This window comes from Mytilus trossulus, chromosome 4, assembly GCF_036588685.1.
Source record: "Mytilus trossulus isolate FHL-02 chromosome 4, PNRI_Mtr1.1.1.hap1, whole genome shotgun sequence".
NCBI classification, from domain to species: domain Eukaryota; kingdom Metazoa; phylum Mollusca; class Bivalvia; order Mytilida; family Mytilidae; genus Mytilus; species Mytilus trossulus.
Window position 1 is genome coordinate 4,916,269 of NC_086376.1, and position 135,713 is coordinate 5,051,981.

General features: G+C 31.4%; 3 protein-coding genes and 1 pseudogene across 8 annotated transcripts; 2 read left to right on the forward strand and 2 right to left on the reverse strand.

The window, feature by feature from the left end:
- Positions 1–3,613: 3,613 nt before the first annotated feature.
- LOC134714529 (protein dead ringer homolog) lies at positions 3,614–44,256 on the reverse strand. Of its 6 annotated transcripts, none has more exons than XM_063575836.1 (9): positions 44,070–44,256; positions 43,087–43,569; positions 40,372–40,444; positions 16,023–16,206; positions 15,248–15,459; positions 14,098–14,151; positions 13,290–13,349; positions 10,381–10,641; positions 3,614–6,384 (listed from the first exon to the last, which is right to left on the reverse strand). In XM_063575836.1, exons 1-9 carry the CDS (start codon positions 44,103–44,105, stop codon positions 6,281–6,283), a joined length of 1,467 nt encoding a protein of 488 aa, XP_063431906.1. In that variant the 5' UTR covers positions 44,106–44,256; the 3' UTR covers positions 3,614–6,280. The 6 variants fall into 6 exon arrangements, with proteins under 6 accessions (XP_063431906.1, XP_063431907.1, XP_063431905.1 ...); XM_063575837.1 differs by having other exon boundaries at positions 10,387–10,644; XM_063575835.1 differs by having other exon boundaries at positions 10,381–10,644; positions 44,070–44,255.
- A 6-nt stretch (positions 44,257–44,262) lies between these two features.
- Positions 44,263–93,822, forward strand: LOC134714528 (U3 small nucleolar RNA-associated protein 15 homolog). The gene is made up of 13 exons (XM_063575834.1): positions 44,263–44,481; positions 48,905–48,997; positions 51,225–51,409; positions 52,271–52,394; positions 61,791–61,845; positions 62,182–62,307; positions 84,386–84,521; positions 88,631–88,715; positions 90,756–90,905; positions 91,469–91,564; positions 92,165–92,298; positions 92,793–92,851; positions 93,578–93,822. The coding sequence occupies exons 1-13, from the start codon at positions 44,389–44,391 to the stop codon at positions 93,796–93,798; spliced, it is 1,557 nt and encodes a 518-aa protein (XP_063431904.1). The 5' UTR covers positions 44,263–44,388; the 3' UTR covers positions 93,799–93,822.
- A 15,514-nt stretch (positions 93,823–109,336) lies between these two features.
- LOC134714404 (uncharacterized) lies at positions 109,337–116,033 on the reverse strand. The gene is made up of 9 exons (XM_063575644.1): positions 115,991–116,033; positions 114,577–114,704; positions 113,888–114,096; positions 112,929–113,277; positions 112,003–112,149; positions 111,456–111,624; positions 110,998–111,182; positions 109,862–110,113; positions 109,337–109,354 (listed from the first exon to the last, which is right to left on the reverse strand). The coding sequence occupies exons 1-9, from the start codon at positions 116,031–116,033 to the stop codon at positions 109,337–109,339; spliced, it is 1,500 nt and encodes a 499-aa protein (XP_063431714.1).
- Positions 116,034–117,891: 1,858 nt separating this feature from the next.
- On the forward strand, positions 117,892–120,557 carry LOC134714405 (uncharacterized; annotated as a pseudogene).
- Positions 120,558–135,713: the final 15,156 nt, after the last annotated feature.

Consider the following 135,713-nt stretch of genomic DNA (forward strand, 5'->3'; position numbering starts at 1 on the left):
TCCTACAAACAAACCTATATATGGCTTACCTTTATAATAACAAAAAGACGGATTCGAAATGTATACATTGTCTATTATCATACTCTCTTTACCCGTTAAATACAACGCTGTTTTGACACGAGAAGATACATTTACGTTTGTATTAGGGAAATTCAAATGTTTTTGTCTCGAATATCATTAAAGATACATCAATTCTGAAAAATGAGCATCTAGGGCATTAAAATCATTAGTGTTTGCTATTTGTCTTAATCTACTATTGAATAACATAAGTACTATTTCAATGAGGTAATTGAACATGTAAAAACCTTTGGGTCTCTTATATTGGTTGTAATTGAAGTATTATAATAATATGATGATACTTTGCAAATATTTTGAACATGACCATTGATGTACATTTCCTATACTCTAAAACATATATACCCTTGGACATACAAAGTTTGTCAATTCATGTAAAATTTTATAAAGTTTTTAACATTTTTGCGCAAAAAGTCATCTTAACTATCTATTCAATAAATATTTTAGCTGACACAAAAAAAAGTATTCCCTTTTTAAATCCTGATCATTTCATTAGTCAGGTGTATTAGAGTTGATAACATCACTTATTGAAGGCCTTCAAACAACAAAGGCAGTTGTAATTTAAAAGTAAAATGCAAATTAGTATGATAATTTCATGAAATGAATGAATGACTAAGATCTATAAAAATAGTAAGCTGACTTATGATTTTCAATCATTGATAAACAAATAAAAGTAACAATTATAACTGCATGAAAACTTTCTACAGATTAGGAAATATATTTATAAAGGAAGTAAAAGGTGCAGCCAGGGATTGTTCTTATAAAAAATTCATTATTGCAGAATCTTCAATTATTTCTAAATTTTTTTTGCGGTTTCTTTTAATTATTTTTTCATGTCCTCGTTGTTTAATACCTATAACAATCCATTGTTGAGTACTTCATCTAATATTCAGTTTTATAACACTTAAGTAGTGCAACTGTTTAGGAACATTTTGCAGTAGCACTATTAATATTCGAGAAAACTATAATTAACCGAAATACTGATGTTCAACGAAGAAAAAAGAAGATATCAAACATATAAACATTTGATCTCTAAAAGTTTGGGCGATCAAAACATCCATGACCATCACATCATCAATTTTCTCTTGTAATTAATTGAAGCAATTAAACTTCTGGTTTTTTTTCAAAATCAATGATATAAAAATTGATATGACAACCAGATTTGGTTATACAACAAATCTATTGCACATTAGAACTGAAACTCCCATTTTTGAAAATGAAAACAACACGCAAAATAACGGTATGCGTTTAAAGCGCTTTTCTGGATTAACCTTTATACTAGGAACGAATAACTGATGTATAAGAAACGGTTTAAGAGTTATATGAAAAACAAAATAACTAAGCAATACCCAAATTAATCTAAGGTCAACATTGCCTTGTGTAGTTGAAACGTTAGTTTCTTTTTATTTCAAGATTTATGTACGGAAATTTTAGAAAAGTCTGTTACAAATCATGTTAGTACAGAAGTACAGAATATGAGCTGATGATACCCTCGAGCACTGATAGTCAAACAATAGAGGTATTGATCTAGTGCTTTAAACACAAATGACAACACTTTTAACATTTTCATCTGTCCGAGGCACTTTTTTGGATTTACCTTCAGCAGGAATGCTAAAAGCCTAATATTTAAAAGCCGAGGATGTATAGCAACCGCAATACGTGAAGAGTATAAATCATGTCAGTACCAAAGTATTGACTACTTAGCTAAAGATACGCTAGAAGTTTGAAATAAATTACAGTGACATGACTGTTAGTTATGCTCTCCACCAATCGCAACTTATTCAAAATTCTGACCAAATTGCGATTTGTTTTATAAAATCAAATTGTTCAACTGGTCAGAAATTTGAACTAACTGCTGTAGAAAACCACAGCCTAGTCATGAAAGTGCAAGGTGATAAAATAAAACATACTTACAATCCAAAAAGACTTTGACTCCACTTTAATGATGTTGTGACATAATCAGTCTATCAGTTTGAATAGGTACATTATAGTCATTTCCATGCTGAAGGAACTGTCATAATTTTGAATTGCTATAAAAATGTCCAAACTAAGCTTTCATATAGTTTTTCTTTCTAATTATTTTTGGAATCATATGATGGGAGATGCAGGATGAATATGAGTAAATACAACCAAGTAAAAATACCTTGTTTTGCATATTTTTGAGTCATCTGATACTGATTGCTTTCATTCTGTATTTTGACTGGTTATATCGTGAAGTAGGTATGACATCAGTACACTTCTTTCAAATTAGACGCAACACAAGTTTACATGACACATTTTTCGTCTTATTTCAATGGGTTTTTTTGTGGTAATTTTTATAAATTTCCTGTTTACAAAACTTTGAATTTTTCGAAAAAATAAGGATTTTGTTATCCCAGGCATATATAACTTTAGCCGTATTTAGCACATCTTTTTGGAATTTTGGATCCTCAATGCTTCTTTGTTCTTGTTTGGCTTTATAAATATTTTGATATGAGCGTCACTGATGAGTGTTATATAGGCGAAACACGCGTCTGGCGTACTAAATTATAATCCTGGTTCCTTTGATAAATAATTACACCACTGGGTCGATGTCACTGCTGGTGGACGTTTCGTCCCCGAGGGTATCACCAGCCCAGTAGTCAACACTTCGGTTTTGACATGAATATCAATAATGTGGACATTTCTAAAAATTTCCTGTTTTCAAACTTTGCATTTTTCGAAAAACTAAGGATTTTCTTATCCCCGGCATAGATTACCTTAGATTACCTTAGCCGTATTTGGCACAACTTTTGGGAATTTTGAATCCTCAATGCCCTTCGACTTTGTATTAGTTTGACTATAAAAATATTTTGATAAGAGCGTCACTGATGAGTCTTTTGTAGACGAAACGCCAGTCTGGCGTACTAAATTATAATCCTGGTACTTTTAATAACCTGGTTTTATAGCTAGCTAAACAACTCACTCATATGTGATGAAAAGAGGTCCAATTGATGACTTTTGTAGTGTACTGTTTATATGATTACAAAATTATCTGGTACATTAATTTTTGAACCCAGTCACTTTATTAAGAAGTTGGTGACAAATGGAATAAACATAAATTATTCAAATAGCCATAATATCATGATAAATAAGAAGGTACTAAATTTGCATAAATGCTACAGTAGTATACCGCTGTTCAAACAACATTAATTGATTGAGGGAAAACAAATCCGGGCAACAAACGAAAACCGACGGAAACAAATCAACTATTAGAGGAAAACAACTTAACAACAGAAACACTGAAGTGCAACACAAAACAAACGACAATGCAACATAAACAGAAACGAACTATAAGATATAATAACTGCCATTTTTCTGACTTGGTACAGGACATTATAAAGAAATGATGGGTTGGAAATGGTTTTGTGGCTAGACAAAACTCATGCTTTTGTGGCAGTGTTAAATAAAATAGTCCACTAAAATGACAACATAACAAACTACATGATTATCTGCATTCTGTTGGAAATAGCAATGAATCTAATTCTGTAAAGTCAGTTAAAAGTATGTAGCACATAAAAAGTTTTAAAGATAATTTATTCTGTAATAAAATGACATTTTAATAATAAACATAAAGATCACAAAACAAAAATATTATGCACTTTCAATAGTCTTGAATCATATATAAACACCTCAGTTTTGTTATAGATATGTACATTTACTTATGAGGTATTGTTATTACAAAATGGGACTATCACTTAAAATACAGACAACAATTAAAAATACAATGTACTCATCATAAACTACTCAGTAGCTTAAATATAAAATAATTTCTTTTGAATGCAAAACAGTTGAATGCATCCACTGAAGTAACTCAAGAGTATGGGTTAATCCGATAGTCATTTTGATGCTTAATATGTCCTATGATTTGTGGTTAGAGTGGATTTGTATAAACTATACTAGTTGCAGTAACCAAAGAAAAATGACATGCAATTATATGCCATTATTTCCAGAAACTACTGGGAAAATGTAACATGATAAGCAAAGTATTGATAAAAACAGTTGTGGGTCCGTACTTTCTGTTCAGTTTTCTTTATTCTTTAGATTTACAATATTTTGTCAGCTAAATAAAAACTAATCTGACATTGTCATGGCTAATCTAAAATAAATACTTCATTTCCACCAATTCAAATAAAAAAAATCCTACTAGACTATTCTGGGCAAGACTCTTGCACAGCTGTTTATAAAACAGAATATCAAATTAACAAAACTCAAAATCCTATAAATGCAATAACATTGATCATTATTTAAAAAAATAAAAGGAAAAGGTTTAAAAAATTAAATAGCACTATTGGTATATAAATTGTTTCTTCAAGTTGAAATAATATCATTGCACTTTAAAACAAGTTAAATTAACATGTAAATGAAAACGGTGTAAACAACGACATGGTCCAAAGAAAAATTATATTATTATTTTTATAATCAATAGAACTTTTAAACATTTGTAAGAGATTAACAAAATATACATTGGTGTTAGAACTATTTATGTATTTATCTATTAGCTTACTATTTAAATTTCAGTGAACAAAATTCCTTTTAATTGCACTTTGATGTGCATTCTATCTTTGGAAAAAGAAATGTTGCATATATCATTTTCTTGTCATATGCAGATGAGTTCAATAAGTATTAAAGATGCTATCATAATGCTAGCAAGTTAAAGGTTTGGTTTAAAATTTAAGTAAAACGTGTTAAAAATGGGATTATTTAATAATGTTCTATCAGATTTATTTATAATGTTGACAAGTTTAACTCTGTCTTTTACATTGTTTTCAGATGTCAATCTAAGTAACAATGCTTAAGAAAACATTAATACAAACAAAGCGAGCATGCCAACCAGACCTTTAACTTGCAAGCATTAGGATAACAGGTCTAAAGCCATACAAAATTTGGTATCCAAAGTAAAATGTAATACCAAATAAGGATAACCAACTTAGTTTTTTTAAACTTTACAAAAATATAAAATAACTTGTTTTGAAATATTTATGGTGAAAAAATCCAATGTTGCCAGAAAATATTAATACTGTATCAATGTTTGTTTTACTCTTTGTTATGTATAAGTTATATAGAATTATAAAAATTGGAGCTTTAAGTTTTCAGTCTTGGTGTTTATTGACCTTGAAATATGAAGTGAAATTTTATACAAATGAAAAACTTCATCTATTCTGATGAAGCTTTTTCCACCATCATGTCTTGGTCTCATGGAAATCATATCATATTTTTTTATGATATATTGAAATCTTGCACTTATTCAATATTTGTGTTGAAATATGCATATAATGAGTATTGTACGATACAACAGAAATAAATATTGCAACATTTGAGCACAAGATAACTAATATTCTGAACACATAAATCTCTATATCTAATATTAATAAACCCTCCCACATAAGCTATGGCAACTAAATCCCAAACCCTAGAAACCTTACCCCTATATTAACATTAAACAACATATTACTTTTAAGCAAAAAAAAGTCATTTCAATTGATATGAAATGATAATACTTATTACTTTTGCATTTTCCACATCAATGTTTTTGAAAAAAATCAATCTGAGTCATTTTCAGTGTTGAATGACACACTGCTCATACATATCCCATACAACATGCACCCTCCAAACACTACAATTTGGTCCTCATATTTTACATCAAACATCTAATTGCATTCATCACTTCTATATCATACCACAGAAATATTTTTAATTATAACATGAAATATTGTCTTGTGTAAAACAAATATGTGAGTGAAGATAATAGAGCAAAATTTGTAAAATAAAAAATGGCACTATTTTTACAGCTTTAACTTTGTTCTCACATACAGGTATTCATAATTTAAAAACATTCAAATGTCAAAAAATTATCAAACAGTCAATGTCTGCTTTTTATCTTGATTCAAGATATAACTGGCAGTGGTTTGATGTATCAGACCTCTGTCCATACAATTCTGAGTCATGGTCAGCTCCATCCAAGTTTTTCATGGGTCATATTGGTTGGCCCCATCAATCATAATAAGTCAGATCATGTGACCTGCATGTCAACCAATCATCATCAGTGTATAATATTGTCATGGCAAGTCTATATTTGATTTTGATTGGTCAGGACAAATGTCAACCAGATCTAATTGAAAAATCTTGTCATGGCAAGGTAACTGATTGGTCATTTTAAAATAAAATGGTAGTCCATGTTGCTAAGTTACAGCCGCCTAGGATTGTGGGCAAATAAAACTCCTTGATACATGATGCCATTAATTTCCATGCTGACTACCAATGAATTATCTATGTCTGATCTACCATCATCTGAAAGTAAACAGAATATATCATAAAATATAAAATAAATACAAACACATCATAACTATTGTAGTTTATAACATCATAGTGACTTCAATATTCAATATATTAAGTACAGTAGCTGATTTATACATGCATTAGTTGGTTTTTAATTTCAAATTGTTATAAACAGATCAAAAACGTGGATGCCAAAATAGCAGCATTCCATTGGTTGAGGAGGTACATGACTGATGAGTATGAAATTTACTAAGATATTGCTTATGAAAACCTTAGTAAATAACCAAAATATACAAAAGGGCAGCACTTTGATTGCTATTCTTCATCAAGTCTGGACCCAGAAAGAGAACATGTACTATGTGCTGACATAGTACTACTATGTGGCAGGGATGAGGAGCAGGAATAGGTCAAGCTTCATAATATATGACTAGGGTCAGATATCAACATTCAATATATGCTCATTTTACCAAAAGCATCTGAAACCACATCAATCAAAAGTTTGTATCTTTTAAAATGTGGTTAAACCACATTAGATAATCCATCAAGTATTGGTTATACATATTTTTTTTAACTCTCCATGAAAAAGTGTAATAAATATAAAAAGGTCAATTTTCCACATCTACATTTACTTTAGAGGTCCCAACCCTTTAAAGAGCTATTCTGAACCTGATGTAGCCTTCTGCCTAACTCAAACCTTTACCAAACCAGGACACTAGCCCTAACCTTGGCCTAATGAAAACCTTAACTTAACTGTTATCCTAACGTACTGTGTCCCCTTCAGTTAATGTATGTATGGAAACAGATAGATCTGACATGGAAAGATATTAGAATCATGTGAGACAACACAAAAACTATGGAGGAATTTTTCTTTACTGGTAAAACAAATTTCATCTTGAATCTTTACTGACATCTTAGTCGAGCTTAATGATATAAAGCAGGTATTGATTTAAGCTGAATTCTATGAACCTTACTGATATTTTTTACTTAAATCAACAAATATCAAGACAGATGTTTTATAATTTGGACCACTTTAATTATCTACTTATAACATGAACATGTGATTAAACTAAAACCCATTTCTAGAGACAGATTTCTTTATATTAAAATATTCAATATATCAATGCATGTTGTGATGTAAGAATTTTTTTTTATTTAAAAGCTATTCTAAAGGGTAAAGCAGTTCCCTTTCAGATTAAATCTGTAATTTTGATATAAAATGTTTGATATTAATGTTAGTGTTACCAATTAAATATTCAATTATGTCTTCAAATGTTTCGGTGTTTCTAGCACTAGATGTCACAATCTTACACAACTTCCGAAAATTTTATGGTACATTTGCGAAATCCATTTGTATCACATATCTAATTGGTAATTTCTGAAGATGTTTTAATATTGTAACAAATTGATTTTTTATAATGCATTATCAGTTTAAAAGTCTATAAGGTAGATTTCATCAATAAAATTTTTCAATTTTCCATCATCAAACAAGTTTATTACTATGTCATTTTAAAAAATATTTTTGATCAATCTTTCAATGAATAATATTTTTCAATTTACAAAATTTATCTTTAAATTTGCCTCTTAAAGAATCATCTTATTTACAAGTTTATTAATAAATTACACCAACTGACAAATTGATTTATTAAAAATTTTAATAAAAGGAGAAAAGTGAGCCTTGTAATGAAGACAAATTTTCTTCACATTATAATGATATTAAATCAGGAAGTTTTGTAAATATTTAGTAACTGATTTCTTAATTTTTCCTTTCATCCTATATGCTATTATTGAAATGACTTTTGTTATAAACTTGTCCAAGTGATCAAATGAAAATAATCTTATTCTTCTTTTTTTTTATTCTCGATATATTCTTCAGAACAAAATTTATTATCAAAATTTTTATGATACATTTTAAGAATGCTAAAAGGGAAAGACAAAAATATGCAGAATATGGTTTTATGATTAAAATTATGTAAAGAGCCCTTATTTTTTGCTATTGCTAACATTTTCTTTTGAAAATCAGGTACAAAATACAAACTATTAATGATTTTCATGATGATATCTGAAATTATTAACTTATTTTGTTTTAGATGTTTGGTGAAACTTTATAGAGGGTTTGAAAGTTCAAATATAAATATTAATCCAATCATTTTGAGATTTGCTGTACTTTGCTCTTTGTAAAAGTTCAGGTCACATTAAGAAATACCCGTGAGTATTAGTCATTTTCTACCCTTAATAATAAAAACAGATCAAACCATACCGATGTGAAATCGAAAAATTATTTTACCTACAAAGATATATAATCCTAATATGGTTTAATGTACTATATATAAATGAGAAATAAATGGACTTGCACTAAAATCATTTAGGAAATATTGGATCTCTTTCTATAGACTAACCATATTACTTTGTCATTACTATACACAGAGAGTAAATGTTTTCTTATAAATTTTATTGTGGAAAATATAACATTCAGTTAATAAGCCTTGTCAGATTAAAAATCAATTTAACATGAAATATTTGTCCAATTTGACAGAATCATGTTTAAGAGTAATAAAGTCTTAAACATTAAATGGTTCTAAATAGACTCTACTCTTTGATGGCTTTGTTTGAGGGGAGCATCAAAAAATGTTATAAACTGTTACTAGTAATATTACAGAATTTAGTATTCAGTAGAATCAAGGACCATAGTAATTAGATTACATCCACTATTTTTATGCTCTTTTAAGAAATATTTCAATAATTTTATAAATACATTAATTTATTCACAAAATAATAAATTGAAATGTTTTAATATTTTCAATCTCCAGTCAGAAGCTATAAAATTAAGAAATATGAAATAAGCAGTTAAAGAGGCATGAAAATTGTCTCCGGTTTTAATGATCAAAGACCTGTACCCTTAAAGCTGGCCCCAGTTTAATTCACCGTTATATTAAATGTATCAATTAGACCTGAATAGCATACGAGACATCAAAAAGGTAATTTACTTGTCAAAAATCATCTTGGATCCATTCAGGATAGTTAAAGTGACTTTTTTATCACAATATTTTTACCGCAGTGACACACCCCCTTTTGCAGTGACACAGGACATTAATGCATTACGTTTGATCTCCTATTTCTACATCCAATAGAGAAGTGAGAGACGGACTTCTGTTTTGCGATGTTCGTATATTTTGATGAAAGGATAATGAGATTTTATTTTTATTGTCTTTTTAGTGATAGATGAATACCAACATTAAGACAAACATCAAAAAGATCAAATTCTAATATTATGAAATACTCTGGAAAATTGTAATTTTCTCACATGATATAACAAAATTGTTCACTTTTATACTAATCTCATTTTGAAACATCAAACAGGACTGTCCTCACATGTACAAGATACAACCTTTTTTTATTATCAACCATTGAATTGTGAGGTTTTTCAAGAGTGACATTTAATCCATACTGTAACATGATATATTTCCTTCTTGTTTTAAATAACAGTAATATGAAATGAGATCTGTTATTGTTGATTTGAACAAATAAGTGCTAATAAGGCAGTTCTAGGCTAATTTTATAAAAATTAAAATAAATAAATCACCATAAAAATACAACATCAACAAATATGTGCACGACTGTATTATGATAACAAATGTGTGCAGGATTGCTTTACAATGATAATTTTGCACATTAGTGGAACAAAAATAGTTTCTCCATTATCATTTTGCATTCAATACCATACATCAGAAAACTGCCATGTATTTTCCATTTTATTGAAAATACTGTACTCTATTCCAATTCCAACAGAAAATTTTATAAAATATTGTAAGCTGTTGTAAGGAGGGGGAGGGGGAAGGGAAGGGGAGGTGGAGAGTTAAAGTGTTATCCTGAATTCATAAGAAAAATTTATGCTGAATACTGAATTCTGTGTAAAAAAAGGCATTCTATCCCAGGAAAAAAAATAATAGTCCTTTGTGTGTGAATCCCAAATTTCCTCCCAAAAATAAGGGTCCAAAGTTAAGAACTTACTCCTACTTGTTATTTTTATATGTGTACTGGGCATGCCCACATGTGAGATCAGACGCTCTTCTTCAGTAGTCAGTAATCTTTTACGTGGAGGTTCCTCCGCTACCATTGCTGCTGCCCGTGATGCCTCTTCCATTTTCCTTGTTGCATGTTCCATTACCCGTGAGGCTGCTTCCATGGCAATAGCATCACGCTCGGTAAAATGTTCTGCTAGAGCTCTGTGGTGTGGATGTGCTGGTGGAATACTGTCTTCTTCCTCACCAGCTGCTATAAATAAACATTATGCAATAAATAAAATTTCTCAAAATTTAATGTATATTTTTTTGATATTATGTGAGACACTTTAAAAATAGCTGCAAACAAAGCAAACATTCATTGTTAATTCCATTTAAAATGAAGATTTTGAGGAGGATTGAGGAAACCTTATTTTTTCAGATAAAAAACCTGTTATCCTAATGTTCAATTAAATAACAGAGTTCATAATAGTTAATCTAACTGAAGCGTTTATTGATAACCATATGAATTCTGTTGAAGTTGACTAACAACAGAAGCGTAGTAACAGAAATTTAAGATATGAAAACAAATGGGATTTTTTTATTTGGAGAGAAATGTACTAGGTGATTTTATTCAATATTTCATCTAATTTCTTATTAAAAGATAAAAAACCCACATCAAACCATCTTCTTCAGTTTGTACCAAGCACCAAGAAATTATTCTTTGTTATATCAAATAAAAGTGAATTAAGTGAGGCAGTTTAATAATGAGATTTCGCTGGTACCAAGCTGTTCACTTTATTGTATATCTTTTCAGGATGCTATTAAAATTAAATCCAAATAAAATTTATATTTAGTTCAGGATACATTTAACATGTTTAAGAAAGAAATAGCATACAGTACAGGAAAATAAAAAAAAATCTTTTGGTTTTTATGCGTATCATCTTTTAATTCAATGTATAAGTTTCAAGTTTTTTTTACTGTTTACAACTTCCGTTTATTGAGAAAATACATTTTCTTTGTTTTGAATTCAATAAAATTGGACTAAAGACAATAATAAGATGTCAAATTTGTAGCTTAATCATAAGGAAATGTTAAAGAAAAATTTGTAAAATGATCTTGTCTATATATACTTGATTGGAATGATTAATTTCACAATTACAATAAATTGAACTCCACAAAACAAGCTGTATCATATTGCTAAGAGACCAGATAATATTTATATTTGTGGGTTTTTTTTCAAACTTAAAAAAATGTCCCGGAATTAATCAAAGTTGAGGATCAAAAAATAATTTTGTAAATGAAATCTTCTCTTCATGTTTATAACTATTTTCAGATATTTTGTAACAAAAATCAGAGAACAATTGGTACGGTTTTTACCAACACTCCTAATATAAATCATCTATATAAAATGAAGTACAGAAATTAAACTCAGCTATTGATAAATTACATCAGTCTTATCAGTGATCGATTTAATGTTCTTTTGTCCGCAAAGGATGTTTCGGGAGCACTATTTTATTGTATCATTTTCCGAACAAATGTTTGCCTCTTCAAGCGCTATGTGATAAATGGATTTCAAAGCCCTTAACACGATATCAAGTTATTATCAAACAATAGAAACGAAATGAACCGACTAAAGGTCAAACATGGCCTATTTTTTAAAGTTGACTCCCAGCTAGACATCATGTCCCTATGGTTTTGATAGGAGGTGCAATTATCAATGGTTGTTTGTACTATGTGAGGGATTTATTTAACATTTCTCCAATTGACTGTGTTCATGATTAAAGTATTAAACTCATAAATATTATGAGCGTGAACGTATTAAACACACCAGCCAGCGATGTAACTTGATCAATGTTATTAACCCTTTGTTTGACTTGGACTAATTGAGAGTGTTAAGAAGGAGAAGAGCCGATAAAATTACAGTATTTAAATAATTTCTTGAATTATAAACTCTCATCCTGAACTCTTCAATTCATCATTTGGGTTTTATAAATATATCATTATCATTTGAAGATATTTAATCATGGTCATAATTTGTCTTTGCTTTTTAATTTCAATACTCAGTCATTGATATATATAATTCTGTACAATTAACAGAAATAAGATTTGGCAAAAGATAAGTACGGAAAAGGTTTGAATGATGTTCTATGATCATGCTATGAGCAAATTAACAAGCTGTGATCGACTTTTGTACCTAGTGACTTTTCGATCAAATCGTGTAATTAATCGCATATTTTATTTGGCAGACACCAAAATCATAGAGGTGGACTTTCATCACGAAACATGTCACTTTCCATTTCATTTTAAACTTTGCATGCATCCCCAAACTGTGGTTAAAGGCCAGCGTACCAAAGTTTATAAAGAAAACATACTTTGACCAATCTAATATTATTTAATTTCAAGTACAGTTTAATTAAATTATAGATTGATATTTTTTAAATCGCTAAGTATACTAATGACACATATTTTAATATAAAAGTACAAATCAGACACACTCATCTCAAAAAGCAAGTTATTTAATTTAACTTGTCTGTATACAAAATGTTTTTCGATGCATTATTGGAATCAGCCTTTTTATGAAGACATAAGCTTCTTATATTTATCAAATTTCAGAAACAGCAATTGCTAATCATAATATTAGATGCTATTAACTTTTTAAAAACATAAAACTGCTAATTTTAATTTTAGAAGCTAACTATTTATAAATATAAAATTGCTAAATGTAATTTTAGTTGCTAACTTTTTATAAACATAAAATTGCTAATTGTAATTTTAGTTGCAAACTTTTTATAAACAAGAAATTGCTAATAGTAATTTTAGATGCTAATCTTTTTTAAACATGAAATTGCTAATTACAAAATTAGATGCTATTTTTTTATAAACATAATATTGCTATTTATAACATTAGATGCTAACCTAGTTGCTGAGCTTGAATTTGCCAAAGTCTTTGTAAACTGGTTAAAGGTGACTGCCGATCTACAAAGGAATAAGAAATATAGTGTTAAAAGCAAAGCAAAGTACCACAGACAAAATGACAATAAGCACATGAATAAATAAAGCATTTCAAAATCACAAGATAAAAATAAGACTGCAGATATCTGAATTAAACTCAAGCAATTATATGAAAAGACTCTGTAGTCAAATTTTTAACTTATGATTTTTACAAGGAAATCAGTAATTAAAAAGCAAATATTCTAAAAATATATATATGTATACAGAAGGTAAAGTTTATAAAACAACATTTGAAACTTAATGACAAGTAGCAAAATGATATTTCCGTGTATATTTTATTCTTGGTTTTACAAATAAAATTGAGAAAGGAAATTGGGAATGTGTCAAAGTGACAACAACCTGACCATAGAGTTACAAAGACTACTAAAAATTTATAATTTTTTGAACATTTAAATTTGTGGTTTAATATATCTACCCACAAATCCCATAAAAATTGATATACTGTGTTCCCCAAATTTTTAAGAAATTCACATATTTTTGCATCTTAAAACCCATATATGTCAACAATTTTTCATGGACTTCCAGAGGCGGATTTAGCAGGTTTTCCAGGGGGCCTGGGCCCTCCTTTAACAGAAAAAATTTGGTTGATTAATAAGGGAATGACTGGAGCAGGCCTCCTTTAGGGCAGACAGACACTTACTTCATTTAGCTATTTGTCATTTTGGCTCTTGTTCCTGTGTAAACTTTTTATAATAATACATTGCATGCTTACCTATTTGTTGAGCTTGCCAAATTCTTTGTAAACTAGTGAGTGGTGTGCGATGATCTGAATGGAATAATATAAAGCTGGCATTACAGCAGTGTTTATGGAACTTGACATTAATTAAAAAATACAAAAATGTTTACAGTCTAGAATTAAAAATTTTGATAAATTACTGATTTCCTTTATTATTGGTCAGTTACAAGAAACTTAAATTAAATTCTATCATGAGCTAATATCAAATGATATATTTCTCATTCAATCTATAAATACATATGACTTAAGTCAAGTGAAACTCTATATTTCAGTTGAACCTCCTTTACATACCCTTTATATAACTTAATGAATATATATTTTAGTAATATATATTTTAGTAGTATATATTTTAGCATGCATATGATACATGTGTTTTCAAACCAACCAAACTTTTTAAATAAATTGACAATAAAATTGGTAAAATGGAACCCACAAAACCAATGAATGAATACATCTGATATAACTATAGACAACTGTGTGAGATTAATACTATAAACTCAGGCCATTAACTATAGTGAAAATTTTGGATAGAAATGTGGGAGAGATTCATAAAAAAATATGTGTTGTACATTTCCGTAACATACAATTCATTCACTCATACATTTTAAGAAATGTGTAGATTAATCCCCATTATTAAATAACTGCCTAATGCATTAAACCAAGCATGTTCAAATATGTATGAAAGTTTCAATAAAACCACAGCCCACACTTGTGCGTGTAAAGACTGTTTGAATTTCTAATAGTCATATTCTGATCTTTTAAATACAGGTATATCAACAATTTTATCATATCTATTGAAAAGTTCCTCAGCAAATAATGGAAAAAAATGACCAAATATTGTAAAGTGGGAAATTTTGGCTAAATTCATTATAATGAATAATATTCCTTTCAAATAAATTTGGTGTAACAAATAATACCGTGGACAAGAACAATTAAAAATGGTAGGACAAAACATCTTAAACCAGGGTAACCTTAAAAATAGCAAAATTAAGTTTATGTATAAATTACCCACTTAACAGTATTCTAAAATTTGAGACAGGAAACACATGTATATCAAAGACATTGACCTTAGGTGCATGTGACTATGAACCTTGACCTTAAGAGCATGTGACTATGAATTACTCACCAGATGACCCTGGTCCAAACTTTCCATTCATTAGACCACCATTAAGTGCTGGGTGATGTGCTGTAGGTATAAGTGTAGGGCCGGGAGAGAGATCATACCCATAACTAGAACGCCTACCCTCTCTTCTGTTACCATCAATGGCTGCTTGTAGTTCTTGTGGGGAACTCAACTTCAACTTCTCACATTCATATGGGTATAAGTATTTCATGTACCTAAACACAGAAGAATTCAATTAAAAACAGATAATTAATTATCATTTTACATTCTTCAGTATATAAAAGCTTGTTCTTTACATAATTTTGCAAAACATTGATCAGTTCTTTGAAAATATATCAGCAAATCTTTTAAATAGGCAAAAATCTGTAAATGAAGACATGGGAGATTACTCTTGATAAATTATATGGGTCTTATAATAAATGCAGCATATGTAATAGATGATTGTAAGTTAGGGGAGATTACTCTTGATAAATTATATGGGTCTTATAATAAATGCAGCATATGTAATAGATGATTGTAAGTTAGGGGAGATTACTCTTGGTAAACAAACTTACTGGGTTCTGAGAGTAAATGCAGCATATGTAATAGATGATTGTAAGTTAGGGGAGATTACTCTTGATAAACTATATGGGTCTTATAATAAATGCAGCATATGTAATAGATGATTGTAAGTTAGGGGAGATTACTCTTGATAAACTATATGGGTCTTATAATAAATGCAGCATATGTAATAGATGATTGTAAGTTAGGGGAGATAACTCTTGGTAAACAAACTTACTGGGTTCTGAGAGTAAATGCAGCACTAGTAATAGATGATGGTAGATTAAGTCCCTTTGTTATCTCTCTCCAGAGTTTTTTGTTGATAACTTCTACTAATCCACCTTTTGAAACAACCAATCGGAATAATTCATATAAATCAAGAGTCTGCTTTGCCATGATTGGTATTCTGTTGACTGGTGTTCCTGGAATAAATAAAACATCCAGCATAAGATGAAGTGTTAAAACATCTTGAGTCTAATTGATAATCTGAGCAATAAATCTCTGCTAGAAAGCCATTTCTGAAAGCCTGAAATTGAATCTTAATTATTGGATTGCTTCAATGATAAGCAGTGGTGACATGGAGATATTGCTTGAGAAATATTTCCATGTAATATTTTGTTTGCTTATGAATTTCTCAAGTTCTATTTAATTCCAGCGTACTTCTGACTAATCTTTAAAATAACTGAAGATTTATGTTTACTGAGATGAAAGGAGTTGTGGGGTTTACTTCAATGAGACAGCAATCCAACAATACAAACAAACAAAAAGTCTAATAGAAGCAACATACAGTCTTCAACAATAAGACAGGTGTTGAGGCAGCATCAACTTATCATATATTTATGTTTTGCCACTGCTATTCATTTTAGCAGTTCACTGATACCTGACAGGAAAGGAAACAACTCGTACCAAATCATCAGATTTAGTTTGGGGATAACTTGCAAGAATGGACTTAAAATTTAAAGGTCTAAGGGGAATAACTCAACAAATGGAAGGCACATGAACCAAAGTAATGGACTGATTTGTATCTACAATGACTGGTAAAAATTTAATACACTATAGTGGCATCTATGCTTTGAACCCCTTTAAAGTCACCAAAATATTTATAAACTGGTATGTCAAGCAGCCGATTGTCTTACAGAATCGGCCAAAACCTGTGTTATTTGCCTTCAACAGTATAGGATTCCTTACTTCAATTCAATTTCATTTTCCAATTTTTCAATACAAATTTAAGGTCTAATTCAAATTCTAAAATAAATTAGACCTTTGTTTCCAAACATAACAGCATTGCTATAAATCTGCAAACATGTATGCTTCTGACTATTGAAGCCATTAGCTTTACAAATTAGAAAAACAATTATAGAATTCTTAAGGCTTTTGATGTGGGAAATCATTCTATTAAAATAATAAAACATAATCATAAATTTATAGGGATCAGTTTTTATATGTTACATCTGAACACACACAGATATTAATGCTATCATCTGGCTTATCATGGGAATAATTTAATATAAAAAAGAAATATGTAAAAGTAACATTTTATTATGTTTCTTAATTAACCTGAATAATTATCATTTGTGTTTATTAAGCGGAGATGACTTTCGTCTATCCATATCATTAAAAGAAATAAAATACAATTAATTTTATTGATTATATTCATTGTATAATCTCAAACTAAGAAAGAAAACCTCCACCGAATTATTAAATATTTACCTCAATTATAATTATATTGCCAGGATAATTTCCATAAACAAATTAATGTGAAAATCATTAAAAGGGAAGAAAAGTTCTATATTTTCTTATCAGACGAAATAAAGCAATAACAACGGTTGCATTGTTTAATTATTTATGGTTATGTAATAAACTAACTTCAAGGTTTTATGATTAAGAAAATACCGTAAGACACTAAAATATAATCAAGATAATTAATGAATTATTTAGATTTTATTGGACATTTGGTATGCAGGGATATATTTGTAATTCAGACAAATTGTATCAGAGATTACTTCAATTGTATGTAAGCCAATGTACAAAATTCTTCATTACCATATAAACATATATCCCATGATATGACAGTAATAGACCAATGGGTCTGATTTACATGTAATACATTCTATTTATCTATTGGGATAACTTCAACTTGATTAAACTGACTAATTTCCAAAATTTAGATCCATTCCAATTTAGGACCTCTATGATATCTTTCTGAATTATAATTCTTTCAAATTAATGTATTGCACAATTATTCCTAAATATCTTTTCAACACCTGGCATAAAAATGAAATTTGATATCTTATAGAAATATGACATGCTAACGATGATTCAATAATGTCTGAAATTTCCTCATTTTTTTATAATCGACAATTAACATGGAAACAGAATATGAGTTTCAGACTGAAACTACAAATTATATTTTTATGGCATATATATATTAAATCTATCTTATTTTCGAATTCTACTAAAATTTTAATATATTCATATCCATTTCATATTGTTTAAAGTGCATCTATGCAGAAATATTAAATCATATTTGTTTATATGCAACAGAAGCAATAAATAAAACAATGTTATATAAGAAAACCGCATGGGAATAATACAGATAATATCTGAAAATATAATTAGTGACATCGCATGTAAACCATTCAAATGAAAGATTTTGTGTACAGGAACATATACCCTTATAACATTAGTTTTTATTAACAATTTGAATGTATAATGAATTATTTTATTTAAGGGAAACTTTTTTTTTTATTTCACCTTTATAAAATGGAATGTACCATGCAATCAGTATCTTGTTTAAAGGTTTGAAGACAGTAGTTTCAAAATTTCTTTCAAAGTAAGATAGAAAAGGTACTAAGTTTTAACAAATCACTCTAAAGAATTGAAATAATATTTAACCTATATTTTAGGTTAACCTGAAATGTTTTTTTTTGCTTGATCAGTACCACCATTTGCTTTTTATGGAAAATTAACTTTAGCAGACATCTGACAAAACAAACAAAAATCTATAAAGTATAAATGGCCATAAACATATTGCACAGTGAAACCCTAGGGAATAGTCAATTAATTGTAACTGTTGTTTCTGTATGGACACAGTGAAACCCTAGGGGATAGTAAATTAATTGTAACTGTTGTTTCTGTATGGACACAGTGAAACCGTAGGGAATAGTCAATTAATTGTAACTGTTGTTTCTGTGTTGTTTCTGTATGGACACCGTTAACACCATCTTATGGCTGATCACGGACATCAAACTGAACATAATATCAACATGTAATTTATACAAATTATCAACGGACTTTCTCATCATCTGTCATTTCTATAGCATAAACACTATCACTTGTTTTCACCAAATGTTTGATGATTTTGTAGTTCCTTCCCTTAGCCTGCAAAGATTCGTTTGGCTTCTGTTGATAATTGTTTTAGGTAAATAACTGCTGCAAAATTGAAATGATTAGTCAAGTAATTTTATCATGTTTGATTCAAATTCTTTGTTCAACATTTTAATTTTTTTTTACATTATAACTAAATTAATACCCGTACATATTTAGTTGAAAATATTTATTCATAAATATCGATGCTGGATGAAAATGATTTACCAAGAGTTATTTTAATCATGCTTGAAACTTTCCATTTTCAATTCTTTGTTTGAAAAATATTCACATTTCAACTAATATTATTACCCTTATATCTTCAATTTCATTTAAATTTTCAGCCAGTCCCATTTTTTTTATAATTGTTAAGTTTACTGAACTCATAAATATAAATAAACAATTTCAAATTTATATTTTACATATGTCTCTGTCAGATGGTGGCACATTTCATTCATGTTTCTATAAACTGAAATAACTAAATATTCCGTGATATCAGTACTTAATATCTCCTGTTATTGAAAGTTTGGCCGTTATCACAAGTTAATATCTAGAAAGTGTCAATCTTATCGCAGGCAATCTGGTGAAAGCTCTGGTTAAACCACATACAAACAATAAGACCATTAGCTCCCCATCAAGTTTCTAAATTTGGTGTCAACACGTTTGACCTTATAGTTTAATTTTTTTGGTAATTATGGAATAGATTTAAGATTTTTCAGATAAAGTAAATGAAATTTTGTTATATATCAATCACTCGTTCTTTTTTTAAGATTGTTGCTATTTTTTTTCTTAACCATCATGTTTGTTTTATAAGTTGGCATTTAAATTCTGAAAACTTAATTGAACATTTTTTTTAAACTTTTTTTTATACATAAGAATCTGGATCCTAATTTCTGTTTTTATGTTTCATTCAAACTGATGTGTATAAAAACCAAAAATTCACATAAAATCAAGATGAAACAAAAATTTCAACATTGCAATAAAAAGAACATATGAGCCTCATATCAGAATGAAATTTATTGTATATATAAAACATTTATAGAACTATAAAGATATTGCAGTAGCAATAATACGCTTACAGCAATGACATGACTTGATGGTATCTATAGAAATACAATACCGGTGCTGACTTCTAGAGGAAACATTTAACGGTATTTAGATAAGATAAACTTAATTCTAGCCACACTTCTTAATAATCTTTACTGATTTCACATATAGATACGAAGTATTAATGGAAATTGGATTCCAATTTACATAAAATTGTAAAAATAAACTCTTAATGTCAGTTGAAACCATAATATCAAATTAAATAAACATTTATTTAAAGATGAGCTTTCTATTTCTTATTATCAACATGTATTCATAAACAATGGTATTTCTTTTATCAACATACATTCTGCTAGAAAGTTCATGGATCATGGCATACTTTGAACTTATATCGCAGATGAAATTCTTTAAAACTTTGGTAGACTAAGAGTAAGGGGAAAAAATGCATTATATCAGGGGGGAGTAACTCTAAGTTTCATCAGTTTTATGAAGAAATTTCTTATAACTACAATAATAACTAACCGATAACAAAACATAGGAACTGATAAAAGATATTTTGGAATATTTTGAACTTATATTAAAGATGTATTTCCTTAAAACTTTGGTGGATAAAAACAAAATTTATTATATCAGGGGGGAATAATTCTGAAACATTCATCAGTTTTCTGTAGACATTCATTTTAAAGACAATAATAGCAAATCCAGAATACTGAATCAATAATATAACTCTTTTTCCATAGTCTAAAATTAATCAACTCTTATTGAACCCTTTTCAATAAAGAAATTTATCTGTCTCAAATGATAAAACTTTAGAAAGTGTTAAGACCAATATTGCACGCCATTTCATTTATCCCATTAAATTAGATATCATCTGATGTTACGACTGATCTCACACTTTATATCCTGCCCATTGTTTCTGATATCATTCAATGTTCGTCATTCTATCGGAGAATATTTCGTTGAGGTGAGAAAGCTGTTCCTTATGGAAGAAATATTTCAGAAGATGATATCCTTTGAGAGTTTCATAATTGATGCCCTGTTACGGTGGGATGATAGTTGAATTAATCTTCGGTAATTGTATCAATATAGTGACCAGATATAAGATGTTATGATTAAATGCCATTAACTGTCTTGTCCTTGTGCCGTATTGAATCTTTAATTTGGTCAATGACTTCATCCATCTGGTCATAATTTCATACAAAAACTTAGGCAATTATTGTAAATAAATCCTAATGTCATGCTGAAACTATAACTCCCTTCTAACATGCAATAAAATATTGACTGGTTTTAAAATGTTTTTTCATGCAGTTCTTTAGAATGTGATTAGATTTTCAAGTAAAAGATTTTTACATAACTTTTTACTTTGATTAACTGTACTGAAGAGTTACTGTCTCATTAATTTCCATCTTTAACATTCACAAACTTTTTAAAATTTATCTTAAAAGTTATTCTTTTCCCTATTCTATTGTGGTTGAAGTCAATCTTAAATACCTTAAAAAGCAACTTCCTTTATAAATTTTTTTGATATATATCAAACAAATACATCATTTATTGTAAGTATATGTAAATTAATTAGGAAAATTCTCATGTGATACATAGTTTTATGTGTATTATTTTATCAGTGTATATAAAGTGCGAATCCAGCTAGTTCATTTTTACTGTTATATGCGGGTATGTCTATTGTAGAATAAAGGATCATGGGAAAACTGTATTTGTTTACGTTTTGAAAATATCAAGTTAAAGGATTTTAAGTTAAGTTTTAACAAATTTCCATTGTGATATGTCTTTATAATATACAATCATAGCATTAAAGTTCAAATAAGTGTTATAAAAGCATCATAATATAGCATATCGATTATTGAAAGCGATCCATTTTAACTATAGATGCGATGAATTATCACTGTTAGTGCAGTCATTATTAATGTAGAATTTTCAAAGATGCGAGGAATTTTTATTGTAGAATTATGTGATAAATGCACTTGCAACAAATGAAAAATACTTAGTTGATGACTTTAGGATTTATGATACATGTCTTTTCAAATTGAAATACAAACTCCTTATTCATTCCTCATCAAATATATAGCTTTTCAAACTTGTAACAAAAGCGATTCTCAAAATGTCATATTGTATTCTTCAGATTACGTTTCTCCTTGATTTTAACTTATATAGGGAATCACTGGAGCGTGACAGCAGCGGGCCCTCTTAAACAGTCAGTGGGCCCTATTATGGCACAGTGGCCTCTTAATAAAACTAAAAGCGTATGGTATTGATGGAAATCTTTATAAATGGTTTGAAAGTTATATTTCAAATAGAAAACAAAGCGTTTTTGTTTCAAATGCCTATTCGCCTTTTGATAATACTAATGCAGGAGTTCCGCAAGGCTCTGTATTAGGTCCCCTACTATTTCTTATCTATGTAAATGACATAGCTGATAATTTGACAAGTCTAACTCGATTGTTTGCTGATGATACATCTCTTTCCTATTCCAGCAATAACCCTTACACTATAGAGGATGTCTTAAACAGCGATTTAGAACAAATTTCAGTATGGTCTAAAGATTGGCTTATTAACTTTAACCCTAATAAGACAAAGGCTATGATATTCTCCTGCCATACTTCCCCAGATGATATTGAAATAGAATTTCAAAACCAATTAGTAGAATTTGTCTCCTGTCATAAACACTTAGGAATTACTTTTGATTCCAATGGTAAATTCCATACACATATAGAAAATATTTTAAAGTGTGCAAGCACTAGATTAAATGTTCTTAAAAAATTGAAATATGTATTGAATAGAAATTATCTTGCTCGTATATATTTAACTTTTATAAGACCCGTTATGGAATATGCATGTGAGTTATGGGATGGTTGTACTCAACAAGAAGCCGAAAATTTATAACATGTTCAGTTAGAAGCAGGGCGGTTAGTAACTGGGTTGCCCGTGTTTGCTAGTCGGGAAGCTATATATTTTGAAACTGGCTGGCAATTGCTTGTGGACAGAAGAAAATCCAGAAAGCTCAATATGTTCTATTCTTTACATAATGGGACTGCCCCTGATTATCTCTGTGATTTAATGCCCCCGCTTGTTGGTCAAGTATCAAACTACGATTTGCGAAACAGTAATAATTATGAATTATTTAGTACCCGGTTATAGACTAGACATAACTAGAAAATCCTTTTTTCCATCCACTACTATTGAATGGAATAGCCTTTCCCCCGACATACGTACGTCCAAAAACATAAATATTTTTAAACGAAAGATGAAGTCCAAATTGATACAGCCACCTTCCTATTTTAGTTGTGGGGATAGAAAACTTAATATCATTCATACACGTTTGAGACATATGTGCAGTTCTTTAAATTCAGATTTACATCGTGTTAATACTAAACCAAGTCCCGCATGCAGCTGTGGTCACCCTGTTGAGGATAGTATACACTATTTTTTAGAGTGCGCTCTTCACAACGAAGCAAGAGAAATACTATTTTCAAAATTAGAAAGTTATGCTATATCCATTGAGCTTCTATTAGCTGGTGACGGTGACCTTTCTTTTCAGCAAAACAAAGACATTTTTGAGTCAGTACAATCTTATATCAGAATAACACAAAGATTTAAAACAATCAATTAACATTCTAAATTTCTACTTTACAACCTTTCACTCCAGTCTAGTTGTTTCATTATTATTTCTTATTATATTGTTGGTTTTTTTTTGTTTTTCTTTTTCTTTCTAATTTTTTTTTGAAGTATGTATTACATGCATTACTACTATGTTGTATTTTTTTCATTTTCGCCATTATCTAATGTACTTTGTGTTTATATTTATATTGGGAGAGGACTTCTCTAATGTTGTTATAACTTGTGTCCAATCCCTTTTGCTACTTTTGCAAATGAAATATGTTTAAACTGTAAAAAAAAAAAAAAAAATGCTCTACTTTTGAAATAATCTAGATCTGCGAATGGATACTACCGCAGAGGTAAAACCATGCACATTTGGGTTATTGTACACGAAATGCATGCTACAATTCTTTTTTGTTGATTTTAGACCCTTTGGAACTCTATGTGGGCTATTTCAGCAACTAGGCAAAAAATCCCCGAACTAGATACACGGTTAGATTCACCATGTCAACGAATTCCAAATATCTATATTAAAGGACTTTTGTCTATAAATTTGGACCCCACAAAATTGAAAAAGGGACCAAAAATATAAAAAAATGCATGAATCGGGTACATTTGTTATTGAAGGCATGACTGTAACAATAGGATGAATATACAAAAATATCTTATTCTTGGGTCTCATTGGGGGGGTTCTGATCCTGGATCCCGCTTACTGTTTTGGCAGATTCCCGTATTCCGCTTATTGTTTTGTCAGATTCCCGTATCCCGCTTATACTATGCAGTTCTATTTTTTTGTAATTATCCGTGTCCCGCTAGACTTCATTTCCCGTTTTTCACTACACAATCATTTGACTTTTACCTGTCACGCTTGCAAAAAATCGGCACTCCGGCGTGACGCCTATACCCAAATGCGATTCACTATTTTACTCTATTTTGACTTATATTAAGCCAATTATAAATATATTAAAAAAGTAGCGTAGATTTTTTTTATCCCTTTTTATCCCGTCTCGTTTTGTTTTTGAGCCATCTATAGATATCGTATGTGACAATGAGACAACTCTCCATCCGAGTCACAATTTATAAAAGTAGACCATTATACGTCAAACTACGGTCTTCAACATGGAGTCTTGGCTCACACCGAACAACAAGTTATAAAGGGCTCCAGTGTAAAACCTTTTAAACGGAAAAACAAAGGTGCAATCTATATCAAGATGTACGTAATTAGTGGTGAAGTGTCATGGAAATGGATAAAAAAAAATAAGGATAAAGATCCCTATTCTTATAAGAAACTAAATGGAATACATTTGAAATAAATGTTATTTCTATTGAATTTATTAGAGTGTTTTAAAACCAAACTTTCCTCCGTAAGTTAAATTTTATCAAACCTTTCTCTTACTTTATCTATTGTTTGAGCACGTCGGCTAAATTAAGGCTTTACAGCTAATTTCATAATGCATGTAAAGCAAAACTTTGGTTGGCTTGCTTGCTTTGTATGTATAATTGTTTATACAAACTTTGTAAATAAGATTGACATTTTTAAACAATATGAATAGGCATAGTTTAACCTGTATTTTAATATTTGAATTCAATTGGGTGTTATCATAATGATTATCCAATAAAAAAAAAAGCAAGCAAATCAACTAAAGACTTGCTCTACATGCTTAAAGAAATGAGCTGTAATAGATAAAAAAAAAAAATTATACAGTGAAAATGCACCGCATATACAATAATAATGATTCGCTCCACAGTGAAAATGAAAGAATAGTATCATTATTCGACAGTAAACATGACTAGCATTACGAAATCATCATAGTGGAATTTAGTTAAATATGAAGAAACTGAATGACAACCCATATTCTACGTTATACAACTTTAATAATTGTATTAAAATGAATATTTTTTACTGCAACAACATCTCACCTGTTAGTTATAAAGCACCTGCACGATCTGTTCGTGAAATGTCCTAAATATTCACCTATTTTGGTATATATTTCACAGCTGGATGGCTTTAGGCGCGATAAAACCCCGCTCGCATCTCTAACTTTGTTTTATTAGTATTATGTATTTCTGAACATAGACATTTTAACTCATTTTCTTCATTTTCTTCAAAAATTAAAAAAAGTTCGTCTGTTTATTTATCATTCTACATTAGACATTTATGGCATATACAGTAAAAATGATATTTTAGGATCCGCACTTTACATACACTGTTTTATTGTCTTAGACTTTAAATCTCACATAACTACCTTGACAGAAATCTCCAGTATATATGTGACTATATATCCTGTAAAACTAAATGGTTTTGAATGAATTAAATGTTCTAGGAAAAGAAAAATAAGACCCAAACTTTCAGCAAACTAGTTGTACATAACTGTCATTTGGCTGAGTTACTTGTCATTAACATTTCTTAAACCGTCTACATCTCTCCCCTTAACATCATTGACCTTCTATTTTTTCAACTATACTTATTGTTTGTTAACATTGTCTGCGGAAAAAAATAACCTTCAATAATTAAGAGTTAGTCCTTTTACAGACAATTTTATTGGTCTTGTTAAAATTATGTTATTCAATTTACCATAATGACAATTATGGCGAAAGGCAATATGAAAGAGAGGTTGCGATCTTAGTGACGACTGATTCACCTTTCATGTTAAATAAGAAAAAATTCACATTGATCTGACATAAAGACAAAACCGTCAGTCCAAATGGATATTTATGGCGGGACTAAACTAAGTCAAAGGTGTTATCATTCATTTCCTGATCGGACATCAAACACCTTATCCCTCTATTACGCCAAAAATTTTCGACTTATTGGACGACCTGTTAAGTCCGACACAATTCAATTGAATTAGCCAATGATCAAATGATTTGTTAATCAAATCAAACTAATATTCCATGATCAATAATCGTCTTAGCGTCATATCGAAGGTATATTAACGTGAATAGAAATCTAATTTGTGGCTGAATTGGGGAGAGACCATCCAGATAATTACGAAAAAGTTGCTCATTTAATGAGAGATATTTTTTCTTCCATGTAATAAAGACAGATTATATGATCATCAATTCATCTCAAAAAAAGAATTAATTACAAAAAAAAGTTACTTTGTAGCTAAATGATCTTGAACTTAACAAAATAAAATGTATTATTCAGTACCATGTGGAAGATTGTTGTCACCTACAGAAATTAGATGAGAAATTAAACAAAAAGAATATAACTGAAATAGAATTTACGATGTCAACAATTTATAGCCGAAGGGGTTCTTAAACATGTTTCCTTAAAAAAACTATTGACAGACCATTGGTTAACTAATTGCATATACTCTTGAAGAATGCTGCAACTTTTATATTTGAGTTTGCAAGATGTTTTGAAAATGCTGAATACATTCATGCAAAGTTCTAGTTAAACCAAAATGACGGAATTTTAAGCTTAGCATCCATTCAAGCTTGTGAATTAAGTCGCTTATAAGATTATATTTAGCTTTTTAATTCTTTGCACTTACAATACAAAATAAATTGATTAAACCATCGAATATTTCAAAGTCTAGAGAATTTACCCAAAATTGTGAAAATGTGTGAAAATCTATTTTGAATGAAGAAATACACATGAGATATTATACAATTTGGCTGTCAACAAAAAAGGAAATTATTGGCCAAATAATATAATCAATTAAAATACTATAGATCAGAATGTCAAGAATTCTCACACTTCTATTAGATATGATACAAGGAAGCTTAGATCTTTCCAACAAAGAAATACCAACATGGGACATTTTGTTTCCATCCAACTGTCTTCAACATGACATAGGACTTTCAAACAGTCCTAATCATCCAATAAAACACAATTACAAAATGGCTTATTAGTGGAACTCTCCAGTCATGGAGGTTCTCCAGGGAAACCAGTAGCATGACAGGGGCAGATATTAAATTGTCTCTTCCTATCAACTTACACCAAATCACTTGACACCTTTACAAAAAGCAATTTCAATGACGAACATATCAAGTCTTCAATTAACCTTTCATTTAATTATCATTTTTCTAATTTTAATTATTTTCGCAGCCGATCGTAAAAAATAGTCTATTCAACAATTCTTCTGACAGTATGTCAATGATTAGAGTTTGAGGTATCCCAATGATACTTCTACTAGAAAAAACAAGTGAAAACATTTAGAAGTGATCAATAACCAGCGCTTTCTATTTTCTTTGAAAACAAGAGAAATGTCTAATTCTGTAGCTTCCTTTACTTTGTAAACAAGATGGATGTCTAATTTTGAAGATGGGTTTATCTATAAACTTCTGTGACAAAAGATGGTTTTATGGAACGAAAAAGTTTTGAATATAAATATTTTATTTATTGAAACAATTTGTTTTCCCAGATGAATTATCTCCCTTTATTTGGCATTTCTGTAACCCGACAAATCACTTTTGGGATTTGTCTATAAAATTCAGTGACAAAAGTTGGTTTCATGCAATGAATAGTTTCAAATGTAAATTATTTATAAATTGAAAACATTTTTTTCCAGATGAATTATCTCCCTTTGACATTTTTGTACACAGACAAATTACTCTCCCTGTCCAAGGATTTGTATAGTTGTCTAACTATACAAATCCTTGCCCTGTCTAACAGAAAGCAGTATTAATTTTCTGCTTCATTTATTTGCAGAATATTTAATGTTTGTTGGAGTGTGTCAGTCTTTTGACACTGTTGACATTAATACTACAGTTAACCACAAAAATATTTTATTGACAAGTTAATGATGGATATAATACTGACCACTGAATCTGAAATTAAATGTCACACCATTGGTGGATGTGGTTATAATGTATAGACCATTGGTAATTAATGTTCCTCCAAATATTCAACAGTGAAAACCTTACAATACTGACCATTTTCATAATATTGTTTGTCCTATTAGTTTATATGCTTAGTTATTTCTTAGGATAATTGCTTAGATTAAAGAATGCCATAAAAATTGTCTATCTGAAATGGTAATGATGTGTGGTCAATCAAATCAAATTATGATAAAGTGACCATTGGTCAAGCTTTCCAAATAGACATATAACAGACCAGACAACTGTTTTTCTCATTACAATGTAGTTTCTTCGAAATTATATGTTGAACTTTATGTAAACTTTGTTCTGCAATGCAAATATTGACAAATGCAACTTGTTATGAAACAGCAGAAGACATTTGAAAATTTAAGCAGGGTGCTATAATTTCATTACATTCTTCATCTTCTAAGTTTTGAACAATAATTGATGATACAGTGATGCTTCTTACAGGTTGTGAAATAAAAACCATGTTGTAGCCATTTTATTTTGACAAATGGCAAACCATCTGAAGTGATTCCTTGTTTTTTTAAGGAAATGGTTCCTGGTTAAAAACCAAGACGATTTTTGATAAGCAATTTCAAAGAAGCATTCAATGTCATTTTGCATTTCAAATAAAAATAATTTGTAACTAAAAAAATATTTACACTGACTTTTATGGAGATTACACTTTTGATATCTGGTAAAAGGAAGATTTGGAATTGCAATCCTTTATTACTGAAATTTGTATTGTTTTCTAACATAAGAAAGATTTATGAAGATGACTGAGAGTCAATATAATTCTTAATGTCTGACTGATATATTACAATAAATATCCCTATATCATTAACCATATCTTAATGCATAACATGTGCACATTTATAAGTTATTTGTTTACTTTGATCAGAGAGTATGCAGAGGGTGTTTGAATAAATAGTACTAATTGAACAGTTGATCACAACAAATAAAATTTATAATAAAAAAGCAACACTTTTCTACATTAAGTTAAGTACATTTTTAAGCTACTAAGTAATAAGTATACATTTTGATTTGGGTATATTGATGCTTACATATATAGTACTTTATCACTCCTTTCAAAGTGGGCTAAATGGGCAGTAAGTTTTCAAGTCTTTGGCTTAGTGACAATCTCAAATACTTGAGTGAACTACACATTACCACAAGACCAAAAAGGTCATTCTTTTTGGATGGCAGATCTTTAATGGTCTCAATTTCATTTATTGAGAAACTTTTTTAAAAACTTGCTGCGATTAACAGCCTTACACTGATCTATTCCTGAAGACTGTATGTTGACCTTTTCAAAGTCTTTAAGTTATTTTTATCTTTCTATTGCTGTCCATTGACATAAACCCTACATTTTCTATAATTCTTATTCATTCCTTTATTCAACACCTTTTTCTAACCGATCAGACATCAGAGGCTATCTAACGTGCTAGACAGAACTAATTTTATTGCATTAATATTTAATCGACATCTGCTTGGTCAAAACAGCATAAGTTTCCTGGTCAAGAAATATTATCAGATATTAATGCAATTAGTGGGATGCTGAGTATTATAAAGTTTCAAAAACAACCACAGTATTACCCCAGTGGGAACTGGGTCTTAATCAAATGTTTTATCAAGGTCAATTCATGGCATTTAATATTCAGCCACAATCAGAATGAAAATCAAGATCATTTTTTTTTATTTCCACAGCAGCAGTTACTTCCCCTTATGTAAAGAATACAAGACAGACTCAAAACAACTTTTTGCCATTCCCAAATTTTTCATTATTTATTTCCTAAAAATATAAAAATCCTTGCCAGAAAAGTTTCCACATAATTGAAATAAGATAGTTTGTTTGCCTGTGTGTTTTGTTAGAGATTAAGGACAGAAAAATATGTGAACACATGTAATTTGAGTATAATAATGTAAAATATTCTGTGATTTTTTTCAGTTTTCCTGATGTTGTCAACTGAATAGAATTGTTTTAAGATACAAAAGATTAAAACAATAAGTAATAGCAAAACATAAAGTTTAAAGCAGCTGGAAGCTTACATCAATGACAAAAATGATTATGATGTTGAGAAATCAAGAAGTACAATTGTTCTAAAATCTGCCATAAAAAACATGTGTTCTGATGCAAAACAATGACTAATTGAACAGTTGTTAATATCTGAGGAAATAATGGTATATCAGAAATAATCTCTTCTACAGCTGTATGTTATATTACACACAATTCCCCTACGGAATACATGTATATATAAGTTTTGATATAACACTATAAAATTACATTAAGCAGTGAATCTACTAATTACATTTGTAATTAGTATTTATATCGACTTAATTATGCAAAGTAGATCTTAAACCTGGGACTAATACATTTATCTTTCCTAGATCTTACCAAGAAGTTGAAACAAACAAATCTGCATATCACAAGGAAGGAATGAAAAAAAGTATCATTTTCATAGATAAATAGTTTAATTTTGCCTTGTTTTAAAAATAAAATGCAAACAAAGCTATCTAGCATCTGTCAATTTTAAAAGAAATTCTCGTGGGGGAAATTCATGTTTTTTTTGCTATCAGCAGTCCATCTTTATAAGGTTTTTGTTATTAAATCATCATAAACATCTTAATAATTTATAAAATTTAGTGGTGAATTAACCGATCATGCCAAGTAGTTATTCTTGCATATACAAATCCTAGAGATAAACTTTAATTGAAAAATAATCCTGTAATGAAACTTATAAATTATATATCAAATTTGTAACTTCTTTTATATTGTTAACGGACATCCAACATCTTCTTATATTAAATTATGGCCTTGTCATGCAAGAAATAATTTTCTCTTTTTTTTCAAAAATCTTGAATCATCTTGGTATTACGTTATAAATCCTATGATCAATTCAAATGCATGGAAACTAAATCACAGCAAGTATTCTAAAATCTACATTGTTTGAAAAAACTTCAATCATTTGCCGATTCAAAGCTTTTAATTTTTATTAGATGACATTTATATTATTTATATTATCTTAACTTTCTGCTTAAATATCTGACTTAATAAATTCTTTGATTCCTGTCAGAAATATCGAACATGCTATCAGAAAAAGTCAAAAGAACAAAACCTCCGATTTTATGCTGCTTGTCTGTGACAGCCATATGCAATGCTTAACAAGTATCGTTTATGATGAATTAGACTTTATATTATGTTTCACTTAATAATCCAAACAACCATTCAAATAAATTCGTTTATCCCTGAATAGGGAAATTATGACCAATAATTAGCATTAGAGGCCAAATGACTTTGATAATTTTTCCTTGTCGATATCAACAAATTAAAAATGAAATATTTCAAAAGGTTGTATCCTTGATAATCGGATAAAATTTGTAATCAGAAATTCAATGCCAAAATTGTAATAGAGGCAATTAATTACTTGGAGTAAATGCCTTTTAATTTGTATAATCTTTAAATTATATTTAGATGTAGAGGGGTTGATGAGAGTTTGTCATGAAAATATTCCGTTATCAGTTGCGAGTAAATGATCAAATTTAATACACATCAACTTAAATCAACCTAAGGTCTTTTATTTTCATATTCCTTTTCCGTTCATTTGTCTCATAAAAACGGATTATGAATTTGATGAAACTTGAAATCTTTCAAATTAAAGAATCTAAATTAGTAGTGTTTAACATGAAAGAAAGATTTTAACTAATAGTCTTATATCATAAATAGTTTTATAAATATCAAACGGAGTGAAAAATTGATAAATATTATGTAAATTAAACTATACACATTCGTGTAAGCTAGCGTGAAAAGATTCTTGTTTAATTGGCACATATATCAAGAATTAAATGGAAAATGCTCAATAATTTGTAATTTAAAATAATCCAGATCTTGTATCATTATAATGCTCACTCTGACTTACTCTTTGGGAAGAGTTTTGGGGGAAATAGGTCAGTAATTTTATGAACTTTGTGACAAAAAGGGGAGATTACTCTTTTGAGGAGGAGGCAAATAATCTCTAACAAAAAGATTATCAAAGGCTATACTTTCAAAATGTATGCATTCTTTAGAGGAATGAATATCTCTTTACGTAAAACTTGTAAATGGATATAATGTTCAAACCTTACGTTTTACTTTTTAAACCAAAAATAATTGATGCTACTGAAAAAGTAGAACAAGTAATCATATTTGAAAGTTATGGAGGTTAATTCTAGGTCAGTCTGACAAACTAAACCACGTAGTTTATGACTTCATTTAACAAAATATAATAACCAAAAATCCATTTCTTTATTTGGAATAATATATCATATATCTCATAAAAAACTAAAATTCTATACAGGAAAGTATTGTCCAATAGTTACTATATTTTGTATGCATTGATTTGTGGTAATTTACATTGGTTAATAATACGGGTTAATTCTGGCCCCTTATATCTATGCCAATTTATAAATTAGACCTGATTTAGATAATCGGTAAAAGGATATATATTTATTTGTTGTAATCTTATTTAAGCATCATATAATTAGAGTTATTTCCTTGCCAATGTTTGTTGAATAATCTAGTTAATTCATTCAAATTGACTTTTTATTGATAATTTGTACGACCATAATAGGACCTCACTGTAACAATCCTATGTATAACATTGATATCAAACAGACAAATTATCCCTATAAAAGAATGCATCATTTGATCAATGGTTTCAATTCAAAATCGTAAATTTGATCTTACAAAAAAATCAATATTCCTCTTAAACAATTTATAGCTATCAAATCAGATTTTCATACTAAATGTAATTATTTTATTGAAATTCAACATTTTAGTATTAAAATTGTATGTAAACTTGTCTACGAATCAGCGCATACAGGTATAATGTTACAAATTCAATATATCGGTTAAATAAGAATTTTAACCTCTACAGCTGCATACATGCTGAATACCATAGCAAAGAACATTTGTACTCATAAACACAAACAGAATTTTCAACAAAAAAAGTTAAAACCAGTTAAACCCATAAGTTTTTGTTTGAAACTAAAACTTAAACTTGACAAGTCTGTCTGTGTCTTGAGACCAGCCCCCTTGGGACAGGTCCTTTTCCATGTGATCAGGGGGGGAATTGTGAGTTTTATTTTAGTGACAACAGAAGCCAGAAACTATTTTACATTCTATTACAATGGCAAAATAGAAGATTGGTTTCTTTATGTCCAGTGTCAAATATTTCTTACATATTGATTATTCAGTGTGAACAAGATAAATGAAACATTTTTTCAAGAACGGAGTGTTGTTTATAGCAGTTTATAATAGATTCTCAATTTTATTGTTCATCAATTTCTAAAATGAGTTTTAACAATTAAATCATTTTAATATGTCTTCATTATAGATGACACAATATATAAGTATTAACATCATTATGATTTTCCCAGTTATAAATGGGCAATTAAAAATGAAAGTTTGAAGAAGCTGAAATTTACAAAATTTGCTTTTTAAATGGTGCTGATTTTTATGACCACTTGTAATACCATTAAAATCCCTTCAAGACTTACAAGTATGAAATTAAGCTCTTTAAGATTTTTACATCCTAGCAGTGATACTAGCATTATGATGTAAAAATGAGAATAAAATCTGATATTTCTGAGAGACAAGTTAGTAATTACCTAAATTACTTTAATTTTCTCTTCACTTATTGAGTTTAATTTTTTCTTGATGAGCGGTATTTCAACATCATCTAAACCCATCTATCTGTTTAATTCAATTATACTTGAGGTCTTTAAGACAGGAAATAAAAAGCCATATTTTCTGATTTTTGCTTTCTTTCATTAAGCATTTATTTATGATGTGCTCTTTGTCCATTCCCAAGCTTTAAGTACATGACGAAGTATAACAGCTGGATTGAAACTGTAGATACTTCAACCAAATGAAAAATTAATATGGAAAACAAGAAGCTCTTGTTATTACAAAGGGAATAACTTAAGTGTCAGGACATAATATTGGCCCTAGTTTATCACCCACAAAAAATCATCCCAGTAAATTAGGGTTTAACTATATATTTTATATCCCTTCAGAAACATATGTATACTTCCGTTAAATTAGACAACTGCTCCTTTTTTTACAAGTGCTTAACAATAAGTTGCAAGAAATGAATTCAATCATACTTGAATATTTCAAATTAGATGAATTGACCAACTTTTCTACTTTTACTGAGTCAATTTCAAATAGTTGCCATTCTTGCTTATCATTACGGTACTAGTATATGAAGATGAGCAATTTCTAAATTTTGTCTACCATTGTCAATAACAGATTTGTAGGGCACATACTTTTTAATGGTCAACAAAATGTATTAAAGTGTTTTAATTTTTATCTGATATCTGACCCTAATAAGCAGGGGCTGTGGGACATAAAAACAAATTAGCAAATCCTAAAAGGGATGTCAAAAAATGTACATATGATTCTTCTTTGGGATTTCCAATGGTCAGCTCAGATCACAGCAAGAACCACAACCATGCAGAATTAAGTTTAAAGGTTTTGTCAGATTTAGATATCACTAATGGAAGAATACTGCTTAAACTTTGTAAAAATATTCCAAAATTATTCACTAGCCTGATATGCTATATACAGAAATTTTCATAAATTACTTTATAGGATTAAAAAGGATATCCAAGATTTTTTTCTTCTTGATAAAACCTCAATTCTTGCAAGGTACCAAAAACACAAAAAAAAATTCACTTGAACATGTGTGTGAAAGGCCTGGAGAGCATGTAAAAATAAATTTGCCATCTAACAAGCAACACAAGTACTATGTAAATGTATATGAATGGACACTTACATTCCTTTAATCATGGTGTTAGTTATCTGATGATCCTCTTAAACAAAAGCACAAAAAGCAAACTTAATTTGAATCAAATGTTATAAATCTTGTAGTGATATTTTTTAGTATGTTGCTGCTGGCTCTTTAATAATATACACATGATATCACTCTATAACAGACATGAATTTCATTCCAGCGCCATGGTTCAGACTGTATCCCTGTCCAGGAGACCAGAAAGTAAAAAAATTGTGGAACATTAAACTCCTGCCAATTTCAAGTACAAACTGTCAACCGAACCATTATTTACAACATTAATAAATTTTCTGATGGCAAACAGACAAATAAACTACAAATACTTTATAATGTCAGATTTTTTTGTTCATACTGATTTTTTTCTAAAAAATGTTTCAACCTAGGTGTGTTTGAAGCAGTTATTGAGGTCGTAGAAACATTACACCCTAGGTGTGTTTGAAGCAGTTATAGAGGTCGTAGAAACATTACACCCTAGGTGTGTTTGATTCAGTTACACTTATAGTTTTTTTTAAATATACTGAATTTTTCTGAAGTTGATTTTATAAGAAAATGGTGAATAAAATAAGGATGTGATCCCATTGATGGAGTCTGCTTTAATATACTGTCTGTCACAAACAGAATCAAGAAGGGTCATCTAGAGAGTTTACTGGTACAACAATATACTACATTTACTAAAAACCTCTTTCAAATTAACTATTAAAGTACCTGTACAAAAACAATGACTTCAATTTTCATTTCTGTTGAAAACCACAGTGTTGTTTATAGAATACTGTGTAGGCAGGGACTTTCTAGTATAGAAAGTCCCTGGTGTAGGTAATTATTTTGTTGAGTCAGATATAATATTAAATAATAAAAAAATTACAAAATAATTTTTATCATTGAGGGATATTTATCCATTGTCTTCTACTGTATCAACAGTTTTAATAATGCTTTTGTTATTTAAAAAAATATCTATTCATGTTTACAAATGGAATGAATAATAAAACTGTCTGCACCACAATAATTTGTCTGCAAACATAAATTTTAAAAAATAATTTTCAGCTCACCTAATTCATACAAAACAATGATAAATAAAATTTCCCTGCATAGCATTAATTATAAAGGATATCCATTTTTGAGATTTTTATACAGATATCAAACTTCAATTTTCATAAATAAATAAACCATATAGAAAGGTTTACAGTTAATATTCAAAGCTGATACTAGATAAAAGTTATTCATCATAGGGGGGTTTAGCTAATATATGTTAAAACAAAATAGTTATAAAAGAGTATCTTGTTGGTTATACATAAATAATTGGTCGAGTGGGCTCAGAGACTGTTAACAATATGATGCATTTGAATAGTACAGAGAAGTGTTAATTTAAGTGATGTGTTATATCAAATTCAATTTATTAAAAAATCTAAGCACGTAAATGATCCAATATTTGCAGACTATAATGTTTTATTATCTTAAATTAACAGTTCTTATATTGTGCACTAAGCACCAATTATGTTTGATAAAAGAGTGAGCTTAGATGAGTTTAGTTGTACTGATTTTCTGTACTGGTTTTCAAACTAAGCACTTTTATATGTATTCAATTTATTTCAGTATTGGGAACTACCAAGACTCATGAGCCCCGTGTCAGGATATAATCATACTGGATCTAATAACCAACAACCAATCAATCAAAATAATCTTTTACACAAGAAAAATGTCAACCAAGGTCATTGGTGTGACCTTTAAGAAGAGGTGAAAATTTTGCCTAAGAATCATTTTTTATTTGCAATTTCAACTCTATCCAGGAGCTCAATTTAGTTAATTGAATGTTGTCAGATTTCCACTGCTGGCAATACATTTGATAAAATCTTTAGGGAGGATTTTATTTACCCCTCCCTGCTGAGATTGTTATAACCTTTATTCATTCTATGCTGATAAACAGATCAAAGATTATGGTATAATATGTTTGTAATGTCTTATAAACACTACTAAAATCTTATCATCTTGTTGAAAAACTATGTGCTACAGTTTCAGAGGAGAAATATCTAATGATAAGATCTAATTGTAACTTGGTATCAAACTTATAAACTGATAACCAGGGTATTAATCCATTAGATAGATTACCACCCTAAAACAAGTCCCCTATTAATGAGGGTCTACGAGGTTACAACTTTTATAGTATTTGATAAAATACTAAAACAAATGCATAAGCCTCTGCATGTATGCATCTAGTACTGTGGATTCATTTATTTTCATGGGAACCAATTTTTGTGGATGAAGGCAAGCTTACATAAATGTGGATGGTTTTGCTGGAGTCAGCATACAAGCTTATAGAAAATCATGTCATTTGTTGAACATATAATTTTGTTCTTCACTCATACTGAAAAAATCCACGAAAATTCAATTGGTATTCAACGAAAAAATGAATCCGCAATATTTTTGCATCAGATACTATTCACATGCAATTTGATTAACTTTCGTTGCAAGAATTTTTATACTTCAATTGATGTGCACAATTTATGTGCTACTCGGATATATATTTCTATTGAAGTTTTTGTGCTGTTGATGTGCTTTTGAGTATATTACACTGAAGGTGCAGCCAGCGTAAGGTATATATTCACTTATAAATAATAAATGAAAACCTGCATATATTTTCTAGCTTTTTTATATCTGAAACACATTATCAATATGAAAATTTAATGATCATCAATGAGACAACTATCCATGAAAGATCAAAGAATGTTGAAGAAAGCAGCAATAAATGAGCAAAACCCATACCTCATTGTGAGACAGAAAAGGCCTTGACAAAATGTAATACAAGTCAAAAGAGAAAACCTGATTTTGGATGAACCATTTAACAAAAAACAGATATGATAGGCAACAACCATTAAATTAAATATATAGATTTTTATATTTACACAGAAGTTTGTAATGATATTCATCTCCAATTCATTTCTTTTCATCACCAATAAAGTTATTGTATCTAGATATGTTTTACAATTTACATTTTTTGAAATAACTACTGTTTATAACCACAATTTTAAAATATGTTTAAATGGAGACTCAATCTAACAGGTGAATTTTACCCCAAATTTAATTGACAATTTTCAAAACTTTCAATTCTTTTTAAGCTCATTTTTTGCTTTACATGTGATTAATTATAAGAAATATTTACAGGTGGAAACATTTCTAGCCTGGAAATAATCCCCCTTCCCATGTCATCCCCTTAGAACTAGCCTTTCTATTAAACTGTTAGCTCCCAATCATAATAACTAGATCTAAGATTATATCATATAAATATGTCAGATATAAAAGTTTTTAGTAGAATTCCTGGCTGAAATATACACTGTGGTAGTCAGCTGTTGAAACTGATCATATAACAGATAAATTATATATTTATCTAATAAGATACTATTGTTTAATACACTGAGATAACATATATTTCATCATTTGTAGGGAATGAAAATCATACTGGTATATTAATGCAATATTTTTGATAAAACAAAGAGATGCTTTACATTCCAAATGGGCTTACTTACATCAGAGGCAAATTTAGAGGGGTTTTCAGGGGGCTTAGGACCCACCTTTTGTGAAAACAATTTGCTTGCTTATATAGGGAATCACTAAAGCATGAATGGAGTGGCCCCCTCTTAGGCAGTCAATGGGCTCCCTCTTATGAAAATTTCTGGATCTGCCACTATACTTTAACAAAGCAAATGTATGCACTTTCTTTCTTGTTAAACAGGAAATCTTGAATCTGAATATGTTAATACTAATTACTTGATATTGGATAATATTGCAGAAGGGAATTATAAAAAAATGTCTGTATAAATATTTAAATTTGTCAATTATTTAATCTAAAACAATTATGAATTCCTTGTTTAAAGTGAAGATAATGCTTGATTAAGCTTATCAAATTTTACAATTTGTTTAATAAAAAATTGAGATTTTATAAAAGGGAAATAACTGCAACTATTTAAAATATCATTCATTTTAAATAGAACTGTAGGACAGTATGACAAACTATAACAAAGTCTACAATTTCATACTTTGAAATTTGAAACAAGGTAAAAATAGGATTATTTGTGAACTCAACTGATTATCCCACCAAACCAGACTTTTTGATTGATCTATGGCCGGAACATTTTCTTAGTTATACAACCAGTACTTAACTTTAACTTAATTATAATCTTTTAGAAGATGAAATTTTATAAATGATCAATTTTATACTTTTATATTGAAATTAATGTGAGGTCACACGGTTTAATTTCATTAGATGAATAAGTTTTAGTAAGAAATGAATGGGTCTCCGGTAGATTTCACCTGCACTATCTCTTGTGAGTGTTACCCTCTTTGCCAAATAATATCAAATTTGATTTGAAAGATTTGTCTGCACCCAGTGAGACCTCTGTTGGTGATTAATGTTATTGACAGAATGACAGAAAAAATTAAGATGGGTGGTCATTATAACTTGGAGATGAGGGCCAGCACAGGGGATCAAAATCATACACTTATTTTACTATGAAGCAAAGTTTTGAAAAAGCATAGCTAATTGTACTTTTAGGATCATATCAACTCTTTTTCTTAGTTTGATTGGCTTGTTTAATGCAAAATCTTTCATCTTTTCTTAGTCTCTAAGGGCTTGACCCCTTGAGACAAAGATGACCACAGATTAATTATGAGTTACATGGCACTTTAATACTTAGTAATGAAGCATATAATTATGAATTTGTAATATACAAGGTTGGATTAAAGTTTCCCACCAACTATATCCTTGTTCATATAAAAACCAGGTTGTGTGATAATTCTTTCAGGAGTAATACAGGAAATATCAAACTTATAATTTTGGACAGTTTTTTTACAGCATTTCTAAAAAAACCACCATACTTACCATTTAAAAGGCATGTTATTTAAACACTAAAAATTTAAAACAAGACTTACCTCTTTTCTGCATAAACTGGAAAAGATCATCTAGAAATTCTCGTCTCTTAGGTTCATCACTCAGTTCATAAAGCTACAGAAAAAATAAAGGACATTGATTATAATGTCATCAGTCATGGCTCCAAAAAGTTCTAATAAGTTAGCCCAAGAAATATGTTTCCTATCAAATGATAAATATTAAGAAATTATTTAACAAGTTTGTTAATATAATTGGGCTTACTTCTGATTTTTTTAACATATGTGCCATTTTTTTGTTCCTTTTAATATAATGACTTGATATATATATGCACTTTTTGTGTCATGAGTGAAAACAACCTTAACTTGGTAAAAAATATATGCACCCAATTTCAAATTAAAAATGTACAATAAATGGTAACTTCAATTGAATTGATGCCAGTAGACTATTAAATTCTATATTTGATTTTTGTAGTTTTTGTAGATTGTAAAAAGGAACTTCATAGATTAAGGAATTCATGTATATTTTAGTTTTTTTTTTATGATTAAACTCTTCAAAACTCTTTCAAACCCCAGTTAATTCTTTAAAACACTTCCTCTTCCTTTAGAAATAGTCACTGACATTTAATATGTAATAATTAGTCTTTTAATTTCTTCAAGTGTTATTTATGGCATTTATTATCAAAATTCACACTTTTTTTTACTATAGCTTTTAGCAGATATGCATTTGAAATTACTAATAAAAAAAATGAAAGACTACATTTTACATAAATAAATGTATTTGTATCACTGACCATATTTGGAAGATACAATAATTACAAAAGAAACACAAATCTAAACTCAGTTTTAAACCTAACCTTTATTATTATTCAGCTAAAACGTATATATAATCTATTACTAAATAAAATAAGGGTTTAAGGACAACTACTATGATAAGTGGTTTTTATTCCATTCTGCTAAATCATCCTGAATATGCATGAAATATTTGCCACTGGACATTAACATTGTCAATCAATCAATCGCCAATAGGAAGTTATGAAACGGTCAAAGCTGAGATAGTAGTCTCAGGTCAAAGGTAACATGTACTTTTAGTTCCTTCATGAAAGATTTTGCAATTAAATAGTACGGGGCATATGTTTAACAAGATAAATGAATATTGTGGTGATTTGTTTATCATGACTTCTTGTGGCACGTGCAGTTAATAAGGCTACTCTTTCAGTTTCTTGACTTTCATCATTTTCGCTTTCGCACAATTTTCTAAAGACCGGACCGAGTTCCGTTTTCAACAGACTACTAAAGACGCATTCTATTTTTAAAAGTATCAATTTATCAGCTTATGTAATACAATTTAATATATAAGTAGCAACTGTCAATAAAAATTTATCTTAAGCAAATAGATTTGAATAAATATTACAAGCATTTTTGAATACTTCGGAAATATTTATTTTCTGTTGATTAAAATCAATTTTGATATTAGAGCCACGGGAAACATTAATTGTTGAATCGTTATAGATATAATAAAATGATTCGACTTTTAAAAACTGTCGATTAAATATTATAACTAAATAATTCCCCAAATCATTAAATGATTCTTCTAATATGGAGTTTATATTAAATTAAAATGACATTTTAACAAAAAGTCAATAACTTTACAATAGGTCAAAGAAAAGGAACATTTTATTATCAGTAATACATTATTTTATAACCAAGTGGGAAATTCGACATATGGTTGCAATATTAGTTTCTTCTTAGAATCTTTTGTCCTAAAATTTGGAGCAATTACATGCTAGAAAATATTATCAAATGCATAATTGATAAAACCAAATCCTTCAGATAAAATCCGTCTTGCGTAGATCGATTTTTCATTTAGATTTTTTTTTATTATGAAATCGAACAACAGAAGAAAAGTAATTATCAATCCCCACGTACCCTTTTTGCCAAAGAAGCATATTTCAACGATTTTATTAATAATTAAAGAATTAATTTGCCGTTTTGAAAGCATTTGGAGAAATAAACATTACCCTAGACAATAAATATATTTTATCGTACATGCACGAGTTTTTGTTTTGTCTGACACCTTTTGTTTCTGGTAGTATAGAATCCTATTTATACTGCCCTCTGAGGCGCAACTTTGGAGTACAACAGAACATTTCTTTAAAGAAGACTTATAAAAAATGGATAACTATAAAATTAAAAATTAAATGAAAATTTGAAATCACTGTGCATAACGTAAAAAAAAAGTCACGATAAAATTATAGTGTGAAAGAATTCTTGATTTAAAATCATTGAATTGTGGTTGGAAATTGATAACTTTTTTTTTTATCATCAACACTGCCAATTTAATTTGAAAAAGATGTAAACATTATGATTACGTAAATATAAAATAAGAAATAAAACAATAGATAAAAGCAAAATACGGTTTTGTGAATTATTCGTTTACAACATTAAAGATTTCAAAACTGTTTCTTTCTTCTGTTGATTCAGTGAAGGTATAAGAAAGAAGAAAACTAATAAGTGTCAGCATGAAGACTTCAGCCGTGTCATCTGTCTCAGTTTCATGTATAATTAATAATAGAACCGCAAATCTTCAATTTAGAATGAAAGCTGTTTCTAAAAGCCTTAAAAAATCAACAACAAAAAATCCTTAGAAGTCCATAAACTGTTGTACTTATTTGTCCTGAAAAATTAACACATACCCAAAAAATAAAAAAGATCTTAATTGACACATAAAATGCTGAAATGCATATATAGACTGCTTACTTGTTTAAACTGTTCCTCAAAAGTCCAGTGGTGAGACGGTCCGTCAACATTGGTCGGGCTAATTGATGTAGCACTCATAGGAGAAATGTTGTTTCTGTATCTTTCCAAATAGGCTTGATTCAAAAGGTCCAGTCTAGGATCACTTTCTGATTTAAGCAAGTGGCTGTCACGGAGGGCTCTTAATTCTTCATGGTGTTTATTTATTCTCAAATCTTCTCCTCTGTCTTCGGAGTGCCTCCTCTCGCCATGCAACCTCAAATCTTTAACACGGAGTTCTTCGTGTCGTCGCCGTAATATAGCTTCTTCATGAGCTCTTTTAAGTTCTCTTTCTATTTCAATTCTTTCTTCTCTTTCCTGTTTCTTCATCTTTTCATACAATTCTCTGTCAGCTGGGTCTAACTTTTCCCTGCTAACATCGTCCATATCTTTGTCGGTGCTTCCATTTTCTGAACTTAATTCAGATTCGTTCAGGTCTCCATTTGTCTGCAGGAGGAAAATTAAACAATTTGAATTGATTTCCAAAATTTTATAACATCAAATTTTCATTATTTTAATAAAAAGGGTTAATTTACTGCTGCAGAGACTTTTTTTACCATAAGTAAACCAAGCGAATGAATAGATAAAATTTTCCACATTTTTTTTCAGAATTAAAAATAAATTTAACCGTCAACTATACTTCAAAACAAAATCCGTATGCATAAAAGAACTTGAACAATTATCATTATGAGATCAGCACAATAACAAAATCAAATTTACATTTATTAATTAAAACAAAATGATTCCTTATAGTTTAAATTTTTGTTAAACTATTGTAAGACTTTTAAAATAATAATGATTATTAATACAGTTTTTTGTTAAAAATTCAAATTATGACAATTTGATAAAAAAAAAATAATAATCAAAATAAAACTGAAATAATATTTATTTTTTTAAAAATTAATTGAATATTAAATAATTAAAAAGACTGCTGAAAAATAACTTACCAAAGTTTCTCGCGGACTTATTTCCCCATTAGACATTTTCCGTTTTTAAACAAAGACTGTTAAATGCACAAAAGTTTATATTCTTCTGATATTCTTCAAGCAATTTAAGTGTATAACATATCAAATGAATAAAGATCCTTTCATCCGTACAACATAATTTCATGTTACGACCTCTGACCTTACAGACTCCGCCTATTTTAAAGGCTTGACAGAGATTGCCATTCGTCTGAACTCGGCCGATTCCGTACCCTCATCTAACGCAGAAGGAGAGTAGCGGATTCTATCGAGGATTTAACGGAAATCAACGACCAAAAAGAAAATGGCAGCCTCCTTCAAGAAAACAGCAATCAAAACAATACCACGTGTTGGGGAAATAATAACCACAGACACATTATTTTGGAAAAGTTTAGAGGTTAGCTAATCAGACAAGTGAACTTAAGTATACATAAATAGTGTCATTCTTCAAATAATACAACAAATGACAATTTTCGTTATGGAAACGAAAAGGGGGAGGGATGTAAATTAAAAACAGAAATTTTCTTAAATTGACCTAAACACAGACACATGTATGTGGTCCTCTGTACTTTTACTCTACCTACATCTGTATTCAAAATTATATGGCCAGTTACATAAGCTGTAACTATTTTGATTGAACCAAAGATCTGTGTTATTATGGAATGAAAATATATAAAGGGGGTCTCATTGGAGGGTTTCGATCCCGGATCCTGCTTACTGTTTTTTATGATTCCCGTATCCAGCTTACACTATGTACATATGCAATTCTCATTTTTTTGTCGTTCCTGGGTCCCGCAAGACCTAATTTCCCGTTTTCCCGACACCAAAAATTGACTTTCACATGTCACGCTTACATAAATTTCGGCAATCCCACATCACGCTTAGACCCCAATGAGTGTCTCTCTAAAGTATGATACCAGCAGAAATTATTCAAACGCTAAATATCATGATCTAAAGGCAGTGCTTTAACCGACTGATTCAAAGAACATCTCTAACTCAACCAGTTAGACCTCTAGTGTGCAACACTTTTCTCTTTTTACTTTTTTTGCGCTGTAATTGTTATCAATTTGATTTGGAGCCGCTACTACCAGCACAACCAGCGAGTCTTTTATAAATCAGACACATTTGAATATTTTTTTATTGCATGTACATGTAATAGTCATCTGTAAAAACCTGAACTAATCTGATGACTACATGTATTGTAAATGCCACATAGTGCCAGTCACACACAAACACTTGTATGAGCTGTATTAGTTGTTCACAGTGCCAAATATTGTTTGATTATGACTTTTTTTTTATGTAGAAAAACTTGGCTGTTGGATTCAAACCCTCAATCACAAAATTTAATGTCATTGCTCTGACTGACTGATCTATAAGAAGATCTTCACAAAGACACAAACTTAAGACTATCTGACGAGTAACTATATATCAATATAGATATACAATTTTAAAAAGGAGATGTGATATGAAAGTCAATGAGGCAACGCTCCATGAGAGACTAAAATGAGAGAAATTAAATACTATCGGCATCACTGTACAGCTTTCAACTATGAAAAGGCCCATACAGCCTAGTCTGACAGCTATAAACGGCCCCACAATGACAAATGACTTGAAATGTAAAACAATTTAAACAAGAACACCAAGGGCCTACATGAACATGGAATTCATGTACAAAATAACAACAACAAAAAACCAAATATACACAGCAAAAAACAACAACCATTGAATTGCAGGCTCAGGACAGAATGTTTAATTTTGATAAATTTTATAGTTTAAAGTAGTTTTCCATATATATGTAGGACTCTAAAGTGCGATGGTACTCTAAAGTGCGATGGTCACGCTAAAGTGCGATGGTCTACGCTAAAGTACAATGGTGTATCACGCTAAAGTGCGATGGCTGTTTGTTTGCTTAAGTACGATGGGTTATCACACTAAAGTGCTCTGGACTAAAGAGTAATGTTAAAGGGCTTAAAGTATTAAAAAACACAGATTTAAAAAATAGTCTTCTTGCAAAAGCTAGTACAAGGTTTTATGACATATATTTGATAGGCTTTATAATTACCGGTAGTCTTAAGTGATCATTGTAATGTTTTTAGTTAAGAAGAACGACCACGTTATCATTGCTCAAATGGTAATTTAGGTGTGACAAAAATCTATATATCCTGTATATGTTTTTTTAAAAATTTAATTAGGTTGGTATCACATATTTGGATAATTGGTGTAGCTTGCCGTTCACCCAGTCTATCACTAATGTGGACATCTCCTCTTGAAGTCGTCATTGTAAATTACAAATACAAAATTCGTTCTAATTTTTTAGCAAACAAATTTTGATTTACGCATGGAAACTTGACACACCTTTATTTTACTGACTTCACTTTTCATTAAAATCGACAATATTTGAACGGGACCAGCAAAGTAAACTGCAACATAAACAATGATTTCAATGTATCCGTTAGCCATAATAGAAACAGGATAAAGGATACTTATGTGCATACTTTTGTATCTATATACAATGGAGTAAGATGGTCAACTGCAGGACAAAAAAAATCCACATTTGCTTCAGCCGACAAAACACGGTTATCATGTTTAAATTGAGTAAGTCATGGACATTTGCTTTAAAGTTGTTTATCTACATTTATTTTTCCGCATGTTCATTTTTTGTTTGTATAAAAGACTGTTCACGTTATAATCCATAATACCTTTATTACGTCTATACTTTCGCAGACCATCACACTTTAGCGTGTGTAGGCATCATACTTTAGCGTAGACCATTGCACTTATTCGTGACCATCGTACTTTAGCGTCCCTATTGCACTTTAGAGTCCTAAATATATACCCTTAAAAGGGCTATGTACACAGAGTTCTCAAAGTCTTTCTGTCCCTGGCAATCTTGTAGTAAAGCTGCTGGTCCACACTATAATTTTTATGGCAAAATACCCAAATTGGTGTTGATCCTGTGCTAATATTTGGTGATCAAAATCTTTGGACCACCAAATTTAAAGAACTCAGAATTTATGTAAAAACAGCTGTTTGAATACTTCCAAAAACTGTGAGTGTATTTATTTTTGTTGTGACAGCGACAAAGGGGAGTAATCCAGGACTGGGGAAGGCTATGGCATTAACTTTGTTTAAAGCTTTTTATTTCTGAAGGTAGAAGATCTGGGTACCTTATACCATGAATACAGATGCTTTTAATCAGAAGGTTTTGTCTGTCATTGTCCCTGACCTCATTTTCATAATTCAGAAAAAGGTTACATAGTTTCTTTGTCAATTGAATTTCTCATATATAACTGCATTAGTAAAACTTTATAGGATTGTTATATTTGGTACAAGAGATCCTTGCAACCAATTACATGTCTGTTAAACAGGGTACTTGACCGTAACCTTTTATGGACACTTCCAGATAAGTGATTAATATTATAAAAAAGAAGTTGTGGTACGATTGCCAATGAAACAACTCTCCACGAGAAACCAAATGACACAGAAATTTACAGCTATAAATTTGGCATATGGAATGACTTTAATGTTTTCATGTCCATCTGACATTTTGTCTGACCATATTTATTCTTGGTACAACGGTCTTAGTCTTTGCAGTGATATAAATCTACACGTCCATTGTGCAGTTCCAACCATTAGATAAAATATATTTATGATTAAAGAGGCTTGTAAGATATAAATTTTCATCTGGCAGGGTTAATCTGACCATGACCTAATTTTCATGGTTCAATATAAATTTGGGCACAGCTGGGTGGGCATGTTTGTCTGTCAGGGTTTGTCTGACTTTTGTCAGTAAATTTGACTTCATTTTCATCATGTTCATGGTTCATTGTTATTGTTAAAACTTTGTGGTTAAATCACATTAATTTATTTATCTGATATAACCATTCTAAATAATGGTCCAAGGGGAAACCTGAAACACTGTTATGTTGAGAACTCTGACTGAATTTAAAAAAAAGGATCAGTATTAGAGGATCTACAAAAAAGGTTAATATTCATGACTGAATCAGGTCCTTTTAAAGTTTCTTACATTAACATGAATAAGGTTCAGGCCACACTTAAAAATATTTTTATTTGCCCAAACCCTACCCAAAGGTAAAGACAGTAGGTAGGTAGGCATTTTCTTTTTTTTTCAACAAAGAAAAATTTATGTGTCAGATGTTTGTTTTTCCTTTATTATTATGCCCCAATTATGGGCATTATGTTTTCTGGTCTGTGCATCCTTCCTTCTGTTCGTCCTTCTGTCTGTTCTGCTTCAGGTTAAAGTTTTTCGTCGAGGTAGTTTTTGATTAAGTTGAAGTCTAATAATCTTGAAACTTAGTACACATGTTTCTTATGATATGATCTTTCTAATTGTATTACAAAATTAGAGATTTCCCCCATTTTCACTGTCCATTGATGATAGAAAATGATAGTGCTGATGAGGTATCCGTGTACTAGGGACACATTCTTGTTTTAAAACATAAATCTGGCCGTCTGTTTTCTCATTTAAATTTTTACATTTTTCATTTCAGAGTCTTTTATAGCTGGGTTTAACTCATTGTTTAAGGTCACACAGTGATCATAGTTGTTAATTTCTGTGTCTTTTGGTCTCTTTTGCAGAGATGTTTCATTGGCAATCCTACTGCATCTTTCTATTTTTGCATTGGCAGCCATTACAGCTGACTGCATGATATGTATTTATAATTGAATGTACTCAAATTTTTATAGCAGTACTTTTTAGCTATTTTATCTTTCATGTAAGAAATAGATATAACTATTGTCGCTTTGATTTTGCATTTTAAACAATTAAATTTACCCAATAAAAATGATTTTTTTCCCAGGTGCCTGTGACAAAGAAGGAATATGGACCAATTACTCATATAGAATTTAGCCCTGTTGAACCACATAATTTTGCAGTGACCAATTCCACAAGGGTAAGTGATATATATATATATATATATAAAATATACTACTGGATTAATTTTTTTCAATGAAAGGTTTTTGTAGCAATGTTTAGAATTTCATATTTAAACAAGTAAAAACAACAGCATGCTTCCAACCTAGAATATTGACACAAAAACAGAACAAAATAATTGTTAAACTGGCGACACTACTGCTTAATACATTCAAAACTGCTGAAGAGGTAACCTCTTATAAGTAAAATGTTGTCATGTTAGGTCACACTCTTCATGTCCCACTGAGTTATGTTTGTAAAATTGAGAATGGAAATGGGGAATGTTTCAAAGAGACAACCTGATCATAGAACAGACAACAGCAGAAGGTAACCAATAGGTCTTCAATGTAACGAGAAATTCCTGCACCTGGAGGTGTCCTTCAGCTGGCCCCTAAACAAATGTATACTAGTTCAGTTATTATGAACGCCATACTAAACTCCTTAAATTGGGCATTTTTAACCTCAACTCAACCATCAGCTCTCTTGTACGGTCTGTTTCCACTGGTCTCTATGGTGACCTCTATATACATGTGGACAGTTTGTTTATTCACATTCCTCTGTAGTCTATAGTATATATATATATCATAGTTTTTAAAAACGGTTGCAATGAAAATAATATCTGTATAATGAATAATTGTGGTTTTATACCTAAAGAATTATCATGGAGAGAGCTTTTAATAAAGGAACAATAATTCAACAATAAAAATTAAAAGTAGGCTTCATTTTATTGTGAAGATTGTAACACAAATACTTATGTTCTCTCTGCTAAATATTCTGTTTTGATAAATTCCAAATATTTATGGCGGGAGCAATATAATTTTTTTCTTTCTAATTAATGCAAAACCTGTTTTAATCAGTGCCAGAATTGTTGTGCATGTGATATATAGTTGAACAACAGCACTCTGTGTACCCCGACAGAGAAGACATATCATCACATATACAATACATAATAACACAAGTATATTTTGATATGATTCTTGATTAACAGTATTATTTCCAGACATAAAGACAATCAGAAGAAATAGTTGTCATGCATTGAATCTGTGTCTTTAATTAAAATCATCTTCCTTACTTTTATTGTTACATATGCACGTGGCAATGTAGATTTTTTGCATCTATTCATTGCTTATTAAATTACAGTGAAAGAAGTGCATTAATTAATTAGTTGGTTATTAAGGGGAGGTAACTAGTTCATCAAGGTGAATATCTGAGATATGTAGGAAATAAATAGGGCAATGGATACATTCTATAATTATTATAATTAATAGCACCCCTTTAAAATATTTGATTAAAGACATTGCTTCATACTTTCTATTTTTTATGTTGATGTTTACAAAATGTATTACTGTTATGTTTGACATAATTCAGATTTATTTAATTATATTTTAAAATCAATGAATTTTTTTCATTAGTTCTGTAGTTTATATATTTTTTTGGGGAGTTGAGGTATTAGTGTTTTAGCCAAACTTATTTCAACAAACTAGCCTTTGACCAAAAATGTCAAAATACGATGCAACTAAGAGTTCATAAATAATAATTAAACACAAGTCTGCATTGTTATGAATGAAAAATAATATATCTTTGGAAATATTTCAATAAAAATACTTCAACAGAATAAATATGAATGTATGATCCAGAGTGATTTGACATTTATAAGTATTCTGAAAGATATGTATACAGCCCACTATAAAAAGTCTATCTGGGTACATGGCATAGATTCTGAAGCCACTTAACAAATGGTCATTAAAAATCATATTTTCCACAGCCACTTAACACATGGTCATTGAAAATCATATTTACCAGTATAATTAAACCACTTTCTGTCATGTTATAGCCTTATCTATAACAGATCATGTGCAAGTGAAACAAAGTGGAACTTATAACACCCTTGTCCTTTGGTTTCTGGTGGATGGTAAAAGTCTCAATGGCAATCATACTGCTCTATTAGCTCTGACACCTGGCTTTAAAAGACATGTGAGGGGTTGTCATCACTTAGCTTCCAATGACTTGTTCTGTCCGTGTGTCTGTGGTAAAATTTTAGAAAAAAAAATCTCTGAAACTACAGTACAGGGCCTAAAATTAGTTATATCAAAATTTTGCTAAGGTATTTGTAAATGCATTTATTTATTTTTACCAAAGGAATATTTGAGTAATTCTATTATGATTATACCTTTTAACTTGAGTTTATTGGAATATTGTTTTTGCAGGTACAAATATACAGCCCCAAATCATTACAAATTGTAAAAACAATCAGTCGGTTTAGAGAACAAGCACATTGTGGTAGTTTCCGAGACGATGGCCGATTATTGGTTGCTGGTGGTGACGGCGGTGAAGTTAAACTATTTGATGTCGATGGGAAGTCCTTACTTAGAGTGTTTAAAGGGCACAAAGGGTAGGTTATATAATTATCAGCATAGGCAGATCTAGAGGGGCCCAGGCCCCCCCTTACGTTGGAAAAATTTGGTTGATTATATAGGGAATTCCTGAAGCATGACTGGAGCGGGCCCCCTTAAGTCAGTCAGAAGGCCCCCCCTTAGGAAAAGTTCTGGATCCGCCACTGATCAGACTTGACAAAACTCACCATCCCAGAATCTATAGGACTACTATTTTTATTTTACGGACATTTGACTCTGGAGTTCATAATCAAATCTATGCAGTTTTATTAAAAAAAAAAGACATGTTTTATGTTGTCTATATGAAATAAAATCGTCGGAAAACAGTTTATTTCCCCAAAAATTGCACCAATTGTAAGCTGGATTTTTCTTCTATTAGTTGCTCTTACATGACTATGCAACAGACTGTCCTACCACACAGTAGATAACCTATTGCAAAATTTTATACTGTATAATTGCAGATTATTTTCATGGGGTGTAAATTTTAGGCTTATTTTAGCGGACAGAACAAAATCACCAAACTATTCAACCAATTTAAAAGTGTCCATGCAACGGTATTGATGGCAGTTTTGAATTCCTAAAAATAATAACTGCCAAAATAGTTTGTATAACTGATTTAAGGTAAATCTGGAAATTACAACCGCAAAAATAACCCACTTTTATATGGTACTATGAAGTCAAAAGTTGGTTATGTGAAAATAGTCTATTGCAATACATGTTTGTAAACTGAAATTAAAATATTGGTAGCTTGATTTTCAAGTTTTTCTAGTCTTTATTCTTATCCAATAATCCATAACTTGTCAAACTTTACAAATTAAACATACCAACAGAATGCATACATTTTCTATTTATGATTGTAGATCAGTACATGTGAGCAAGTTCCTGTCCGACAGACTCCATTTGTTCTCAGGGTCAGACGATAACACTGTTCGGTTGTGGGACATTCCTACTGAAAATCAACTCATATCATATAAAGACCATCAGGTAATTATAAAGCATGGTGCATATGATATAAATGTAGTTGATATATCATTGTGGTGTTTAAGGTGGTACATAACACTACAGGGAGATAAATCTGTAAGAATCACTTAAACCTTGGTACAAATGTGAGTCCTGAAAGCATGAATTAGACTTAAAAACTTGTGTGATATGAGTTATTCACCTTTTGGATAAATATTGGTGGTTTGTTGTAATGAGGATGTGTGATGAAATTGTTTATTTGGTAATTAAAGGGAATATACACCAGGATGTTTCACATTTGACAAAATCGTTACAAGGAACAAGTAATGCCTTCAAATCATATACTTTACATAGCACTACATGCTAGCATGAGCTATTTTGGAGATAACTGTATTGTATTTTAAGCTCTGACGGCATCAATTGGGGAATTGATGGTCGCAAATTAAGTTGACTGGCGACGCGTAAGCGGAGACAGTAAACGGGTTTTTGCGACCATCAATTCCTCTTGAAACTAAGAAACCAACAGAAAAAACATTAAAAAATGTATTTAAATCTGTCATATGTCATCTGTGCTTGCACATACGTCCCATAGCATCAATTGTCAATTGTTGCCATGTTAATTTTTGACATTATCCAATGAAAATGAACGTAGCAAATGTTGTTCCATTAGAATGCCATATTATGGACATATATTGTCTGTAGCCAACAACCAAACAATGCCAGAAAAAATATAAAGAAGATCCTTATTCTGTGCATGATGGCCAATTGTCATGGTAAACAAGTTTAATGCATTGTTCAGCCTTAAAATTTCTTCTCATCATAATCTATAAGGCCAGTTCTTTTGATATGACTACTTCATGATTCTCTCTGTATATAGCTAAATATAATTTCCATGTCACATAGATTAAAGCAAGGGGAGCCATTCAGGTTTTTTGAAAAGCTTTTTTTCACTGCAAACATCATTTTCACCATTTCATACACGTTTTTAAGCACACTGGAGACTAGTTTTAGAATTAATTACCTTAAACATGTTGTAAAGCAAATTCAAAAGGTCTGCAATGCTATACTATCAAAAGCAGTATTTTAGAGAACTTTTGTGAAGGATAAGTTTATTTCTTCAATAAAATAGTCACATTGTCACATTAAAGACAATTTTTGTTTAGGAGTTATACATTTTTATTCAGAGATACCAGGGTTAGTAAAGTTATTAGAGACATTAATATGGTGACATCATAAAGGGTGGGTGGAAGACAAATTGGTTGTTCATTCAGTTATTTCAAAAGTGAATTATAAAAGGTGTGCCTTGAATTCCTTGAGAGAACTAGCAGTAGAGATTCTTTATACTGAAGGATTAATCTACATCAGTTTTATTGGTGGGATCCGTACAGGATACCAGAGCTGTCATCTTTACTGTGAGGGTAAAGATTGATTCAACCACTAAATGTGGAATTATTTTTCAAGAAAAGAAGACATTTTTGAGATGACAACAGAAAAGTACACTTATTATTGTTTATTTTGTTATTTATTCGGAAGAATTTGACACAATACATTTCTCATGAATTAATGTGGCATATTCATCACTTAAATTTTATTGCAGAGTAGCATATTTCACAATTACAGTGGGAGGGTTAGTTTATAAGTTTTTGTTTTAATAAAACTTTGCATTCCACTAAGTAATATAATTCTAAATTATCCAGATATAAAAATGGTAAATGTATGCACCCCAGGGGACTCAGACTAAAATCTTTCAAATTCATTTTGATATGAAAACAAAACCATAATTCCACTTAGGTCAGTAAGGTTCCTTTATGATTGTTTTATTTTGATATGTTCAGGAAATAATGTTTTATTTTCAAGTGTTTTCACTTTTAGAAGAGATTTTTCTCACAGCTTGATCCCCACTTAGGCTAAGTCAATCTGACAATGTTTTAATAAAACAAAGTTTTGATACACTTTAATAAATGGCAGCTTCCTGCTATCAAATTTTTATATTTTTATTCTGCCCTTGACAGGGAATCTAATAAATCTCAGGGGCCCCCAGAAGGGTGTTGATTTTTTTACCGAAGAGCAGCATATCTGATTCTACATGTATGAATTCATTAGTTTTATTTCAACAGCTGGTTATTGTCTTTTCAATTTGTATGCTAACATTGACAAAGAGAACTGAAAGACATAAGACGTAAGAGATCAAGAAGTTTAATAATTTGAGCAGGAAGAATAAGTTTGAATGTCCAGTGGCAAATATTCCATGCTTGAAGCCCCTTTACTGTAAACCAGATAAATGTATTGGTCTACCCATATAAGCTTGGAAAGAGGAAGTCAGTTTATTTTCTAATTTATATTAATGAGATTTCTGCAAAACATGTATTTGGAGGAATAAGTTTATAGATATCATTTGTAACATTGAAGATATTTATCAGAATATAAAATAACATGTATCATTGTAATGTTTTGAAACATTTTATCAGACATCTTTGGGAGTTGCTTTCAAATGGCATATTCTGAAAGTCTTTAGCATAAATGATTCCTTAAAACAAAGTCTTTACCTCAAAAACCAGTAGACGCAAGTTGTGTTCTCAAGATAGAAAAAGAACTAAACGTTAATTAAATTAATGTGCAAAAGTTGACGAAAAAGAATTCAGATATGACACATTGCAGCCTATATAATGAAAAGATAAAACATGTCTTGGGACGATTTCTTTGTTCTCAAATTCTGATACTTTCAGGAATTCGTAGACATGGAACTTATATTTACTATTGTATCGAAAAAAAAATCCCATTAAATTGTTGATAGAAATTGGTTAGAGAAATAACTTATAGGAGGAAATCTAGCCATAATCATAAACAACCATGTCAAACTATAATTCGACTTTGGTGCTGAAGTGTTCTGCAAAGCTGTGTCAAGATTTATAATTGCATTAAAGGCAACCTCAAACCTTCTCTATTTTATGTGTTAGACAAATGTTTGTTGAGACAACCCAAGAAAAAAAGAAGCTAAGTAGTTTTATCAAAAGCATAATTTACAGTCAACAAACCTTTAAATTGATTACATAAATTTGTCTGTAATTGTATGAAATGTACCTTTAATTACCTCTGATATAAATAGATATTAAATTGTGTGCCACATGTTGAAATAGACATACCTTCAACATTTACTTCAATCAAACAGCATTAAGCTGAATTAAGCCAGAGATTCAGAATTATTAACTAGAAAATTATTATGGCTTCGGCAAATGTCAGATTGGGGCTTGTTTTCTATTAAATAATTACTGCTGAAAAGTTTGAATTCTGTTTAATAATTAATGTTGAAATGTACTTGGTAATAACGAAAAATTGAAATTAATTGTGTAGTCTATTATAGTATATAGTTGTATAGTTATGAGAGAGAGAGAAGAAAGAAGGATGAAGTTGTTAATTGAAATTTGAAAAAGTATGCTATCTTATTTTAGAAATTTAAGACTTAGAAAAAATATGATGAGACAATTGATTTCTTTATAGTTTATATACCATTTGATTGTATAGTTCTAAAAGAGGGAAGAAAGTAGGGGGAAAAATTGAATGAAATTGAATTAAAAAAATATCTTATTTTAGAAATTTGAAATTGGAATTAACCGTAGACAATTGATTTCCTTGGAAAAATAATTTGGAATGTATATATATGTTGCATTCATTGCATCTCTTTTTCCATTTCCCCTGATAGAAGGTAAATAGATGCCTACAGAAATTAACGAGTTTGGATGGCTTTAAGTCGTTTATCACCTAATTCTAATATGTTTATTTCTCTCATCTCACATGTACATCATAAACAACGCAAATAAAAAAACTTGATTGGAAATAAAGAAAAAAGAAAGAAAGCGATGTATCACTTTTATCTTACACCGTATCAGTAAATACTAATTGAAACAAAATATTTAGCTTCTGCAGTGATCAATTTGTTTGTGATATCTAATCCAAAAACTAGTTAGCAAACGTTTATATGACGAGTTACAAATTAGATTTGATGGGGGCCATGCTTTTATATACTGCAATCTCTTGTTATTGAAGGTTTTTATGATTCGGCTGAAATTTTAACAAGATGAAATGAACAAAGCCTGTAATTTAATGAAGTCTAGGAATGTCTTTGGCAAGTTTTATGAAATGAAAGATATTTTTGAGGTATAACGAATTTGCTGCGATTTGATGTAGGTACAGGAATAAGTGCCATTTATTTTGACAGAAAAAAAGAATTAATTATCTTTTATTAGGGCTGCCAAATGACAAATTTTGGTTTATTGAAGTTTTCACTTCCAACTGAAAAACACATTAGCAATAGAATGTATCAGAAAATACATTTACTGAACATATTTATATACATTGTATATATATATATGCTTACAAAAAATCTGGATATTAATTAGAATTTTCAAAATTCAAAAAACAATAGCCCACACATCCTCTGCAAAGAAATTTTCACACTGATTCTAATGATAGCATTTAGTTTCAATAAATTACTTTCTGTTTTTATTCCTTCTGCAAACCAAGTTTTTGATAGTATTTAGATTGAGCCTTTCCTGAAAACTTCAAATCTGTTGTGAGTTTACAGCTAATTTCCTACTGCATGTAAAGCAAAACTTTGGCTGGCTTGCTTGCTTTGCTTGGATAATTGTTTATACAAGCTATTTTAATAGGATTGACATCTTTGAACAATATATATAGGCATAGTTTTACCTGTATATATAATATTTGAATTTAATTGGGTGTTATCTTAATCATTATACAATATAAAAACAAAGCAAGCACGCTAACTTAAGTCTTGCTCTACATGCTTTAGAAAATTAGCTGTAAAATCAAACTTAAGATAATTGCTTTAATTATGATGTGTCAACTCTGTTTTGTTCTTTATTGAATTCCACTCCAACCAATCCAGAATTATGCCTTATGAGCTTTATAGGAAAATTTGTAATATTCAGTGGGTATGTTTGTATTTGTCTGGCTCCACAGTTCTAGCTATGATGAAAAGGGTACATCAAACCCCTGTGCCTTAACCAAATGTTATAAATCTTATATACAATGCTTATTACTTGTACCACAACACACAAATCAAGTTTGAATTTTGGTGGTGTCACTTTTACTGTTCTAGAGTAATGCCCCTTTAACAAATGGAATAATTGCTGAATTTTTCGTTTCCATTTTCTAACTGAAGTTTGCTTGAACCAAATGTTATGCAACTTATATACATTTTAATAATAATGACATGTACCACAAAACTCACATCAATTATGAATTTGGGTATCATCAATTTTACTAGTCTTGAGTCATGTCCCTTTATAATGTTGCATGCAAGCAGGTGCGTCATCTGTGTCTCGTGGACACATTCCCCATTTAATTAAAATTGCTTATATTTTCTGGATACCTGTTGCATGGATTAAGAATTTCATAAATAGTACTTGTGCTAGGGTGTGCAACAATTGTAAAGGTTTATCTTTGAGAGTATACTGCCATCCAGTGAATAAATCTTGAAACACCTGCTATAAAGTAATATATTTGTCACATTTCCCCCATAGTTGCTCTTACTTGACTGAGACTGAGTATCAGAGTGTTCTACTACAGACCAGCTGATAACCTGTTGAAAAATTATAAACATTGTATTCTAGACTCTAAAGTTGGTAATAGTAAAAAAGTCTATAAGGAGAGTTTTATATATTTTTTCTTTCAAAGGGTAGATCATGACATAGGAGTTCTAGAACACAGCTAATGATATTTATTTGGTGAATAGCATACTCCATGGTAATAGTTGTAATATTACTATTCAAATTTAACTTTATTGCACTTGGTGATTATATCATAATTAAGGAAAGGAACTTATAGTACTTGACTCATGTTGGAATCCTGAAAATAAATCATGAAAACTTTTCAATTTGGCAAAACATAAATTAAAAAGAAAAAAATAACATTAAAACGAAAAAAACAAATAAATAAATGGAGAATGTTTTTCTAGAGTTGTGATTAATGTTAATTATATGGATGGGCCGAAGAAAAAAGAAATAAGAAGAAATGTTTTTGGATTTTGATTAATCTAAGCTATGAAAATGACATTGAGTAATGGGCAAGGGAAGAGAAAATATCAGCACCTAAAGATTGAAGGAATTAACCTCCCCAATCTGTTCATTAATCAACAAAGCTAATTTTATGTCTGTCAATAATAAACAAATAATTTGATGATAGTGTGGTCTGATTTTCACATTACTTATATATCTATTGTTATTTTCTTAGGGATAATTACATATCAAGATCTTGCTAGATAGAGTCATTAGGTTAAAGATTAGCTGCTGTATTATTTTTAGGACACTGAATAGTGATTCTTCTACAAATTCACAAAGTTAAATTATAATTTAACATTTCATTAAACAAATGTAATTAGATTATGAATTACTAAAGTTTTCTATAAAGACTTTTTATTATTTTCTCATTTTTTGTAGTTGAATGCTAAGTTTATAAGTTTGTCTATTGTAAAAATGTTGTCATGGGATTGTTATAATTTTCATTAAAATTTATGGTTTCCTTTCCCAAATGTCTGATTTGTAAAAAAAACAACCAAAAAACTTGGAGAAGATTCAAATGTCAGAGTCAAAACCAATTTTGATTAAAGATGCCAAAAAAACTAAAAATATAATAAAAGGACTAACAACAAAAACAATCTTCAAACATGACAAAATAAAGCCCTTTAGATTGGGCCACATCAACCCCACTATAAAAACAGGGTGATGAGGTTCACCTCAAAGATAACAGAATTCAATTTTTGCTCCACTAATATACCCATTTTGATACAAGTGAGAGACAAAAAAACATAATCAGGTGATAAGTCACATTTGGTGAGTACAAATGAAAGGATTTTTGGTGGGATTGATTGTTGCTTGTTTGATATCCAGTTTGATGGCCACCATATAAATCACTTATAGCACTTCTTTGGGCCAGTTAACATATAATTTCTCTATTGTCAGTATTTAGTTGTTTTGTTACTATCTTGCCACATTGCTAGTTTGTTGCCTTCTTTCCATTTTGTCACAATTGTGTGGCAACATTGAGTGTTCCTAGTTATATTTGCAGTTTCACCATTTTAGCCTGTTAACGCCGGATGTTGCCAGTTTGTGACCATCTTTATGTATTGAATGTATCTACATGGTGCTCATAATTTTATCAGATTAAGTCTGTGAAACAATATTACCATATTTTCAGCATATTGCAATATTAATACCATTATATCAGTCTGTTGCCATTTAACTATTATGTACAAAGCTCTATTTTGCCAGATTTCCAGATTGGCAAATACTGTTTCCAAATTTTTAGCATGTTGCCATGTTAGCACCATCATGACCATACCAGATTTTGCCATCTAACTGTATAATCTATATGGTCTCACTGAAAATGCCGAACTATTAGTCTAAGCATCTATTCAGGTGTGGGGTTTTCTATATAAAACAGCAACCCAACAATAGAAAATAGTAAAAGAAATTAAATATATTGAGAAATAATGAGTCAAACTTCAATCTTTTATTTATTGACATTCATCTTGACTATGATTAATAAGTATGCCATCCAAATTCCTCTGATGAAAAATGATGCTTAAAAGAACCTGAGAGCAAAAACCATGAAAATATTTTAGCTGCCTAATAAAAGGTAATTCTGATCTGATGAAAGCTTAATTCATGGCTCAATTAAGAGAGGCCATTATGATATTAGTTAAATTATCCCAGATAAGATTAACATATTTCTGGATATGAAGTTAATTAAATTTTTGTCTGTGTCAGAAAGGGTAGACATATTTAACATTGTTAACACATCAGAGCCATGGTATTTGGCAGGACTTAGTAAATTTTTTAATTCAATTTGGTAATTACGGTTGATGTTTAGATACACTTTCTCATTAAGAGATAAAAAGAAATATCAGATTGATGATTTCAGAGGGAATCTTGTCAAATACTTCATTGTTTGTAAGTATAGGCAATATCAAACGTATATCTCTGGTTTTATGTCATCAAAGTAGTGTTAAGCGCTTATCCTTGTGGTCTTGTACTTTATGAAAGAATCTACACACATTCTCCGCCTTGTTTGGTGTAGACTTCACACAATGAATATTAGAAAAACAGGTTGAAAGAGAGTTAGAGTCAGAAAGTTAGATGCCTTTTTCTTAAAGTTTCAGTTGTTAATATTCAAATATATAAACTGGCAATACCTACATGAGAAAAAACAATATTTAAATATATAAACTTGCAAAACATACATGAGAAAACAATATTCAAATATATAAACTAGCAATACCTACATGAGAAAAAAAATATTCAAATATATAAACTGGCAATACCTACATGAGAAAAACAATATTCAAATATATAAATTGGCAATACCTACTTGAGAAAAACAATATTCAAATATATAAACTGGCAATACCTACTTGAGAAAAACAATATTCAAATATATAAACTGGCAATACCTACACGAGAAAAACAATATTCAAATATATAAACTGACAATACCTACATGAGAAAAACAATATTCAGATATATAAACTGGCAATACCTACATGAGAAAAACAATATTCAGATATATAAACTGGCAATACCTACATGAGAAAAACAATATTCAGATATATAAACTGGCAATACATACACAAGAAAAACAGTAGGTAATTGAAGCTGTATACTGTATATTAAATTTTGCTTTTTTATGCCCCACCTACGATAGTAGAGGGGCATTATGTTTTCTGGTCTGTGCCTCCGTTCGTCTGTTCGTTCGTCAGTTCGTTTGTCCGTTCGTTCGTCCCGCTTCAGGTTAAAGTTTTTGGTCGAGGTAGTTTTTGATGAAGTTGAAGTCCAATCAACTTGTAACTTAGTACACATGTTCCCTATGATATGATCTTTCTAATTTTAATGTCAAATAAAAGTATTGACCCCAATTTCATGGTCCACTGAACAAAGAAAAAGATAGTGTGATGCTCAGGTTAAAGTTTTTGGTCAAGGTAGTTTTTGATGAAGTTGAAGTCCAATCAACTTGAAACTTAGTACACATGTTAACTATGATATGATCTTTCTAATTTTAATGCCAATTTTAAAGTATTGACCCCAATTTCACGATCCAGTGAACATGTAAAATGATAGTGCGAGTGGGGCATCCGTGTACTATGGACACATTCTTGTTTTACCAATAATTATTAAGATTCATAAATGCAATGCGAAAGTGAGTTCAATTTGCAACATATTTTCCTTGATTAATAATACTGCATTAATTCTTAATTAAAAGAATACTATGATTCAGCAGTTGAAATAATTCTAAGCATATTTCATGTATAAATTTTAAATTAATTTGAAAATACAAAATGTACTTTTATTATTTTATTTCCTCATGTTGACACTGGATTTAACTTTGACCTCTTTTGATTGACAGGACTATGTAAGATGTGGTGTGGCCAGTATGGCAAGTACAGATATCATTCTCACAGGTGAGTAGGGACATAAAATTGTTGGTATGCATAAGAAAACACTACTGACAAATTCTAATCATGTGAGAAACTGCAAAAAGTTCTGACTTCTGATTTTCATAATCAGACTTGGGTGGGGCAACGAAGACATTCAGGAACTTAAAGTTTCAGTCGTCCTTTAAGCAAATTCAATGATAATAAAATAAAACATTAGAAAAACATTAAGGTCTTTCCTCAAGAAGGGGAAAGACCTTAATGATTCATATTAAACAATCAAGTTAACTTCCAGTATAAATGCCTTTTAACCATTTGTTCTTATGAGAAAACACTTTTGAAGTAAAATAAATGTGATTGTAGGTTCCTATGACCATACAGTAAAGATGTGGGATACCAGAACACAAGATTGTGCAATGTCTGTTAACCATGGTCATCCAGTAGAAAGTGTTCTCATGTTTCCTTCTGGTGGAATATTTATGTCAGCAGGTATGAATAACAATTGTTAAGAAAAATAAAGAATGACGAGACAGCAACCCAATCAGGTAATGGCTTAACAAAAATAGGGAACTTAAAATCCATGGTTCTGCCAACAATCTTGGAAAATAACTTTACCTAATTTATGGTAAATATACTTATTTTGGGAGTCATTTCACAGCTTGAGATATACTATGGAAAGTGTCCAAATGATAGTGCTTCATTAATTGTCTTCATTTTATTACTAATAAAAAATCTGATGAGAGCTTTTGATTATAAATGACATTATTCCAATTAGAAAATACTTGTAAATAACTTATATTGTTATTATAAATATGTTTTAATGATGATAGCTATAATATTTGTGCTATATTTATCATGTTAATTTTACACGTTTTTAAAAAGGCCTGTTTTGGTCTAGATGGTGCATCTACTGTATTACTACCCTATCAATACTGAGGGTGTGAGTTCAAACATTGCAAGTGACAGTTCATCTGAAATGATGTTTTATTTTTCTGTCGAAGTTCTTGGTTGTCTCCAAGCACTTTGGATTCCTTCATCAATAAAACTAGATACCATGTTATAGTCAAGCTCAGCTGAAAGTTAACTGTATATATAAATACAGTGGTTCTATGAAGCTTCTTGTTACAAGTTAGCAGTAGTATGTATGAGGCAAAAATACTTGGTTAGCTATGCAGTCTAGCTCCTCAAAACTTTCAATTCAACTGAATTTGGCAAATGTTAGTCTCATCAGACATGACAATAAACAAATTAAAGATCAATATGATTTAACAGAAGATATTCGGTACATCTCATTAAAATAGGAACACAGTGTCTTAAAAACTAAAGGTCAACATATATTTTTCAACATGGGAATAAGACTGATTAGTACAGGGTTGTTGTTGTCATGTTTGAGCTGTTTATCTGAATCTACTGTTAGTGGTTTGCTCTACGTTGCATGCTGTACAGCAACTACTGGTACTTAAACCCACTTTATTTGTTTGGGCTGTTGTTGTATAGTTGTCTCATTGGCAATCATACAACATCTCTTACTTATTCCTATAACCTTCTGTTTTATAAGCTGTATTGATAGTAGATGAAACTTTTTTATTTTCTCCATTATTTCCCCCCCCCCCTTTGCAAGCCAAAGCTATCAGAGAAAAATAAGTTTTAATAACATAGTAAAGAGAAGATGCATTATTCTTTGAATGTTATTGAACTGCAAGAAAAGGCAGTAAATTTTCATTAACTAGAGTTTTATGGGAAACAAGAAAAAAGAAACAATTTGGAAGGCCTTATATTATTTATCATGTAGAAAAAAACATGTCATTCATTCATTATAAAATGAAATTTGAGCCATACTTTGTTACATTTTGGCTGCCGTTATTGTCTGAAATGTTAATTCTCATCAAATGATAAAATTCTTATGTTATTGAAGCATGAAATAAGGACTAGCCAATTTATTTGGCTGTCAGCAATCACAGTTTATATAGCGCTATAGTGATGGATTATAGAAGGGGATTATATATATTACTAATTATATTTCCTATTATTTCACTTAATTATTTCCATCTGGTCTTGGGGTAAGGTTTATGCTTTTATTTTGAGACAAAGGTAATACTTTAAAAAGCGTAAACAGTTGATTCTATTCCTGTGCTGCTGTGTTACTTTCAGTTTTATAGTCGTAATAGCTATACTTTGATAAAACTGCTGCTCCGAAAATAAAATTAGATGTTTAAACTTCGCCATATTCTTCAGTCATGAGATATAAATATTTTAATGATATAACAATGCATCTTCAATCAAGGTTAATGGTAATTGATTATTTTTTATATTTCATGATTTAGTGAATGAAATATGTATGTGACATTAAACAACGTTAATAATTGGGAATTTTAACTTTAGATTTTCAATTGAAGATCATACATATGCTGAATTGTTAATCATAATGTTCCTGAAAACTAGTCAAAAGAAGTCAATCAAAGTTTCTTAGATTCTTAAAACTAACATAACATGATGTTCTTTGCTTTCTATTTTATGTTTTTGTTTCGAAGACTCACAAATGTTTTTAAATATCTTTTATCTGGACACCTTTAGTTTCTAGCACAAAGAGTATTGACTGTTAGAACAACAAAGTTATATGTTTTGTCCAGCCCTCTCTAGTCTGAACAGATAAATGAGAAAGTCAACTTTACCTGAAAAGATAAATGAGAAAGTCAACTTTACCTGAACAGATAAATGAGATAGTCAACTTTACCTGAACAGATAAATGAGAAAGTCAACTTTACCTGATAGATAAATGAGATAGTCCACTTGACCTGAACAGATAAATGAGATAGTCAACTTTACCTGATAGATAAATGAGATAGTCCACTTGACCTGAACAGATAAATGAGATAGTCAACTTTACCTGAACAGATAAATGAGAAAGTCAACTTTACCTGAACAGAGAAATGAGAAAGTCAACTTTACCTGAACAGATAAATGAGATAGTCAACTTTATCTGAACAGATAAATGAGAAAGTCAACTTTACCTGAAAAGATAAATGAGAAAATCAACTTTACCTGAACAGATAAATGAGAAAGTCAACTTTACCTGAACAGATAAATGAGATAGTCAACTTTTCCTGAACAGATAAATGAGAAAGTCAACTTTACCTGAACAAATAAATGAGATAGTCAACTTTACCAGAACAGATAAATGAGAAAGTCAACTTTACCTGATAGATAAATGAGGAAGTCAACTTTACCTGAACAGATAAATCAGAATGTCACATTTACCTGTGCAGATAATTAAGAATGTCAACTCTACCTGTACAGATAACTGAGATTTTCAACTTTACCTGTTCAGATAAATAAGAATGTCAGATTTACCTGTACAGATAACTAAGAATGTTAGCTCTACCTGTATAGATAACTTAGACTGTCAACTCTACCTGTTTGGATAACTGAGCTTGTCAATTCTACCTGTACAGATATCTGAGACTGTCAACTTTACTTGTACAAATAAATGAGTTTGAAGACTATACCTGTCCATATAACCAATATTGTTAATTTTACCTGTACAGATCACTTAGAATGTCAACTTTACCTGTACAGATACATAAGATTGTCAGCTCTACCTGTATTAATGCCAGAGATCTTTGGCTCTACCTGTACTGATCACTAAAATAATTGTCAAATAGATAAGTTCAGATATCCAGGATTGTCAACTCTACCTGTACAGATCAATTAGATAGTCAACTGTACCTGTACAGATAACTGTCAGAGATTGTCAACTCGACATGTACAGCGAACAGAGATTGTCAACTCTACCTGTACAGATCAATTAGATTGTCAACTATACTTGTACAGATAACTGAGATTGTCAACTCGACATGTACAGATAACTGAGATTGTCAACTTTATTTGTGAAGATAATTGAGATCGTCAATTTTACTTGTACAAATAACCAAGAATGTCAACTCTACCTGTCCAGATATCTAAAATTGTCAACTGTACATGTACAGATAACAGATTGTCAACTCTACCTGTACAGATAACTGAGATTGTCAACTCTACCTGTACAGATAACTGAGATTGTCAAGTGAACATGTATAGATAACTGATATTTTAACTTTACCTCTACAGAAAACTGAGATTGTCCTACTTGTATCGATAACTGAAATTGTCAACTGTACATGTACAGCTAACAAAGATTGTCAACTTTACCTGTACAGATCACTAAGATTGTCAAGCTTACCTGTCCGTATATCAAAGATTGTCAACTTTACCTGCACAGATCACTTGGATTGTCAACTTCACCTGTGCAGATAACCAAAATTGTCATTTCTACCTGTACAGCTATCTGAGATTATCAACTCTACCTGTACAGATCACTTAGATTGTCAACTTACTTGTTCAAATACATGAGTTTGTGGACTATAACTGTCCATATAACCTAGATTGTCAACTTTATCTGTACAGATCACTTAGATTTTCAACTTTTCCAGTACAGATACATAAGATTGTCAGATTTACCTGTACTGACCAAAAAGATTGTCAACTCTTCCTGTACTAATTACTAAAATAATTGTCAACTGTACATGTTCAGATAACCAAGATTGTAAACTCTGCCTGTACATATCACTTAGATTGTCCACTCTACCTGTACAGAGAACAGAGATTGTCAACTGTGCATGTACAGATACACAAGATTGTCATCTCTACTTGTACAAATAACCAAGATTGTCAACTCTACCTGTACATATCACTTAGATTGTCCACTCTTTATGTACAGATAACTTACATGCAGATTGTCAACTCTATCTGTACAGATATCCAAGATTGTCAACTCTACCTGTACATATCACTTAGATTGTCAACTGTACCTGTACAGATACATGAGATTGTCAACTCGACATGTACAGTGAACAGAGATTGTCAACTCTACCTGTACAGATCAATTAGATTGTCAACTGTACCTGTACAGATACATGAGATTGTCAACTTTTCCTGTACAGATAACTGAGATTGTCAACTTTACTTGTACAATAAACCAACATTGTCAACTCTACCTGTACAGATATCTGAGAATGTCAACACTAGTACTCTACCTGTACAGATACTAATATTGTTAAAGGTGCATGTACAGATAACAGATTGTCAACTCTACCTGTACAGATAACAAGATTGTCACTTCTTCGTGTACAGATATCTGAGCTTGTACAGATAACTGAGATTCTCAACTGTACTTGTATAGATAACTGAGATATTAAACTTTACCTGTCGAGATAACTAAGATTGTCAACTCTAACTTAATAGATAACTAAGATTGTCAACTCTAACTTAACAGATAACTAAGATTGTCAATTCTAACTTAACAGATATCTAAGATTGTCAACTCTACCTGTACAGATAACTGAGATTGTCAACTCTGCATGTACAGATAACAGATTGTGAAATCTACCTGAAGAAATATCTGAGATTGTCAACTCTACTTGTATAGATAACTGAGATTGTCAACTTTACCTGTACAAAAAAGTGAGATTTTCATACTTGTACATGTAACTGGGATTGTCAACTCTAACTGTACAGATAACTGAGATTGTCAACTCTAACTTTACAGATAACTGAGATTGTCAACTCTTACTTTACAGATTACTGAGATTGTCAACTCTGCCTGTACAGATAACTAAGATTGTCAACTCTAACTTTACAGATTACTGAGATTGTCAACTCTAACTTTACAGATTACTGAGATTGTCAACTCTAACTTTACAGATTACTGAGATTGTCAACTCTAACTTTACAGATTACTGAGATTGTCAACTCTAACTTTACAGATTACTGAGATTGTCAACTCTGCCTTTACAGATTACTGAGATTGTCAACTCCAACTTTACAGATTACTGAGATTGTCAACTCTAACTTTACAGATTACTGAGATTGTCAACTCTAACTTTACAGATTACTGAGATTGTCAACTCTGCCTGTACAGATTACTGAGATTGTCAACTCTAACTTTACAGATTACTGAGATTGTCAACTCTAACTTTACAGATTACTGAGATTGTCAACTCTAACTTTACAGATTACTGAGATTGTCAACTCTGCCTGTACAGATTACTGAGATTGTCAACTCTAACTTTACAGATTACTGAGATTGTCAACTCTAACTTTACAGATTACTGAGATTGTCAACTCTAACTTTACAGATTACTAAGATTGTCAACTCTAACTTTACAGATAACTGAGATTGTCAACTCTAACTTTACAGATTACTGAGATTGTCAACTCTAACTTTACAGATTACTGAGATTGTTAACTCTAACTTTACAGATTACTGAGATTGTCAACTCTAACTTTACAGATTACTGAGATTGTCAACTCTAACTTTACAGATAACTAAGATTGTCAACTCTAACTTTACAGATTACTGAGATTGTCAACTCTACTTGTACAGATATCTGAGATTGTCAACTCTACCTTTACAAAAAAGTGAGATTTTCATACTTGTACATGTAACTGGGATTGTCAACTCTAACTGTACAGATAACTGAGATTGTCAACTCTAACTTTACAGATAACTGAGATTGTCAACTCTTCTTGTATAGATAACTGAGATTGTCAACTTTACCTGTACAAAAAAGTGAGATTTTCATACTTGTACATGTAACTGGGATTGTCAACTCTAACTGTACAGATAACTGAGATTGTCAACTCTAACTTTACAGATTACTGAGATTGTCAACTCTAACTTTACAGATTACTGAGATTGTCAACTCTAACTTTACAGATAACTGAGATTGTCAACTCTAACTTTACAGAGAACTGAGATTGTCAACTCTAACTGTACAGATTACTGAGATTGTCAACTCTGCCTGTACAGATAACTAAGATTGTCAACTCTAACTTTACAGACAACTGAGATTGTCAACTCTAACTTTACAGATTACTGAGATTGTCAACTCTAACTTTACAGATTACTGAGATTGTCAACTCTAACTTTACAGATTACTGAGATTGTCAACTCTAACTTTACAGATTACTGAGATTGTCAACTCTAACTGTACAGATTACTGAGATTGTCAACTCTAACTGTACAGATTACTGAGATTGTCAACTCTAACTGTACAGATAACTAAGATTGTCAACTCTAACTTTACAGATAACTAAGATTGTCAACTCTGCCTGTACAGATAACTAAGATTGTCAACTCTAACTTTACAGATTACTGAGATTGTCAACTCTAACTTTACAGATTACTGAGATTGTCAACTCTAACTTTACAGATTACTGAGATTGTCAACTCTAACTTTACAGATTACTGAGATTGTCAACTCTGCCTGTACAGATTACTGAGATTGTCAACTCTAACTTTACAGATTACTGAGATTGTCAACTCTGCCTGTACAGATTACTGAGATTGTCAACTCTAACTTTACAGATAACTGAGATTGTCAACTCTAACTTTACAGATTACTGAGATTGTCAACTCTAACTTTACAGATAACTAAGATTGTCAACTCTAACTTTACAGATTACTGAGATTGTCAACTCTACTTGTACAGATATCTGAGATTGTCAACTCTAACTTTACAGATAACTAAGATTGTCAACTCTTACTTTACAGATTACTGAGATTGTCAACTCTAACTTTACAGATTACTGAGATTGTCAACTCTACTTGTACAGATATCTGAGATTGTCAACTCTACCTGTACAGATAATTAAGATTGTCAACTCTAACTTTACAGATTACTGAGATTGTCAACTCTAACTTTACAGATTACTGAGATTGTCAACTCTAACTTTACAGATAACTAAGATTGTCAACTCTGCCTGTACAGATAACTAAGATTGTCAACTCTAACTTTACAGATTACTGAGATTGTCAACTCTAACTTTACAGATTACTGAGATTGTCAACTCTAACTTTACAGATTACTGAGATTGTCAACTCTAACTTTACAGATTACTGAGATTGTCAACTCTAACTTTACAGATAACTAAGATTGTCAACTCTGCCTGTACAGATAACTAAGATTGTCAACTCTAACTTTACAGATTACTGAGATTGTCAACTCTAACTTTACAGATTACTGAGATTGTCAACTCTAACTTTACAGATTACTGAGATTGTCAACTCTAACTTTACAGATTACTGAGATTGTCAACTCTAACTTTACAGATTACTGAGATTGTCAACTCTAACTTTACAGATTACTGAGATTGTCAACTCTAACTTTACAGATTACTGAGATTGTCAACTCTAACTTTACAGATTACTGAGATTGTCAACTCTGCCTGTACAGATTACTGAGATTGTCAACTCTAACTTTACAGAGAACTGATATTGTCAGCTTTACCTTCACAGAGAACATGAAATTAATTTACAGAGTCAACTCTTCCTGCATATATGCTCGAGATTGTCAGCTCTTCCTGATCATATAACCAATATTGGTCCCATGTATGTTTGTATGGAACAGCTAGTAAACAAGTTGTTCAGATTAAACAATTATGTTTGAATTTTGAGCACTTGATACTTTGTACTGTTTAAACTATTTATCTGTTTACTAAATTTGAAATTTATTGATTATAAATAAGAAAATTATGACATAATCAAAGAAAAGAACAGTTTCATTATTTTCAAATACATTTAAATTTAAATCAACATTTTATGCCGACATAAACGTGTCAAGTTTTTAGTAGAAGATAAAGTTTCTGTTTTCTAAGATAAAAGTAAATATAAATTGTCTTCTGAATTTTAGTTGTTATTGGATAGTAACCCTGTTTAATTTTACTAAAAGATTTAAATGAAAATCAGGATAACCAGCATTTTGAAACAGATTATAAATTTATTAAAATGATAAGGATATAGATATGAATAGGATTTTTTTTTAAATTTATGTGTGGGAATTAAATGTGATTTGTACAGATATTTATCTAATATTGCAAAATATGAAGTTTACTATCAAATAAAATGAAATATTAGTTTCTAGGCAGAAATTTTATTACAATTTATACTATTTTATTGGCATTATCATAAGAATTAGGTGAATTCTGTGGCACTTCTTCGTTTAATTCATAATACGAGATAAGATTTGGGATTTCTTATAGAATGACGCCCTGTGTATTACGTTAGTAAACCCTATAATTTGAAATAAATCTGTCAAGTGTTGAAGTAAAATACATGGAATTATAATTTAAAACAAAACTGAGGGCAAAATGCTAGATGATTTCTTATCAACTGTAAATTTTTCAATAAATATGAGAAATAAATAAGTGTTGTGAGAGCATAATCATCCTCTTAGATCCCTAGTGAACAGCCAAGCCGGTGGCCTGTTATATGGTGAACGTATAAAATGATATAAATTAGAATGAATAAAAGATAAAATACGAATCTCAAAATAATATTTTGATAGATTAATTTTTTAACAAGATGTTCTGACAAGAAATTTGGTTAAGGTTGATATAGTTCATAGAAATTTCATTATTTCTCTTGTAATTGTGTTGTTTTCTATTCCCTTGAAATTATACATCTAGTCAATTAATGCCTTGATTTACATCTGAAATTGTTCGCTCTTGTAAAGTACAAATTCTTATATAATACCACTACAAATTTGAAAACTACATTGCAGAAATTTCTCTGGTTAAATGTTCTGTTTCAACTTTAAAAGATGGAGTAACTACAAATGTAGAAGCAATTAATCTATTGTTTTCAAAAGGCCTTTTAAAAAACACTCAGGTTAAAAAACAAATATAATATTGTTTCATAAAACCATATAAACTTAATAAGCTGCTTAATCCCATCATATTCTTTTTTTAAATGAATATGTTTGGATATTTGTTTTGGCAGAGTACTGGATTCCATTACATATTTGGAAATGATGAATGCTATCTTAAGTTCTGTTTCGTCAATTTTCTTAAAAAAAACTTGACTGAAATATTTGCAGGATTTCAATTGGTAAAAGAAAGATAAAAAATTATTGTGCTTGACAATTTTTGAGTATTGCTGGGAAGAACCTAATAAGATCATGGTCCAGTTATTGTATGGTCCAGTTTAGTTCTGCTGGGAAGAACCTTATAGGATCATGGTCCAGTTTAGTTCTGCTGGGAAGAACCTTATAGGATCATGGTCCAGTTATTGTATGGTCCAGTTTAGTTCTGCTGGGAAGAACCTTATAGGATCATGGTCCAGTTATTGTATGGTCCAGTTTAGTTCTGCTGGGAAGAACCTTATAGGATCATGGTCCAGTTATTGTATGGTCCAGTTTAGTATTGCTGGGAAGAACCTTTTAGGATCATGGTCCAGTTATTGTATGGTCCAGTTTAGTTCTGCTGGGAAGAACCTTATAGGATCATGGTCCAGTTATTGTATGGTCCAGTTTAGTATTGCTGGGAAGAACCTTATAGGATCATGGTCCAGTTTAGTATTGCTGGGAAGAACCTTATAAGATCATGGTCCAGTTATTGTGGTCAGTTACATTTGATAGAACACTATTATTTGCTGATTGTTTATCTGTCTTCCCAGAAGTAGTGATAGCTTATTAGCCTCTTATCATCTTAACAGAAGCGGATATAGACAGTATAAAAAGACACAAATGTACTTTTAATTTTATTTTTCAACAACAGCTAATTAAAGACTTGTGCTATTATAATGACCCAATTGTCTTTGATAAGTTCGGATGAGATACTAATGTTAGGAAGGGGTGTTTATTGAGTAAACGGAGGAGTTGGTATATCTGCTTATTATTATAACATCAGAAGTGTGAACATCATAGAAACTATAGACATTTATACATGTGCTAAGATCATCACATTGTATTACAAATCACAGGCAAAATAACACGAATTAAACAAAGCAATGACATTAATCAACATTGGAACAGTCAGAGATTCAAATTTGCCGTGACTATTGGATGAAATTAGAAATCTCGGCAGGATATATGTTAACATAAAAGCAAATTAGTCATAGATCAATGCCTCTCTCTGCCGTGATTCCCAATGGCAATGAGTTTTACAGGATTTTGTCTGGGGATAAAAGTGCCCTGGGGATGGGTAATTGCCACATGATGTTATACGAGGGCAAGGGTCAATTTAGGACCCATCAAAAACTATGTTTGATAACTCTGTGGTTCACTAAACACTCATAAAATATAATGATTTGATACTTGCTGGTAAATTAGTCAAGGGTGGCTTAGATTTATAGTTCTATAAAGAAGTAATTAAGTCCATAAATAAACTATTAATTTTATATTTATTTACATGCAGGGATCAAAGCAGAGGAATTAAGTCCTTTATGTCATCTCTGAAGCTTTGAAATGTTTGGATGAGATATTATTTTTGATAGGAAAAATAATCAAAAGATTTGTTTTAACTGCTGCAATTTATATATAAATATTATTAATTAACATATATTATTAATAATTATAGTTTCTACTGAGGCTTTGCATGTTGCTACTGGTTAGTGCAAGTAAGACCTTCTCATAACTGCTTTTCTCATCATTTGTCAAAATTAAATTTAATAACACAAAATTAAATGACTTTAAACAATTTAGTGTTCACCATTTGTGCAACATAATGACAGCCTACTGTAAAGATCTAGAGAAGGTCAAACAATCTATACTTTGTAACAGTAGCTTCAGGTTCTGGACCAATCTCTGCTTGAGTCAGTTGGACCAGGCACTGCAGACTTTTCTGCTCTGATTAGGGCTACTAAAAACTCTGATTAAACCTGAAGTTACAAATAATTTGGAGCTATTTATTCTTGTCAGAAAATTACACTGTCCCACAATGCATTGTTGTTAGCCTGCTGAGTGGCATGTTTACTGCCTGGATCTTCAGCCAGAATCACAGACTAAGAATGATGTTGTTAAAGGGAAACAACTCTAATATTTGACAAAAGTAAATGTACGCCAAAAAGTGTGATTGATACTGACCTGATTCTGTACTATATTTCTAATGAATACATTGTGTACCTGTAGTTATGACGGATTCCTTACATTCTTATCGACTGTCACAATATGTAAGAGAGATTAACTCACGTTAATCACTATTTAATTACAAAACAGATATAATAACTTTATAACATTGCCAAGCAAGAAAAAAAATATGATTAATTGCTTTATAGTTGATACACATGCCAAACTATACAATTATTTGATGGCTTTTCTCTTTCTTCTGTTATATCCTAAAGACCACCAATGGTTTATTGTTTAAGAAACAAGTACTTGACAGTATTTCTATTCCTTTGAGCTCTTTGTGTCATGTCCTACAGTTTTCTCACAAAGATGATGTTGGTTATATTTAGACTCTGATGAATACATTGATACTATTTTTCCTATACATTTCTTTGGCTCCCGAAACAATTAAAATATCCTCTTTAATACCTAAGGAAGGGAAAACAATTAACCTATCCTCTTTAATACCCAAGGAAGGGAGGAGATATAGACTATTGTCCATTCTTTAGTTTGTCTGTCTTCTATCCTCTCTTTAAAATACCCAAGGAAGGGAGGAGATATAGACTATTCTTTAGTTTGTTCTTTAGTTTGTCTGTCTTCTATCCTCTTTAATACCCAAGGAAGAGAGGAGATATAGACTATTCTTTAGTTTGTGTCTTGGTTTAGTTTCGACTAGAGGAAGATATTTTGTTAGTTTATGCATCATGTGTTATGACTAAGGTTCCTCACTTGTATAAGGTGATGTTAACCTTTATTTAATGAATATCTTTAGACTCTTTTAGGTATACATTGAATATATTGAACTAGCATACATTATTGTTTAGGGGACAGCTGAAACCCTCCTCAGGGTGCAGTGTTTTCTCTGTGCTATTGAATTAATAATAATAATAATTTCCATTCTCTATTCTATTGAAATAATTTTTTGACTCCCTTAAATTATAAAACTATCCTCTTGCATAAGGAAATTGGGTTGGGAGATATGGACTTTTGTTTTTTCATCTTGGTTTTGTTTTGCCTTTAACAAAAGAAGATCTTAGGTCAATTATGCATCATGTTTGATGTTATAGTTTTTACACTGAAGTAAAGTGATGTTGACCTTTATTTAATACATGAATGGATGTAGTTTTGCTTATAAAAGGTCCTGATTGAAGCAACCACAAATTACTGAAGAATGAGCTCTTGTTGTTGAAGCATCTCTTTAAGGGATGAAGATTCACCAAAAAAATAGGTGACCTTGAGGGTTTGACCTTTATGTTACGCATGATTGAATTCCATTAATTTTTGTGTTAGTTTTGAGCAACCACAAATGGTAGAGGATTCTTGTATGACTTGATGCATCTTTTAGGATGATAATTTTCCAGTCACTATAACAAGATGGTCCTTTAACAGATTTGAATTAAAGAAGAAATGGGTTTTTGGATAAGCTGCTGTTTGCTGCAGCTCAACTTCTTGTTTTCATATAAAATACTTCTTAAAAGCATGGGTTACATTAATAGTTATTATAATGCAGTCAAATATTTCCAGTTGCCCCTTTTATATTTGAAATATAATAAAAATATTTTAAATCAGCAAGACAAATATGAAAACTTATGCCATGACTTTGAAGAAAGTGATAACATACACGTTGAATTAATAATTTACTGTTATGGCAAAATATAATTAGACTGGGTAGACAAAAGATTAATTATGAAAAAATCTGCAGTAGCAATTTACATATTCCTAATAATAATTTTCATTCCAATCTGTCTGTCATCTGAGTATATTAAATACAGAATTTATTTGGTCCTAAATCAACTTAGTTGGTACACATGTTAGAATAATTATGTTGGCTTTGGAGATTTTGACTATCTGACATATATACTAGTGTTAATCAGTTATCCAGAACTTGTCAAACATCATACCCTGTCATTATATTCCAACAAAATTATAATTAATTATCTTTCATGCCATTTTGAATCAACTGCCAATAGTTTGGGGAAAATTGGTAGAAATATGTCTATTGAAGTGATAATTCATTTTCCAGGATTTTTTCTGGGATTTTGAGTGTATGTTGCAATTTTGTCAAATAAATGAAAAACATATCAGAAGACTGGGAAATATTTACTTTTATATATAGTGCCAACAAAACAAATTTCCCTTTTCATGTTTTTACAATAATTTTTTTTTATCTCCCAATTAAATTACTTTATAAGAGTTATCTCCCACTACCTCCCATTTAAATACATTTATTAAAGGTTTATTTCCCAATTTAATACATTTATAAAAAAGTTATCTCCTATTTAAATACATTTTTAAAAGAGTTATCTCCCATTTCAATACATTTTAATATATCTGCCTATAGGAAAAATAAACCATAATTTGAATCATAAAAATAATGGACCATTCTTATATGACAGTCAGGGTTTAATTTACACTTAATTAGAAGTGAAAGTGTTCTTATTCCTTTTACAAAATTGTCTTTCAAAATGAAAGACCATTTTAATACACTGCTTTCTACCAAAATGTATTACTTACCAGATTTAATTACTTACTTTTAATATTGGGGGTTAAGAGAAAAATAAATTTATTTTGATGATCTTTTTGAGTTATTATAGTGACATCTGATTTACTGTTCTAATTGTCTGTTATTTTCTATGGTCAGCTATAAATCTCATCTTATTCAGACAGAAAGAGTATGCTGTAATAATGGCAGAAAATTAAACTGAAGGTATAAATATATTTTGAAGCTGATAGATCTTTCATTACATATGTCTTTCAATTAATAACATTTCACAGTTCATATCCTCTAAAAGCACAATCCACTTGATACCAAACAATACCACAATCATCCTTATACCTCATGCTAAGAAGTATATAGACCCAACAGTCTGTCCCTCTGTCTGTCAGATATTTTAATTTCTGGATTATTTCTCAAGCTTATTGTATGATTGATTGTTGCTTGTTTAATGTCCTGTGGCAAATATTTCATACATATTTAGGGTCTGAATAAATTAAAAATGGTTACAATCATCAGCAGACTCACTGCTGCAATTTAGTTGGTCTTCCAGGATTTTTGGACTGTAAATGAAAAGAACATAGTTTGGACAATAATGGTCCAATTTTAAATTCAAGTTACATAAAAAACTTTAAACCTGGATAGTTTATATATTTTGTGATAGATTTAAATTTTCAGACGTTTTAGATATTGATTTTGAAATTATTATTATGCAACAGACACTAAGAAAAGTTCAGTAAAACAGTTCCCAATAGAATTTCCAGACCATTAAAAATAAGTCTTAAGGCTGACACTTTGGGTATCGCTTAATTTGATCAAATTAACAACTGACGATTATATGTTTTCAGCGTTTCACACTTCATTATTCAATTAATGTTAATGATCTAATTTATCTGAGAAGTAAAAAGACTGTTTGATGTACAACATAAAAAGAATATATACAAATATTTTGATGTATTACAGAAGAAAGAATATAAGTAAATATTTTGTATACTGCTTTTTATGTCACTGTGGAGGATGGTTCATGTGATTATTTTTGAATTAGCGAGATATAAACTGTTTTATTTCATAATTACGAAAGATATCAAAGTTATTTAAATGAAGATTGTGTTTTCGTTGCTTTTTACATTTGTTTTGTACAGGATGTTTTTGCATTGTTACGGATTATTTCAGCTCATCCAATAACTCGTTAAACTTGCATTAGCATCCTAATTAACCTTATTAATTAAAGAAACTATTGTCAAACAAAAGAAATTAGAGTGATTAGTTTCCTTTGAGTTTTGGTGGTCTTTCAGCACGAAAAGAAGTTAAAAGTGAATTAGAAATCAAAGAAATTATTTCATTTAAACAGGTAGATATCTCTAGAGCCCTTTGACACATTTCACCCTCTTATTGAGACGAAAAAAAGAAAACATCCAATCCGCTAATTTATTATGTTTTTACAAAGCTTAGACATTCTTCAAATATATTGCACTTGTTTGATATGAACATAACTCTGTTGTAGAATATTTCTATCTTTAGAGCGGTTAAAATGGAAATCAGTTGAATAAAAATAGAGGTGGAAGTTACCAAAGGTATATTCAAACTCATTAGAATAGACAACGTAATGGTAAAAAAAGAAGAAAAAAAAAATCAAGGTGGTACCCAACACTGTTTCTAAAATTAATTTGGGTCCATTACTTTTCATAAAATTTTGACAAAGTATTTACTTTGACCCTTTGACAAAAATATAAAATTTTCAAAAAATTTTAACCAACCATTTTTTTCAGAAAGATTACACTGGTTATATAGCAGTTTGACAAACACTGATTTTGATCATTAAGAAACTCAATATTCTACATCGTGATTAAAATGTTTAGATGATTTTACAGAGTTATCTCCCTGTAGTGTTAGGTACCACATTAGGCAGATTCTGCTCCACATTTTATAGTTAAATGTGTATCAAGACCACAACTTTTCTTAGTAGCATTCAGATACAGTAATTATAAAGTACCAATCACTTTTAAGAAAAATCTTTTGTATGTTCAAAATCTAGGTTAAGCTAAAAATATCCATCATTTAAAAAAAAAATCTTTCAAAAAGGAACTAGTTTAAAAAATCACTGAAGCCATCTAACTAAGTACAAAAGGTTAACCAATTTGCTTTTGCCTAAATAATTTACTAAAACTACTTTCAAACTGTAATATCAGTGTTTTTTTATTGTCATTTATCCATATAGAGGACCATTCAGAAAGTGATTAACAAGTGAAAGTATACCCCACTATTTGTGGACAAAAGAAAACTTGATCCCCTTTCTTCAATTTTGATTCAGAATAACAGGAATAAATCTTATTCCCAATATCTATTAAATCTGTATTTTATTTCTTATGAATAATAATTTGGCAAACCAAAAAAATGACTGTTCAGATAAAACTGCAAACAATTTGAATTATTCTCAACAAAACTTGTAATTGAAGTGCAGCAAAAATAGTGAAGCAGTCCACATAAAAGTTAATTTATGATAAATTTACTACAATTTAAACAGACAGAAGAGACTTTTAGTCTAATTGAAGTCAGTTGTTGAAAGAAATCATTAGAAGTTTAATTGAGAAAGTTATAAACAAGATTAATCAAGGAGTTTTTGTTACATGCAGTGGTGAAATAAAATCAACACATGTCTAATACTGTAAATGTTGAATTTGTTGAATTCATTTAAGAATTGAATACTTCTTTTTTTTTAAATTTATTTAACTCTGTGTCGAGATCTCCTGTGTCATCATGAATATTACATTTCATTTTGATATGAAGGTTAATTTCAGAATTTCACAAGATTGTTGTTAGCCAATCAAAATAACTTATTATAATGAAACATACATGTAAAGTTATGATTGAGAAATTGATTAATCATCTGATCATGTTATGGATGCTTGTCCATTAGTGAAAACTGATTTGGCCTTGTCTTTTTTTCTGTTTGTATTATTGGTTTGCTGATAAATAGAATTGTTATTTACCCAGCATCTTTATATTGATACATTTGATTGCTGGATGCATGTAAAAGATTAATATATAATGATGATAATCAGAGAACAATTTTACACTATGTTTTTCTTATTTGTTAAATGTACTAAGTCTTAAAGGGTAGCCAGTCAATAGTAATGTTATAGATTGATTGATTGGTGTTTAATGCCACTGTCAGCACTATTGTGCTATTTCATAGCAGTCAGTTTGTATTGTTGGATGTAGCCAGAGTGCCCAGAAAGAACCTCTGATCTTTGTTTGAAAAACTGACAATCATGGTCATTTTCGATTGAAGTCTTGGCATCTGCTCCTTTAAGGATTCCAACTAACAACAGGCTAGTGAAACATAAGTAAGACCACTCGGCCGCAGTAAACCCTTACATTATCGAACATTGAGTCAAAGCATGTTACACTATTCCTTTATCTAAATAACAATTTTATTCCATTGAAGCATACTGTAGAAACTGTCAACATCCTCCAAATTTACTCCAATAACTTTGTGATTTAGGATGTTATGAGAATTTGTGATGTAGCCTTTCTTTGATCAGAAAGAGGTAATGACCTTTACAGATCTAATCTAGAAGTGCAAATTAATTTGTTGCAGAGAAATAGTTGTTGAGTATATATCTTTCAACATCAAGCTTGATGTGTTTCATTAATCTCAAATTCACATCCACCAGTTGTTTGGCAATGAGGCAAGAAGAACCGATTTCTGTCTTATAATTACTGTATATTGTTATATTTGGTGTAATTCATTCTGGATAATACATTATAGCCATCATCGATGGAAAAATTACGATTTATATACCACATGTCACCTGACACAAGGAAGAGAAAAAAACGGGTTATTATTATATATTGACGTGATATCGTGTTATGGCAGATTAGGAAACTCAGATCCCCTACATCTATTACAGCTGTTTATTTCTGTTTTCATTATGTTATTTTTTACTGCATAACATTAATATAAGAAGCATCTGTATCAATTTGACGATGCATTTTGAGGGGTCTTAATGTGCATACTAAACATGTAGTTAATCATTAATTGAAAGGTTTTAAGAAATGTCCAGGGGTCTAATGCACATTTTTAATATGTACTGAATAACTAATTGAAAGGTTTTGGACAGTAAAAGGGTCTAAATCAACATAGTTTGGAATTTTGTAACCCATTTTTTCACTTCTACTGTGACTTTTATCAGTCATTGACCAGTGAGTTAATTAATTTATGTATTTTATCATAGTGCAAAGCAGTGGATCCTGCATACTTTTACTATCACAAATCATTTCAATCAAGGTAGAAAAAATTGTTTATATATTTTTGTAATTGGTTGGATATTGGAAGAAGAAGCATGTTGATATTGAATTGATATAAAACAGATTATTTGTTATTTCATTTTATTTCCTGTAATTGTATAAAGATAAAGATTGATCTTAATTAATGTGGATTTTGACACATTGAAAGATGGATTACTGAAAGGGAGACTACTCAAAGATGAGATGCTGGGTTACTGTTGTATTACTGTCTCCACATCATTTTTTACCTGCAAGAATAGACCCTGAAAGAAGTTTTGCTTTAATTTAGACATGCTTCAGAAAACTATATGTTAATTAAGTAGCCTTATTTTATCACAAGTTGACATGTATAACTTCTGAAGATAAAAATCTTTACAATATGTTCTGTTTGTTGCTTGAAGACATTCCTTATCAAAAGATGGAATGGTGTAAAGCTTTGAAGACCCACATTTTAAAATGTGGACCTTTGTAACTTTGAAGACTGACATTTTGAACTTTGGACTTGTGTAACTTTTGAAGACCAATTACTGTACAAGTAAATATGTGTTATTCTTTAAAACTACATGTTTGTTTTCTTTTAAAGATTATCTGTATTGCTGTAAACTGAATGAGGTGATTGGATGCTACTATTGATAACTCAGATGCTGTGGTTTAATGGTTTATAAAATTACTGCTGATAACTGATTTTAATGACAAAAATGTTCTGTTTTTGAAAATAGCATGCTCCCACAAAGAGAGGTTGTGGAAGATACAAATTATTTTAGTAGGCAATTTGACAGCAAAATACTATCGATAAGTTTTTTTGTGTCCATGAAAGTCTTTTGGCTTCAAACATGAAAAAAAGATGAAAAGTGACTATTTGTCTTTGGTGTTTGATATCCCAACCTCTTAGGAGTCTATGATAGTTCTTTACATGTTCACATGTCATTCTCAACAACTATGCTTATGATGAATTATTCTGATTAATTATATACACATTTATTAAATAGCAAGAAATATATATGTATCCTAGTGACTTACATAAATCATTTCTATCAACCATATCATAATTCAGCTTGTTTATATGGAATTCGCATTTATGAAAGTTATTGTGAATTACATCAAATTAATTAATCAAATTTTATTACATATTTGCCATGTTTATTGGCACTTCTCCAGATGGTATCCAGAAAAACTATCTCTCAGTTTGAAATTTATTTAGAAAAGTTCAACTTTCATATTACTTTATTTTAAAGTGTCTTACACTATTACTTGTTGAATTCTGGTTGTCACAAGGAATCAGAGCTTAATTTATATGTGTAACTTGGTTGTAAATTTGTTTGGGTAATATATATATTTGTTAAAAAAATTAGAACCTGTACATAGAATCGAAGTGATGCAGTTTCAGTTAGCTGCACCTACCAATACAAGTAAATAGAACCTTAGTTTGATCATATTTATTTATATAATGGATTGCCAAACAAGTTATTGCAACTTATATTAATACCTCACCACTCTGCAGGAGCGAGTGCTGCCTTGTAGCAGCATTAGCCAACTCTTTTTAGATATCTACAAGGGTGTCTTTTTCATGCAAGAGATATGGCTCTCTCTTAACACAGGTCAGTCATTTATTGTCCCCTTCCGATGGACTATCATCTTTTCTCAAGACCGTATTTGCAAATGGTGTCGATGGAGAGCCGAAAATTCAGTCCCTGAAATTTTCTCTCGCGAGCTGGGATTTAACCAGGAACCTTTGTGTTAGTAGTCTGATGGGCCTTAGTGCTAATCATGATCTTAAAATTTTTGGATTTGTTTAACTTTGATTATAAGAGTGGTAGCCGGGAAAAACAAAGTTAAGAACTGTAAATTTCACATGTTTAATCACTCCTCTTATGTCATCATACAATGGGTGTTGTCAAGAAATTCTCTATGAGTTACATTAAAATGAATACAGAAAGCATAAAAAGATATCATTACTTGCATTTTCTACTTTAATTCAATTAAAATGCTCTTGGTACATGTACTAAAAAGTATAAGTAATTCACGAACTTGAACTCAAATGTTATAAAATATTCAACTTGCAACCAACCAACCTTAATCATAAACTCACGCATTCTACAATGATGAACTATTGTGTTATTCTGTTATTCAGTCACTCATTTAATATTTTTCTATAATTGAATATTATAGGATTAGTTATTCTATAATTATGGTCCATATCTCCTACAATAAATCTAACTGAAGCTAGGAGCTCATTAATTTTTAATTATAAGATCATTAATAAAAAATACAAATTGTCATTAGCATTAAATGAAGAAGTTATAAGTCATTCTTCCAAGAAGACTTTTTGTTTGATGTGTAATTTCTGGTAGACAAGTTTTAATGTAAAGGTTCTATTTTGAAGATGATTTTACCATTATTACATATAAAATCTTACTTCTGCATAGTCATGAAATACGCTCCTAAAACTATTTACATGTTAATTCATTAAAACAGAAGTAATAATCATAAAACCTTTTCAAAGAACTTTTCATAGCATATGACATAGGAATTATTGCAAATATAAAATCCAAATTCATGTATTGCGTCTTTGATGAAGGTATCATATTTTACCTGCGGACCCTCAGAAGAAGTGTTCACACATCATTTGTTGTGCTATGAATGTTACCCCATCTTAAACGATCAAAGTAAAGCAATCAAAAATATGTTTCAATATTTGCGAAAAAAGCGAACATAATCGTCAAATAAATAGCAAAATTTCTTCATATAAAAACGATAATAGCGCAACATTAAATGTTTCATCGTAAAAATGCAATAAGGACAATGGTATTTACGTGTAGTTTAATAGCTCAGCAGAAGATCACATTTGAAAACACTCGAACATAGAGAGTGGTATCCTCTCGTGCATACTTAGGTTAACGATCATGATGTAAAAGTATATGACAACAACATATGATTTTGGCATTATACAGTTTAATGAAAAATGATGTTTTTGATTAAAACGATCATTTGCATTGGAATTTAGTTGGAAATTATGTATTTCTGATCTTGCCTCTAGAGATCTTGTAATTATGCCAGATTTCATCTTGAGAGTTGTCCCAGAAATGTATTGTTACAGTACAGATATTGACTGAAATGTTTTAATTTGAATGAATTTGAAAATATAGTTAAGGTTATTTCTCATTCTCATACAAAACAGAATATTTTTGTAAGGTTCAAGACAGCAGACATTTCCAATTGCTCTTTCTGCACTTTCAATTTTACATTTGAAAAAAAAATCTTAAAATAATTGTACAATGCAGTGAAATGATATAATTTAAATGAAGTTGAAAATTTGACGTTAGCTAGGTTTGGTTTTATCCTTGTTTCTCATTTTCAAGAAAAAAAACCAACAGAATCAGTTTTGTAAGGTGTCCAAACAACAAAAATTTTCAAATGCTCTTTATGCACTGTCAACGTTTAACCGTCTTAAATATTTTGTTCATAATATATATGCTTTCATCAATTCTAGAATAATAGTCAACGGTTTGATGTAAACTTATAATGTTGTCATCACAATGGACCAAGTAAGAAATTCAACTTTCTTTCATAGTGTTGTACAGCCTTGGCATTCTTAAAAATGAGTATGAAGGTCAAAAGTTATGGCCTTCCAATATATTAGTGCCATTTCTGGACTGGTCAGTTGTATTTACATATATTTTTTCTCTCTGATGGTTGTGGTCTTTAAATGTAGTGACTGCCTCATCAGAAAATAGGTACAAAAAAGTTATTTCAGTATAGCATATATATTACCCAGAATGCAGTTTTAGTATATGTTGTAGTTACAGGCTTGTCAAAGTTATGTTTTACCAATTTTAAAAGAAGAATTATTTTTTCATTGCAGGAGGAAATGTGATAAAAGTATGGGATGCTTTAGCTGGAGGGAGATTATTGACCACACTCTGTCACCATCATAAAACTATCACAACACTGGCATTCTGTAAAAACTATCAACGATTGATCTCTGGATCTATAGACAGGTAAGGTATAGAGTGTGGGATGTCACCATCATAAAACTATCACAACACTGGCATTCTGTAAAAACTATCAAAGATTGATCTCTGGATCTATAGACAGGTAGGGTATTAAGTGTGGGATGTCACCATCATAAAACTATCACAACATTGGCATTCTGTAGAAACTATCAACGATTGATCTCTGGATCTATAGACAGGTAGGGTATAGAGTGTGGGATGTCACCATCATAAAACTATCACAACACTGGCATTCTGTAAAAACTATCAACGATTAATCTCTGGATCTATAGACAGGTAGGGTATAGAGTGTGGGATGTCACCATCATAAAACTATCACAACACTGGCATTCTGTAAAAACTATCACAATTAATCTCTGGATCTATAGACAGGTAGGGTATAAAGTGTGAGATGTCACCATCATAAAACTATCACAACATTGGCATTCAGTAAAAACTATCAAAGATTGATCTCTGGATCTATAGACAGGTAGGGTATGGAGTGTGTAATGTCACCATCATAAAACTATCACAACACTGGCATTCTGTAAAAACTATCAAAGATTGATCTCTGGATCTATAGACAGGTAGGGTATAGAGTGTGGGATGTCACCATCATAAAACTATCACAACACTGGCATTCTGTAAAAACTATCACAATTAATCTCTGGATCTATAGACAGGTAGGGTATAAAGTGTGAGATGTCACCATCATAAAACTATCACAACACTGGCATTCTGTAAAAACTATCAAAGATTAATCTCTGGATCTATAGACAGGTAGGGTATGGAGTGTGTAATGTCACCATCATAAAACTATCACAACATTGGCATTCTGTAAAAACTATCAACGATTGATCTCTGGATCTATAGACAGGTAGGGTATAGAGTGTGTAATGTCACCATCATAAAACTATCACAACACTGGCATTCTGTAAAAACTATCAAAGATTAATCTCTGGATCTATAGACAGGTAGGGTATGGAGTGTGTAATGTCACCATCATAAAACTATCACAACACTGGCATTCTGTAAAAACTATCAACGATTGATCTCTGGATCTATAGACAGGTAGGGTATAGAGTGTGTAATGTCACCATCATAAAACTATCACAACACTGGCATTCTGTAAAAACTATCAACGATTAATCTCTGGATCTATAGACAGGTAGGGTATGGAGTGTGTAATGTCACCATCATAAAACTATCACAACACTGGCATTCTGTAAAAACTATCAACGATTAATCTCTGGATCTATAGACAGGTAGGGTTTAAAGTGGGCAAGTGTAGTATATGTGTCGGCCCACCAATTAAAAATCCCTATCTGTTCAACCAAATTTTGCAATTTTCACAGCTTCTGAATATTTTACCTTAAGCTTAACTTCATAGAAACCAGGTATATCCTAAATTGTACATTTGTCAGCTTTCTACATTCCAATTTTCACCATAGCTTTAAAGCCTTCTAACAAAATAACTGACCTTCGAACAGAGGTTCTCCAAAAATAACCCCTAGTTTTCTGGAAATCTTAAATTAGTATAGTATGGAGCGCATTACTCCTCAATTTTTAATGCAAGCTCATTATCAAGTAAATTTTGGCTCAAAATGGCCTAGATATATTTTTCATTCACCAAAAGTTTCATTTCTGCAATTTTTGTTGGTTAGTAAATTAAGTAAACAAGAACATCAAACGCACTATTTTGTTTAAGAGTAGGGCTACTTTTATATACGTTCTAAATTGGAGGAAGTAATTGGTGGTCTGACACTTATACCCTGCCTGGATTAGAAAGGGGAAGCGGTCATTATGTTTTTTGGTCTATGCATCCCCCCAATTAAGATTTAAGTTTTTAATGAAGATAGATTACCATGGAAGCTATTGTTACATAAGCTTGAAACAGTTCACATTATGAACTCTTTTTATGGGCATTATGTTTTCTGGTCTGTGCGTTTGTCTGTTCATTCATTCATTGGTTCATCTGTTCATCCTGCTTCAGGTTAAAGTTTTGGTTGTAGTTTATGGTCGTGGAAGTTTTTGATGAAGTTGAAGTCCAATCAACTTGAAACTTATTACACATGTTTCCTATGATATGATTTTCTAATTTAAATGCCAAATTTAGAGATTTTCCCGCATTTTTACAGTCCACTGAACCTAGAAAATGAAAGTGTGGATTGAGCATCCTTGTACTGGGGACACACTCTTGTTTATAAATTTGCCATTGAATACAGCTGCCAGGATTGAAATTAAATAAAGTTTTCTTTTAAAAGTTTTGAACTATATATGTAAAAGTTTTTATAAGATCACTGGAAATAACTGTTCTTTATCAGTACAATTAAATCATATTGTCTCCTAGAGGTTCCAATTTCTACAGGTTACTTGTATATGAGGAATTTCATCAAAACCCCTAAAATCAGGACTGCCAGGTAATTGTCATAAGCTCATTTTTATATGAGCCACTATTTTCAAAGTATTACTACTTCCATGATCAAACCCAAATATTATGTGTCTTAGATGAGCAAATATTTGTAAAATATGTTTAATATGCATTTTTGTCTGTATAGCTGCATCAGCATTTTGAAGATCCTGTAATAGTATTTACGATCAAACATTATGATTTAGGCATTTAAAACATTTTTTAACGATTGTTCACAATATGAATATGATTGGGTTTTGACTAGATAAAGTTCCCATTAAGAAAACTCTATAAATTTTGAAATATTGTTATGAACAAAAACTTGTATAATTAGTATTTATATATAGGATATACTTTTTTTTATAATTAATAAGCAGATTTATGCCAGTCATAATTATTTTTTTATAATGAAGAGGAATTTATTGAACAAGTAAATTCAATTTAAACACTTGTGTAATGCAATGGAGGAACTCGTTAAGCTTATGATTGCCTTGATGGAAAACATTTTGAGCATGTCATAACTTTATTTATTTTTATGGACAATTGTTTAATACTTCATCCCCTCGTAGAATCAGGTAGCTTCCATAGACATTAATTCTGCTTGGAAGGTGGTCTCAGCATTTTATCATGATGTTTTTGTTTGCATGTAAAAATCTTATTCTGTTTCTAATTATTTAATGAAATCAACATTAGAAATGTTTTGTATCTAATAAATGTCATAATGCAGCCGTATTAAAGAAGTTCTTAAGAAGGATCTTATGTAGTGCAGGTTACGTCACACACAGAGTCAACCAGCGTGCACATGTCAGCCAGGGAATGCTCATGCTTTATGTAATTCATAATAAAAACGAATGAAAACTGATGTTTGCAAAAAAAATATCAGCCAATTAGAGGCAGGACATGAAATATAAAATTTTTACGGAATGAGAAGAATCGTAATGTTAGACGTGTTGGAAAGTGAGATGGATTGTTTGTCATTTTATATAACATTCTGGCGATGCATATAGATGTGGAATATTAATATGTACTGTAATAAAATAATAAGGGCGTGGATCTTATAATACAATTATTAATCATTCAATTAACAAGTAACCGATTAAACAGAGAGCATGTAGTACACAGTAATTGAACGTACTTGTACCTGTAGTAATTTTCTCAAATGAAATGCAATAAAGTATTGATATATTACTGTAGAATGTCACAAGCAAGTTCATATTTTTTCCCCCAGCTGGTCCTTTTAATATACATTCTATTGAAAGCTTTTTATTATACTTTGACAGATGCAATGTCTCATGAAAACACAATGTAAATCTGAGAAGAGTCCCCAAAATGTTTATTCAAACAATTATTATAATAGATCTTGATAACTTTAAAATTGATAAGACCAGTTTTATTTTAAAACATATTTTATTGTTGAAAAAGAAAATCATGGATCAGACAAGATTTGCAACTTTTAATAAATCCTCTCACCATGGATAAGGTACACACATTACCTCAATGCAACAGAAGCTCCACTTATTACTCAAATTTTTATAACTTTCTTCAATAAATCTTCTCTTCAATAAATCAGACCAAGATTTCATATACAGCAATAAAACTTAAGAACTTTGTCATTTTGCAGCACACACACATTCTTAATCTCAGAATTCTCTGTTCCTTCCTGCCATGATCAGAAAACAATGAATATTCCCATTTTTCTTTTCAGACACTTAAAGATATATGATGTCAGTACTTACCAAGTTGTACATACATTAGATGTTCCAGGATCTGTACTCAGTGTTGGGGTACCTGTAAGTACTTCTTGGACATGATATATTATAATGATTATAGTCTTCCTTTGTTTAATTGTTGTGGCTATGCAAATCATTAATCCTTGATGATCTTATATTCCCTGGTCATTTTAGTTTAATGAACAAAAGATTTGTAATTATTATGTCAATAAGACAGCAATCGCACGGTAATGAAAGTTACATCTTTTGTCTAATTTTTTTTTTTAATTTAAGTGATTTTCCATTACATTTGTGGTAACTATATTAGATTTTAAAAGATATAATGAGTCAAAGAGGACACATTCTATATTCATCTATCTCAAGTAAGGAGCTTGTGATTTAGTGGTTGATGTCAGTTAACCTTTCTGTTTGTCATGTTTGTTTTTTATTTGTCATTAATCCAGTTGTTGGTTTTGTTTTGTTTTGGCATGTTATGACATCTTATAGCTGACTATACTGCTTGACTTTGGCTCATTATTGAAGGCTGTATGGTGACTAAAAGTTGCTTCATTCTACATCATTAGGACTTTGTTGGATAGTTGTGTCATTGGCAATCATACCATATTTCCTTCTTTTATATTAACTGTCATGTTCCCATCTTCAAATCACTTTTGAGTAATTTTAGGGGTACTTTGAAAGTATGTCAATAAATCGTGGGAAAATAAGTTTTTTTGCTGCATATTAAATATTACTGCATTTAATCAAAGGTGATAGATTAATGGAAATGATGTAACTTAGAATGATATCATTAAACAATTGGTGTAGTTTTTTCAAGGATTGAAGTTCTCGTCTTTGACTTTACAAGAGTCAGAGAGCTAAATTAGCGTGGGAAATATTAATTACATTTCATTCGTAGGCATTAACATGGAATATCTCTCTGATGGTACATCATGTGGGATGTTTGATACAAATAAGGAACATGAGTTAAGTTGAAAGTTTACGAAAATACTTTGTAAAAACCGGAAAGCAATCCATTAATATTAGGAAGAAGTGGTGGGAGAGACACCTGTCATTATCATTAGCAGTAACAGTTCCCATTAAACTATGATTGTCAGTATCTTCTTATTAGTTTATATGTTCAATTGTACTCCATATTTCAAATATTTCATCTGACGATAAAAGAAAACTTGAGAGTGGCACTTGTACATCAGTTGAGTAGAATTTAAATGATCAATAATTTCTATGTTGTATAAACTTTGATGTTTGAATTTCAGGCATATTGAAGGTTCATATTGTTCATTATATTTAGGAACGAGGGTTATATCTATTTTTGATTGCTTTCATAAGATAGTTTTTGTTTGTATTCACATTTATGCAGTAAACATATGTTTCCCACTCTTGAATATATTTTTTACATTTCTCACTATTATGAGAACAGAAAAGAAAAATAATTTGGTGGTGCACATCTGCCTTATACAACTATTAATGACTTTTACTATTAATTGTAAATATTTCAATACTGCGATATTAATACAGTTATGAAATATTTGTTGTATGTACAAGCAGATGACAATCTCATGATATTAATGTTACAAGAAGATGCCCAAAAATTGCAATACAATTGGCCAAGTGTTGAAACATGAGCATGAGCAGAGCTTACAAGACTCAAATTGATAACAGTCTCCGAATTGGTGTATTATCTCAATTTTTGTATGGTTTTGAAGGAGATGTGGCTCTATAAAATCAATCTCTTCATTTAGTAGTACATGTATATATATTTGTTGTATTCAAAGGCAGACAACAATCTTGGAATATAAATGTTGTTTGTTGTTGTATTTACAGGCAGATGACAGAAAATCCCTTCATATTAATGTTTTGTTGTTTTTACTGGCAGGCAATCTCTTATATATATATCAGTGTTATATTTGTTGTTATATTTAGTGGCAGGCAACAATCTCTGCATACCTATGTTATATTGAAAGGCAGGCAACAATCTTTTCATAGCAGTGTTATATTTGTTGTTATATTTAGTGGCAGGCAACAATCTCTGCATACCTATGTTATATTGAAAGACAGGCAGCAATCTGCATATCAGTGTTATATTTGTTGTTATATTTACAGGCAGACGATAATCTGTTGGTAGTAGGTACAGCAGAGGGTTTGCTGTCCATGCAAAGGAGAAAGTCAGATGAAGACAAAAATGTTAGAAAGAAAAAGAGACCAGCATCTTACAAGTTTTTCCTGAAAGGACAGAATTACACTCCTTCATCGGTATACTTTAGATATTATTGTAACATGTAAACAGCTTTTTACCAAAACCATTAATGTGAAGAATAAATTTGTTGAACAAGATCTAGATGGTCAGTAAGACAGTGTCAGTGAACATAACAGAAATTTGGTTTTGTTATAGCAATGCTGTTATTACTGGTAGTCATTTGTTTTAAGTACTTCGCTAAATTTTAGAATTTTTTGTGTTTTGTATTTTATTTTTAATGCAGTTTAGATATAAAATTGAGAATGGAAATGGGGAATGTATCAAAGAGAAAACAACCCGACCATAGAAAAAACAACAACAGAAGCTTCAATGTAACGAGAAATTCCTGCACCCGGAGTCGTCCTTCAGCTGGCCCCTAAACAACTCTAGTTCAGTGATAATGAACGCCATACTAATTTCCAAATTGTACACAAGAAACTTAAAATTAAAATAATACAAGACTAACATACTATACTTGCTAGTTTTGTATGAATTATCAACGAAAAAATTTACATGTTTAGAACTGTGAGGAAAAATATATTATCAAATATCTATGCATTTTTGGTTAATATACTTGCAGGAAGATCAAATATATGAGCACAAAAAGAAAGAAAAGATACAGAAATATGATAAATTCTTTAGAAAATTTGAATACAGTAAAGCTTTGGATGCTGCAGTAAGTGGATTGTATATAAAAATAAGATGTGGTATGATTGCTAAGGAGACAACTGTCCACCATAATTCAAATGAAGTGAATGTAAGCAAGTATACAGCTTTCAACAATGAGAAAAACACATACTGTTTAGTCCTTGATATAAAACATATATATCAAACATGAATCAATGACAACCAATGAACAACAAGCTCCTGACTTGAAATAACAATGCATAACTAATATCATTTTTCATTTTATTTTCAACTTTTTTAAACTCCTGGCAATAGAACTAGGAATAAACTATGGGTATATTATAACTTAATGTGATACCCATTTTCATGGAATTATGGGTATACAATAAAAACAAACAAAAAAGTACAAAGTAAAACCAGTGTAATAAAATCCAGGAAAAAAATATTTTTCGTCAATCCTTGGTACTAAATAAAAAAATCTATTTTGTTGAAGTTCTAATTTCAATATGCTGCTAGTTATGACATCAAAGGGAATACACAAAATTGTGAAGATATGAAATCCTGAAAAAAAATGCCTATGGAGATCAAGCTTCTTTTATCAGACCATACAAATTGTTACTCATTTTTGTGTGTCTATTTGTATTTATAGATACATGTTAGAACTAAAGAACCAGAAGTAACAGTCAGTATTATACAAGAATTGATAAGGCGTGAAGGTTTAAAACCTGCCCTTGCTGCAAGGGATAACACATCGTTAGGCTTTATAATAAGGTTTATACAAAGGTAAGAAATTGTCATAGAAACTTTATGCATAGGTATATAGTGTTTGTTAAAGTAACCTTGTGTAATAGACCAATCAAAGCTCTAATTAAGGAGGTTTAAACAAATTTTTTTTTATTACAGATTTGCCATTTTGACAGACATTAAATACAATAGAGCAAAAGAAGGTCTTTTGGGCCTCTAGTTTAATGATAAAATAATGAATTGGAAAGTATTTGCAATTCTTAAATTCAGAAATTATTGCTTGCATTTATTATTGGTATTTATGAAAATTGGACAAAATTGCAAGATTAAAAATTGCAATTTCTGGAAAATCCTTATACAGATTTATGTATTTGGAAAAAAGTGTAAGGTTAGTATTGCAATACTCTCCCAGTCGCATCATTCTGATTAAGAAGACATTGCAATAATTTCTGAATTTCAGTATATGAAATTAGTTGATGTACAGATATAATTTTTTTATCAAATGTGTAACCTATTTTTTTTGCTTTTTGTAGAAATATAAGTAACCCCAGATTTACCTCAACATTGACAGATGTAGCAGGTGTACTTCTAGGTAAGACAACATTTTTATAAATAACAGTTTTACCCCATCAAAAATTAAAAAGGTGTACAAAATATTTTAGTATTAACTTTTTGTGTTTTGACAGTGCTATTAAATAATAGAACAATATTTTTTAAACCCAATTTTATGCCCCATTATGGGCATTATGTTTTCTGGTCTGTGTGTGCATTCGTCTGTTCGTTTGTCTGTATGTCCTGCTTCAGGTTAACGTTTTTGGTCGAGGTAGTTTTCGATGAAGTTAAAGTCCAATCAACTTGAAACTTAGTACACATGTTCCCTATTATATGATCTTTCTAATTTTAATGCCAAATTAGAGTTTGTATTCCATTTTCACGGTCCACTGCACATATAAAATGATAGAGTGAATGGGGCATAGTTTAACCTTACGATCTGGAGCAGTCAAGCAGCATATCTATATTAACTGCTTACTCATCTGAAGCATCTGTTTTGTGGGGTTGTTGTCTATTATGGTTGTTAAACTATTCTTTGATTTAGATATTTGAATTTTGGTTTTGGCACTTATCATTACAGAATGTTTCTATAAGCAGAGGAATCTAAGATGACTAGTCCATGTTCTTCTAGATTATTTGAAAGTAACTCAAATTGCTGATACTAGAATAGACCATACTAGAGTATGGATATAGATTACAATAAGAATTGCAAATAAAGTCTTCAAATAACACTTATCTTAATAACTTTATTTTTGTTTTATTGTAGATATGTATAATTCTCATATAGGACAATGTGCTGAAGTTGATTCTCTGTTACAAAAGTTACGTACTACTGTCAAACAGGAAGTAGAATATATGAAACAGTTAATGGAAACCATGGGAACAATGGACATGTTATTTGCTGCTGTATCAACCAAACAGAACAAACAATTAAATTCAAATTCTTTAGATGTTTTGACTCCTTCTGTAGGAGCACAGACTTCCTGATAAAAATAAATATGAAAAAAAAGTGTTGTACTTAATGTTTGCTTAAAGCCTTCATGGCTCAAGGGTGCTATCACTTAATGTCTATATCAACTGTTTGCTTATAAACAATGATACTGTAAATCCAAAAATTATTGCTTGCATTTAAAATGGCAAATTTTGAAAATTGATTAAATTAATATTGTGAGATGGTTTCACAAAATGTATTGCAATTTCAGAAAAATCTGAATACAGCTTTATGTTACAGATATCTAAATGCGAGTTCATATTATTACCATTATCATTTATTCACACAATTCCCATTAATATAAACCTAGAAATAATTTTAGAATTTACATACCTTCAACTATTTTCATACAAAATCAAGTTATAATGTTGTGATTGAATCAAGCCAGTTGGTTTTCATTGAAAACTCCATTTGTGCTGCCAAATTATTTCAATATTTGTGGTTACAAGAAATGATATTGCGACAAACCAAAAAAGCTATCCTGATCTTTTCATGATAATATTTAGTGTATTGGGATTAGAGGCTGATAGTAAAACTTTTATCCACTTCCTGAATACTTATATAGGCTTACTAAAAATGACTATCCACAAAAAAATCATACTGTAACAAATCTTGAGGCTTTCTGAAATTTGGACACAATCATCATGTGAGGATAATTACTTATATCCACTGGTTTGGTCTCTGGGGATCAAATCTAGTTTTATAGCTAGGTAAACCTCTCACTTGTTAAAACTTTTAAACCCACTGCAATTGGTTGTTGATGTGGTTTATATGTTGCTTTTTATATAGATTAGACCTTTGGTTTTCCTGTTTGCATGGTTTTACACTAGTTTTTTTTGTCCCTTTATAACTTGCTGTTCAGTATGGGCCAAGGCTATGTGTTGAAGGCCATACTTTGACCTATAATGGTTTACTTTTGAGCTAACCTGGCCCAATAGGGCCTTGTGAGCTTTTCTCATCACTTGGCGTCCGTCAGCTATCGTGGTCGTCCGTTTACTTTTACAGAAATCTTCTTCTGGGGGTAAAATGCAGTTTTTGGCTTATGTCTATGAAACTAAAGCATTTAGAGAAAATCTTACAATGGGTAAAAATCTTCATCAGGTGAAGATATGTGTGTGCTGAAATTTTCAGACACATCAGACAATCTGTTGTTGGGTTGCTGCCCCTGAATTGGTAATTGTAAGAAAATTTTGCAGTTTTTGGTTATTATCTTGAACATTATAATAGACAGAGATAAACTGCACACAGCAAAATTGTTAAGCAAAGTAAAAGCTACAAATAAGTTAAATGATCAAAATTGTCTATTGATCCATCCCTTCAGGAGTAATTGCCCTTTAAAGTAATTTTTTTCGTAAATTTTTGTATATTTTTACAAAAATCTTCTCTGAAATTAATGGGACAAAGTCATTATTGATAAAGATAACTGTTAACAGCAAGATCAGAGTGACCTGACTGGTACATGACTCACCACAGCCGATGATCAGAGTGACCTGACTGGTACATGACTCACCACAGCCGATGATCAGAGTGACCTGACTGGTACATGACTCACCACAGCCGATGATCAGAGTGACCTGACTGGTACATGACTCACCACAGCCGATGATCAGAGTGACCTGACTGGTACATGACTCACCACAGCCGATGATCAGAGTGACTTGACTGGTACATGACTCACCACAGCTGATGATCAGAGTGACCTGACTGGTACATGACTCACCACAGCCGATAATCAGAGTGACCTGACTGGTACATGACTCACCACAGCCGATGATCAGTGACCTGACTGGTACATGACTCACCACAGCCGATGATCAGAATGACCTGACTGGTACATGACTCACCACAGCCGGTGATCAGAGTGACCTGACTGGTACATGACTCACCACAGCCGATGACCAGAGTGACCTGACTGGTACATGACTCACCACAGCCGATGAGCAGAGTGACCTGACTGGTACATGACTCACCACAGCCGATGATCAGAGTGACCTGACTGGTACATGACTCACCACAGCCGATGATCAGAGTGACCTGACTGGTACATGACTCACCACAGCCGATGAGCAGAGTGACCTGACTGGTACATGACTCACCACAGCCGATGATCAGAATGACCTGACTGGTACATGACTCACCACAGCCGATGATCAGAGTGACCTGACTGGTACATGACTCACCACAGCCGATGATCAGAGTGACCTGACTGGTACATGACTCACCACAGCCGATGATCAGAGTGACCTGACTGGTACATGACTCACCACAGCCGATGACCAGAGTGACCTGACTGGTACATGACTCACCACAGCCGATGATCAGAGTGACCTGACTGGTACATGACTCACTACAGCCGATGATCAGAGTGACCTGACTGGTAGATGACTCACCACAGCCGATGATCAGAGTGACCTGACTGGTAGATGACTCACCACAGCCGATGATCAGAGTGACCTGACTGGTACATGACTCACCACAGCCGATGATCAGAGTGACCTGACTGGTTCATGAATCACCACAGCCGATGATCAGAGTGACCTGACTGGTACATGACTCACCACAGCCGATGATCAGAGTGACCTGACTGGTAGATGACTCACCACAGCCGATGATCAGAGTGACCTGACTGGTACATGACTCACCACAGCCGATGACCAGAGTGACCTGACTGGAACATGACTCACCACAGCCGATGATCAGAGTGACCTGACTGGTACATGACTCACCACAGCCGATGATCAGAGTGACCTGACTGGTACATGACTCACCACAGCCGATGACCAGAGTGACCTGACTGGTAGATGACTCACCACAGCCGATGATCAGAATGACCTGACTGGTACATGACTCACCACAGCCGATGATCAGAGTGACTTGACTGGTACATGACTCACCATAGCCGATGATCAGAGTGACCTGACTGGTACATGACTCACCACAGCCGATAATCAGAGTGACCTGACTGGTACATGACTCACCACAGCCGATGATCAGAGTGACCTGACTGGTACATGACTCACCACAGCCGATGATCAGTGACCTGACTGGTACATGACTCACCACAGCCGATGACCAGAGTGACCCTACTGGTACATGACTCACCACAGTCGATGATCAGAGTGACCTGACTGGTACATGACTCACCACAACCGATGATCAGAGTGACCTGACTGGTACATGACTCACCACAGCCGATGATCAGAGTGACTTGACTGGTACATGACTCACCAGAGTGACCTGACTGGTACATGACTCACCACAGCCGATGATCAGAGTGACCTGACTGGTACATGACTCACCACAGCCGATGATCAGAGTGACCTGACTGGTACATGACTCACCACAGCCGGTGATCAGAGTGACCTGACTGGTACATGACTCACCACAGCCGGTGATCAGAGTGACCTGACTGGTACATGACTCACCACAACCGATTATAACTATATACTAAGCTTGATAAACAGTACAAAAACACCAGACACAAACATATATCCCCTTCCCCAAAACTATTTTTTCCATTCATACTACCATGTTGTTGCTGTTTATTAATTCCATAATTAATCAGATGAATATTGTAATCTATACAAGATCAATGAATTATTATTTTTGAACAGGATTTTGTTTTCTTTTTGGACTAAGGAAACTCTGGAATAGACAACTGTTTTTTTTTGGAATTTTAACAAAATTAACTTTTACAAGTTTCAAGATCAAGATTGTGCAATTAGAACAAAGGGTAAAATTCAATTATTTCACACCTAAATTATATAAGTTTTCCAAACAATATGGCTTATAGAAACTTATAAAAGATTGAATTAAGAATTGTAGAATTAGAAACATTTATATATAACATATTGGGAAGAAATTTTGACAGGAATAATATTTCTGTTTAAATCTATCTTAAAATTAAGAAGGGATTAAAGAAACTTTTTTTCACTTTTGCCAAGCACACTATTTAGATACTAGTAGTATGCCCCAAACATTTCTCATGATAAAGTACATACAATGATTTGGGTCCATTGTGCGTGCAGATTTGACATAGATGGAACTGTAGCCCATAAATAAGGGTGAAACAACAATTCGTCTGTGATGTAAAATTCACTAGTATGCTGTATTGTTCAGGGTCCAGTTATAGCCAGCCTCCCGGTGCAGGATTTTCCCGCTGGGTTGAAAGTCTTATTGAAGGTCTTCAGCTGTTTTCTGCTCTTTCGTTGGGTGCTGTCTATTTGACACATTTCCGTTTCTATTATCTATTCTATTATGCTTTTGGAATTATTTATCTGTTCAAGTGGAAGTTCTAAATATAAACCTTGGCGCATAGGTGATATTGCCAGCTACAACTAAACAAACTGACTGCACCTGCAAAGCAGTCCGTTAAGCAAAGCTGGCTTTCTATGAGTAATATATTTTATGGAATATGTGACTGACTGGTGGAGACATAACTTACATACATAACCTATACATGTTGACTAAGAGATACCAGCCACAAGACACTAGTATAGGAAAGTTAAATCATACTTCCAAATAAGACTCAGTTCGTGAAAAAACTTGAAAGCCAAAATAGTAAAATTAACCATCGTAGGCTAGTTAGGGTCATCTATTACCGTAGAAAGACTGTAACAAGGTCAAATATCATCCTTTATCCAAAAACTGCTATTTTATCTTTGTTGGCCAGTCAAAATGATTCCCTTCATCCCGATTGACCCACTTTACAATACTACATTTGGACCTATTGTTCGTGAAATATTTGCCACTGGAAGTGAAGCAAACAACAAAAACCAATGGATTTGTATTACAAAAATTTGTGATGCAGCCATATGCATTTCATTGTATCAAAGTTCTTAAAAAATAATTAGTGTAGAGTAGTATTCGGGCCCGTATGCGGATCGGAACTGGAACTGCCGGGGAGTTTGGGGTCTTTGCTTATTTTTGTCATAAATTGTAACTCATAACAATACAAAAAGAGGTCCGCAATAAGTGGTGCACAGTTAGTCCCCATTGGAATGCATCTTAGTGTTACTTCTATTTTAATATTATAAAAAAAGAAGATGTGGTATGATTGCCAATAAGACAACTTCCCACAAGAGACCAAATGACATAGAAATTAACAACTATAGGTCACCGTACGGCCTTCAACAATGAGAAAAGCCCATGCTGCATAGTCAGCTATCAATAGCCCAGAAATTACAATGTAAAACAATTCACACGAGAAAACTAACGGCCTAATTTATGTACAATAAAGGAACGAAAAACAAATATTTAACAAATAAACAAACGACAAAAGGTTGTCTCATGAAGAAGAAAAAATTCTAACAAATTAATTTTGACATTACATATTATATGATCTTGGAAAATTTAATATTTTTGACTGTCTTCACATTCAATCATTTAAGATTAGATTTTTATCTCGACATGCATTTCTTTACCTGCCGTTTACTTGTTTATTTGTTTTTGAGAACTGATTACGGGTGTTTATATGACCAGTTTCTTTGACATCTGATATTCTCATATTTTCTACATTTCATTTTATCAGGTTTTAAAATCTATCAATGATTACACCTTGCGAGTTTTGGTGATTTTGCTGATATCATCTTTAGGAGTAATGAAGTCCCCCACGCTAGACTGTACTTGTATACCCTGTCAAGAGTCACTGCACTGGTTGAAAGAGTACATAATATTAACACTTTGGATTTTCTTATCTATTTTAATGCCTCATCAAGCACACATTTAATACTTTAATTGGTCATATATATGGATTTCATAAAACATTATATTTATAGAGTGCAACTAAAGGAGGGAGATATATTTATCCGCATATAGGATTGAAATTAGTTACATTGAATTTTCCGCTCTTTTTATACTTTTTAAGCCATTTACATTTCCGTAAAGTATAGCGATGATGCTTTATTATATCAATTTATACTATACTTCTGATATAACAACGAGGTTATATTACCTCCTTGCATATATAGACCAAAATTACCAATATGTTAGAAAGAATTCATTTACTTTATTAATTTCGGCAGTATTTTTGGCATGGTAATTTTGATTGATAGATTATTGGTTGATTAATTGTCAGTGGCAAGTATTACAGCATTGCTCTTTAGAGGTAGAATTCATTCCGAGATAGCGACCATTCCTCCTTAGAGGTAGAATTCATTCCGAGATAGCGACCATTCCTCCTTAGAGGTAGAATTCATTCCGAGATAGCGACCATTCCTCCTTAGAGGTATAAAAAGAATGTTTACCAGATAGGATGTTTGTTTTGTTTGTGCTTATTCGCAGTCCACACGAGGACAAAAGACATTAAACGAATTTTGTCTTAATTTAAACTTTTTTATTTTTTATTTATTAGAATTGGAATAAATCTTTTAGACAAAAGTAATAGAGGTTCCCTTAGATTCTTTTTTTTTTATCTTATTTTTTATAATAAATTTTTTGTTTGGCTGAATTTGATGGGGATAGTTTTACGGTTACTTTAATTCACCTTCAATTCATAACTGATTATGTATTATTAAAAGATATGTCTGTAGAGTTTAGATTAACATATGCATGTTCTTCAAAACACGGCTTTTTGTCAAGGTCCAAAGCAAGCCAAATTTGGACTTGGATTTGTATTTGAACTTTTGGAAAGTGCTAATAAATCGTTACAGTGAATACAAGTGAAGAGAATGGACAAAGATGTACTGTAGTATCAGGTCCATGTCAATGATTGAGCATATATAGCTGTAAAATTTAGTTTAATAATCATTGGTTGTCACAACTGATGTATTTATCCGTCCACTAAAGGGTGTAATTTGATTGGCTTATCAGGCGACATCAAGTAGCCGATATACTCATCAATAATTTGGGGTTAAGATTAAGCTGAATGTATTAAATGATCAAATTATAAACTTGTTAACAACAATACCGATAATTCTTTAATCACAAAGGAACGTTGGGATGAAAGGGGATTATACGGGACTGGGTGACATAAATCATCTCGATCTTGTATTTCACGTTTTCATACCAAACTTTGATCAAAGTGATAACAAACAATATAATTGATGATATTAAATCATTCAAGAGCGTGTGTGGCAAAGTTGTTGTATTTAATATCATAATTGTTAGAAAATTTGAAATTAATGCAATGGAATTTTGTCTTATTTGTTAATATGTTGTTCAAAATGGAAACTATGCATGAAGATTACTAATATAATTAATCGCCATGAACTTGATCCTTACATAAACTGATAAAGAAAATTATTTAATAGAAAATTATTAGAGCTGCTTCAATTGAAATCTAGAAATATCATTCTATTAATTATTTTTAGCTGATTCCTACAAAAGCGAGTTTTACAACTTTATTTATAATACACAATTAACCAATTTTTTAAAAAGACTGGTAGGAAACTAGCAAAATTATAAGAAAAAATGTTAGCCGGAAAGTTATTAAGATAAACGCTTCGAACGCACCAATTTTTACAAAGTGCTATTAATTTCATTTGATGTCAACACTTATAAATATAAATAATTTTTAAATCTTTTTTCACCAATCAATTTGAAAAAATAAAATAAAGAAGTCATCAGACTTACAAACCACATGTTTTTTGTCTAGTAACCTTAATTTTTAAACTCCTAACCTTCAGTTTGTATAAAGTACTTGAAATTAAGAATAATGTCATATTATAATTTCCATTGGTTAATATGATTATTATATTAATCATTTTTGACTAATACTATTGAGTTGTTATTTGCTTGACAAATTTTCCACAATTAAAGATATAAGATTTAAGGACATCAAACGGATGATAGTGATCTGATAGAATTCAAATATCAAGTAATATTTAAATTTATAAACGGTAAAGAATTTAAATGGGATTGACTTAGAGCCAGATAGGTCTCAATGTTGGTGTTTAACAAGTATTTATAGAAGTTGTTGCAAGATTTATATAAGTCTTGTGATTGCTTAGGGATTATTATGTCTGTTTGTAAAAATAGTTCACGCATCGTTGTCAATATGATGGAATTTGTTGCGACTGTCATACAAGTGAGAGGTTTAGCTAGATATAAAACCAGGTTTAATTCAGCATTTTCTACATAAGAAAATGTCTATACCAAGTCAGGAATGTGACAGTTATTTCGTGCGTATAATGTGTTTGAACTTTTGATTTGCCATTGATAAAGTACTTTCCGTTGTGAATTTTCCTCGGAGTTCAGTATTTTTTGTGATTTTACTTTTAAAAGCATGGCCAACGAAAATAGCTTATTTGTAGATCGTCCATTCATATGCTTATAGATTAGTGACTACAAAACGCTAAATAAAATATATTACTTAAGCTTGCAATACCAATGGGTTGCAAATGAAAACGAATTCGTATGGTATAAAAGTTCATAATCAAGACATCGCATGGACTTTCAAATTTCAAATCAAACCGTGATTTGTAGGAATAATTTTACACAATTTTATTTATCTTAAGTTGTTATGTTTTCTTCGGTCGGGTCGTTGTCTCTTTGGCACATTCACCATTTCCATTTCCATTTTATTATAATAGACAACTCTGTAGCAACAGAGTGAAATAGTTTATTTCGCAATGAGGAAAAAAGTTTTAGGAAAATTTACACTTTCCAACTCCCAACATAATGAGATCTGGTACGTTTTCAAACAACTAAATCCCAGCAGGAAAGACCAAACAGGGACCCAATAGTGTAAGGTGAGGGTAAAACAGTTGATATCAGGGACATATCAAGGATTTTGTAATTCCTGAAAAAGGAATTTATGATGCCGAGAGGTTGAATATTTTACGATGTCATATAAAAAAAGAAATATTTTCAATGAATCATAAAGCTTTAGGCCTCCCAGAATCCGCCACTGTTTATTTGGACAAAGTTTATCAATAAAAAGTAATGAAATAAAAATTATTTTAAAAAATGATCCCAACGACATGATTTAACCTCTAAAATCAATTTTCAATTTTAAGAAATGTAAGAGATTTGACTTAAATATCCTGTTTTCTTATGTAAAAGCGTGGAACACGTATCACGGTTGTATCTTTTACTTTTAAAAAAGAGTTATTACCGAAAATTACAGGATTAAATCTTAATTGATGCATTTAAATTTCTGTATAAAATTGTGGTTAAAAACTGCATTAATTGCTTAAACCATATATTAAAAAGGACAATTAAATGACTTGTTGTCGAAGAATTTAGATGGGATTTTATCTGGCAAGGTCGCGTTGAAATTCTGTGAAATTTTACACCAATTTTTAAAATTTCTATTTAAAAGTTTTCGTTAGATGCATAATTAACGGCAATTGAAACATAAGATAAAATCAAGTAAATATGTTCGATATAAAATTGATCAATCTCTGAGTAATACGAATGGAATGTTTCGGATCGCGATCGCGAAATATGGAAATATAAAAAAAGAAAAAGGTGTTATTAAAAAAAATAAAAAAAATGAACGTTTATGGACTTTCTAGAACGTGTACGTATAACGCAAAGACGCAAAGTACAAACAACAACTTTCAAGCATTTTGAATAACCCAATCGTCATAAATTCACGATTTTCTATAGAAAAAAATGAAATTAAATTTATCGGTTTCTTACTGACATATTTCTATTAACAGAGCATGCAATGTTTGCGTAGCAGAAGATAAATTATCGTGGACATCTTAATGTGAAAATGTTTTATGCATGTTTTATAATCGCAAGAGTAATCAGGCCCTAATGTCGCGATCCTTTCTCGGCAATTAAACATGTCCCATAGAATGCAAGATTATAACTGTCCTTATTTGGGCGTGTTACTTTTGATTAAACTTTGTATCGTTTTGTCAGAATTGGAATAAACTTTCTAAATCACAGTTGCTCCCCATAGATTTGACCGATTTAGTGTGCCTATTCTCCAAATGAAAATATCGTGGATAATCGAGCGAATAACTGCAGTAATTTTGCTATCTGATTTGCAATAACTATTTTCTTCCAAATAATTTCCCCGGACGGAATTCTAAAGATGGTTCTAACATGAAAGTCATTAAGGTTTGATTGCCGCAATTGTATGATTAAAATGAGCTGTGAAATAAACAATTAAGTGAAAATAATCTTTTTGCGTGTTTACATATGAATTTAATGTACCAAGGGATTCTAGAACAAGATCCATATAACATTATTATAAATCACTAAATGAATGTGTTTTTATTTTCATTTGGATACGTTGAAAGGGGAATAATTCAATTCAGTCACGGTATGGAATCAAATTAACCAAAAATTTCAAAGAGTTGTTTTTTATGTACGCAATAATGAAAACTATTTAGTGGTCACGATGCAAAGTGTAGGTTTATATCTAATTTTGGGATATATGTATGAACATTCTGTATGTATGTGCCTGTCCCAAGTCAGGAGCCTGTAATTCAGTGGTTGTCGTTTGTTTATGTGTTACATATTTGTTTTTCTTTCAGTTTTTGTACATAAAGTTTACTCGTTTGAATTGTTTTACATTGTCATTTCGGGGCCTTTTATAGTTGACTATGCGGTATGGGCTTTGCTAATTGTTGAAGGCCGTACGATGACCTACAGTTGTTTATTTTTGTGTCTTTTTATTCTCTTGTGAAGAGTTGTCTCATAATCTTCGTTTTTTATATGTATCTAAACGAAAAATATTTGCGACTAGTAGGAATCACTGATCATTTACCAGCAGAATTATCACATCTGAAACGGGGAAAATCTAACGCCGCCACAAGTGAAAAGCATACAAACCTGAGGCAAATGAGGGTAAGATTTACAATCTCAAATGATGCTTGTCCGGTTCGAAATCAAAGATCCAACTCGTCTTGTTTGTAGAATTCCAATAAGGTTAATTTTAGAAATCTCTAGAAGAGATGCTGTATAGGAGTTTGTGTTACACATATATAGTCTTGTCTATAACAAAAAAGTCAAGAGATACCAAGGAGACATTCAGAACTCATGCAGTTCAAAGAGTAACTGACAACATCATGGCAAAGAACGACAAAAAAGACAAGTCAACAAAAACACTGAATATAGAACTTGATAAAAAATACTGGCGTTGATCCCAGGTGCTAAGGTAGAGTTAGCTGATTCAGCTCCACGTTTGCTATCTGTCGTGTTTCTCTTATAAAATACCAGAGGAATAGTCAAACTGATAAATCGAAAATAAACTGACAGCTCAATGACTAAAAATGAAAAACACAAGCAGACAAATAATAGTACACAACAAACAACATAGAAAAATAAAGACTGAGCAACACGAACCCCACAAAAACTGGGAGTGATCTCAGGTGCTCCAGAAGGGTGAGCAGATCCTGTTCCACATGCGGCACCCGTCGTGTTGTTCATGTTATTGCAATTTCGGTAAATAATCTTAATCGGTAGGTCACATTCATGAAAAGGGAAGGGGATTGTAGTTATGACGTAAGAAACATATCCGATATCATCTGTGAAACGGTTAATCCATAACGGTCAACCAATTCGTGATGGCGTCCGTAAAATATACAAAGGATGATCCCAACTTCACCATTTGGAACTCTTGGTTAAATAGCTTCCTTGTGCACAGCAACCCTCTATCAAGGAAATCATGATAGGAAATACAAGCGAGAGAATATCGAATCAATTTGGACATATATACTCCGTATGCAGGTGCTGTTGAAATTTTGCTACAAAGAAATGGAAAGTTCGCAATTTGTAAGCTGAAATCATCTCGTTTGTCGTAAAGTTTTCCCTTTCAACCGACCCTCATTGTTAATTTCTAGATGTAAGTTAAGATATGAGGCAGACTAAACTGTATCTTTTGTATCCTTTATCTTTTGTTTGATTGATAGGTTAGATGCGTTCAACTTAGACACCAAATTTTGAATTATTCAGTGAGAGAACATCATCTATATAACGGAAAGTAAAGTTAAAGGATATTGCTTACTTTTTATTTTTCATACTCAAAAGTTCCTAGATGAAACCAGCCTGATAGTAAAAAACATCAAATCGGCAAGAAGAGGGGTACAATTGGTTCCTATTGGAATGCCGACAGTCTGTTGAAAAACACGTCCTCCAAACGTAACAAATATGTTGTCAATCAAAAATTGAAGCATCTTAATAATGTCTGTTTCAGAATTGTTTTCGTTTGAATAAATGTGATGCTTTACAAAGTAGGATTTATCTCTCCCTAAGACAAGATACTTGTATCTTCGTTGGCCATTTTTTTTATGAAACAAAGCAATACCAACTCTTTTAGTTTGTCTTTTTGTTTGGAATGGGGAATATATGTGTAAAGTGTAGAAAAGTCAAATGTTTTAATACTATTGGAAGCTGAAAGAGTCTTAGATTGTATGTACCCTAGAAAATCTTTGGTTGAAATTCCAAAGGAACATTGAACAGACCTATGATTATCCAGGATTTTTTCTTTAGTAAGTGTCGTGAGGATATATGTTGAGTTTCTAAGTCAATTATCAATACATAATTAACATATCAAGCAGTTTATGCTATGAGTTTTTCAAACGACGACGTGTTTTTGGCTTTATCTGCGGGGACACTAACATATTTGTCATAAACGAAGGACAAGTCTTTTATAACATTGGTTCTTTAAAGATTGTCGTATCATGGGTATAGATAGACCCATTCAGTTTCGTAATTCTGATTTGTATCAACGACCTCACAACCTAATCCATTCGGAAAGAGTATCTACGTCTTCCTTCTCGCGCTTAGCCCACTGCCTAGCATAATCCTCGACTGAAACCATCAGTCTTTTGAAGTTGTATTTCCAATTGATGGGTTTATGCTCACGATATGTCAGATCTTTGGATAAAACATTTCGCAGGCAAGTGTTTTTGACAATGTTGAATTCATCGGTAATAAAGTGGCCAGCCGAATTATATGTAAATTGGGCATTAACATAAGTGCAACCAGGAGGTTTAGACTTGATGTTGTCGATTTTGAGATCCTGCAAAACGTGTTTGTTATTGAAAATTTTAGTTGCAATTGGTTTGATATCATCTTCGCTAGCCAAGGGTTACGATCCACTCCCGCTCTCTTCACCCTTGGCGGATTGAGATAATATTTCGGAGACACAAGGTAAGGATTTTTATTGGTTGCAGTAGATACTCGCTGCATCCAATCAAAAAGCGCCTATAACATGATCACGTGTAAAAGTTGAAAGTGTTTGTAAACAATTGCCACGTGTTTATTGTGCAACAAGTCTTTACATCACTAAACATAGGACTATATTTAGTGACAACTTGAATGTTTTTAATCAACTTATAGAAGTTTCTGTGTATGTTTCATGCACAAATGCATGAATATTGACATATATTTTCGTTTCCGGCTTTACCAAGTGGTTAGAATCTAGACGCTAACGTGTTTTTATCTCCAAATTGAAGAGTTCAAGTGCTACCATTGGTCAAGAATAATTTATTCGGAATGGGCGTGACATGAAACTTCCGATAGATGGCGCAACATTGATATCACAAATGTTGGCTCAATCTGCCAAGGGTGAAGAGAGCGGGAGTGGATCGTAACCCTTGGCTAGCGAAGATGGTTTGATATAGGTATAGACTGATCTTTGAAATAAAGAAGTATTTTCGAGTGATCTAATTTAGAATGAATGATATTGCCTAAGTTGACACCATCGAGACCTGTGTTTGCAAAGGAAAGTTTAAGGAAATATCTGTTCTCTTTTTCATATTCTCCAATGCTTACTGTTTTGAAAAGTCTGATTACATGTGACAAGAAATCAGATAATAGCGGAATAGTAATTGACTCTTATAACCATAAGACATCACCAATTCGTAAATAGTCCGTAAACAATCGGTCTTGTGAAATTCGAAAATGAAACACATTTTTTAGCACCACGGGTAAGAGGACGAACTACTAAAAAAAAACTATTGGGGAGCCCAAGAAAGGAAAGCATATTCTGCTCTACACGTGACACCCTCAATGTTGCTGATGATAAGAACACATTCTGTAATGTCAAAATTGAGGAAAATTGAACAGGATTTTCGTTATTATGACTTATTCGCGGTCATATGTGCCTGTAACTCATAAATCCTACAACGGTCAACAAACTCGTAAAACGTAGCAACTATGAAATACTCAATTATAAAAAAAAAGGTGAGTAACAAGTTTGGACGATTGCAATTTTGATCGTGTTGTTTTATTTTTTTTTTATCGCTGGCATGATAATCATTAATTGGCTTTTATCATTGATTTCAATTCTGAGTATAGATACGCTAGGAATACTTAATCAATGGTGTCGCAATGAAGGTTGTGGAGAGGGCTTGCAGATTCTCAGCATGGTGCACATTTCAATCTCATATATTTTGATGAAAAAACACGGTTTCAACCAACCCGTAATTTAAAATAATGAGTTCATATCCAGGCCCGTAGCCAGGAATTTCCAAAAGGGGGGGTTCGTTGGACTCACAAACTCGACTTTAACAGTCACAATTCGAACAGAACATTGACTTTAACAGTGCTTATTTGTTTTCAAAGAGGGGTTCGTCCGACCCCCCCCCCCCCCCCCCCCGAACCCCCTCTGGCTACGGGTATGATATCGACGATTAAAAGTAATTTGAACTGACCAATCTTATTGGTTATCTATTCCGGTTCCTTTTATTTTACATTCCTTTTTTGTTTATAGTTTTAGCACGATTTTGGTCTTTTGATGTCTCATTTTATCATGTCGTGTAACACGATAGATATAAAAAGGAAGATATCATGAATTGCAAATGAGATAACTCTCCACAAGAGCCGTATAATGGAATATGTAGACACTCTCTCACAGCCCCTAAAAACCCCGACCTAACTGTAAAAATATACGGGCATACAATATATTATAAATATCACTATATATAAATACGTTTTGCTGGACAATTATTTACATAAAGTCATACATTTTTTTTTAATCTACTAGTATTCATTTTATTTAATTTATCTGTTCTAGTTCTCTTGTGGAAATATCAATTCAAATTGATTTTTTTAAATGTGCATACGTATAGTCAGTATTATAGTGATAAAAATAGCAATTATACAATTTACACATAATGGGTGAAATGTGCAGAATATGTGTAGTTGATAAAGCCATATAAATAAAGGCAACAGCAGTATGCCGCTGTTCGAAAGCCATAAATCGATTGAGGGAAAACAAATCCGGGTTACAAACTTAAACTTAGGGAAACACATCAAATATAAGAGGAAAACAACTAAACCACAGAAACATCAAAGTGCAACTAAAAACCAAATACTTGTTACTGGATATTTTAGGAAAAAAAGGTGAATTGAACCTGGTTTTGTGGCTAGCTAAACCTCCCGCTTTAATGGCAATGTTTACTATAACACTAACATGACAACATTACATGACAGGACTACAATACAAATAAATGGAATAGTATCCTTCTTTAAATAATGTGCAAAACATTTGTATTTGGTACTTGAATGGTGACATGACGTCTAAATAAAATTTGTCGGAAGACTCAGTTTGATGACTTCATTCACTTAGGCAATTATATGTTGTTCAGCACAATACATTCTTACAGGATGTCAGATCGTTAACCATTGTTAACCAGCACAATTACTCTGAAAGAAAATGATAAAATGAAGTTGGCATGACCAAAAACAAAAGCAATGCAAAACTGGGATTGCACAACATTACAACCGTTGTTTTTTACCTTCATTATACGAATTTGGACTAAAATGCGCCATCAAATTTCGTTTTTGAAATAAATCATCCATCCGACAAACACACATTATTTATAAATGGAAAGAAATGAAATTTGCAAACATTCATATATTGGAAATTTGTGTCTATTGGAATATTGCACCTATATATAATAAGAATGGTAAGCCATTTTTTTTTAATAGTTTTTCTTATATTGTGCTGTTACACCACTACCTAAGATGATGGGAGGTTTAGGCGGTCACTAGATGTTGAACTCTGCTACAATGTTTAAAATTCTTTACGTCAAAGCCCTAATAGCCAAGTATATGGTATAGTTTTTTGTGGAACTAATGATCAATTTCAGTTTTAAAAATAGTTTCTTTTAATATAATCCTTTACATTGGTTTGATATAAAAATAATTTACCTTCTTATGACAATAAATTGGCCTTGAACTACATCTCATACACGCTGGATCAAAGATAACTAAACTAAGGATTCTACTGAAATGAATTCCATCATAGGATAAGGATATGTCGACACCTTTTCCAATTGTGGTACTTTTATTTAAAACATCATTTGTATGCTGTTCGAAATCACAAGTGACCATGAAAAAGTCTCTGTACAGGGCTTTAGATGTTGAGTTTAATGCTTTATAATCTTTCCGACTACCTTTAATCTGAAACAGAATACATCAAATTAATTTCGACTACGCATGTTCAGTATATCTTGTATTTTCAACTCATATTTACACGTAAAACAAATTGACAAATTTGACGCATTGCTGTTTAAGAAAAAAATCTTAATCTTATAACATGTGGATATGCATTTTTACAGCACAACGAATCATCCAATCTTCAGCGTATTGCTATGGAAGATATTGTTATGGTACACATTGCCAAATGACGAATTGTCCGAACTGTCACATGTCGTTAAAACCTCAACTGAGGAAAATTTACGTCATTTGAAAATTCTTATATTAAACATATCATAATGTTAGAAAACATACGATACCAAAAACTGATTTTAGGTTGGTTTCGTAATTTTTAGGTTTTAGAAAATTTTTTGATTTTAGATACAATGATTCAAAGCTCATATTAACTATTATATATTATATACTTTAAAGATAAAGCAAATCTTGTAGATGCCAGGCCTATAACTCTATGAAAAAATCCACACAGTTCACTACAGAATATCAAAAGTGGTTAGAACTATTACAAGGAAGTGGTAAGTCATCATACAGTATATATCGTTTGTTATCTGTTCAATAAAATAATTCATTTATATGGTGGAACATGCTTAGCATGTATATACTTTTGCGAGTAGAGTAGAACAGTTGGTTCTCGATAAAATGCATAACATCTGTTAATATAAAAGTCCATACATTATAAGAATAACATGTTACTGAAAGCGTCCACTTACATCGTAGTTCAAATCGTTTTCAGATTTTTTGCATCATATGTGGTTTTACTGGGTACAGTATAATATGTTTCTGCCCAAATAAAAATTTAAAATATAAAAGTCGATTCTCTTAACATCAGTGGTAAATACTATTCTACTTACAAGAAAACTTTCACTTTTACAGATAATGTCTTTTGAATAAAATTCTCCATAAATATTTGTTTTTCCGCAAGGTCTAGCTACACTGTCACACAAACCATCTTCAGGAAGAGACATAACCAGTGGAGGTATCGATATATGAGAAGAACAACTTAATCCAATATATCCATCATTACATAAACATTTGCCTGAAATAAAAATGGGTCAGAATTATTTGTTGGCTAATTTGGAGTAGTCATTTTTGGATTCTTTTTGTGCATTTTGAACTTTGCTTCATGTAGTTCAAATAAAGGGCATAAAGCCACATTGAAGATTGTATTTTAAGAGAATCTAAAAGTATAATCTAAATGTATCATTTATCCTGCTAACAGTATGCCCCCTACTACCAAGAACAAGATAGTCGTGTATACTCAGTGTATAACTAAAATGGTTTGAACAGTTATACAAGATTACTAATATACCTGAGATGCATTGACCTTTACCATTACAGTTGTCTACACACAGCATCGGATTGACACGCTGAAACAACATACTAACATCGTTCGTCGAATTATAGCGATATGCTTCTTTTTTGCTGAATAACTGAATGGCCATTACTGTATCCTTTAGAAAACGGGTATCGCCAATTGACTGCAAGAAATATCCTACATTTACCAAAGGAAAAGTAAACAGACTTAGAGGAATAATGTTTATAACAATATGTTCTTGTGTTACATTTTGCCGAAATTGTTCAAATTTCCAAAACTCACAAATCAAAATCGTAAAATATCATCAACTATTGACTATGAGACTCAATTCTCCTAAGTATGAAAATTTATAGAGCTTGAAAGTTTTTGCATTTGTTCATTGCATACAAGAAGTTCGAAGGCAAAATCGAAAAGAATTACTAATATCGTAATCAACTGAGTATTGTGGAAGAATATATATTTTATTTTCTATATTCAGTTGAAAATCTTTTTAATTTCATTCGTATAATAATTTGAACGTTCAAACGTATCACTAGAATACCTTAATATCTGTTATGCAGGACTCTATGTAATCTTTTATAGTTAACATCGGGACGAATGTAAAGATAGCAGGATATATTCTTTTTGTTAGTTGGTGTTCGCATTCAGTTCGTGCTTTTTTCCAATTCCAACCATTTTTCCAACTGGACTATACAGTTAAAGAAAATCAAAACATGTTTACAGATTATTGTTATCAAAGAAAAATCAAAACAACGTACATAAGGCTTAATAATTTATTAACATTTTAAAGAGCATTTTATAGAGAAAATTGCATAGACAGTTTCAGTAATGGAATCATACTACAACTGCTTGTTAGTTTCAAGGTAATGAAGTTTATGTCGTAGAAACCAATTGGTATCGATAACTGGCTTTAATTGTAACTGTAATTTGAAGCATCAAAATAGATAAAAAAAAATATAGGAAGGCGAATTACACGTGGAAATAAAATGGTAAAAACAAACCAGTACGTGGACCCAGTAAATTCGTATAATTTAGACATTCCTATATTCAAGTCAGGAATATGGTAATTGTTATAAAAAATTTCTGTATATGATGGCGTTTGTTTTGTTGCACTCCAGTATTTCTGTTGTTTTGTTTTTATACCACATCTTCTTATATCTATCATACTTGATGTGTTTCCCACGGTTTTAGTTTGTAAGCCGAATTAGCTTTGAATTCGTTCAATCTATTTATGACTTTTAAACAGCAGTTTACTACTTTTGCCATTATTTGTGTATGGCAAATACAGTTCTTGTGAAATCTCGAAGACAATAGTCTTTTTTTCATTTTCAAATTTGAAGTGCTATGAAATCTTTGAGTTTCTGATAAAAAAGTAAAAATACAAACAAAATTCGTCCTTGCAACGTTATCTCCGTCATCTAATCTAAAAGTCATAATCTCTGTTTAATGGTTAGAATAAATATATACCTGTGGAATTATCTGTTGATCTAGAGAATCGGTTACATTTCTGGTCCAGTATATGTCCATGACATCATCAGGATCATTCACTGGAAACTTAACGTATTGGTTGCCAGATGACCTTTTCCTTCGAATATGGTTGCTTGGTTCACAGGTGTTTTCAAAAGATTGAAAATGTGAATTTTGAATTTGAAGACATGGAACCATAGACTCAAATAAACTACAATCAACTGAGTTGAAATTGTCTCCATAATCGCGAGTATAATCATCTACGTGACAGCTACAAAACTGTTTCAAAAATGGATATGTAATTGGCAGGTTTGGTTCAGTTACAAAAAGTTCTTCATCTGATGTTGCCCTGCAGAATAACTTATAATTTTAGTGGTTATTCTATCTGCACCCAACAAGACATGTAATTAGGGTTATTTGAAGAGGTGATCAAACTATAATACGTTCTGATATGTATGTCACTTTAAAGGTATTATTCGGCGTAAAACAACCAACAATCAATCAATTAAAGGTATCACCAAAATAAAAATACAGATTCAACATATATTTAATATTAACATAATAATAAACATAAGATATATATATTTAAAAAGTAGACAATTATTTTGATAAACAAAACTTTTCTCCCTATAACATATATCATATAATACTTAGTACTTAGGTTATCTGTATAAAAGAGGGACGAAAGTAAAATAAACTGACAACGCAATGGTTAAAAATGAAAAAAAGACAAACAGACAAACATAAGTACACATGACACAACATAGAAAACTAAAAAATAAACAACACGAACCCAACAAAAAACTAGTGTTGATCTCAGGTGATACGGAAGGGTAATCAGATCCTGCTCCATAAAAGTTTTTGTTCAATTTTTAAACCAAAGAAATTTGTTTAATTTGATTCAAATACTTCACATATTTTAAGTACAAAAGTACATGACGCATGTTTTTTTTTTTTACCTCCAAGAAGCTACAAAAACTCGAACATCTGATTCAAACAATGAACTATTCCTCGAAATGAGATCATCAGTAGCGTTTCCGTCAGGGCTTATGAAACCGCACAACCCTTCTGTTTTTCCGACATCAATAACCGATGGCTTTATATTTAAGACTGGAATGAAGCCGTTTAAAATATAAAACTCAATTTCTGTTCCAGTTGGAAGAGTTACCTGAAAAAGATATGTGTATGTGTCTTAGTTATACAAAACGATGCTATGAAATATAGATGGCACAGACACAATTGAAGAGCGATATGCCCCTAAAATTACTTTAATGAAATGACCATGTTCATCTGAGACCAAACGTTTAGTTTGCAATTGGTTATTTTATAAGGTTTTGTTTGGTCATATAGCTCTTTAATTATTTCGGTTCTTATAAGTCTTTGGCCTTCAAATAGTTGTCTAGGAACGTTTCTGATTAAGGTAAATCCAGAAATGCACTTTGCTCGCAGGAAATTCAATACTAGTATTCAATATATTGTTTTCATTATTAATTTGTCACATAATTAGAATTTTGCTTAAAATAAAGAAAGCAGCAATAGCTATAGTAATTCATTTTGTTTTCATTTCAGAACTGTAACCTGCATTTTCATCTTGACGTATTATGTCAATGCGTTTTAATTTGTATGGTTTCATTTAACAGAATCATACCTGATAGAAATTTTCATACTGTTCAATAACCATAGAGGACTGATCACAATTTCTCCTTTCTATGTATGGGCTGGATGATCCAATGTTAATTTTAGCAGTATTACCTCCGGTTCCACACGCAGTACGTACTAGAAATAATGACTGGTTATTTCTAATTGCAACGCCACAGTTGCATGATGCTAGTGCTGTATCCGTTCCACAACTCCCAAAAAGGACATGTACCTGCATTGCACATTGAAATAACAAATATCACTGGTGAATTACCTGCACTATAAATGAAATTCGTTATATTGATAATTTGGTTTATATCTGGTTAATAATGTACATTTTACATTCAAAGTTTTTTTTTGGAGTGTGACTCCTTCACCTAGTAAATTAGCACCTTGTATGAAGGAAACCACCACTTTCTTGTCTTAAATTCCATTTATATCTTAAAATCTTATGCTACTCTGCAGGTTTTACGATACGAATTTAGTTGTACCGTTATAAAAGAAGAGGGACGAAAGATACCAAAGGGACAGTCAAACTCATAAATCTAAAACAAACTGACAACGCCATGGCTAAAAATGAAAAAGACAAACAGAAAAACAATAGCACAACTGACACAACATAGAAAACTATAGAATAAAAAACACGAACCCCATAAAAAACTAGGGGTGATCTCAGGTGCTCCATAAGGGTAAGCAGATCCTGCTCCACATGTGGCACCCGTCGTGTTGCTTATGTGATTACAAATCCGGTATACTTACACGTTGCAAAGTCACATTTGAGGAGACCCATCAAATGCAGTATATATCTCTGTTGCATGATTTGTGCTTACTATCATACATTCCCTGACAGGGAAGTAATTGTTTCAGTGAAGATGTTTATAATTGGAAAAAAAGGTAGACATTTTGTTTTATTAAATTCTACAGACAGAATGATGATGTATACATATACACATAGCGGTCTTAGTTGTGATTGGCAGGCATGATGTACATAATCATCACCCTCGAAACCCGAAATCAAAGCAAATTAATAAATGTCGAACACTAATCCCAGGATACGCATGCTAACATAACGACAAACACCTTTTTGTTTAAACATGAAAAATGTACTGCACTAAACACATATCGATCCGAGAGCACTCACATGTACATTTACTGAAATTAAGTTCATTTTCAACTTATAAATAGATTTAGCCTCTGTACTTTTCTTGTTCATTCGTATTACTAGTAAAGAAAAGGGTAAAACTCGTGGCACATATCTTCTTATTTTATCCATGATATTCTGCTGCATTGGGGAACAATCGTGGATAAAGATATCTAAATAGACTTTGGAGCTACCATTGCTTTGGCGGTCTAGTGAGTTTTTAACTGAAATACTTTTTTTTACTTTAATTTAGATGTATTATCTTTGTAAATATCAGCCTAACCTCTTAATTCCTCTAATGCCATAATTGCTTTGTCATCCAGCATATTGTTTAAATAAACAAATTCAGTTATTATATCACTCTTATGTGAACATGTAAATAATATCGGATGAGGTAATTTCTTGTTCTCTGCGCTTGTAATGTTTTTTTTTGTCTGCATGCATGTTTTATTTTTAAATACAGATTTGTACATGTCATCTGTTATACAATTTGACACAAAAAGAGTAATCGATAGACAGAAAAGACGACTTCTCTAATTATTGAATCAATGAAATGATTGATGCAAATTGCTCGGGCAAAAATAATCACAAATATAATGCCTACCCAACTACAATAAAGTATAGCTTGCCTCAATTATTACAATTCTGGTTAGGACACTTAATGTTATTTCTATGTCCGATATGTATAAGTGAAACGTTTATGTAGGCTCTTCCATGAACCTCCTTTGTTGTTTGTAAAGATGCAAACGACTGGCGCTGGGATTTTTTCAGAGGGAGGAGTTTTGAACAGCCTGCATGAACGGTTATAATATGTCAATTTCGAAATGCAACACATTGCAGTCCTCATAAATGAATTAGTAACAACATGTGTGTAGTATATTATGTTTATTTGGATTTGTGGTAGTAAGTCATTAGTAATAGACATTGTAATAGTTTCTTTTCCTTTTCTTTATAGACTCCTGTAATCATGAATGATGGTTTAGATTTAAGTTGATAAATAAATCATGTATCTACTTGAGTTTTATCAACTTAAATCATCATGCATAAATATCTCAGGCCTGAACGATTGGATGCTAATCCTGATTCACCTACAGCAGCAAAAGAATGGTTTCACTGGAAACGACCTTTTACGAATTTTCTAACCTCTGCCGGAGAAGAAGTTCCAGCCAAACTGATAATGTTGATCAATTTTGTTTCGCCGCGTATATATGAGTATATTGGTGAATGTGAAACTTACGATACCGCTATATCACTGTTAGAAGCTGTGTATGTTCGACCAAAAAAATGAGGTTCTGGCTAGGCACTTGTTAATAACACGCAGACATCAGACAGGTGAGACACTTGACCAGTTTCTACAAGAGCTTAAAGTATTGGCAAAGGATTGTAACTTTCAACAAGAGACGGCCGATAAATATAAGGAAGAATACACACGGGACGCGTTTATAAATGGACTTTGCTCACAAATTGTTCGACAGCGTTTGTTGGATAATAAAACTCTTGACCTTAAGACAATGTTTGATCAGGCGCGAACATTAGATCTAGCTCAACGCAGTAATGAAGTGTATGTTCAGCCATATTCTGTGACAGCCGCGATTGGACAAAAACCAGATGAAAGTGTTCTAGATACCACAACAAAACTTCAATTCGTTACTGAAGAAGACAAGATTACAGCAGCTGCTGCACAACGACCCGGAAGTAAACAAAAGTGCTTCTTTTGTGGGAATAATGCTCACGCGAGACGTTTTTGTCCGGCAAAGGATGCCTCTTGTCATAACTGTAGTAAGAAAGGACACTTTTCGAAAGTGTGTAAATCTAATATAACAAGTACTGGGACATCTGCCTCTTGTACTCCCATATTAGCAACTGTGACTGCTGCATCTCCGCAATGTTTAAAGAAAGCAGTAATACATGTGCGTGTGAATGAATGTCCGTGCAAAGCCTTGATAGACACAGGTAGTTCTGAAAGTTTCATTGATAGACTATTTGCAAAATTAATGTCAGTAAATATAAATGACGCTACCGGAAGTGTATCTATGGCATCAAGTGCGCGTGCTCTCAGTAGTCCTATAGTAGGAATTTGCAATGTAAACTTAAACATTGATGGACATTTCTATCGGAATATGCAGTTATCTGTCCTTAATAAACTCAATAAAATGTTGTGACATTATCTTGAGACAGGACTTCATGAAAAGACACGACAGTATAAAAATAAGTTTCGGTGGAAGCAGACCAGCCGTAGAAATAAATGACTCAAATACAGTTTGTGGTTTAGCTGCTTCAAGTGTTGATCCGCCGGAATTATTTGCCACCTTGACAAGTGAATGCCGACCTATTGCTACAAAATCAAGGAAGTACAGTGCAGTCGATAGAGAATTCATAGAAAAGGAGACAACAAGATTACTTACCGAAGGTATAATTGAGCCTAGTATGTCACCATGGAGAGCTCAAGTTTTAATAACTTCAAATGAAAGGCACAAGAAAAGACTAGTAATCGATTACTCTCAAACTATAAACAGGTTTACTGAACTTGATGCTTATCCGTTTCTTAACATTAATCAAATGGTCTCAGATATCGCCAAATACAAGGTATACAGTACGCTTGATTTACGTAGTGCCTATCACCAAATTCCGTTACGTGACCATGAAAAGAAGTATACAGCTTTTGAAGTCAATGGCAGTTTATATCAATTTCGGCGAGTCCCCTTTGGCGTTACGAACGGAGTTGCCTGTTTTCAAAGGGTAATTGACCGTCTAGTGGCCGAAAACAAATTAGAAGCAGTATTTGTGTATATCGACAATATCACAATAGGCGGAATGGACCAAACAGAACATGACGAAAACTTACGTAGATTTCTTGATGTTGCCGACAAACATCAGCTAACATTTAATGAGGGCAAATGTGTCTACTCTGTCGAGTCCGTTGATCTACTAGGATATACTATCAGTCAAGGTGTTTTACAACCGGACCCTGATCGATGAAGCCGCTAAGGGAACTCCCAGTGCCCCACAGTCCTAAATCGGTGAAAAGAGCCATGGGAACGTTTTCGTATTATAGTCAAAAGTAAAATCACAAAAATACTGAACTCAGAGTAAAATCAATTTGGAAAGTCCATAATCACATGGCAAAATCAAATAACAAAACGCATCAAAAACGAATGGACAAGAACTGTCATATTCCTGACTTGGTACAGGCATTTTCAAATGTAGAAAATGGTGGATTAAACCTGGTTCTATAGCGCTAACCCTCTCACTTTAATAACAGTCTCATCAAATGAGTCAATGGATACCAAGATTCTCAGACAAAATCAAACCGTTAGCTAACGCCACTTCTTTTCCGTTAGACTCTATTGCAGTGAAACGCATCATAAGTGCAATTGATGAAGCTATTTCTTTTGTCGTAGAAACCGATCGCGATGCCTCGGATTCTGCAGTAGCCGGAAGTCTCAATCAGGGTGGAAGGCCTGTTGCTTTCTTTTCGAGAACTTTAAATGCTCATGAATTAGGACACTCATCTGTAGAAAAGGAAGCATGTGCCATTATAGATGCGGTTCGCAAATGGAGACACTTACTTAGTGGGAAACATTTCACTCTTGTCACTGATCAGGAAGCAGTTTCTTATATGTTTGATTCAAAGAAGGACGGTAAAGTGAAAAATGACCAAATAAATCGATGGAGAATTGAATTGAGCTGTTACATGTACAGTACAGCTATGATATAAAATATCGTCCTGGACAAGACAATGCATCAGCCGATTGCTTTTCTCGAGCGTACAGCTCATCCATCAGCTCCGATTCTCTTTCTGAACTACAAAGTGCACTTTGCCATCCGGGCATCAATCGACTTCTTTACTTCGTCCGTTCAAAGAACTTACCTTTCTCAGTTGATGACGTCAAGAGAACAATCAAACAGTGTGAGATTTGTGCAAAAGTAAAACCTCAGTATGCTTAACCGAATGCATCACCTCTTGTGAAAGCTACACAACCATTTGAACGCTTAAGCATTGATTTTAAAGGACCACTGCCGTCTGTTAGTACAAAGAAGTATAGTATTACCGTTGTTGACTAATACTCAAGATTCCCGTTTGCCTTTCCTTGTTCCGATATGACAAGCGCAACAGTTATTCAGTGTTTACGACAGTTATTTGCTCTTTTTGGTATGCCTGCTTATATTCACTCGGACCGTGGTCAATCTTTCATGAGTGCCGAACTCAAAACTTTTCTACAATCGCATGGAGTAGTACTAGCAGGACAACGCCATACAGCCCACAGAGCAATGGACAATGTGAACGCTATAACGGTATCATCTTGAAAGCCGTGACACTAGCATTAGAATCTTTGGGACTTAAAGAGACGCAGTGGGAGAGTGTGTTGCCAGATGCATTGCACTCTGTTCGAAGTTTGTTATGTACATCAATAATCTGTACTCCACATGAAAGGTTTTTCAACTTTACAAGAAGATCATCATCTGGCCAATCTATTCCGTCGTAGTTAGCCAATCCTGGACCAGTTTTAATGAAAAAGAATGTGCGTGCGACTAAATATGATCCTCTCGTCGAGGAAGAAGATATTTTGAAAGCTAAAACAAATTATGCTCATGTTAGATTGCCCGATGGACGCGAAACTACTGTATCAGTCCGACATCTAGCACCAAGAGGACAATCAATAAGCAATGACAATCTTGATCATTCCGTTTTGAACGATCATACAACAATGGACATTTCCGAAACCGATGTTGAAAATACAATACATGAAGCAACCAACAACACGGACACCACTATGGAAACATCTCCCGTTATTAGACGTTCTACACGCGAAGTTAAGAAACCATCGAGATTTGGATTTGACGATTAACTGAAATTTTAATTGAACTATTGTGTTGACTTTCAGAGGGGGTGAATGTAGTATATTATGTTTATTTGGTTTTGTGGTAGTTAGTCATTAGTAATAGACATTGCAATAGTTTCTTTTTCTTTTCTTTATAGACTCCTGTAATCATGAATGATGGTTTGGATTTAAGTTGATAACTAAATCCTGTATCTACTTGAGAACTCTTTTGAATGATTATTAACTACACTACAATGTGCATCATTTGAGAGTTTGGAAGTGGTTTAAGTGAATGAAATATATCAAATGCATGCCAATTTGATAAAATTCATTATTCTGAAGTTGTCCTTATACCCAAGTGCAAACACTTTTTTTTTGGATTTAGAGCATGTGTTTATTCACAAAGCCAAAGAAGCACGTCATATTAGAATTAAAGTTAACAAAATCAATTGACAGTCAGTAAACAAAAACTCACCGCATACGGTCCTCTTTTACTTCTATACATAATGTATTCTCCTTGTTCAGATGTATCAAACTTTGTACCGTCAGCTGTTCGTATGTGCGGGTCGTTGTATGAATGGCACTGTCGGCCTGTCATGTTGTACACAGCTCTTGAAACAACAACCTACAAATACCAATAACTGTCGTTCAAGCTATCTTAATTCGGTTGTTATGGTTTTTGAATAATAAAAAAAAACACGTATATATCTTAGATTAAGAACACAAAGAAATAGAAATGACACCTAAGAGCAAAACAATAGAACAGAAAAGAAAATAGCTTTAACAAATATAATTTCCTATAATATTTTCTCTCTCCTTGAGGTACTGTTTTTTCCAGTATAAAATATAGACGAATAAGAATAGATAAACTCATCATATATACCAGGATGTAAAATTTATGTTTTCGCCAGACGCAGGTTTCGTCTACAAAAAACTCATCGGTGACGCTCAAATAAAAAAATGTTAAAAGGCCAAATAAAGTACGAAGTTGAAAAGCATTGAGGATCGAAAAATTCTTATAGTTTTGCAAATACAGCTAAGTTACAAAAAATGTACCTTTACTTCTGGAATCCTTGCATCATTCCAAACATTTGTAGTAACATCATTTACACTCTTCAAATGAATAAATGTTGTTCGTTCCTTTTCAATATTTTGTCCATTTGTTTTACCATGAACCACTAATTCGATCGGTTCTTTCCAGTCATTGGCATATATTTCTAATCCACATAGTTGTCTGCGTAGGTGCAAACTATACTGAGATGCACTACACTCATCACGGTCCTGATATGCTGGTAACGACACGTAGAACTTCTGCCGACACCCCGATAAGAGATCAGATGCAAGACAGCCAAGAAAAACCGTGACATTATACCTTATGGTTATTGAACTTCCTTCCTGGACATTATATTCAATTTTTTCTGGCTAAAATAAATATAACGTTATATACATATTTGTACTAGAAACTTACATTTTTTATGTCTTGCGTGCTGTAAAGAATTTCGACAAACTAGATAATCAAGATCCATACTATGATTGTTATAATTTTGTCCTTTGAAGTATTACTATTGTGTTGCTTGCTTTTAGTATGTCATTCAGCACCTTTTGCCATCACATGATAATATGGTTAATTGTATTCTAACGTTTCTACATAATGTTCTTTATGCCTGTCATTGTATGAGACTTAGTGATTAAGATTATAACACAATGTTGACTGTTGTCCTTATTTTGACCAGTTTGTTTTGTTCACTTAACGTTCTCAATATAATGGTAATTTTTACGACTGTCATTCAAGTGATAGGTTTAGCTAGCTTTAAAAAAAGATTTAATACACCATGTTCAACAGCAGACACTGTCTTTAATAATTCAAGACAATGGCAGTAGTTATCCATTCGTTTGTAGTTTATTAACTTTTTATTTTGCCATTTCAGTAGAGACTTTCCTTTTTGAATTTTCCTCTGATTTCGGTATTTTTGTGATTTGAAATGTTAAGGCTTACGTGATCATGAAGAAGGTAAATCAAGAAAAAGAAAAGCGCATCGGACACACGAAGTTATAAAGTTGTACTTTCCTTTAAATCCGTGTTTACGAAAGCTATTTTTTGTACAATTAAGACATTTTTCAAAGAGGAATAAATTACGGTTTGTAGTGCAGATCATTGCGTATGACATAATAAATATTTACCTCGTTTTCAATTTAGCCAAACAATTTTAAAACATTACTGAACGAAATATCTGACCTATAAGTTATACCAAGAACTGTGTTACAAACTTAAATGCATTCGATAAGAAAGGCATCCCTCAACCTACACTTAAGATAGCTACATTTTATAAAGCCTAGATTGGCGAGTGATCTTTATCGTACTGGACACAGTGTAGACGGAATTGTTAGCGCATATTTGTAGAAATAACATTGTTTGACTAAATCAGTTTGAGTTAAATACAGATACTTTGTCCAACTTTTCCTTATAAGCATCTGAAAATGCTCCGACCGTTCGACTTTCTGTAATAAAAATTTCGTTTTTCACTGGGTTGACCAATGATACAACTCTTTAAAATATGATTGGCTGATGTGTTTTTTATCCTTGTTTATAGTAAAGCGACGCCACATGATCTGTTTTTAATCAAATTGTGGCTACATTTAAGGAGAAGTATGTGACACAAGACTAATTATGCAGGTCGTTTCCTTATTTCTTGTGCCAAAAATCAAACCAGAATTGCAATTAAGGTCGAAATCAGAACAACACAGTAAAATGTAACCTTTTCTTTTTTTATGTGTCTTTCAGTTCCTGAAAATATTGTGACAACAGACAAAATACCGGACACAAACAGAAGACTGACACGGGTACTTGTGACACAAACAACTCTGGATATGTTTGTATTTGTTGTCTTTTATTCTGTCTGTCTCGCTCGTTCAACGAGTAGGACACGAATTCGATTGTTGCATTGGCCTAAGATGAACAGGCATTATCATAGTTTAAAATACACTGGTTCACCTCGATTGTATTGTGTGTTTACTGTTATTCGACTTAAATCTTGAAACTACTTTTGTTTAATGAGTTCATCAGCAATTGGTGCAGTTATTTTTTTCTTTTTTATCTCTCTCAATATTTTGGCCTAGAGCTAGAGCGTTACAAAACAGACATTTTTGTTGAAATATGCATTTTTTGACGTATTTTGAGGTATCGTTAATAGGTAGACACATGCACCTATAGTAGTTGACTATAATACAGTACCTATATATATATATTCTGCAGTTTTCTTCATTTTATGAAAAGATGCATATATAATGACGCAACTGTGACGTCTACTTAACATAAACATTCTTTTGCAGTTTTACATCTCTTGGTTTTATACATTTCCACACATTATGTGCACATTTGTGACATTTCTCTAAATCTTACTTATAGTTATGGTAGTTTGTTCTGCTTTGGGTTCACTTTATGATCTATTTGGTTTTATAAGAATTTAAACGCCTGTACCAATTTTTGTAATTTTGCAATTTTTTTTACGTCAAGGTTTATTGCAAGGACATTTAAAAGGAGCATGAGCCCCAACAGACTGTGAGGAAGTCGACGAGAACGTGACAATAGAGCAATGACAAAAAAAACCCATTTGTTTTTAATATACTCACTATTAATCCAGCTACATACAAATTACTTTCATAAGGAGGTCCTGATGGCATGAAGTTTTCTTCTCTACTTCTTACTGTACACCGAACCTGCAAATAAACATTAAGGTGCATGTATCTTTAATGAATAATATCATGACTAGAATATATACGACTATGACTTCTATCCCGAGTAAATAAGGTCATACCGTAATAGAGAGTGGAAAGTCAAAATATAGCTAGTGTCAAAGTATTTCAATTCGTGTGAAATTTATTTAGAAACTCCATCTATGTTTTAAATCGAATGCCATTTACTTTTACACCCTCTGTAGCGTGTAAACCAACTTACTTTAGCTTGTCATATACCATCACACTTGAGCGTGTCATCTGATTGCATTTAAAAAACAAACAACCATCGCGGTTTAGCGTGAGACACCATCGAACTTTAGCGTAGACCATTGAACTTTAGCTTGACCATCGCACTTTATAGTACCATTGCACTTTAGAGTACCATCGCACTTTAGAGTACCATGATGATCGCACTTTAGAGTACCATCGCACTTTAGAGTACCATTGCACTTTAGAGTACCATCGCACTTTAGAGTACCATTGCACTTTAGAGTACCATCGCACTTTAGGGTACCATTGCACTTTAGCGTAGACCATCGCACTTTAGAGTACGATCGCACTTTAGCGTGACCATCACACTTTAGAGTACCATCGCACTTTAGCGTGACCATCGCACTTTAGAGTACCATCGCATTTTAGAGTCCTACACATATTTATATTTCCTGTTCATATAAAATGGGTCCTTACCAACATGTTCAGCCTGTAAGTGCCAATCCAATGAATAGGTCTCAATAGTGTCACCTCAATGTCAACATATGTAGTATTAGGAAAATTTACTACTTCCTCGTCGTTTATGAACCACGAAACATCATATGAGTATATATCAGATAACGCTTCAAACTGACATCGAAAAACAGGTTCCAAGCTTGGACCATACATTTCCATTAGTGTTTCTCCTGTACCAACATCTGCATGGACAACGGGTGTAATGACTGGAGATCCAAGAACCATTCTATAATTGACTTAATAGAAAATATAGCTCATTACATATAGTTTCATTAATTTTAGTCACAAGAAATTCGTGTAATCAGGGATAATCAGAATATTATAACTATAAAAGGCAAAACAGTCTTAAACTTCTCAATGTTGTATATATGTAAATTTAAATGATTATCCTGATATTTAGGTTCATAACTGCTTTTATGTTTTACAGAAATTTGATTTCTTACCCGATAAAATAAACAATATCCGTATACTGGGAAAACACAACGGTCCCATAGTTGTTATCAAATACATATACATGAATTGAATTAAAATTTTCATTTAATAGCACTTCCTTGTTTAATTTCAATAAGATTTTTTTGTAGTTTATTTTGTATGATAGTTACTCATGGTAAATTTCATGTTCCAGAACGATTCCCTTTTATTTCTACTTAAATATATTTTCCTGACATAGACTATTTAAAAGAGATCTTGCATCCGATATATCCGCGTGATCAGGAATAAAATTATATTACATTTGCAGGCAAGAATGTCTGCTGCATTTCTAAATATTACTCTTTGTGAAACTGTCTGATAACTAAAAACTTAAAGGTACATAAATGTAGACTCCCAGCTTCAGTCTTAAATTTTCGAAATTAGGAGTGTGTTTACCTTACTAATGATACGATATTTCATAGCTTTGTTTTGTCGGACTTTGGCGATTTTATACAACCGAATTATCATTGTAATAAGGTCACGAAGAAAAACAACTAGAATAACACCTTTAACGGCTCAATGGTTGCTATCACAATTTGGTCGACAATTACAATGCTCTGTTTTGTAAGTAACTAATTATGCTTCACAAGTCAGATTATTTTTTTTGGTATAATTTGTCAAGTTTCTGACTTTGACATTCACAAGAAATTTTCTATGGAATATCAGAAAATGCTTTCCTATCGTTGCTTCAACCCGTTACCGTATACACCAGTAAACGTCGTATAAATTCACAGATCACCAGACAACCTTTAACAATAAGCATAACACATACACACTTTTAATAACACTTTAAGATATTTGGATGATATTTTGGCTCTCAATAATGACTACTTTAGTGTGTATACTAAAGACATTTATCCTGTTGAACTTACTTCAAATAAAGCTAATACTTACAATGACAACTGCCCTTTCCTCGATCTTGATACCTATATCATTAACGGAAAGCTTAATACTAGAATTTATGATAAAAGAGATGATTTCTCATTTTATATCGTTCATTATCCATTTTTAGATGGTGACATTCTCTTGTCACCATCTTACAGTGTTTATATATCTTAACTTGTACGATTCGCTAATGTATGTAACAATGTTTTAGATTTTAACGAGAGAAATATATGTATTACTGAAAACTTATTACACCAGGGAGTTCGATATCACAAACTAGTCAAACATTTACTAAATTTTATCATCGGTATAAGAACATTATTCGTAAATATAGCTCAACATGCAGACTTCTTATACTTTCAGGTATTTCACATCCAATATATTATTGATATATTCTTTAAACAGCACAAAAATGTCAATATTCACCACAGAAACTAACAAAACCTTTAAATAGACTTATTAAGAAGGGATATAGTCACGATACTGTTGTCAGGTCATTTAAGATTGCATATTTTGGCGTTAATATTGATTAACGTATAGGGTTTTTGCGTCGAAACTAAACACATTTACTAGTTTTTAAAAACCAGTTGTTGGTATGACACGGGTTAAGTTCTTCTCATGTATATTATGATGGTATGATACTAAACCCCTCAGGGGGAGGATTGTGCCTGATATTCATATGAAGAAGACAGAATTTTTCAATCAGTTTAATTGGAGTCTGGAGCTGGCATGTCAGTTAACTGCTAGTAGTCTGATGTTATTTATGAGTTATTGTTATTTGTTTATTTTCTTTGGTTACATCTACTGACATCAGACTCTATTAAACTGTATTTAAATTTGCGTATTGTTATGCGTTTACTTTTCTGCTTTGGCTAGAGGTATAGGGGGAGGGTTGAGATTTTACAAACATGTAAACCCCGCCGCAATTGTGTGCTTGTCCCATTTCAGGATCCTCTGGTCTTAGTTAGTATTGTAATATTTAAACTTTTAGTTTCTTGTGTACAATTTGGAGTTAAGTATGGCGTTCATTATTACTGCACTAATATATATATATTTATTTAGGGACCAGCTGGAGGACGCCTCCGAGTTTCTCGCTGCATTTTAGACCTGTTGGTGACTTTCTGCTGATGTCAACTTTATGGTCGGGTTGTTGTCTCTTTGACAAATTCCCCATTTCAATTCTCAATTTTAGTATTAAAACAAATAACAAGACTTTTTTTGCGTTACATATTTTCCGGCTATTTCGACACGTGCAGAGTTACAATAGAGATCCAAATAATAAATAAAAAAACTGCATGTGTAACGTTCCAAAATATAACGATTGTTTCAAATATATGAATGTTATAACGCTAGATAAATGATGTCAGAGGGAATCAAAAATCAATGAAGCATAAAGTTTGCAATTGCGTCTTTGTTGATTACACACAGAGAAAAAAATCTAACACTTAATAACAAAAAAAATGCTGATGTGACTCTTGTTTCTGACATATAATCATAAAGTCAAAGGTATATTCAGCAACTTCTCTGTTAAGTTTGTATCTTTCGTCTTAATTACCTTAAATCATTACAGTTGTTAGATTTAGGGTATTCATATTGTTTACATTCTTAGTCTACGTTTTGTGTGTGAATTAGGGCTCAACTTACTAGAACATTAAACGGATTAAGTAAATAAAGATTTGTTACCAATATTTACAATATTTCAAAAATTTATTTTCTTACAAATTTTCCCTAAATTGCAAATAAAGTGAAAGGAATTAATAATTTAAGCGCAATAGATGTATTACTATTTTTGACAGTCCCTTTAGCTTTTTATTTACATATACTGTTTCCTATAGAGGTTTAAAGGAAACCAACAAACAAAAACTAAAGAAAAAACAAGATTTTCTGAAATCAATGCTTTTTCAAATAAATTTGCTTTTTTTATATCTACGAAGCAATCAGCCAGAATAACTATATATGACTTTTTTGGGACTATATTATCATTCACTCATAGGATCTTTGCATCAGAATAAACAAATCTTCAAAAAAAAAAAAGTTATTGGCATGTTCTGATTTTCTTCTTCTCGATTGATGGTTACATGATACTAAACCACCTAACGGGAGGGATTTTGTTTGAATTTCATATCATGAAGACATAATCTTTCAATCAGTTTAATTGATGTATGTAATTGGCTTATTAAAATCTGTTAGTAGTCAATTTGATTTTTTATGCAAATCATTGTCATTTTGCTATATTTCTTCTTCCTTTTCTAACATCGGACTCAGAATTCCTATTAATTGAGATTTACAGTACGTATTGCTGTGTGTTTGTTTTGTTTCTCAAGAGCTAAAGGTATAAGGGGAGGGTTAATCTCACAAATATGTTTTCCCCGCAGCATTTAATCACCTGGGCCAAAAAAGGAACCTCTAGCCTCGATTAGTCTTGTGAGTTTTTTTGAATTTTTGTATATAATGGAACATCGATTGGTTGAATTTATTGAAACTTGTCAATACAAAGGAAGAGATGCGAAGAATTTAAGATAAAAAAGACATTTCAAAATTGGCCCTTTTGTGATAGAAATTTAGCGCAAACTGACCCGCCTTCTTCATGTCTATAAAACACATCAATTTTATCATTTCGTTGCTGACAAGCTCAACTTTCTTGTGTATATTTTACGATTGTATGACCGAAATTTTATAACAGTACTCAAATAACAAATCATTGACTTCCTTGTTCGCAAATTTATTGAAATGATTCCAAATAATTTAAAATATAATCGTTGTGAAATTGACAATTGTGTCATTCAATCAATATTAAAATGCATGCCAAAAATGTAGTATATTATGTTTATTCCTCTAGGTATTAAATTTTGCTCTTATTACAAATTTCTCAAACATTGATTTACGCAATGCAAAGATTTTAGAAAATGCTCTTTTCATGAATGTTTAACTTTCGAGAAAATACAATTTTTGAACTTTCATTTCTAGATTTAAAAGGTTCTGGTTAAAAAGTTTATAAAAAGCAAGAGCATCAGTTATAAGCCAAATGTACAGCTAAATTTTAATTGTTATATGAAATATACCTTATTTGTATTTCAATTGGCGTATTTTTTCAAAATCTTAGGCCCTTCTGTGCTCTTAAAACGTTACTCTTGATTTACCTTGTTAACTCTTTAGATTCGAGCGTTACTGATGATTATTTTTAAATTTGTAGACGAAACGCCATTCTGTCGAACAAAAACACTAGCCCGGTATTTTTCAATTCATGAGTTTAATCACAAAATTTAAATGATATTATGATGTTTTTAAAACATTTAGCAGCGTTTCACTCCAATATATAACTGGTAGGTTCCTTGTTTGTTAGAGTAAACTTGAATTTGCAATCAATGATACATTATAAAGGCAACATCGCTTTAGAGATGTTCAATTCTTTAACTGCAATAAGAAGATACAAAACAATATCTAAAAATGAAATTAAGATTAAAGAAACCACATTAACTTCAAAACGAAACAGATCGGTTGCAAGTAAAGTGTACTAGTATTTATCTCTTCTCGACTCCAATCTTAATTGATTAGGAATGTCAGTTTTTCTATCGAAGGTCGGTTGTTTTCTACAGGCACTCCGGCTTCCTCCACCAAAAAAGACTGGTCGCTACGACATAGCCGACATGCTGTGCTCAAATTGAATTAATTATCTCCTAAAATATCCGCCTCACTTGTTCTGTTAATCTACAATAGTCAAGATGTACAAATGAAGAATAAAAAAACCAACAAAATCAATTGCTGAATTTATACATGAGGAGATACATTAACCATTGAGTGACATTTGGCTTCACGTTAGAACAAACTGCTAATGAACTAGTACGTCATGCAGTAGTTTATTAAGGTTTAAACCCCAATCCTTTTAAATAGAGTCAATATTTAGATGATTGACACAAGCTTTAACCAAACTATAAGAAATAACCAGTATGACACTACTATATGTGTTGGTTGTTGCAAAAATGATTTATAGATTTATAGGTCTTTTAAAAAGTTTGAAAGTTATTGAACTCCAATGTTAATTTAAAAAGGGGAGTCCATAAAAACTGATAAAATCAAACGCCAATACTAATATCTTTAAAAAAAAAACATCATCATAGATATCAGGACAAAATTTGGTATGTATGCCTGACGCGCGTTTCGTCAAATAAGACTGCACAGTGACGCTCGAATCCAAAAAAGTAAAAAAGCCAAATAAATTAAAGTACAAAGTTGAAGAGCATTGAGGACCAAAATTCCGAAAATTATTTTTGCCAAATACATCTTAAGTAATCTATTCCTCAGGTAGAAAAGCCTTAGTTTTCAAAAAATCAAAATTGTTGTAAATAGTTAATTTTTTAAAATGACCATATCAATGATTATTCATGTCAGCACAGAAGTGTTTACTACTAGGGTGGTGATACCCTCGGGCAATTAAAACTCCACCAGCAGTGGCACCGACCCAGTGGTTTTAAATAAACTCATCATAGATACCAGGACTAAATTTTGTATTTTCACCAGACGCACGTTTCGTCTAAATAAGACACTTGTCTATTATAGATCCATGGTTTTCTCTAAATGATTCCGTGTTTATGATGTAAGTCATTTATCAGATTCATGTATTCATCATTCAAAGTTAGTTAAGGTGGTATGGGAGTCTAAAATAAAAATGATAGAATTTGTTCATACTTTGCCAACATGTAGTATCTATTGATACATGTTAAAAAATATTATAAAAATGATAGGTCACCGTGCATTTTTTCATGCTACGGGTCGTGACAAAATGACACATTTTGTATGGATCATACAGGAAAAAACACCATTTTGTGAATAGAAACTAAACAAAATGATAGAATTGTAAAATAAATTTGGCAAATATAGCTTTCAAACAATGCTTTGATAATATCAAAAGAAAAGATAGGGTCACCGTGCGTTTTTTCCGGCTAAAATACAAAGTAGGAAAATTCCATGAACAATCCAACAGAAAATGCACTGTTTTAGAGTTAACTCCCCTTAAAATGACAATTTCAAAATATTTAAAAACAACCAAAAATAATCTACACTTGTACATATATTTATATTTATAAGTTATATTCTTATAAATTGGATCTTTTAAATGTAAAAACACATGAAATATCTGCATTCTTGCATCAAATTTTGCTAATTTGATTGAAAATATGGACCTTACATTCTCTGTTTTTTACAATCCTAGATGGCGAAAGACACCCATACCACCTAAAGTGTGTACAAATGAACCCCCTCCTAAAAAAATCAAAATAAAAATAAAACAAATTATTTGAATTTGTTCTAAATATATCAATCCAATCGGTATGAAAGAAAAAAGCTATGCCATTCTATCAAAATGTTAATAATTTATTAAGTTGTTCAATACCGTGTGACCGCATCCTGAATTCAAATAGTAATTAGTGTATAAGTGACACAGACATTTGCATTCTTTTTGTTCTTACATTACCCTAGTAAAGCATTTGAGTTGCTTTGAAAATGACTTATGATTTTGTGTAGCAGACAATTTTTTTTCCAACTATTCCCGAGCAAACGAATATATTGTCTTCCTTGTAAAAATATTATTGAAATTGTTCCAAATAGTGTAATCTACTCGGTATGATAAACATTAGGTCAATCAATCAAATTGTAAAGTTGTCAAATAAAGTGTGACTGTTTTCCTGTAATTCAATATTGATTGGTGAATAGTGACACAAATTATTGAACGATTTTTTTTATTTTCAAAAAATGACATTGGAAACGAATAAATTGTCTTCCTTGTAAACGTATTCATTTGATTTGTTCCAAATAGTCCAATCTACTCGGCATGATAATAAACATACGGTCACTCAATCAAATTGTAAAGTTGTTCAATAAAGTGTGATTGTTTTCCTGTAATTCAATAATGATTGATGAATAAGTGACACAAATTCTTGAACGAATTTTTCAATTTTCAAACATGACATTGGATTACTAAAAATACCTTATAAAAAATGAAAACTCATAAAGTTGCATACTTGTTTTATTTCGTTGACTCTTAAGTTGTCTTGAGGGTATTAATTGAATTATTTTTAGATATAGGATTTCGCTATGTTTTTTCTATAAATCGACTGAGTCATATACTTAATAGAAAAATGAAACCAAAAAAAAAAAAAAGAGGTCACTGTTTATTTTAGCTCACAATTTGCCTTTAAGCACGCATTTTTGTTAAATTACTTTTTTACTGTTGAACTAATCTTGTAGTTTAAGTTCAGCGTTTTTGAAAATGATAATTAAAAAATGTGGGGCACCGATGAGTGAGAAAATATATTTCAATTTTTATGCTAAAAATGGGAGATAATTTGGAGCTTATTCAAAGAAAGTATTTTAAAAAGTCGTTTGGGGCCAAAACGAAATTAGTTTTATTGTTTTTATGTACTATATCATAAAGTAACAATTAATAGTGTAATAAATTGATAAAGAAAACAAAATGTTTTGATTTTTTGTTACCCTCGAGCCTCCTTAAATTTTTATGTGCGTGTATTTTCTTTCTTTCTTATGAAAACAAAAAATATTCATATGTATATTAATGAAATTTATCCTGTTGAACTTACTTTAAATAAAGCTTATACTAACAATGACCACTGCCCTTTCCTCGATCTAGATATCTATATCACTAACGGAAAGCTGAATACTAAAACTTATGATAAAAGGAATGATTTTTCAATTTCTATCGTTAATTATCCGTTTTAATATGGTGACGTTCCTTTGTCACCATCTTACGGTGTTTATATATCTCAACTTGTACGATTCGCTCGTGTATGTAACAATGTTTTAAATTTTAACAAGAGAAATTTATGTATTACTAAAAAAATATTACACCAGGGTTTTCGATATCACAAACTAGTCAAAACATTTACTAAATTTTATCATCGGTATAAAGACATCATTCGCAATTATATGCAGACTTCTTATACGTTCAGGTATTTCACATCCAATTTTTTATGGAAATATTCTTTATAAAGCACAAAAGTGTCAGTATTCACCCCAGAAACTAACAAAACCTTTCAATAGACTTATTAAGAAGAGATTACGATACTGTTGTCAAGTCATTAAAGATTGCATATTTTGGCATTAATATTGAAAAGTAAAATCACAAAAATACTGAACTCAGAGGAAAATTAATACGGAAAGTCCATAATCACATGGCAAAATCAAATAACAAAACGCATCAAAAACGAATAGACAAGAACTGTCATATTCCTGACTTGGTACAGGCATTTTCAAATGCAGAACATGGTGGATTAAACCTGGTTCTATAGCGCTATGAGTCACTGATAAGGTCTTTGCATCGGAACTAAACACATTCATTCTAAAAACAGTTGTTGGCATGATACGGGTTATGTTCTTCTCATATATGTTATGATGGTATGATACTAAACCCGTATCAGGGAGGATTGTGCCTGATGTTCATATGATAAAATCATAATCTTTCAGTCAGTTTAATTGAAGTCTGGAGCTGGCATGTCAGTTAACTGCTAGTAGTCTGTTTTTTTTTTGTATTATTGTCATTTTGTTTATTTTTTTTGATTACATCTTCTGACATCAGACTCGGACTTCTCTTGAACTGATTTTTAATGTGCGTATTGTAATGCGTTTACTTTTCTACATTGGTTATAGGTAAAGGGGGAGGGTTGAGATCTCACAAACATGTTTAACCCCGCCGCATTTTTGCGCCTGTCCCAAGTCAGGAGCCTCTGGAAATTAATATGGCGTTCATTATCACTGAACAAGTATATATGTGTTTAGGGGCCAGCTGAAGGACGCCTCCGGGAATTTCTTGCTACATTGAAGACCTGTTGGTGACCTTCTGTTGTTGTTTTTTTATTTGGTCGGGTTGTTGTCTCTTTGACACATTCCCCATTTCCATTCTCAATTTTAATAACCTTAAATGTCTCAAATGTATATTATAAGAGGAACGATAATACTATATTGAATAATACATGTTTATGAACAAAACTTTCCGTAAACACACTAAAGTCGTACTTCTAATTATGAATATATATGATAAAACTCATGTCATTAAACATATGAAATACTTTTTTTCGAATACTGATTCATCTTTTTCATATAATATTATATAAGTTGCAAAACTTGTTTCCCAATCCATTATAAATAGATATGTTTAAACTAATCTTTTTCATGAAGTTTCAAGATATGTCTATAAAATGAGACAACCAATTAACAAGAGAAAATGTTCTTTGACTAATTGAATGTGTCCAACATTGGCGAAGAAGATATGTTAAAATCTGAGGTATGGGTCTATGGTACGGGTTATTTTCCTGTAATAGTTTGTAATAGATATCTATTTCATTCGAAATCAACTCTTCATAGATAATAGGATAAATATTGTATATTCAAAACGCGCGATTATCTACCAAACAATTATGAGTGACGCTCAAATAAAAATCATATTACATTTAGGTTCAACATTTCGTGTTTTATTATTAGCACACAGTCGATATATTTAAAAATAATCAGCACACATTCAAAGTTTTAGCCTGAAACTTACAGAAGCAGTTATCTGCAAAACATCGTACACTGCATGCATTATTCACCAAAAATTACAAAGTTAACACTGTAACTTTTGGAAACAGTATTTTTTTTCAATTTATCTTTGTATAAATTAATAAATTGTTTGTAAAAAATACTATTTTTTAATTGAAAAAAGGGAAATCACAATGAATTCAAAGTAGTTATCAAAAGTACCAGGATTATAATTCAGTACGCCAGACACGCGTTTCGTCTACATAAGACTAATCAGTGATGCTAAAATCAAAATATTTATAAAGCCAAACAAGTACAAAAATTTAATACAAAAATGTTTTAAAAAATGCTGAACTCCATGACAAATTAAAAAAAAAACTCAGCATCAAAGTGAATATTCCTTGAAATCCACTTCGCATCAGCAGTAATAAACAAATAAAACTGGAGAAGCTGAAATAAGAACCTCAAATAAACATCATTAGGGAGGGGGGAAAATGCAGGAAAGAATACGAAAAAGAATGACCATGTGTGTAAAAAAATCCTGCTTTAGCTCTGTTTCAAACAAAAAAAAAAAAAAATCTCTGAACTCAACAATATCAATATGATTGATGTCTTGAATGAACATATATTTGTTACATTTGAATTACGTGATTTTAAAAAACAATGGGCAGACCAATGGAAATAAACTCAGTCCCTCTACTTGCGACTTTTTTCTTTTCGTATGAGGCTAATTTCATACAAAAATTGCTTAGTTAAAAACAAATAGTTGGCAGTATCATTAAACTTTACTTTCCGCTATACAGATGATGTATTGTCACGAAATAGTTCTAAATTTGTTGA

Excerpts from the sequence above, each read along its gene's own strand:
- LOC134714529 (XM_063575835.1), bottom strand. The coding sequence starts at position 44,105 with ATGTCTAATGGGGAAATAAGTCCGCGAGAAACTTTG. Across the intron at positions 43,570-44,069 it reads TAAGTCCGCGAGAAACTTTG|ACAAATGGAGACCTGAACGA; the intron begins GTAAGTTATTTT and ends TTCCTCCTGCAG. Across the intron at positions 16,207-40,371 it reads CCAGTTTATGCAGAAAAGAG|GAACACCAGTCAACAGAATA; the intron begins GTAAGTCTTGTT and ends TATTTATTCCAG.
- LOC134714528 (XM_063575834.1), top strand. The coding sequence starts at position 44,389 with ATGGCAGCCTCCTTCAAGAAAACAGCAATCAAAACAATACCACGTGTT. Across the intron at positions 84,522-88,630 it reads ATCTCTGGATCTATAGACAG|ACACTTAAAGATATATGATG; the intron begins GTAAGGTATAGA and ends TTTTCTTTTCAG. Across the intron at positions 92,852-93,577 it reads TGTAGCAGGTGTACTTCTAG|ATATGTATAATTCTCATATA; the intron begins GTAAGACAACAT and ends GTTTTATTGTAG.
- LOC134714404 (XM_063575644.1), bottom strand. The coding sequence starts at position 116,033 with ATGCTGGATGACAAAGCAATTATGGCATTAGAGGAATTAAGAG. Across the intron at positions 114,705-115,990 it reads GGCATTAGAGGAATTAAGAG|TACGTACTGCGTGTGGAACC; the intron begins GTTAGGCTGATA and ends CATTATTTCTAG. Across the intron at positions 110,114-110,997 it reads GTAAAAGTGAAAGTTTTCTT|ATTAAAGGTAGTCGGAAAGA; the intron begins GTAAGTAGAATA and ends ATTCTGTTTCAG.